Source organism: Diospyros lotus, chromosome 5 (genome assembly GCF_014633365.1).
Source record: "Diospyros lotus cultivar Yz01 chromosome 5, ASM1463336v1, whole genome shotgun sequence".
Classification (NCBI taxonomy): Eukaryota; Viridiplantae; Streptophyta; class Magnoliopsida; order Ericales; family Ebenaceae; genus Diospyros; species Diospyros lotus.
In genome coordinates this window covers 40,342,316-40,466,680 of record NC_068342.1, presented here as the reverse complement: position 1 = coordinate 40,466,680, position 124,365 = coordinate 40,342,316, and the positions used below count along the sequence as shown (strand labels likewise).

General features: G+C 34.2%; 14 protein-coding genes across 16 annotated transcripts; 5 read left to right on the top strand and 9 right to left on the bottom strand.

The window, feature by feature from the left end:
- The first annotated feature begins 2,860 nt into the window (after nt 1–2,860).
- Nucleotides 2,861–3,761, top strand: LOC127802266 (uncharacterized). Its single transcript, XM_052337979.1, has 3 exons — nt 2,861–2,975; nt 3,090–3,314; nt 3,427–3,761. Exons 1-3 carry the CDS (start codon nt 2,861–2,863, stop codon nt 3,759–3,761), a joined length of 675 nt encoding a protein of 224 aa, XP_052193939.1.
- Nucleotides 3,762–18,260: 14,499 nt separating this feature from the next.
- Nucleotides 18,261–18,992, bottom strand: LOC127802007 (pathogenesis-related protein 1B-like). The gene has a single exon (XM_052337623.1). The coding sequence runs from the start codon at nt 18,912–18,914 to the stop codon at nt 18,399–18,401; it is 516 nt and encodes a 171-aa protein (XP_052193583.1). The 5' UTR covers nt 18,915–18,992; the 3' UTR covers nt 18,261–18,398.
- On the bottom strand, nt 18,261–32,181 carry LOC127802009 (pathogenesis-related protein 1B-like). Its single transcript, XM_052337625.1, has 2 exons — nt 31,494–32,181; nt 18,261–18,298 (listed from the first exon to the last, which is right to left on the bottom strand). Exon 1 carries the CDS (start codon nt 32,103–32,105, stop codon nt 31,590–31,592), a length of 516 nt encoding a protein of 171 aa, XP_052193585.1. The 5' UTR covers nt 32,106–32,181; the 3' UTR covers nt 18,261–18,298; nt 31,494–31,589.
- Nucleotides 32,182–44,454: 12,273 nt separating this feature from the next.
- Nucleotides 44,455–51,106, bottom strand: LOC127801259 (uncharacterized). The gene is made up of 2 exons (XM_052336199.1): nt 50,333–51,106; nt 44,455–44,585 (listed from the first exon to the last, which is right to left on the bottom strand). Exons 1-2 carry the CDS (start codon nt 51,087–51,089, stop codon nt 44,554–44,556), a joined length of 789 nt encoding a protein of 262 aa, XP_052192159.1. The 5' UTR covers nt 51,090–51,106; the 3' UTR covers nt 44,455–44,553.
- Nucleotides 51,107–60,306: 9,200 nt separating this feature from the next.
- LOC127801252 (pathogenesis-related protein 1A-like) lies at nt 60,307–61,093 on the top strand. Its single transcript, XM_052336189.1, has one exon. The coding sequence runs from the start codon at nt 60,365–60,367 to the stop codon at nt 60,881–60,883; it is 519 nt and encodes a 172-aa protein (XP_052192149.1). The 5' UTR covers nt 60,307–60,364; the 3' UTR covers nt 60,884–61,093.
- Nucleotides 61,094–70,508: 9,415 nt separating this feature from the next.
- Nucleotides 70,509–71,278, top strand: LOC127802449 (pathogenesis-related protein 1A-like). The gene has a single exon (XM_052338276.1). The coding sequence runs from the start codon at nt 70,584–70,586 to the stop codon at nt 71,103–71,105; it is 522 nt and encodes a 173-aa protein (XP_052194236.1). The 5' UTR covers nt 70,509–70,583; the 3' UTR covers nt 71,106–71,278.
- A 7,512-nt stretch (nt 71,279–78,790) lies between these two features.
- LOC127802563 (probable xyloglucan endotransglucosylase/hydrolase protein 10) lies at nt 78,791–80,858 on the bottom strand. The gene is made up of 4 exons (XM_052338430.1): nt 80,573–80,858; nt 80,348–80,448; nt 80,079–80,272; nt 78,791–79,312 (listed from the first exon to the last, which is right to left on the bottom strand). The coding sequence occupies exons 1-4, from the start codon at nt 80,757–80,759 to the stop codon at nt 78,916–78,918; spliced, it is 879 nt and encodes a 292-aa protein (XP_052194390.1). The 5' UTR covers nt 80,760–80,858; the 3' UTR covers nt 78,791–78,915.
- A 1,637-nt stretch (nt 80,859–82,495) lies between these two features.
- LOC127802683 (GPI mannosyltransferase 1) lies at nt 82,496–87,250 on the top strand. Of its 2 annotated transcripts, none has more exons than XM_052338641.1 (5): nt 82,496–82,675; nt 82,988–83,260; nt 84,591–84,773; nt 85,441–85,988; nt 86,282–87,249. In XM_052338641.1, exons 2-5 carry the CDS (start codon nt 82,990–82,992, stop codon nt 86,594–86,596), a joined length of 1,317 nt encoding a protein of 438 aa, XP_052194601.1. In that variant the 5' UTR covers nt 82,496–82,675; nt 82,988–82,989; the 3' UTR covers nt 86,597–87,249. The 2 variants fall into 2 exon arrangements, with proteins under 2 accessions (XP_052194601.1, XP_052194602.1); XM_052338642.1 differs by lacking the exon at nt 82,496–82,675 and adding an exon at nt 82,698–82,932 and having other exon boundaries at nt 83,030–83,260; nt 86,282–87,250.
- A 1,030-nt stretch (nt 87,251–88,280) lies between these two features.
- LOC127802657 (uncharacterized) lies at nt 88,281–93,413 on the top strand. Of its 2 annotated transcripts, none has more exons than XM_052338595.1 (2): nt 88,281–88,495; nt 91,662–93,413. In XM_052338595.1, the coding sequence occupies exon 2, from the start codon at nt 91,721–91,723 to the stop codon at nt 93,194–93,196; it is 1,476 nt and encodes a 491-aa protein (XP_052194555.1). In that variant the 5' UTR covers nt 88,281–88,495; nt 91,662–91,720; the 3' UTR covers nt 93,197–93,413. The 2 variants fall into 2 exon arrangements, with proteins under 2 accessions (XP_052194555.1, XP_052194556.1); XM_052338596.1 differs by having other exon boundaries at nt 91,658–93,413.
- Nucleotides 93,414–94,069: 656 nt separating this feature from the next.
- On the bottom strand, nt 94,070–95,927 carry LOC127801214 (uncharacterized). The gene is made up of 2 exons (XM_052336130.1): nt 95,137–95,927; nt 94,070–95,052 (listed from the first exon to the last, which is right to left on the bottom strand). Exons 1-2 carry the CDS (start codon nt 95,733–95,735, stop codon nt 94,353–94,355), a joined length of 1,299 nt encoding a protein of 432 aa, XP_052192090.1. The 5' UTR covers nt 95,736–95,927; the 3' UTR covers nt 94,070–94,352.
- A 3,201-nt stretch (nt 95,928–99,128) lies between these two features.
- Nucleotides 99,129–99,779, bottom strand: LOC127802265 (agamous-like MADS-box protein AGL62). The gene has a single exon (XM_052337978.1). It carries the CDS (start codon nt 99,777–99,779, stop codon nt 99,129–99,131), a length of 651 nt encoding a protein of 216 aa, XP_052193938.1.
- Nucleotides 99,780–108,980: 9,201 nt separating this feature from the next.
- Nucleotides 108,981–109,706, bottom strand: LOC127802264 (agamous-like MADS-box protein AGL61). The gene has a single exon (XM_052337977.1). The coding sequence runs from the start codon at nt 109,704–109,706 to the stop codon at nt 108,981–108,983; it is 726 nt and encodes a 241-aa protein (XP_052193937.1).
- A 5,654-nt stretch (nt 109,707–115,360) lies between these two features.
- Nucleotides 115,361–116,047, bottom strand: LOC127802263 (agamous-like MADS-box protein AGL62). Its single transcript, XM_052337976.1, has one exon. It carries the CDS (start codon nt 116,045–116,047, stop codon nt 115,361–115,363), a length of 687 nt encoding a protein of 228 aa, XP_052193936.1.
- Nucleotides 116,048–119,335: 3,288 nt separating this feature from the next.
- Nucleotides 119,336–119,968, bottom strand: LOC127802262 (agamous-like MADS-box protein AGL61). The gene has a single exon (XM_052337975.1). It carries the CDS (start codon nt 119,966–119,968, stop codon nt 119,336–119,338), a length of 633 nt encoding a protein of 210 aa, XP_052193935.1.
- Between the last annotated feature and the right edge of the window lie 4,397 nt (nt 119,969–124,365).

The following is a 124,365-nucleotide window of genomic DNA, read 5'->3' as shown; positions in this document are numbered from 1 at the left end:
TTTCTAGCTACATGAGCATGACGAACACACAAACACACCCACAGAGACACATGGTGGTAAATGTTAGTCTTTTAACTTTGTGTTTTGTTATAAATTGATAACTATATTTTAATTTTTATTATTATAGTTTTTGATATACGAAAGTATTAAAATAGTGTCATTTTAGTGTTTTTAAAATATTTCCTACCACAAACTGAGAAATATCAAAAAAATGTTTTCGAACTATTTTTATAATTTTAGAAACATTTCAGATCTGTTTTATAATACTAAAAAAATATTAAAAATGCTTTTTTGAAAGCAATTCATTCTCTGTTGCTCCAATGGTTACATTTGAGATAAAAGTAATTTATATTTAACTTTTTACATATTAAAGTACAAGGGTCAAATTGACTCGAAAATACTGATCCAAGGGTGTAGTTGAAATAATGAAAAATTTAACTTGTCACACGAAAAAAAAGGGATCAAAATACAGGAGAGTAAATTAACTCTCAAATGAAGGTATATGAGTGTAATAAAATAATGAAGAATTTGAGTTATTACACAAAAAAGGATCAAAATATATGGATTAAATCGATTCAAAAGTAAAAATACATGAGTGTAATCGAAATAACGAAAAATTTGAATAATTATATAAAAAAAAGTATAATACAAATAAAAATATAAATTTGAGCATTTATTCAATGTACACTTAAACTGATACTATCGAGATGTATGAATTTTAACCAACACAAAGGCAAGACAAAAGCAAGAAAAAAGATTCGACTTCGATTATGGTAACCATTACCATATGTGAATGGCTAATTTTTCTACAACGACTTGGATGTCTTGCTTTGCATGCAGACATGTTCAAAATGAACAATTTAGATTGCGTTCTCTTTACTTTTCAATTTTTAGTTTTGAGTTTTGAATTTATTTTCAGTTTTCTGTTTTGATAGTCTGTTTTTAGAAAATTGAAAACACGTTCTCTTTGTCATTTTAAAAATCTATTTTTCAAAACAGAAAATTAAAAAACGCATTCTCTTTGAAATTTTGAAAATAATTTTTTAATGATATTTTATTTAATAAATTTGATTATTCAGTAAATTAAAAATATTTAATATTTATACATTATTAAAAAAATATCTACATTTTAAAGTTAATGAATTTTGTAATATTTTTTTTCATTATAATAATAAAATATGAATAAATAAATAAATGTGTTTTGACTTTTAAGTTTGTTTTGAATGAAAACACTCAAAATAACTTTTTATTGTTTTGAGTTTTCTTTATAATTTTTTTTTTGTTTTCAAAAATGCATTTTTAAAAACAGTAAAGAGAACGCGTTTTCATTATTTTAGAAAATTAAAAACTAAAAATGACTTGAAAACAACAAAGAGAACGCAACTTTAGGGTTCGTTTTATTGACTTTCCGCTTTTATGGTAAAGACGAAAACAAAAAATTGAAAATGAAATTACAGTCAGTTTTTTAAGTTATTTTTTTTTATGTAAATAAGAATAAATAAAACAAGAATAATGCCAAAATAGCTACAAACTAATGCCAAGACATACCTTGAACCACCAACGCAAACCAGGGGCTAAGACACAACAACCAATTCCCTTTGGGCTAAGAAAAAATAAAATAAAATAAATAAGAAAAGAAAAGAATTGAAAATATATATAACAACAAATAGAAAAATGAAAACAACATCCAGAAACAAAGGCTGAAACCAATCATGAGACACCAAGATTACAATAACCAGCCTTTAGAAGCAAACAAGCGATCGCTCGATAAGGAGAAACAATATGGTCTCTCGAAAGTCACTAGACAAGACAAAGAGTATAACTCTAAAGAGATGACTTGAAATAGATAGTCATCAAATGGGCCCATATTGTCTATTGAATTTGGCAAGCCAATTAAGGAGCGGATCCCTTTTGATCACAAAAGCACCTGTTGTTATGCTGCCTCCAGATGGAACACACCAAAACATGCAGTGCCAACCTATTCGCCACCTTTCAGGGGCTCTTGCTACTCCATCTCGCAGTTGCTCACCGCACTCTAGTATTCCATTAACGCCAAGGCCAGTTCAATTTATTCGATTTGCGAAAGAAAGACAACACCTCACGAGAATAGGGGCACTTAAAAAATAGGTGGCTATATCTTTATACATTCACGCTGCAAAGAAAACATTTATTCGAAAAGGACAAAAATAGATTAATACGATCAAGAGTAGATAAATGCTCCCGAATCGCTAACTAGAGAATGAATGAATGGGTAGGAATACCCATAGATGACCAAACTAACCGATACCAACAAACCCGAGGACGCTGACCTGAAGGTCCTGGAAAGTGGCTTTAATCGAAAAAACCCCGCTTGAGGCTGGAAACCAATAAGGCTCATCACAACGCTCAAGATCGACGAGGGAGACTAGGAAGGTGATTCCAAACAAGGTCTGAAGACGGAGAGAAAGAAGTCTTCAGCCAGATTTAGGAACCATCCTCAATAAAATCAATTACAAGAAAAATCAATTTTAGTAATGGAAAAATTTGTCACTAAAAACATAAAATCTGTCACTAAATTTTTAGTGACGAGGTAATAAACCGTCGCAAAAAAAGGCGTCGCAGAATTTTAGTGATGGGGTGAGATGATCCAATCACAGATCTGTGACGGGAAAGCCATCCCGTCACAGATCTGTGGTAGGGTATAATACCCCGTGATAGATCATATTTCCAGAATCTTCTTGGTCAAAGTATGCGTTTAGCTCCTTAACACCCCGATGAAGTTGCCCCCTTAATTGAAAGACGCCTGTCTCAGAATCAGTGGGGGGGGGGGGGGCTTATTACTGACATTTTTTCTTAGGAAATTAAGAGAACCCTTTTTAGTATGGGTGATGATAAAGCCCTTGGGCCAGATGGTTTTATTGTTAAATTTTTTCGAAAGGCCTGGGAAATTGTGGGTTTTGATGTGGTGGATGCAATCCGTGATTTCTTCTCTACGGGTCGCTTATTGAGGCAAATTAATGCAATAGTCATCTGTCTCATCTCGAAAGTCCCTAACCCTAAGTTGCCATCGCAGTTTTGACCTATCTCTTGTTGTAACGTCTTGTACAAAGTCATTACTAAGATCCTGGCCAATAGGATTAAGCTAGTGCTTGCGGGTTTGGTGGATAAAGCTCAAGCAACTTTTGTGCTTGGGAGGACTATTACTGATAATGTCCTTCTATCCCAAGAGTTAGTTTTTCAATACCATCTCCATAAGGGTCCTCTTCGCTGTGCGATGAAGGTGGATTTAGCTAAAGCGTATGATGTAGTGGAATGGGATTTCCTCCTAGCTAATGGTTTTTAATTTAATGAATTTCCCTCCGCAATTTTGTTCTTGGATTCGTGAGTGTGTTACGACTCCCTGCTATTCAGTTAAGATTAATGGGCAAGTTAATGGGTATTTTCCAGGAGGTCAAGGTTTAAGGCAAAGGGACCCCCTTTCCCCTTACCTATTTGTTCTTGTGATGCAAGTCTTACATGGTATTGTGTGCCAAAGTACGACAAATTCAAACTTACAGTTTCATTGGAAATACGAGCAGTTTCGGCTTGTAATGCTTATGTTTGTAGACGATCTGCTTCTATTCTCTCATGGAGACCCTGATTCTGTGAGGTTATTGAAGTCTTGCTTGGAGAGGTTTTCTGCTATGTCTGGTCTTAAAGCTAACTTTTCGAAGAGTGATTGCTTTATTTCATGTACAGATGAAGCTTTGAGAGAAGATTTGTTTAATGCCTCGGGGTTCTGAAAAGTCAACTTGCCTATGAGATATTTGGGGGTGCCTTTGCTGTCATCAAAGCTTACTTATGCTAGTTGTCAGCCCATCATCGATAAGGTGAAAATTAGGATTTGTTCCTGGCGCAGTAAGTTACTTTCCTTTGGGGGCGTCTGCAATTGGTGCATTCTATTTTATCTTCCATTTATGTATATTGGCTATCTGTGTTTATTTTTTCGAAGCGAGTGATCAAAGAGATAGAGAAATTAATCAGAAACTTTTTATGGAGTGGTGATGAAGCTGATTCTAATAAAGTTAAGGTGGCGTGGAGAGAGATTTGCTACCCTAAAGAGCAGGGAGGCTTGGGTATAAAGCCTCTTTATATTTGGAATCAAGCTCTTGTGGCCAAGTTAATTTGGCATATGCTCTTAAAGGACAAAGAGTCCTTTTAGGTTAAATGAGTCTATTCATATCGGATTAAAGGGGAGTGTTTCTGGCTGCTTAAAATACCCTATGCCTACCCATGGTACTGGAGGAAGTTACTCTCTCTAAGGGGTGTTATGAGATCCCGGTTTGGTTAGAGGATCGGAGATGGTCATAGTACCTTTCTTTGGCATGATCAGTGGCACCCGTTAGGTGTTCTAATTGATCGTTTCTCTCGTCAATTTCCTCAACAATTAGGTATTGCTAGTCTAGCTAAGGTAGCAAATTTTATTAAAGATGGCTCTTGGATCTGGCCGGAGACCTCATTTCCCTAGACTCTAACTTGATCCATAGCCAGACAAGCCTTGTTGGATTTCAAACTCGAATGGGGAGTTTTCTGTCAAGGCAGAATTCTAGGATCTTCAAGTTCAACGCCCTAGGGTTTTGTGGTATAGGCTTGTCTAGTCTCTTAAAGGTATACCAGCCCATAAGTTTATTCTTTAGTTGCCAATTCGGGAACGTTTATCTACTCTTGATCGTATTAACCTATTTTTATCTTTTCCAAATAGATGTTTTCTTTACATGGCTGATGTGGAAAGTCATTATCATCTCTTTTATGAGTGTCCATTTTCTCGAGTGGTGTTGGCTTTCTTAGATCTAAGAAATTCAGTTTGCCTTAACGTCGATGGGATGTGGGTGTGCTTTGGGCAGTTGCTAGATGGAGTGGAAAGAGCCCCTGGCAGGTGGCTAATGGATTGGTATTTCATGCTTTGGTGTATTATATTTGGAAGGAGCGTAACAATAGATGTTTTCGGGATCTGGAGAGATTTGCTTCTCAGTTCGCACTTCAGATCCAGTGTGCTGTTTGGACCTGATTGTCAACGGTTCATTTTAGGTCATCTTTGCAGAGTTATGCCCTTCGTCATATTTAGAAGCTTCCAAGAGTTTAGCTTATTCTCCCATCAGGAGTGGCTGTTTGCTGTGATCATGTATTTTCATGCTTGGTGCCTTTGTTTTTTGAGCTCTTGTTCCCTTGTGGTCTCACTTTTATGGGATTATGCTCTATTTTATTATGCGTTTGTAAATGATTTTAGAGTAGTTGCTCTTTCTTGTTTGGGGTGCTCTCGACAGTTGTCTTGTGATTTTTGTATATATTTCTTTATTTCTTTATTCTGTTGGTTTGCTCCAGAGGGTGATTGGTGCTATGTTTCCCTTGGTATTTTTGTGGTCCTGGATATGTCTTGGCCTTGGTTGTAATTGCTTCAGCGTTGTTTTGTTTTAATATTATTCTTACTTAAAAAAAAAATACAATACCCCGTCACAAATCTGTGACGGGCACTCTATCTTGTCGCAGATCTGTGACGGACAATCTGTGTTGGGTTGTCCCGTCGCAAATATTTTTAAATAAATAAAATATTAAAAATAATATAAAAAATATTAAAATTGATGTTAATATTTTAAATCAATAATATATTTTTATGAAATTAAATTATGTTTTTAATTTTTAAATTTATAAAATTAAAATTCATATTAAAATGTTTTTAAAATTTAAAATTTATTAAAATTAAAATTAAAATTTTCTTTTATAATAATAAAAAAATTATAAATAGAATTAAAAAAATTAAAATAACAAGAAAGTTTTTTTAAAAAAATTAAATAAAATATTAAAAAATAACATTAGAAAGAAAATATTAATATTATCAATGATTACATTAAAAATAAAACAAAATTAACATTAAAAAGAAAATTAATATTAATAAGTAATGAAAATTTCATTTGAAAAATCTCAAATAAAAATTTAATATTATCAATGTTTATAACATTCAATTACAATCAATCGTCATTATTATTATCATTTACATCTTTTTCAGCATCACCCCGTTTTGATCGGCTACCGAGTTAGATCCATTCAGAACAGTCGATGGTCCAACATCTGCAATAGATTATTTTGTCAATCGTTATATTATTGTATTCATTTTTGTCAGCCACGCCATCATTTGTTCTTGCCACTATCGTAATTGCTGATTCTCAGCCCGGGATTCAAGTAACTCATCGTTTAATTTGGTGATTCTGAGTCTCATTTGTTCAAACTCTTGTGATATATTTGAAGATGATTGGCTGGAACGATTGGCGTATATAGCTGAATATAACAGATTAGCTTGGGAGCCCAGCCCGTATATTCGACTCTTTTTATTCCGTCTATTAACAGCTTGAGATAAGAGGTCATGTTCATTAACTGTAGGCAACGAGGACTCTTCGATACTTACGGATGATGAAGATGTTTTTGCACTTAATCTGTCATATTTTTCCTATAAAATTAAAACATTCGTATAAATTAAGAAACTATTTTAAAATAAAAATTTAATTTAATTTATAAAATAAACTTACAACGACGCCCCTATATCTGTCATCTTTCCTTGTATCGGTTCTCATGAAGAATTCAAACTCATTGGGCTTGCGATTCAATTCAGTTGCTTACATAAGAAATTAATAAATAATATAGTAAATTTGATGAAACTAAACTTATTATATAATTTAAGTAAATTAGAAAAATATAACTTAGCATAAGTAATTACCAAACTTATTTGAGTCAACGAAAATGGAATGGACCTACTGACTGCACTCTCACCCTGCAATTAAAACACAAAACAAAACACAATAAAAATTTTATATTTTTTTCTTTATTTAGGTGAGAGGTTTATACTCATCAGTGTACGAGTGCAGTTATAGTCCAAATTTAAATTTATACTTTCTGGATGAGTTCAGGTCGTCAACTGAGAGATTTATTTATGGCAAAAGAAAAAGAATGTCACACACACGCACACGTATTTGGATGGATTGATAACAAGATTTTTTATGATTTTTTTTAGATAACAAATACTAGAAAATAAAGCAAGGAAGAAGTTGAAATAAATACTGAACATGAGAATATGAAATTGGATAGTACTCAAGTTAAGACAATTTCAGTGCCAACCCGTTGATTCTCAAATTTTAGCATAAAAGATTAGCAACATTAATTTAATTTCAGATATGAGGGTTTGTTATTAAATGCAATTAGAGATAATGATAGTTATAGTTTAAGCAATCCCCATACATGATATGCGGGATTCTAATTTAAGCAACTACCATAAATTCAATTATAATTAATACACAAAACAACTAAATTAATCATCCGGATTTGGATATGATAGCGTTTCCAGTTCTAGTAACTCTCATGCGTCACATGAAAGCTCTAAGTTAGGCTTACACTCCAATCCAAACCTAGTGATTTCTCAATAATCAAAACACACTCATACTGAAGTTTAAATTAATGTTACTCATTTAAAGCGCAGCTTTCTTTGGGAATCATTGGCGTTTGATACTGTCCTTGCCTTAACCCAAGATTAAATTTAGCTACTCATCTCCATTTGAAAATTAATTGACAAGAATTTAAATGACATAATTTAAATAACAGAATTTAAATGACAGGAATTAAAATAGTAGAAACTAACCGGCCATATAGGCGGTGAACAATTAAATGACTTGAATTAAAATTACAAAAATTTAAAAGCATAAACTAACCGGCCATTTAGGCGGTGAATAATAAAGTAACCATAAATGACATAAGAATTTAAAAGAAGAAAGAAATGAAATAAGATCACAAGAGGAAATACTAAAGAAAATGAGAGAGAACAAAAGCAATTCTCAAAGAGAGAATTCTAAGAAAACAACTAAACTTTAATTCAAAAATTATAATCACACTTACAAATGCAATCAAGTGAGCTATTTATAGGCCACAAGATGCAATACAAACCATACAATTTGAATTATTCAACTAGACATAATTATATCTAATGGGCACTCACACACTTAAAATTAAATGGATTTTAGCTAAAATACATACCTAATAAAGCACTTATAAAGTTAAATAGATTTTAGCTATAATACACACCTAATATTAAATGGATTTTAGCTAAAAAATACACCTAATAAAACACTCACATAAAAAAAATAAAAATAGATTTCAATAAATTGGTTTTTAATCTTCATTAGGATTAAAAATAATCCTTGGGCTTTCTCCAAATGATATCTTTCATGGGTTGCTCAAGTTGGGCCTTAATTCTTCATGGGTTTGAATTCTTTTTGAGCTTGAATTCTTTATGGGCTTGAGTTTTTCATGGGCTTGAATTCTTTTTGAGCTTAAATTTTTCATGGGCTTTAAGTCTTCATGGGTTTGAATTCTTCATGCCTACAAAAAAATAATTTAATGTTATTAATAAATTATATATTATATATATTACATGCATGCATATAATGATGTATATGTATTATATATTATTTTATATATTATTATTATTATTATTATTTTTAAATTTTACTTTAGAACTTCATTTCATTCATCTTTCAATTTAAACTTGCATATAACCATAAAATATATATTAATATCTAATTTAAGCCATTTTTAAGATCAAAAGAAAGGTGTAATTATAACATAATTTTTACAAAATTAACCACTAATCACCTACCAGTGTCGAGTGACCCACCGGTCTCGGAAGCACGATTTTTTTTTTTTTTTATTTTGTGGCAATTTTCTTATTGCTTTCTCTTGCCTACTTTGCATCAAGTGCTTTACGCACGTTGGGATCCATCCACATTGCCTGGTTTTGCTCGCTTTTAATTCGATGCATATGTCTCCTAAAACTTCGTCTACCCGACTTATTCCATGTGAGCCATATGCGATCATTCTCCTTGGGTTGCCAGAAATACATCTTCTACATTAAGTTAAGAATCATATATATATATATATATATATTTTAAAAATTTAAATACAAACTTGTACTAATAAAGAATTATAATTTGACTTACACTAAATTCTTCAAGCCACATCCTCTATATTATTTTTGGCACCTCATTCCAATGAGTCCACGGTTCAGTGTATCGTGCCTTCCAAATCTTTGCTAATTTGTCCAGTGGGCCACTCTCAGGGATAAAACTGTCCCATACAAAAGATATATATATATATATTAATTTGAATGTATAACAATTGTAAGTGATAAATTCAAAATAATAAATACGATACTCACTGATTATACTGTTCATCGCAAGATAAGCGTTTTTTACCATCTTCTCGGCTGGTGCCAAACAGTTCAGTTGGAATGGGCTCAGAGTGTTGTACAGAAAAAGAAGATGAATAGAATCCTTGCAGGGTCAGCATAAATGTGTATGGGGAAGGTCTGTTTGGCATATGAAAAGTTCCCTCAACATATTGGCTACTTGGTGGTACAACATCTAGTGGGTAGGAAGCGGGTGGAACACCGTAATAACCCCATGGCATCGTGGTTCTAGGATATGGAAATTGATGAGGCATGGGAGCAAAAGGTTGTGGGGGTGATGACTGGAGATTGAATTGTGTGGAAGGGACAACAGGTGTGGAGTCGGGGGAAGAATATTGTGAACCAGAATTGGCATCTAGTGAAGGTGTGGTCCTATAAAATGTTCTATTTCTACCTTTTCCCCTATTCAAAGGTGTTGAATGTTCCGACATTTATTTTGATAATTATATATATATATATGAAAAAAAATATATAAACATCAAGGTCATCATACTAAAAGTACACGTACACAAGTTATTGATATCATACTTTAAAAATACAAAGGTTATTAATTAGCATGCACAAAAAAAAAAAAAAAACTATCAGTCATCTTCTTCTATATGTTTATCGATGTCTTCCTGCTTCCTGGTCACTATCTCTATCATCAGATAATATATCTTCCTCATCTTCTTCTGAAACAGATTCTTCCTTCACAACATCTTCTTCTTCCTCAACGATATTGGAGACATTAACTTCATTTACTGGCCTATTATCGTCTTGTAAAATGCCTTTGAGGTTAGTATTTACGTCAATTACAGGCAGTTGCAATATTTCATTCTCTTGAAAAGGTTCTTTCATGTTAGTTTCAGGAGCATTTATTGTACCTTGTGCATTAGTTTTAATTACAACAATCCAACCATTTTTATCACGACAATAGTCAGGGTAAGGCGTGTAATATACTTGTTCAGCTTGTTGAGCAAATATGAATGGATCATATTTCATGTATCTTCTTGATGATCAAATGTCTACAATTCCATATTTATTATGAATTTTAGTTTCTCGTGGACTTAGATTATACCATTCACATTTGAACATAATCACTCTTTTTATTGGTAACTCTGCATATTTTAACTCAATTATGTTTATAAGTTTTCTATAATAATTCATATGTGTGGAGCTCCACCTCCTAACGCAGACACGCAAACACCATAGTTTTTTATCGACCTACTCTGACTTCATTCAACAATATGAAGTTTGTATCAATTGAAAAAATACATTGATCAATGTTTCACATTGGGAGTTGGCTCCCGCCCTATGCTTTGAATTAGTGGATTTGCAATAACTTTGCCACTCAAATTCACCTAACCAAATATTTGCATCACTTTATGTATACATAATTAATATTAAATTAAGAAATACCATAAATTTTGCAAGCTTACATGATTATGGAACCAAACACAAAAATGCTCCTCAATTTGTTTGTCTAATTCTTCATCACTAATTACTGATGATAATTCACGTAACATGTTTGTGTACATGTTGAAACATTAAAGTTTTATATATCAATATAATATGAAAAAATTATTAATATGAACTCATAAATATATTAATATAATTAAGAATGGGTTTTTACTCAATACAAGATTCGACCTCTGACATATTTAACAAGACATACAACTTTGTTGTTCTGAACTCATTCACATGCAATCATCTTGGTTTCATTAGACCAGTCACACGACTTGCATAATTGAAGATAAAAATTTGTGGATGTGAAGATTTTCCCCCGTCATCATTTTGAGGGGCTCTCATCCTCCTTGATTGAATATTTGATTCAAAATAATATGAATCAAATATGGCCATCTTCTCAATTAAATATGCCTCATAGATAAATCCTTCTATGCGAGCTTTATTTCGAACTTTCTTTGTTAAAGTGTTGAGGAACCTAAGTCATTTTAAAGTTTTCTTAATTTATGAAAAAAACATAATAAACTATATGACAAAATCAATAAATTATATGAATTAAAATTATTATTACCGTTTAAATGGATACATCCATCTGTATTGGATTTGCCCCTCGACTTTTGCTTCGTAAACTAAGTGTACTGGGAGATGTTCCATTGGGTTAAACCATTCAGATAGAAATACACGCTCTATTTTACATAAAATGGTTTGGATGTTCTGTTCCATAACTTTCAAATGTTCAGTTCTTAACGTTGTTGAGCATATTTCTTTGAAAAACTGGTATAACTCAATTATTGGACTCTAAATTCGACCTGATAATCCTAAAAATTCCGTTGGAAGTAACCGCTTTATAAGAACATGACAATCATGACTTTTCAAGTCAAATAACTTTTCGTTCTTCATATCAACACATATGCCTAATCTAGATGTATATCCATTAGGGAGTTTAAGTTCTTTTATCCATTTCAAAACACTTAACTTTTGTTCCCTCATGAAAGTATATTGGTCTTTGGGTTTCCAATATTTACCCCCACCACGTTCTACTAAGTCTAACTCATTTCGCCTGCAATATTCCTTCATGTCCATTCTAACTTTGCTATTATCTTTAGTTTTACCTTTCAAGTCCATGATTGTATTGAAAAGATTGTCAAAAATATTTTTCTCGTTGTGCATGGCATCCAAATTGTGTCGGATAAGATTATCTTTCCAATATAGTAAGTCCCCAAAAATACTTCTTTTTGTCCAATTGTGTTACACACCATATCCGATTATAACACAATATTGTTGTTGTAAGATAGAGGGACATTACATACTCTACCAAATACGTTTTCTCCACTTAAGCGATGAGGTGAATAAGAATTATCAACTTTACTTTTTTTAAAATGCAGTTGTATTCCTCCGAAAAGGGTGATCCATTGGCAAGAATTGTCAGTGACAGTAAAAAAATGATATCTTTCCATCGTACCTGAGATTAAAAGCTTTCGTGTTTTCCATACAATATAGGCATGCTAATCTACCTAATGTCATCCAACCAGATAACATTCCATATGCAGGAAAGTCACTGACGGTCCACAACAGAGTTGTTTTCATCATAAAATTTTGCTTTGTTGATATGTTATAAGTCAACACTCATTCGTGTCAAAGCAATTTCAGTTCATCAATTAAAGGTTGTAAAAATATGTCACAATAGTCCTACTTTTTGGATTTGATAGACCTAAAATAAGAATCGTTAGAAACATAAACTTTCTTTTCAAACATAATTCAGGAGACAAGTTATATGGGGTCACAATGACTGGCCAACAAGAGTACGAGCGACCCGATTGACCATATGGAGTGAACCCATCTGCACACAAACCAAGTCTCACATTTCTGAAATTGACAGAGAAGTCAGGATGTGTCTGATCAAAATATTTCCTTACTTCGCCGTTAGACGAGTGAGATAATACCCCAAACTCTATTTGATTTTCATAATGCCATCTCATGTTCAAAGCAGTAATCGTTGAAGCATACATTCTTTGCAATTTTGGTATGAGGGGAAAATACCACATTCTCTTAAAAGGAATTTCTTTAAATTTTCCCGTGTCACTTCTTACCGGTTTAAAATGATGATGACTGCAAAACTTACAACTCATCTCAAATTGATCATCCTTATAATACAACATACAATTATTTGGACAACAATCGATCTTCTGACAACCAAGTCCAAGCTTAGAAACCAACTTCTTAGTATGATAAAAGTCATCGAGCACACGATCACCAGTTGGCATTGTATGTTATATAAACTGCATGATTTCATTATAACAGCTTTCGGGCATGTTGTAATCAGATTTAATGCTTAACATCCTAACTGTAGTAGAAAGTTCACTCTCTACGTCACAACCCGATTATAATGGGGATTGTATGAGGGACCATTGTCCCGGTCACAATTTTGTGACAGAAATTTCAACCCGTCACTAAAACATTTTAGCGATAGATTTCCATCACTAAACCTGTCACAAATTAGTGACAGGTGGATCCCCGTCACAAAACCCGTCACTATTTTACAATTTTCTTGTAGTGATCTTAGCTATTATAGAAATTCCTAATTGCCGATGCAATTGGCAAGAGAAGCAATTAACAAGCACACCCAAAGGGTACTACTGGTCATGCCAAAGGAACATTTTCCAATCATCCCCAATTCTCTACCCAAAGCAAGATCATAGAGCCCTCTTTTACAAGAGAAGTTTTTGCCAGTACCACGGGCAGGCATAAGGAACTCTAAGAAGTTAAAAGCATGCCCCTTTCACCCTATAAGAATGTACCCATTTCACCCATAGGGACTCCTTATCCCTTACAAGCAAATGCCAAATAAGCTTGGTAACCAAGGCTTGGTTCCAAACATAAAGAGGCTTAAGATCAAGCCCCCCCTACTCTTTCGGGCAACAAATCTCACACCAAGTTGGCTTTTATGAGGGTTTGCCTCATTGCCACTCCAAAAAAAATTACAAATAATCTATTCGATCTCATAAATCACCCTTTTCAGGAGAATGAACACAAACGCCTAATACACATAGATGGTGAATAGAACAAACTGATCCAACTACAGACGCCCCCCAAAAGAGATCAACCTACTATGCTAACCATAAATCCTATTCCTTACTTTATCAATGATGGGCTGACAAACCTCGTAAGACAGCTTGGTGGATAACAGAGGCACCCTTAGAAATCTCATGGGAAAATCACCTATACAAAAACTAAAAGCATTAAGAATATTCTCTCTTAAGGATTCGTCCCTACAAGAGATGAAGCAATCATTCTTCAGAGGATTGGCCTTGAGGCCAAATAAAAAAGATAATATCTCCAAGCAAGATTTTAAGATGCTTACCGAAGTAGGGTCACCATGGGAGAACAGGAGAAGATCATCTGTGAACATGACCATCACCATCTGAGTTTGCTATAGCATTTCCAATGGAATTGAAAATTTGGGGACCTCGCATAGTGGCTTACAATACCATGCAAGGTCTGCATCACAAGAACAAAGAGATAAGGGGACAGGGGTGCCTTTGCCTCAAACCCTGACTCCCACAAAAGAAGACATTTAACTGATCGTTAATCTTAATAGAATAACGAGGCATTGTAATACACTAGCGGATCCATCTATAGAATTGGGAGGGGGGAAATTCATTAATTGAAGCACAATTAAGAGAAAATCCTACTCTATTGAGTCATAAGCTTTCGCTAGATGCATCTTTAGCGCATATCAGGAAGGGCCCTTTTGAAGAGGTTATTTAAACCAACTCTTGGGCTAGCGACACATTATCCCTGATCGAACGACTTGGCACAAAGGCAGCTTGAGAACCATCTACCAAGCTAGAGAACACCGGTTTGATCCTATTAGCCAAAATTTTAGTGATGACTTTATACAAGTCGTTACAACAAGAAATATGTCTGAATTAGGATGACATTTCAGGGTGGGGAACCTTAGGAATGAGACTTATAATGGTTGCATTCATTTGCCCCGGAAGGCGATCGAAGGAGAAGAAACTACGCACCGCCTCGATAACATTTGGACCTATAGACCTTCCTGAAGAACTTAATAGGGATCCTATCCTGCCTAAGGGTCTTGTCATCACCCATACTGAAAAGGTTATTTTTAATTTCCCCAGTCAAAACATTTTAGTTATGAGCCCTCTCACTGATCTCTCTCCAAACTCTTAATAATAAAATGGATAGTTTCCTCTTAATGCCGAGAATCTAGACGAGTGCTTTGAGCTATAAGATTTTAGAAATAAGACACTGATTATTTATTATTGTTGTATCATAAATTTTTTAAAACGTATCTGGAGGTGTTTTTAATTGATAAATATAAGTTAACATATGACAAAATTGTTTAAGGAAAAAAATGACACATTCTCCTATAAGTCGAATAGTAAAATGAACATTAGAGAGGTTTTTGACACGGTTCCCAAAGTTTCATCTTGTCTTCTTGCTGCAACATTCCAACATTCCTTATTGGATAGTCTACCGCAACATCTTTGCGAGACAATGGTGCCTTGCGGCAACTGAGTTATCTGCTTGCAACACTTTTCCTCCTTTGCTTGTAGCATTGCGGCACATTTTCTTGTGGCACCCAGATTTTTCTTACGGCACTCTGATTCTTCTTGCGGAAATTCATCGATCCTCGCGGCACAGATTCTTCTAATTTGCTTGCAGCGGCAGTCTGCTTTTCTCTCAGCTCTCATATCCTCATATCCTCTCGGCAAGACTTGTTCCTTGCGACTAGCGGCAACGGGTCTCTTGACAATGGGTCTTGTGGCAACGAGTCTCGCAGCAACGGGTCTCGCGGCAATGGATCTTGCGAGAAGCGCTGCTTTTGACCAGCCACGCAGCCTCAATGGATCTAACGGCAGTCTTCTTCCAGCAATCCAGATGATGGCCACCTCCCTCCTACGCAAGTGCCATGCCGACCCCCCAGCTGCTGCCTTCTGAGTCCTTCACGAGCTGGATGCTGGAAGCCTTCTCCCAGCAACACAAAAATAGAATGTGTATAATTAATTATATTATATTTGCATGATATATAAATCATGTATATTATATTTGCAAGTCATTTCTTCATTTGTGGCAGCATGTGCCAACCACTTTCTCATATAGTATGCATATCCTTACACCATATACATACAAGCAATACCTCAAGGACAAAATGCCGTGTAGGTCCCACGCAATGGATTATTTCCTATGTGCTGCACATGTCTCCCAAATTCCCCCCACGGCTTGATGCATGGAATTTCCAATTGCGTAATATATGTGTACATAATATGATTAATTAGATATATATAACATATATGTAATTAGCTAAGTTAAGGAGGAGGTGTCAATCAAGTTATAAAGCTTTCTAAAGTGCACCTTTAACTCCATTCAATGGAATTAATTCATATCATCATGCACAATAAAGATGTAATCTCTTTTAGAAATATCTAGCTAAATTTAGAGTAATAGATAATATCTAAACGCATTTTTTATCGCCTTGGAATTTCATCAGAGTAGGCCATCTAGGGGCCAAGACTTTGCTCTGGTGGCCCGCCGTAAGGCCCACTTTCTCTTGGAAGACTTCCTAGGCCATTTATTCTTCTGGGGGATTTTTGATCTTGAAGCCATCCGAATTAGCGCAAGGACCACAGTCCTCATGCTTACTATGTGCATGTTCATCCTGGATATTTGGTAAAGAACACTATAAATGGCCCCTCTCTCGACAGAAGAGGTACCTCTTTTCATTGGTTAATTATATCATTTATTTATTGTACTATTTTTTCTCATGTATTGACTTATGTATTGGAAGGTATACGTGAGTGAGGAATTTTCGCGTGTCTTCTAACTTATTCTTGTGAACACAATTATGCCCTGAATACATAAAAGGCTACTCCCAGACGAATTAGTCGGCTACCAAAAATACCCTCGAGGATTTATTCGAGACCCCCGAAGAGATAATAGGAGACTGAAGTTACCCGATGTACATTTTCACAAGTAGATACCTACCATCTGGTCACCTCATTCTGTTGTGGTTCTAACATTCTCGTGTTATAAATTTTTATTGTTATATTTTTGACAATAATAATTATTAAGTGTGCTTGAGCTCAATTCATTTATGAGCTGAACTTGTAAATGGGTGTTAGAGTCTTTATAACATTCTTTCATATTCGAAGATGACTTGTTTATTAAATGAACTTTAAAATCTTGTTTATTTTCAGTTAATTAATAACACAAATATAAATGAATTAAAATTGAATTTATTGACCAATTATTCGACCCCTCTTGTTTTGAATAAAGAAAAAAAAAAAAAAAACTACCACGGCTTGAGACAATCTTATACAAGTAGGAGGCCAAGCATCCCACCAAGAGTGGTGGGATAATTGGCCTCCTCCTTTAATTATTATCTGTGTAACACGATTTACTCTTAATATATATATATATATATATTTATAGAGCTCATTTTGGAGTAGTTTTATTTTTTCAAATAAGAAATTTAGAGATCGTTCAGTTATAACAAATATTTTCTAATATTTAACTCCAATTTTTTAAATAAATATGCTCTATGAATTTATGTTTTAAAAAATAATAGCATTCTTTTTAAGAAAATTTAGAAAATATATTTTTTTATATTTTTCAATTCATAATATAAAATAAAAAAATGGAAAATTGAGTTTTTATATATTACCTATAAAATAAAAATATTGTGTTTTTTTTTTTTTTTTTTTTTCAATTCATAGTAACTGAACAAGCGATTAATTTTTTAAAGTCTGGAGAAAAATTTGCTCTAAAGAAAAGTTCAAATGATTAATTTTTTTTTATTAATTTTCTATATCAATTGAGAGTGTAAGTATGTATTTTTCAAGATTCCTTAATTATTTTGGTTCATACGTTAAAAATCGAGAGGGAAGAAGTTCCCATAAAATTCTTGTCAATAGCTCAATCAATTACTTTTTCGGAATGCTATATACAAAAAAAACCTACTTGATTTTAGTAATGAATTTTTTTTTATTGATTTGATTATTTCATTAGATACGGGATTCATATTAAAAATAATAAGAAATCTAAAAATTAGAACTATAAGAGTAGTAGTTCTCTTTCTATATATTATTTTAGATTGATTGGAACAAATAAATGTCACAAAGAAATAGAATGGGGGTGTTAATGATTTAAACTTATCATCTAAAAGAGTTAGCCTACCCTACCCTACCCCTCCATTTCTCAAGGATTGGGATGGGCACAAGGGTATGGTTCCCCTTGGATAGGGACTGCCTTTCTTGCCATTTTAGTGTAATTGTTTAGTTTCTTATTAGTTGAAGGCTTGTGCTTCCTCATATTTTTGTTTTTTTTTTTTAATTTTTTGTATAAGAATTGCATTAAAAGAAAATATCATAGAAGCGTTTACAACTACAAGAAAAGACATATCTTGAGCTTCACAACAAAAGACCAAGCTGAAAGATCTAAGAATACTCATATTTTTGTTAGTTTGGCTTCGATCATCATGTCTTTATAGAAGACATATATAGCTATATATTATGCATGAAAGATAACTGAAAATACGAACACAAAGGGGTGTTGAAAGATTCAAACCAAAGTAAGGTGGGCTGCCACCTTGCGGACGATTCAAATCTTATTTATCATATATAGGAACTAACATGCATATATATATATATATATATATATGCAGATGTTGAAACAGAAGCAAGCATATCTAGTATGGGGATTGGCCATTAACATTGCCGGGGGGATTATAGTTGCAAGTGATGAACCACCAGCCATTACTGCACTGAACCCTAGCACAGCCAAGGCTAACTGAGTTCCGCCACACAACCTGTGTATAGTGCCCGCACACCTGACCCTGAGCGCAAGAATTTGAGGCGTGATCGTAGTAGGCCTTCTCCGAGACCCAAGAATTCACTGCGTCGGTGGCGGTCCACTCTTTGCCGTAACCAGAGAAGAGGTTCTCGCCGTATGGTCCATTGGAGTGCATCATGGCGCAGTCGCCGGCCCTTTGGTTGGCGTAGTTTAGGGCATAAGCGGCGACAGTGTCGTCCCATACCAAACCTCCCACGCCCACCTCGGAGCGAGCCATGTTGTGGGCGTCAAGGTACTCTTGTTGGGTGTTTTGGGCATGAGAGGTGTGGGGCTTTGCTAGGATGATGATGAAACAAAGGATGAGAGACACCATCGAGATTTCGTGCATTGCTCTTTTGGGCTTCAATCCCATTTTTTTCGTTCGATCTCTACCCTAATTTGCAGAAGCCTAATTAGGGTTGTTGTGAACGATGATCATAGATGATGGTAATCAAGGAATTTATAGGGAAATTGTGTGGAAAAAAGTATGTGGAAATAATTTCAAGATTAGTGCTTTTCATGCAAGTCACTTTTGAAAATGACGACCCATAAAATCAAGTCTATGAAAATGACGACTCCCTAACTTTTTGGCACACCTTATAAATTACGTGTATCATAAAAATTTATATATGAGTTCATCTCAAAAAGACTTCCATCTATCTTGGTCAATATCTAATTAACTTCACATTCGTAGTCTTCTTAGAGCTGTCTTAAATATGTTTCATGCATGAACTTGAGACCACTTAACTTCTATAGCAATTTTTAGTGGGAAACCCATATATAGTGCTACAAGTAATCCAAAACTATCACCATATTATCTGCGGTTTTTTGTGGAAAATTATTGGAACTATATGTATAAAATTCAAAGGTACTAAAAGAATATTCAAGAAAATGCAGAAAATTCAATGGTGATTAGTTCTTGTCATGCAAGTACTTTAGAAAATTTAGACTAGGCCTAAGTCACGAGACCAAGCTTAGAAAAAAAAAGATGAACTGCAAGCATCTCAAGTCGTGTTAAAAAACATAAACACAGTCAAATTCTAAACTCTAAATATAACCAAACTGCCAAATATGAAAAAAAAAAACCCAACAAAAATATCAAGAAAGTACAAATTTGAAACTATCAATCGATGAACCTAATCTCATATATACACAACAAACATAGGGAAAATTAGTATTAGTATTATTATTATTATTATGATAATTGGTAAAGTTATAATTAAAGTTAAATGTTGCTGTTAGAACAGTCGTACGTCAATACCAATCTTATTCCAATTAGTTGTTACGCTGTTATACTTACAATCATTGTACTTTTCTGTCTACTTGGTCTCCACATAATAAGTAATCAATAATATTGTGTATGTATATATATATATATATGTGTGTGTGTGTGCATATTAATTCTGCCCAACAAAATATCTTATTCAATTGAAAATTAAGAGATTTTTTCGATATAATCCCCCCATGCTTATCGCGAGGCTACTCATTCCACTAATTTCTCTCAAACATGACAATGTAAGTAATTTAATAAATTTACTAAAGGCCAAATCTATATTTTTGTCCCTCTATTTTAAGTTATTTTTGTGTGATACATTTCTAATCATGTATATTTAAGTTAATTTAATTTTAATATTTTGATATTTTTTTCGTATGATAATTCAATTTTTTTGTTATTTTAATTATACTCTTTTATCTATATTTTTGAGTCAATTTAATCCCTGTACTTTGACGTGTAAAAAAAAAAATATAAAGTGAGATGAATTAATTTAATCTTTTTTTTCTTACATGTCAAAGTACAAGAGTTAAATTAACTCAAAAATACTAGTAGGTGTAGTTGAAATAATAAAAAATTCAGCCACCACAAGAAAAAAAAAAAGTCAAAAGTACAGGAGATTAAATTGACTCCAAAATGCAGGTATATAGGTGTAATCAAAATAACGAAAAATTTTAAAAATTACACAAAAAAGATCAAATTATATGAGTTAAATTGATTAAAAAATACAAATATAGGAGTGTAATTGAAACAACGAAAAATTTAAATAATTAAATAAAAAAATATGTATAAAAGTATACAAATAAAAATATAAATTTGAGCATTTATTCAATGCACACTTAAACCGATACTACACGATGTTTGAATTTTAACCAACACAAAAGCAATAAAGAAGATTCGACGCTGATTATGGTGACCATGACCATATGCAAATGGCTAATTTTTCCACAACGACTTGGAAGTCTTGCTTTGCTTTGCATTGCTTTGCATGTGGACATGTCCAAAAGCCGCCAAAGATCGAAAATTAACAATTTAGGGTTCGTTTTATTGACTTTCCGCTTTAATAGTTAAGACGAAAACAAAAAACTGAAAACCAAATTGCAGTCAAACAAGTCTTTTAAGTCATTTCTTTTGAGATATTTTTTTTATAAAATTTGTGTAAAATGAAACGATAGCAATAATAATTTTATAATTTTATAACACGTTTAACAGGTGACACAATATGACCCGTTTAAATTAAATGGGTTAAACAGGTTAACAGGTGACATGACGCGATACGACACGTTTAGTTAAAGGAGTCGTGTCGTGTTACACGTTTAATAAACGTGTCGTGTTCGGGTTTAAGGAATTTGACACGATTATTAAACGGGTCGTGTTCGGGTTAACCTGATATGTGTTATACGTGTGTCTCGACACGATACGATTACGACCCGCCAACACGAATTGCCACCCCTATAAATTATGATAGGACATACTCTAAACAACCACAAAAAAACTAAACAAACTAGGAAAAAAATTACTAAAGAATAACTTTGAAAACAAAGCTAACTTGTCAACATGTTCATGTTAAAATATATAAAAGACTGGCACCATCAAGTTGAGTCTGTAATCATCGGTCCTGAATCATTGGAACCTTTTTGAGGTTTTTTTTTTTTTTTTCCTCTATTTCTTTGATTGAGACTTGGATTTAATAGGAACATATCCCTATCTATTTGTCTTAGCAGATGCAGAAACCTCATTTTCTGCGTGATCACGTTTACTTTTATTTTCAATATCCATCTCTTACCCATCATCACATCTTCCTTCTAAAGGAAAATTCAAATTCCTATCTAGGAAAAGGGTTGTCTATTTCCTCCCCATAAGAGAGCAAAACCTATTCTCCATCAACAACCCCATCATAGTTGGCTTAACAAAAATAGATTTGGAGACAATTTCATCCAAAAAATAGACTCATTAGCAGAGTCTTTCCTATCAGGAAAATGCTTGAGAGTTAAACAGCCTTACCGACAGGCTTACAGAAAGGGGACAAAAAGACAAAGTTGCCCCATTCTCTTCTCTCCCTGCTCTGTTCTCTCCTCTTGCTTCCCATGGTCGTTGCCTTGACGCTGCTTTGCCTTATCGCCGCACCTCATTGCCATGCCACTACTGTCTCACCTCGCCTCGACTTCGTCACCAGACATGACGAAGAGCATGACTTTGAAGTGATGACTTGAAATAGATGGTAATTAAATATAATAATTTAATTATATTATTATTATTATTATTATTATTATTATTATTATGAGTATATGTGGTGTGATATTTCTAGCTACATGAGCATTACGAACACGCACACACAGATTGGTGGTGGTAAATGTTAGTCTTTTAATTTTGTGTTTTGTAATAAATTGATCACTATATTTTAATTTTTATTATTATAGTTTTTGATATACAAAAACATCAAAATAGTATCTTTTTAATATTTTCAAAATATTTCTTACCACAAACTAAGAAATATCAAAAAAATATTTTCAAACTATTTCTATAATTTTAAAAACGTTTTAGGTCCGTTTCATAATATTAAAAAATATTAAAAATACATTTTTGGATCAATTCACTCTCTGTTGTTGTCCCAACGATTACACTAGAGAGAAAAATAATTTATGTTTATATTTACTTGAATGGATGATGTAATTTATATTTATATTTATATTTATATTTAATTAATTAATTATTTTTTATAATTTTTTATTTTAAAAATTATATTTACAATAAAGCTGCTATATTTTTTATTTAAACATCTTCCCCAAGTTGTCATTTCCAACTTTTTTGAAAAAAATTATTTATTTATTTTCTTTTTGTATCGTATCTATTTCTCTTTTTTGTTTCTATACAAACCTAGATTATAGCCACTAAACATTGATTTTTGTTAAAATTTGGTTCATCTTTCGACTTTTGTCAAATTCTGTTAATGCAAATTAACTTGACATATTAATATAACTTTAAAGATCACTTGATTATGGGACTATGGTTAATTTTAATATTAAGTGATTTTAGGAATTATAGAAATTCCTAATTGCCGATGCAATGGGCAAGAGAAGCGATTAACGAGCACATCCAAAGGGTGCTACTGGTCATGCCAAAGGAACATTTTCCAATCATCCCCAATTCTCCACCCAAAGCAGGACTCATTTCACCCATAGGGACTCCTTATCCCTTACAAGCAAATGCCAAATAATCTTGATAACCAAGGCTTGGTTCCAAACATAAAAAAGCTTAAGATCGAGGCCCCCCTACTCTTTCGAGCAACAAATCTCACACCAAGCTGGCTTTTATGGGGGTTCACCTCATTGCCACTCTAGAAGAAATTACAAATAATCTGCTCGATCTCATAAATCACCTTTTTCAGGTGGATGAACCCAAATGCCTAATACACATAGATGGTGGATAGAACAAACTGAGCCAACTACAGACGCCCCCTAAAGGAGAGCAACCTATTACGCCAACCATAAATCCTATTCCTTACTTTATCAATGATGGGCTGACAAATCCTGTAAGACAGCTTGGTGGATAGCAGAGGCACCCTTAGAAATCTCATGGGCAAATCACCTATACAAAAACCATAAGCATTAAGAATATTCTCTCTCAAGGATTTGTCCCTACAAGAGATGAAGCAATCACTTTCAGAAGATTGGCCTTGAGGCCAGTTAAAGAAGATAATATCTCCAAGCAAGATTTTAAGATGCTTACAGAAGTAGGGTCACCATGGGAGAACAAGAGAAGATCATCTGTGAACATGAGCATCGCCATCTAAGTTTGCTAGCATTTCCAATGGAATTGAAAATCTGGGGACCTCGCGTAGTGGCTCATGATACCATGCAAGGTCTGCATCACAAGAACAAAGAGATAAGGGAACAGAGGTGCCTTTGCCTCAAACCCTGATTCCCACGAAAGAAGACATTTAACTGACCGTTAATCTTAACAAAATAACGAGGCATCGTAATACATTAGCGGATTTAGCTATAGAATTGGGAGGGGGAAATTCATTAATTGAAGCACAATTATGAGGAAATCCTACTCTATTGAGTCATAAGCTTTCGCTAGATCCACCTTTAGCGCACATCAAAAAGCACTACAAGAATTTGAGAGATTTACTCAAACATAAATTACCCACACATATTATACGCAGGTATTTATCCACACATAATGTTAATATGTGTGGGTGATTAAATTAGACAAATTAGTTACATTATCCACATTTATTATGTGGGTAAATTGATATACCCACACTTATTTTGGCGAAAAAAATTCCCTCCATTTTCAGAGGTTGGTGGGATAATTCTCGATAAAATTTTATCTGATGTGGCATTTTTTTGGGATTATATTACCCACACATATTAATAAATGTTACGCATGTGTGGGTAATTATTTAAAAATTTACCCACACATAAGTACAAATGTTATATATATGTGGGTATTCACGTATTAGCTGATGTAGCAGTTTTTTTAGATTATATTGCCCTCACATATTAATAACTGTTACGTATGTGTGAGTAATTATTTTTAAACTTACCCACCCATAAGTTACCCACACATAATCATAATATGTGAGGGTGGTTAAATAAGTCAAACTCGTTACATTATCCATATTTATTATATGTGGGTAAATTGATATACCTATACTTATTTTGGCAAAAAAAATTCCCTCTACTTTCAGAGGTTGGTGGGATAATTTTTCGATAAAATTTTAGCTAATATGGCAATTATTTTGGATTATATTATCTACACATTAAAAAATGTTACGCATGTGTGGGTAATTGTTTATAAGCTTACCCACACATAATTACAAATGTTATATTTGTGTGAGTATCCATGTATTAGCTGATGTGGCACTTTTTTGGATTATATTATCCACACATATTAATAAATGTTTAGTATGTGTGGGTAATTATTTATAAATTTACCCACACATAATTACAAATGCTAGATATGCGTAGGTATTCACGTATTTATGATTTTATATTTAAATTATAAAATTACATCGTTTTAATTTTTAAATTTAAAATAATTTATTTTTTATTTTATTTACAAATACAAATAATAAACCTAAAACTAAATCTCTACACTAAAATTTCCCCTTCCCTAAAATTAAAAATTACACTCATCAAGCTCTTTTGCTCATCTCTAAAATTCCTAAAACTTTAACAAATACATGGTACCATTAATCTCATAAAAATTTTCTATAGGGATAGAGACAAAGTTGCGAAGCTCTCGACATTTTCTTGTCCTTTGCAACGTTTCTCATACCGATTATCTTCTCTATTTTCTCTGATTTTTTTTGTGTTTAAGGGTTATAGGTACAGTTTTTTCTTATTGAATTTATTTTCATTAATTCTAATTAGAAAATAATTATTAAGATTTAACTAACACTATTATAAGCAATTCCTAATATAATTCTGTAAATTAACGAATATAATTATTTGATGCTTTTATTATTACGTAATAACAAAAGCATCAAATTTGTACTTCAAAGTAGGAAGAAAAAACCTATTGTTGCCCCCATTACATCAGATTCTTGCATGGCTATTAGTGGGCGAAGGGGTAGGGGTGCACGAAGAGGAGGATGAGTTGGCGAACGAACAAAGCCTGTTGTTGCCCCCATTACATCATATTCTAGTTTGTTCCATTTAGATTTATTATTGATTTCATTATTTTTCCAACAGTTGTCTTTTGTACTTACATGCATATTCATTTTTATATAGGAGGACATGTTGGAGGATAGATAGAGCCTATTGTTGCTCCCACAGCATCACATTCTGGTTTGTTGCATTTAGATTTATAGCTAATTTCATTATTTTTCCAACATTTATCTTTGGTGCTTACATACATATTCATTTTTATACAAGAGGACATGTTGGAAGACAGACAGAGCCTATTGTTGCCCCCATTAGATCTCCGTCAATGAAGCCTATTACAATCACATCTCCATCAGTTGTCGCACATTCTGGTTTGTTAACTATCACAATCTGATTTGCTGCATTTAGATGTATTGTTGATTCTATTATGAGTTTATTTTCTTATAATGTTAGGTTTCATATAATAAATTTCCAAGTATAACAAAGTCAGTTTCTATTTCTAAGAAATTAATATTTGAGTTATGATTAAACTAAAGTATAACAAAGTCAGAATTCAATCAGTTTCTGTGTCTAACATCTTTAGCTGCAGATGTGGATATGGATGCACCTGAAGGTTCAAATGTACGCAGGAGTACTTATGGACAACGTGCTCAGAAGGTGAAGAAACATGCTAAGGGAAGATTAACTGTGGAGTTCAATTTTACTCTTAAGCAAGCTATTTGTGACAATGCAGAGATGTTTAATAATGAAATTGGATACATTGTACGTAAGAATTGTAGTTTTCAATATAAGGATTGGAGATGTGTACCTTCAACAGTTAGGGTACCGCTTCGTCACAAACTTCTTGTAAGTAAATCACCATTTTATTACTTTTACTTTGTATATTTATGTGTTTTCTTATTGCTAACATTATATGACTTCTTTTCTTTTTTAAACTATTTTTGATATCAACATTGAGGATAAGAATGTCCAAAAGGTCATCGACAAACAAATGCAACGAGCTTGGAGAGGCCACAAATATAAGCTACATGCTTACTTCAAAGAAATTAGAGGAGAGAAAGATCCAATTAAGGCCAAGAGTAAGCGCCATGAGGAAGTGAGCCAAGAGGATTGAGATTACCTTTGTGATATTTGGACAAATCCTATTTTTATGGTAATGCTTATAACTGTTTTTTAGGATTCCTTTTTCTTATTAATGAAAAAATATATATTTATTAGTGAATTGTTAATTTTTAAAAGAACGAGCATAGAAGAATGCCGACTCTCGTGCAAAATGAAAGTGGGAATCTAAAAATGGTTCAAGAAGTATAGCGCGTCATCACGTTGTTCGTGGAGTTAACTTGGATGGCCCGACATGACATATTGAGACTTGGCATCTTTGAAATTAGCATTTCGAACACGGTTGGTCGTCTCCAGAGTTAGAGGCTAAATATGTAAGTATATTATTTTTACTCTGGATTAGGGGAGGAAAAAACTCAAATCAGGGAAGATTGGTTTGCATAGTTTTATTTTTATTAATTGAAGAGCTTGTGTTGGGTATCTTGTGAAAAGTATTGGGTTCAATCAAGGATAAGTGTTTTGTAGGAGTAAAGAAAGTTATAAAAATGAAAAAGGAATGGAGTAATGCACTGGAAAATGTCTTTTTCATGATGTAGTTAATGCACTGGGAATTTTTTTTTTTTTGGGATCAAATTGATCTTAAAACTTGCATTTTCGTTTCTTTTCTAGTTTTTCTTCGTATTTTTGCCATGTTTTTTGAAATGTGGGGGGAGTTGATATGTAAAGGGATTGATTAGTTTTTCTTTGTAATTCTGAATGAATTTGAACAATATAGAATTTCATCATATTGTGGAGATCTAGTTGTTGCTAGTTGTTACTTAAGTAGAAAGCATTTGTTGGATTTTCCATTATATTTCTTTGTCAGTGGTATGAATAGCATTGAGTGGGTATGCTTGTGAAAAATCATGGCCGATTTTGACGATTCAACTGTTTTATATTGGCATAATTGATACTATATTTTTTTACAGGAACAAATGATGCAATTGAGGCGAGATAATCCTCCAGATAAAATGACTGATAAGGATATCTTAGAAAAAGTTCTTGGACGACAATCTGTTCGCTTGTTTGGTTGGGGGCGATCTCCTAGTACTTCTGGGACAACATGCACTAGTGAGAAGTCTAGTCGTCCAATTTACAAATAATTGGTTGATGATTTGAACTAGTACAAGTCTCTTTTTCAAGAGCTCCAGGGAGACGTGAACATGTTACGACAAGTATTGATTGAAAAGAATATTATGCCTCATCCGTCTACTACACATGTACAATCGGATCATAGTTCAGGACGATGTCGCCTCAATCCATCTCGCCTCGACTCATCTAGCTCTAGCCCTTCACTCCATTCTACTGAAGAGAAGTTTGATGACGAGATTTAATAATTTGTTTTATGCTTTTTTTTCAAGAATGTTTGAACTTTTTAGGTGACTTCATGATTTTATGCTTATTTTGTGACTTTATGACTTTTTATGTGCGTATATGTTTGAACAAAATTGTAATAGATGATTTTTTATTTTGTGACTTTTTATGTGCAATAATTGAAATTTTAAATATAATATTTTAGCTTTGTCCACACATAATATGTTTTTTAGTCACACATGGAAATTATCCTTTTATACAGAAATTATTTTTATATTATTACCCACACATAATATGTTTGTTACCCACATTATATTTTTTTTAGCTACATATTCAAAATCTTTTTAAATTATTACCCGCACAAAATATTTTTGTTACCTACATATAACGTTTTTACTCACACATAAAAAAATTATTTTTAATATTATTACCCACATATAATCTTAACTTTACCTACACATAAACAAATACATGTGTCATGCCATATCATCATCCAATTAAAGTCACATCATCAGTCACGTTATTAACTACATCACAATTACAACTTCCTAACATAAAAATACCTACACATACAAAAATATTTACCTACACATATATGTGTGGGTAATATATTAAGATTTATCCACACATGAATATATGTGTGGGTAAAAGTTATTTTCTAATCCCTATTTACCCACACATCTTGATATTTGCATTATGTGTGAAGAAAAATTATAATTGACACATAAAGTGATTTTTACCCATATTTACGTGTGTGGGTAAATCCCTCAATTTCTTGTAGTGAAGGGCCCTTATGAAGAGGATATTTAAATCAACTCTTGGGCTAGCAACACATTATCCCTGATCGAATGACTTGGCACAAAGGCAGCTTGAGAACCATCTACCAAGCTAGAGAACACCGGTTTGATCCTATTAGCCAAAATTTTAGTGATGACTTTATGTAAGATGTTATAACAAGAAATATGTCTGAATTGGGACGACATTTCAGGGTGGAGAATCTTAGAAATGAGACTAATGGTTACATTCATTTGCCCCATAAGGCGACCGAAGGAGAAGAAACTACGCATCGTCTCCACAACATTTAGACCTATAGACCTTCCTAAAGAACTTAATAGGGAACCTATCCAGCCTAGGGGCCTTGTCATCACCCATACTGAAGAGGGCGTTCTTAATTTCCTCAGTCAAAACTTTAGTAACGAGCCCTCCCACTAATCCATCTTCAAACTCTTAATAATAAAATGGGTAGTTTCCTCTTAATGCATAGGAGCTAGACGAGTGTTTTGAGCTATAAGATTTTAGAAATAACACTTGTTGGATAGTTTACCGCAACATCTTTGCGAGACAATGGTGCCTTGCGGCAACTGAGTTATCTCCTTGCAACACTTTTCCTCCTTTGCTTGTAGCATTGCGCGGCACATTTTCTTGTGGCACCCAGATTTTTCTTACGGCACTCTGATTCTTCTTGCGGAAATTCATCGATCCTCGCGGCACAGATTCTTCTAATTTGTTTGCTGCGGCAGTCTGCTTTTCTCTCAGCGCTCATATCCTCATATCCTCTCGGCAAGACTTGTTCCTTGCGACTTGCGGCAACGGGTCTCTCGACAATGGGTCTTGTGGCAACGAGTCTCGCAGCAACGGGTCTCGCGGCAATCGATCTTGCGAGAAGCGCTGCTTTTGACCAGCCACGCAGCCGCAATGGATCTAACGGCAGTCTTCTTCCAGCAATCCAGATGATGGCCACCTCCCTCCTACGCAAGTGCCATGCGGACCCCCCCAGCTGCTGCCTTCTGAGTCCTTCACGAGCTGGATGCTGGAAGCCTTCTTCCAGCAACACAAAAATAGAATGTGTATAATTAATTATATTATATTTGCATGATATATAAATCATGTATATTATATTTGCAAGTCATTTCTTCAATTGTGGCAGCATGTGCCAACCACTTTCTCATGTAGTATGCATATCCTTACACAATATACATACAGGCAATACCACAAGGACAAAATGCCGTGTAGGTCCCACGCAATGGATTATTTCCATTGTGCTGCACATGTCTCCCAAATTCCACCCACGGCGTGATGCATGGAATTTCCAATTGCATAATATATGTGTACATAATATGATTAATTAGATATATATAATATATATGTAATTAGCTAAGTTAAGGAGGAGGTGTCAATAAAGTTATAAGGCTTTCTAACCTACACCTTAACTCCACTCAAAGGAATTAATTCATATGATGCACAACACAGATCTAATCTCTTTTTAGAAATATTACGCTAAATTTAGAGTAATAGATAATATTTAAAAGCACTTTTTATCACCTTGAAATTTCACTACAGGTCATCTAGGGGCCAAGACTTTGTTCTGGTGGCCCGTCGTAAGGCTCACATTCTCCTGAAAGACTCCCTAAGCCATTTAGTTCTCTGAGAGATACTTGATCTTGAACCCATCCTAATTAGCCCAAGGATCACAATCCTCATGCTCAGTGTGTGCATGTTCATCTCGAATATTTGGTAAAGAACACTATAAATGACCCTTCTTTCGACGGAAGAGGTATCTCTTTATATTCGTTAATTACATCTTTTATTTATTGTACTATTTTTCCACACGTATTGACTTAGATATCGAAAGGCATACACGAGGGAAGAATCTCTACGTGCCTTTTAACTCGTTCTTGTGAATGCAGTTATGCCTCTAATACATAGGAGGCTACTCTCGGATGTACATTTTCACAGGTAGATACCTGTCATCTGTTCACCTCGTTCTGTCGCGGCTCCAAGATTCCTATGTCATAAATTTTTATTGTTATATTTTTAGTAATAATAATTATTAAGTGTGCTTGAGCTCAATTCATTTGTGAGCTGAACTTGTAAATGGGTGTTCGAGTCTTTATAACATTCTTTCATATTCGAAGACAACTTATTTATTAAATGAACTTTAAAATCTTGTTTATTTTTAATTAATTAATAACACAAATATAAATGACCTAAAATTAAATTTATTGACCAATTATTCGACCCCTCTTGTTTTGAATAATGAAAAAAAAAAAAAAAACTATCGCGGCTTGAGACAATCTTATACAATCCTTTAATTATTATCCGTGTAACACGATTTACTCTTTTTAATATATATATATATATATATTTATAGAGCTCATTTTGGAGTAGTTTTATTTTTTCAAATAAAAAACTTAGAGATCGTTCAGTTATAAAAAATATTTTCTAATATTCAACTCCAAGCTGAAAGATCTAAGAAAATACTCATTTTTTTTGGTTTGGCTTCGATCATCATGTCTTTATAGAAGACATATATAGCTATTATGCATGAAAGATAACTGAAAATACGAACACAAAGGGGTGTTGAAAGATTCAAACCAAAGTAAGGTGGGCTGCCACCTTGGGGACGATTCAAATCTTATTTATCATATATAGGAACTAACATGCATACGTATATATATATGCAGATGTTGAAACAGAAGCAATCATATCTAGTATGGGGATTGTCCATTAACATTGCCGGGGGGATTATAGTTGCAAGTGATGAACCACCAGCCATTACTGCACTGAACCCTATAACACAGCCAAGGCTAAATGAAAATACGAACACAAAGGGGTGTTGAAGGATTCAAACCAAAGTAAGGTGGGCTGCCACCTTGGGGACGATTCAAATCTTATTTATCATATATAGGAACTAACATGCATATATATATATATATATATGCAGATGTTGAAACAGAAGCAAGCATATCTAGTATGGGGATTGGCCATCAACATTGCCGGGGGGATTATAGTTGCAAGTGATGAACCACCCGCCATTACTGCACTGAACCCTAGCACAGCCAAGGCTAACTGAGTTCCGCCACACAACCTGAGTATAGTGCCCGCACATCTGATCCTGAACGCAAGAATTTGAGGCGTGATCGTAGTAGGCCTTTTCCGATACCCAATCATTCACTGCGTCGGTGGCGGTCCACTCTTTGCCGCTACCAGAGAAGATGTTCTCGCCGTAGGGTCCATTGGAGTGCATCAAGGCGCAGTCTCCGGCCCTTTGGTTAGCGTAGTCTAGGGCATAAGCGGCGACAGTGTCGTCCCATACCATGCCTCCCACGCCCACCTCGGAGCGAGCCATGTTGTGGGCGTCAAGGTACTCTTGTTGGGTGTTTTGGGCATGAGAGGTGTGGGAATTTGCTAGGATGATGATGAAACTATGGATGAGAGAAACCATCGAGATTTCGTGCATTGCTCTTTTAGGGTTCAACCCCATTTTTTTTCGTTCGATCTCTACCCTAATTTGCAGAAGCCTAATTAGGGTTGTTGTGAGCGATGATCATAGATGATGGTAATCAAGGAATTTATAGGGAAATTGTGTGGAAAAAAGTGCTTGTCATGCAATTCACTTTTGAAAATGATGACCCATAAAATCAAAGTCTATAAAAATGACGACCCGCTAGCTTTTACGTACACCCTATAAATTACGTGTATCATAAAAATTTATATATGAATTTATCTCAAAAAGACTTCCATCTATCTTGGTCAATATCTAATTAACTTCACATTAGTAGTCTTCTTAGAGCTGTCTTAAATATGTTTCATGCATGAACTTGAGACCACTTAACTTCTATAACAATTTTTAGTGGGAACCCACATATTGGTCTACAAGTAATCCAAAACTATCACCATATTATCTGCGGTTTTTTGTGGAAAATTATTGGAACTATATGTATAAAATTCAAAGATACTAAAAGAATATTCAAGAAATATTTCTAAAACTCAACTATATAATACTATGTCCCCTAGCAGCCTAGGGCCCATGCCCATTTTTAGCTAGGGGACATGCCCTTTTTAATTTTTAATTTTTAAATAAATTAATAAAATAAAATTAATTAAAATAATAAATTTAGAAATTAAGAGATGTTAGGGCAATGTCTATTTTAAACCATTATAAATTTTTAATTAATCTCAATCTTTCACATTTCTTTTATCAATAATTAATCTCATGAGTATCAATATAATTTTTAATTAATCTCAATCTCCCACCTTCCTTTATTAATAATTAATTACATTCCCATGTGTCTGACAGTAGCACCCATTTCCTTACAACTATTTCATGTATTTTTAATTAATCTCAATTTTCCCCTTATATGATTGTATCACAATTCTTTTCATGCACTTGGCAATAGTTGTGATTCTATCGTCTTCGTTAGTTTCACTCTTTTTCAATTTTTTGTCCATCCATTGTCACTGCATTTGCCATCAATCTGCATAGGTGTAGGTCTTCAATTCAACTGATTTCATAATTATGCATTCTCTTTGGTGATTCCATTTTCGTACTCATCATCCCGTTGTGTGATTTATTAGATATATCTTTTGATTTTTTTTATTAGCCCTTAAATTATCAATTAATTTTGTGTATATATTTCAATATTTGTGATTCATTTGTTATTAGTGAATCTACACTAATGGATTGGCGATTATGTTTATTGAAAAGCATATGTTGGAACAAATTAATTATAATAGTTTAATTATTGATTTTTCATTTAAAAATGCTAAAAAAGCAAATTTAAAGTGAAATATTATAAATTTTATATAATAATTTTTTTTATTTATATTAATTTTATTTTTAAATATAGTCGTAGAGGGTTTCGTAAAAAATTTAGCTTAGAGTCCCTAAAATCTGAGGGTCGACCCTACCTAAATCACAAGACTGAACTTACAAAAAAAAAGATGCACTGGGAGCATCTCAAGTTGTCGTAAAAAAAAATAAACACAATCAAATTCTAAACTCTAAATACAACCAAACTACCAAATATGAAAAAAAAAAAAAAAAAAAACCAACAAAAAGATCAAGAAAGTACAAATTTGAAACTATCAATCGATGAACCGAATCTCATATAGACACAACAAACATAGGGAAAATTATTATTATTATTATGATAATTGGTAAAGTTATAATTAAAGTTAAATGTTGCTGTTAGAACAGTCGTACGTCAATATCAATCTTATTCCAATTAGTTCTTACGCTGTTATACTTCCAATTATTGTACTTTTCTGTCTGCTTGGTCTCCACATAATAATTAATCAATAATATTGTGTATGTATATGTATGTGTGTATATTAATTCTGCCCAACAAAATATCTTATTCGATTGAAAATTAAGAGATTTTTTCGATATAATCCCCCCATGCTTATCGCGAGGCTACTCATTCCACTAATTTCTCTCAAACATGACAATGTAAGTAATTTAATAAATTTACTGATGGCCAAATCTATATTTTTGTCCCTCTATTTTATGTTATTTTTGTGTGATACATTCCTGATCATGTATATTTGAGTTAATTTAACTTTAACATTTTAATTTTGTTTTGTGTGATAATTTAAAATATTTTTATTTTGATTATATTAATTTATTTATATTTTTGAATCAATTTAATTCCTGTACTTTGACGTGTAAAAAAAATATAAAGTGAGATGAGTTAATTTGATTTTTTTTTTATATGTCAAAGTATAAAAGTTAAATTGATTCAAAAATACTAGTAGGTGTAGTTGAAATAATGAAAAATTTAACTTGTCACCAGAAAAAAAAAAGTCAAAGTAAAGAAGATTAAATTGACTCCAAAAAGTAGGTATACAGATGTAATTAAAATAACGAGAAATTTGAAAAATCATACAAAAAGATTAAAATATATAAATTAAATTAATTCGAAAAGACAAATACAGGAGTGTAATTGAAACAACAAAAAATTTGAATAATTATATAAAAAAAAGTGTGAAAGTATACAAATAAAAATATAAATTTGAGCTTTTATTGAAGGTACACTTAAATCGATACTATAGTGATGTATGAATTTAAGCCAACACAAAAGCAAGAGAAAAGCAGATTCGACGCTGATGATGGTGACAGCGGCCATATGTGAATGGCTAATTTTTCCACAACGACTTGGAAGTCTTGCTTTGCTTGGCATTGCTTTACATGTGGACATGTCCAAAAATCGCCAAAGATAGAAAATTAATAATTTAGGGTTCGTTTTATTGACTTTTCGCTTTTATAGTAAAGAGGAAAACAAAAAATTGAAAACGAAATTACAGTTTGTTTTTTAAGTTATTTTTTTTATGTAAATAAGAATAAATAAAACAAGAATAATGCAAGAATGGCTACAAACCAAAATCAAGGCATACCTCGAACCACCAACGCAAACCAAGGGCTAAGACATATCAACTATCACCCTTTGGGCCAAGAAAAAATATAATAAAATAAATAAAAAAAGAAAAAAACTGAAAATATATACAACAACAAATAGAAAAATGAAAACAACATCCAGAAACAAATGGTGAAACCAGTCATGAGACTCCAGAATACAATAACCAACCTCCAGAAGCAAACAAGCGATCACTCAATGGGGAGAAACAATGTGGTCTCTCAAAAGTCGCCAGACATGACGAAGATCATGACTTTGAAGAGACGACTTGAAATGGATGGTCGTCAAATAGGTCCACACTATGTACTGAATCTGGCGAGCCAATTGAGGAACAAATCTCTCCTGATCACGAAAGCACTTGTTGTTACGCTCTCTTCAAATGGAATACACCAAAGCATACAATGACAACCTATTCGCCACCTGCTAGGGGCTCTTGCCACTCCATCTCATAGCTGTCCACTGCACTCCAGTATTCCATTGACGCTAAGGCCAACTAAATTTCTTCGATCTACGAAAGAAAGACAGCACCTTAAAATAGGTGGGCACTCAAAAAATAGGTGGCTATGTTTTTCTACATCCACCCTGCAAAGAAAACATCTATTCGGAAAGAACAAAAATAGGTTAATACAGTCAAGAGTAGACACTCCCGAATCACTAATCAGAGAATGAACGAATGGGCATGAATACCCACAGACAACTAAACTAACCGATACCAAAGAACCCGAGAATGTTGACCCTGAAAGTCCTAGAAAACGACCCTAACCGAAAAAAACCCCTATTCGAGCTAGAAGCCAATAAGGCTCGTCACAACACTCAAGACGAGGGAGGCTAGGAAGGTGATTCTGAACAAGGTTTGAAGATGGAGAGGAAGAAATCTCTAGCTAGATCCAGGAACTATCCTTAATAAAATTCGAGACCTTAGCCATTATAGAAATTCCTAATTGTCGAGGCAACTGGAGAGAGAAATGATCAATGAGCACACCCAAAGGGTGCCATTGGTCATGCCAAAGGAACGTGCTCTGACCATTCCCAATCCTCCACCCAAAGTGGGATCTTAGAGCCCCCCTATCATTGTTGTTAAAATCCTGATTTTATGTATACGATTTTACGATTTTACGCTTTGAAAACCCCCAAACAATTCAAATCCCATATAAAATCTAATTTTGGGTAAAATCCTATAAAATCTTGATTTTACGTGTACGATTTTACAATTTTACGCTTTAAAGACCCCCAAATGATTTTACGATTTAGAAACCTCCATTGATTTAAGTTGCAATTTAGAGGATGCTTCCAATGTGTGAATGTCACATAGCATCTGACATTGAAACTTATGCAACGAATAGCTATATTTTGCCTCTAAATTGGAACTTGATTTAACATTGATTGTATAAGTAAATCAAGACAAACATGTAATTAATTAATGGACCACCCAACCCCAAATTGAGTTTTTACTTAATTTAATCAATGTTAAATCAAGTAAAAATTGTAACTTAAATATGATGGAAGACATTGGAAGCATCATCTAAAGAATTTTAAGCTATATTTTACCTCTAAATTGCCTATGCTTTGTCTCTAAATTGCATATACCAACATGTTAGTTTTTGAATTATATTTTGGAAACATCATCTTTTGAGCTATAATAAGGAATAATCAAGTTATTAAATGATATTAATTCATTTTTTATAAAATTATATTATTATAAATATATATTTACAAAAATTAAAGGGTATTTTTAATTATCTCTAAAATCTTACGATTTTACCATTTGATTTTACCATCTGATTTTATGGACCCTTTTTCGATCCCACTTAAAATCTCGATTTTAACTACCTTGCCCCCTATAAGAGCAATTTTTGCCAGTACCACGGGCAAGCATAAGGAACTCTAAGAAGCCAAAAGCACGCCTTATTCACCCTATAAAAATGCACCCATTTCACCCACAAGGACTCCCTATCCCCTACAAGCAAACGCCAAATAATCTTGGTAACCAAGGCTTGCTTCCAAGCATAAAGAGACTTAAGACCGAGGCCCCTTTGTTCCTTTAGGTAACAAATCTCATGCCAAGCTACCTTGGCTCTATGGGGGTTCGCCTCATTGCCACTCTAAAGGAAATTACGAATAATCTACTCAATCTCATAGATCACCCTTTTTGGGAGGATGAACACAGACGCACAGTACACATAGATGGTGGCTATAATAGACTGAGCCAATTGTAGATGTCCTTCAAAGGAGAGCAATCTACTACGCAAACCACAAATCTTATTCCTTACTTTATCAATGATGGGCTGGCAAACCCCATAAGACAGCTTGGTGGATAACACCCAGATATCTCATAGGCAAATCACCTTTATGAAAACTAGAAGCATTAAGAATATTCTCTCTTAAGGATTCGTTCCTACAAGAGGCGAAGCAATCACTCTTCAGAGGATTGGCCTTGAGGCCAGATAAAAAAAAGAATTTCTCCAAGCAAGATTTTAAGATGCTTACCGAAGTAGGGTCATCATGGGAGAATAGGAGAAAATCATCTGCGAACATGAGCATCACCATCCGAGTCTGCTCGCATTTCCAATGGAATTGAAAATTCAGGGACCTCGCATTGTGGCTCGCAATACCATGCAAGGTTTGCATCACATGAACAAAGAAATAAAGGGACAGGGGGTCTACTTGCCTTATACCCCGACCCCCATGGACGAAGCCATTTAATTGACGTTAATCTTAACAAAATAACGAGGCGACGTAATACACTTGTGGATCCAGCTACAGAATTACAGGGGAAAATTCATTAATTGAAGCACCATCATGAGGAAATCCCACTCCACTGAGTCATAAGTTTTCATTAAATCCACCTTTAGCGCACATCGGGGAGGGCCCTTATGAAGATGATATTGGAAAACCAACTCTTGGGCCGACAACACATTATCCTCGATTGAATGGCTTGGCACAAAGGCAACTTGAGAACCATCCACCAAGCCAGAGAGCACCGATTTGATCCTATTAGCCAAAACTTGGTGATGACTTTATACAAAACATTATAATAAGAAATAAGTTTGAATTGGGGCTACACCTTAGGGTGGGGAACCTTAAGAATGAGACTGATAATGGTCGCATTCATTTACCCCAGAAGGCGACCTAAGGAGAAGAAACTACGCATCGCTTCCACAACATTTGGACCTACAAACTCCCAGGCCTTTCTAAAGAACTTAATAGTAAACCCATCCGGCCTGGGGGCCTTGTCATCACCCATACTGAAGAGGGTGTTCTTAATTTGCTCAGTCCAAACTTTAGCAATGAGCCCTCCCATGATCCCTTTCCAAATGCTTAATAATAAAATGGGCAATTTCCTCTAAATGCAGAGGAGTTAGATGAGCGCTTTGATCTATAAGATTTTGGAAATAGGACACTATGATGCTCGCTACCTTCTCCTTAGCGTTTGAAACAGTGTCGTCATCTTTTTGGAGGCTGATGATATGATTGTTGTGTCGCTGAGCCAACATAGGTTGGAAGAAAAAACGAGAACACCGATCCTCCTCTGTAAACCACCGAATCCGAGCTCGAATGTGAAAATATTTAGATTCTTGAGCAATAGCCGCCAAATATATAATCTCTATTCAAATCAAGCTTTTGCTAACGAAGAGCAGGGTCATGAGGATTATCATGCATCTCTTGTTGAATACTACACAATCTATCACAGAGAGATGCAACGAGCTCTGAGACATAGCCGCTAGACCTGTTGAGCGTCTTCATAGCATCCTTAACAACTTTGAACTTTTGAGCTACTTGAAACATAAGAACCCCAGGAACCCACATACTCCAACTTGTAGACACCCTATCCAAGAATAGGGGATGATCAACAAGATGGTTAAGGAACCTAAAAGGACTCCCCTTATTTCAATTATTTCCAGCTAAAAACACCACTGCAAGGCTATGATCCGAGATCCCTAGTTGAAGAAAATGAGCCTTACTCTTTGGATAGCTAACAAGCTAACCATCATTAACTAAGGCTCTATCCAATTTACGAAAAATACATTTATCTCCAAATTGCTTGTTTCACGTTAACTTTGGCCCACTAAAAGCCAAGTGTCTTTAGGTTATGGTAGGACATACTCTAAACAACCACAAACAACAAAACAAACTAGGGAAAAAAATCACAAAAGAATAACTCTGAAAACAAAGCTAACTTGCCAACATGTTCACATTAAAATATATAAAAGACTAGCACCATCAAAGTTGGGTCAGTAATCATCGGTCCTGAATCTTTGGAACCCTTTTGAGGTTTCTCTATTGCATTATTCTTCTTTTTCCTCTATTTCTTTGATTGATGTTGGCCAAAAACAAGACAATGGATTACTAATAAAATACATCATTTTATGTAAACATTTTTAGTTATATATATAATTAATTTTCTTTTTTTTTTTTGGACAAATTTTAGTGTTGTTGAGTTCTTTCAGAAAAAAAAAGCACTAGCCTATACAAATAGATATTTTTATTTAGAAATTTCATATAAATTGGTAAGATTTTGTAATTACGAAAAAACAAAAATTATCTACTCGGTAGCAAAACCTTATTACATTTTCCATTTAATTCTTATAAGGCTAACTGTTAGTTGGGTTATCCACTCTCTCAATTCTAATATATTTATTTTACTGTTAATTATTCAAAAATTATCTTAACTTTGCTTGAGAGTTTCAATTTTTAGATTATTTTTTTAAAATTTTTGAGAATAGTACCATACTTTTCTTTAGTTTTAATTATAAATAAATTATCATTTGCCTATTTGACATTACTATTTGTTGTATCTAAGAAAGTGAATCTAAGTTTGAGATTGGCCCAAGAGAAAAATGTGAAAAGAGATAAGCTTGAGAGACTAATAGTGCCTGAGAGACTTTCCTAAAGGCCAAGCCCGGGTACTTTCGAGAGACCTTCTTAGGGGCCTCTTATTGGTGCCTCTAGCAGACCTTCTTGGAAGCCTTTTTTGAGTCTAAGAAGACATCAACTAGCCTCTGAAATTTTTGTTTGGAGATCCGTAACAATCTTGGAAAACTCAAATACCTCTTTGCCTGACAGTCATAATCTATTTATGTAGGGAGTGAGTTCTCTAATCAAGATATTACTAGAATTTCACTTAGATTATATTTGTATTACTTCTACATACTTTCTTGGACTAAACATCAGAGAGCCTCACAGGAGACACCTTGTGCCCTTGACTTCTCAGAGACAAACCTAGAGACATATATTCTTCCGTAACTACAAATATATTGTTGTATCTAACCAATAACACTATTTTAATTATCTTTCATTTCTCTGTATAGAATACCATAAAACGAATCAAAAACTAAATATCACTGGGAAAACAAATTACACATAGATGAACTCACAACCAATTATACCACTGTACTCAAAGTTATCTTCATATAAATATTATCTAAATAATTAAACATGATCCATATGATTAAGGCTGTATCCCGATTCAAACACTTGATTTAAGAAGCTTACCATTTACAATTAACCATATATCCAACTAATAACTTTGGTGCTTAACGCCCTAGGGTTCCTTGGTATAGGTTAGTGTGGTCTTTTGTGGGTATCCCTGCCCATAAGTTTATTCTCTGGTTGGCAATTAGGGAGTGTTTATCTACTCTTGATCGTTCTAATCTTTTTTTTTTCTTTCCCGAATAGATGTTTTCTTTGCAGGGCTGATGCAGAAAGTCATTGCCATCTCTTATTTGAATGTCCATTTTCTCGAGAGGTGATGACCTTTTTTCGTAGATCTAAGAAGTTCAGTTGGCCATAGCATCGATGGGATATAGGTGTGCTCTGGGCAACTGCAAAATGGAGCGGAAGGGGTCCCTAGCAGGTGGCTAACAGGTTGATATTTCATGCTTTGGTGTATTATATCTGGAAGGAATGTAACAACAGATGCTTTCGGGATCAGGAAAAATCAGCTTCTCAGTTGGCACATCAGATCTAGTATGCTGTTTGGACCCATTTGTCGATTGTTTGGTTCAGGTCGTCTTTGCAGAGTCATGCCCATCGTTATGTCTGGAGACTTCTGAGAGTTTAACTCCTTCCATTATGGTGGTGTGATCATGTATTTTCAGGCTTAGTGCTTGTGCTCGTTGAGCTTTATTCTCTTGTTGTTTCGCTTTTCTAGGTCTGTGTGTTTCTTCAGTTATGCTTTTATGAGTGATCTCAGAGGAGTTGTTTTTTGTTGTTTGGGTGTTCTAAGCGCCTATCTTCTGACTTTTGTATATATTTTCTTTTTTTCTCTTTTATCTTTTGGTTTGGTCCAGTGGGTGATTGTTGCTTTGATCCTCTCCTGTTTTTTTGTGGTCCAGGGTATGCCTTGGCCTTGTTTGTAGTCGCTTCGGCGTTTTTTGTTTTTAATATTATTCTTACTTAAAAAAAAAATCTAGAAAAGTTGGAACAAATCCTATTTTTCACCTTATCGATGATGGCCTGGCAACTAGCATAGGAAAGCTTGGAAGATAGCAAAGGCACCCCCAAGTATCTCATAAGCAAGTTATCTTTCCAAAACTCCGAGGCATTGAATATCTCCTTTCTCAAAGAATTATCTGAACAAGAAACAAAGCAATCACTTTTCGAAAGGTTAGTGTTGAGCCCAGACATAGCAAATAACCTCTCCATGCACGACTTCAATAAGCTCATTGAAGCATGGTCTCCATGAGAAAACAAAAGCAAGTCATCCGCAAACATAAGCATCACTAACCTAGACTGCTCGTATTTCCAATGAAATTGGAAATTAGAATTTGTTGTACTATGGCGCACAATACCATGCAAAACTTGCATCACAAGAACGAATAGATAAGGGGAGAGAGGGTCCCCTTCCCAGGAAAAAACCCATTAACATGCCCATTAATCTTAACTGAATAAAAGGGGGTCATCACGCATTCACGAATCCAAGAACAAAATTGCGGAGGGAAATTCATTAACTCAAGAACCATTAAAAGGAAATCCCACTCCACTGTATCATATGCTTTAGCTAAATCCACATTCATCGCACAGCGGGGAGGGCCCTTATGGAGATGGTATTGAAAAACCAACTCTTGGTCTAGAAAGACGTTATCGCTAATAGTCTGCCCTGGCACAAACGCTGCCTGAGCCTCATCCACCAAAACCTCAAGCATTGGCTTAATCCTATTAGCCGGGATCTTGGCAATAACTTTATACAAGACGTTACAACAAGAAATAGGTCGAAACTGCGATGTTAACTCAGGGTTAGGGACCTTGGGGATGAGACAGATGACTGTTGTGTTTATTTGCCTCAACAGGCGACCCGTAGCGAAGAAACCACGAATAGCCTCAACTATATCAGGACCCACAATCTCCCAAGCCTTACGAAAAAATTTGACAGTCAAATCATCGGGCCCCAAGGCTTTATCATCACCCATACTGAAGAGAGTTCTCTTAATTTCCTCAATAGAAATGTCTGCGATGAGCCCCTCCCACTGATCTTGAGACATATGTCTTTCAATAAATGGGGGAACATCATCAAGGAGGAAAGGAACTAAACCCCTACTTTGACTAAGAAGATTCTGGAAAAATGAAACAATAATACTTGAGACCTCTTCTTTGGAATCAACATGAGAACCATCATCTCTCTGAAGGCTAATAATGAGGTGTTGATTCCTCCAAGCCAGCATTGACTGGAAGAAATAACGAGTATAACAATCCCATTCCGCAAACCATCTAATTCGAGCATGAAGCCGAAAAAACTCATATTCTTGCACTAGACTAGCCATGTACTCCTTAGATATGTCAAGATCCTACTACCTAAGCACATGGTTATTGGGGTTATCATGCAAAGCTTGTTGGAGCTTATGAAGTCTAGCACGAAGATCCAGGACATTCTTTGAGACATGCCCACTAGAACGATTAAGGGTCTTCATAGCATCCTTAACCGATTTAAGCTTAATCACAACCCTAAACATAGAACCCCCATACAACTGGGTGCTCCAGAAAGTAGCCACCTTATCCATAAAAGAATGGTGATCTGTAAGATGATTTATGAACCCAAAAGGACTCCTCAAATTATGAGCAGATCTAGATAAGAAAACCATGACGGGACTCTGATATGAGATTCTTGGTTGCAAGAAAGCCACCCTACTGTCCGAATAACGATTAAGCCAACCATCATTAACAAGAGGTCTATCTAATTTCTTGTAAATACAATTCTCCCCAGACCTCTTATTGTTCCATGTCAATCTCGGCCCACTAAAGACCAAATCTTGAACTAAAACAGAGGAAATAAAATCATTAAATCTGCGCATCGATCCCCAAAGTCGAGCAAGTGTTTCCATCTTTCATCTCAGAGCTATTGCGACAGACATTGAAATCACTAAGGATGAGCCAAGGCTCATTGACTACCGACATCCCCACATCCCTAAGAGAGTTCCACAAACGAGCTTGATCTCCATCCTCTTATCTAGCATAAATGCAAGAAAGAAGAAATGGAGAGTTAATCCCTGAGCCCAAGACTCTCCCATGAATGAATTGGTCAGATATATACAAAACAACCAAGTTCAAGATAGTCGGATCATAGCCTATCCAAATACGACCCCCTTCACAAAAGTTATAATTAAATTCCCACTTCTAGGAGGGCATGATAAGATGAGAAATCTCACTAGCCTGCCTTTCACAAACCCTAGTCTCTAAAATAGCCACGATCGATACCTTATAATTGAGAATGAACGAACTCATCTCCTACTGCTTAGGGGTCTGATTTAGCCCTCTCACGTTCCAAGCAGCAACCTGCATCATTGAATCATCTGGGGGGTCAGGTCCGAACTTATGGACCCTTTTTGCATCATATCATCGATATTCTTCTTTCTTCTCTCCCTTTTAGTTTTGGATTTAGTCCTAGACTAACCTCTTTCTGAAGTCGAACTCGTTGTCCTATCGGATTCCAAGTCTTCCCCCTTTTCTCTCGCTATGGCTGTAGAATCCCCATAATCCCTTTTGTCCCCATCTTCTTCCTTCTTAAGATTTAGATCCTCTGAATCCATAAGGGAGATGGTATGTTGATCAATTTTCGATAAAGGATAAAATCTATTTGCTATCACATCAAACTCTTTAGGAATAGGATTTTGAGAATTCAATAACTGCATACGATCAGACTCCCTCTTCTCAGTGCTATATGATGACCCTATGTTGTAACGCCCCATTTTACGAGCGTGTTAAAACTCAGGACAATTCTAGGATAATTTTTTTTTTTCTAAAACTATTGCTAAACCATATCGTTCCTCATATCCATCCCAAAATTTTCATACATCTATCTCGAAAGAGAATCATCATAAACATTAAATGCGGAAGCTAGAATCGAACTTAACATCTTAACATTAATCATAAATCAATTCTTACATTCTCATTAACCATAAATAAGGTTATACATCATCATTCCTCAAAACGTTCAGAATTCAAAGTAGCAGAACTTAAATACATGAGCTACATAACATACATTCAACTTATCATGCACTTTGCTAAATGCTATTTTATGCCTCATCCATCCTCGTTTCTGCTACAATCTCCATCTGGAACGTTTGAATATTTCAAAGGCAAAGCCCAAGTTAGATGATGAATCATCTAAGTAAGGGAACAAAATTGTAATATCCCGAAATGTTGGAGACAATAATAATTATTAAATTTCGGTATTTGGGGTCCGTAATGAAAATTTGAGGATTTAAGGTAATCAAATAATAGTAAACATAATACTAATAATAATAATAAATGTGTAAATTATGTTAACTTAATTTAAGTTAATGAATTAATATTTAAATACACATATATATATGTATATATTCATAATAATAATAAAAGAATTAACTAAATTAATTTAAATCAAATTAATTAAAATGTTAAATTGTGTGGTTGTGTGTGCATGCTTGGTGGCCAAGTGTGTAACAGTGGCCATGGCTTCAAACAAAAACAGAGAGAGAAAGAGAATGAGAGCTTGCGAGAGAGAGAGCTCGGCCGAGAGGGAGAGAGAGAGAGAGAGGAAGGGAAAGGGAGAGAGATGGAGAGATTAAAAGAGGGAGAGAGGCGTGCGCAGTGGCAGCCATGGAAGCCGCAAGTTCGAGCTTCCAGCAAGCTCGTGCGGCCATGGCCGCAAGCTTGGGTGAAGAAGGGATAGCCAGCGGGTAGGGAGGAGCTCGCGAAGACGACCGGCAGTGAGGTTGCACGAGTAGGCAGTAGCTGGGGGAGGGGGCTGTGGCAGTAGCTGAGGCAGCCATCGGCCATGGCAGCAGCACACGCAGGCGTAGGGGAGCTGGCGCAGGGAAGAAGAAGAAAGAAGAAGAAGAAAAAGAAAAAGAAAGAAAGGAAAGGAGAGGAAGAAGCAAGGCGCAGGAACAGGGGTGTGGGAAGGAGAAGAAGAGAGGAAGAAGAAGAAAGAAAAGAAAAGAAAAGAAAAGAAAGGAAGGAAAATAAAAAGAAGGAAAAATAAGAAAAAAATAACAGAATTTTGGGATTTTTCGGCAGGGAAAGTGATCAGGTACGTGGGTAAAAATTAGTAGAAGCGTGATATGTTTAAATTATAAATTTTACGCGATTAAAATTAATTAATTTAAGTCCCAGTTGTGTTATTTACTTGGAAATGTTTTAATTTGCATCGGGAGCACAAGAGAGGCCGAAATCAACCTTTTCAGGCAAGCTCCTAACCCTCTCCTCGCGTTATTTATTTCCTGCTAAAGTCTTTGAGGTTTCTTGTACTCTAAACCTTCCCTCACCTTGACTCGGTTCCACGCATCAATAACAATAATCCGCGCGGTAACCACTTAATGACTTTTATTTTATTAATGGGTTTATTTTTAATGGAATGAGCTAAGCAATGGCATCATGGTGTCTTTCATTTCAACAGTCACGGAGCTTCGTATCGCTCCGCTTTCCTTGGGAATGATGCCATACCCGTTGGGTTAGGTTTTTAGAAAAGTTGTTTATGGTTTAATGGGGTTTTATTAATAATTTATTATGTATGTTGAGATGGCTTTACGTGAATGAAAAGTAATGAGAATGGTATTACGATGTTATGCGGTTAAGTACATGAAGGGTTATGAGTTATGGAGAAATGTTATGTAAAGTTAAGCTAGGAAGATATAAAGTTAATAGTATCAGTAAGTGTGTCTAAGGGTATGGGTACAAAGCCACTGACTGTCGATCGTGGGTCATGGCAGTTGATGGTTGGATGTATGGGCGCCAGTCATCGATTGTTACGATAAGCGCTAGACGGCCAGAAGAGCTGGTACTCCAGATTCCCGCCTTGGTTTGTGCATTTCATGATGTGTGTGCTATAAGGGGCTGGGTTGCATTCACGTAGGGACATGCTTTGTGTGTGATGGGATGTATGAGCATTTGCATGACCCGGTTGGTTTAAGAGCCAATTTGGGTATCCTAGGTGAGCATATGCATTTAGAACATGCTGCATGTGTGTATTCCTATGTGAGGCATAGCAGAGCTTGATGCTTGGTTTATGGGGGCCTTGTCATCACGTTTATGCTACAAAGGCCATTGCATTTTCTATGTGTTGCATTGCATGGTTTTATTGTTACTGTTATTCTGGACGGGAGTACCGTGCTAGGTGTCGGGAGTACCGACTCATGTGAGCTTCGGCTCGACTTAGATATTAGCTCGGGGTTGGTCCGGGGGAAGACCAAGATCGCGGAAGTATATGATTATGTGATGTATGACAAGAAGAACACATGAGAGTATGATGGGTATCAGGAAGAGCATGTAACGAGTATCAGGAAAAGACAAATATTGAATGTCAGGAAAAGCTGACCATGTCAGGAAAAGGCTGATCTAAGAGAATGATGATATGATAGCCTATGTTAGGCTGCAACATGTTTGTATGCGGAACTTGGGTGCCAATGTGTGACTTATGTGGGCCCTTGGTTCCTTATGTGCAGTTAATTTTATGTTATGCATGTAGAAGTAAGGTACGTATAGCTCATGACATGGTGTGATTGCATTGGCATGAATTGCATGGGGTGTCAAGGGAAGAGTCCTATCCTAAACCCTCAGCCTTTCTTTCATGAGCTTGCTGAGTCTCGTGACTCATGTTTGCTTTACATCATTCCAGGTAAGAGAGTGTCCCAAGACCGCGGGTGCATTCAGCGAGGTTTGGGTCCAGGTCATCGTGTCATGGTAGCAAGTGCAGAGCTCTCCTGAATCTAGATCCTGGGTGTCGTTGTGCCTATGTTAAAATTAATGTTTATGTTTTCGAAATTGATGTATGTTATGTAAGCCCAGGTGGGCCCAAGCGGTGTAAACGCTTATGTAAAAATGATTATGAAATGCTATGAAATTTAAAAGATTCGTTTTTAACAAGAGCGATGTCTAAGTTTTTAGTTGTGTCACTATTCTGTATCACTTAATAATGACATTCTCACGGATTCTCTATTTGCGGTAGGGGCTCTGGGAGGCAGGCCGTTACAAAAATATTTAATGTTCATGTATGTATGCAATGCACATAACATCATAACTCTCATGTTTGGGTCTACTGCATCTTAAGATTAGCCGCCATTTTTACAATCTCCCTGCCAGACCGAGGTGTATGGATGCACCATTGGCAAAGCAACGACGCCAGTACCTAATCCCAAACCCATGCAATGTATGACCGTAAATCTCATCATGCTTATATGCATATTTCATAAATCAAAACATGTAAATGCAATCTACATGACATACTCATATCAAGGCATGCCAACATGGCAAAATTATTTACATAAAATCGAATTTTGGGTTGAACCACTTACAAACCAAGCATATTCACAAAATTAAATTCAATTAGGAAGTATCACTTACCTTCTCAAGCTTATCGAGTTACCTTGATATTCGTGTCTTATCTCAAAATATGTGCATTATCTCGTTTTGCGTGCCAAACTCAAAATTCGCACAAGTCACTTCAACTTAAGCCTCAAGCATCATAATTATTTAAATAAGCATTAAAACCTATTTTTCCATAATTTCTTATTTTTTCTTTATTTTTCTCTCTATTTCTTCCTATTTTTTCTCAATAAATCCAACCTAAATATTTCACTATAAAAATTCATAAAATAACATTCCTAAATTTCTGAAAATTTTTTGAAAAATTTTACTCACCTTGACTTAGCCCCTTAGGCTTCCTCGGTATGTGTGCCTTGAATTCCTGGCTCCGGGCATATTCTTCGAGCCACAATTTAATTCCTAGATCTTTCTAGGATTTTTATACAATTTTTTTCATAATTTTTCTATCTTCTTTTTCTTTTCTTTTTCTTTTTTTTTTTCTTCTTCTCCTTCCATTGCTTCCTACGCGAACTGCTTACGCCATGCCCAGCTTCACTCGCCACCTCCGTCGGCCGTCGCTGCGCCCTGCGCCGTCGCATGCCATCACCAGCCACCCTACCGGCCTCCTGCGACCTCGCTGATTGCCGTCGTTGCCCGCTTGTGTGCTGCCTAGCTTCGCTGTGCGGCTTGTTTGCGACTGCCATGGCTGGACCTTCACGCAACCAGTTGGAACGCATGGCTGCCGTAGGCCACTTCCACAACCATCACGCCAACCACTTTCTTTGCTGCGACTGACCCCTGCTCGCTTTCAACCAAGCTGCCATGGCCGACTTCGGCCCAAGCTCTCTCTCTTTCTCTCATTCGGTCTCTCTCTCTCTCTCTGTCTCGATCTCTCACGGCCCTCCGCCAAGCTCTCACAAGCCCTCACTTTCTCTCTCTCTCAGCTTCTCTTACAGCTCTCAGCCCTCTACCTCTTCACACACACACACACAGAGCATATATATGTATATATATATATTTACATTCCTACATCACATAATCCGACAAACCTCCTCAAATCACTCCAAACTTTATTGTTAAATTATCTCAATCTTGTCTGCAATTAGTTTTCCATCTTGCAGCAACTTTGCAACTTTCGACCGCCTCACTCACACGCGCACAATTGTATATGTATATATATATATATCACTTTATATTATCTCATAATAATAAAAAATTTACACATTTAAATCCCAATATTCATCTCTATTTCACTTAAATAATTCTCTAATTGCATTTACATCCTCAAACGTCAAACTAATTTGCATTATGATAGCAAAAATCCAAAATTAATAATTCATAGCTTACTCGATAAGGACAATTTTGTCCCTGCACCCTTACCAGACCTTTGTTTCGTTCCAAAACTACTCTAGGGTTGATTCTTATGAAAAATTGAAGCCCCCTTAAGGTTCCGTTGACTTTTCGGGAGTCTCTTACGACAATTCGATTTTTCAGCCTAAATTGAAATTGTAATTTAGCTGTACCAAAAATTGACTCAATTTCAATTTCTTTTATTACCATAAATCTTATCTTAGAACGCTCATCAAGATCATATCATTTTCCTTAGACAATAACATTCCGAAATATTCCCTGCAGTCGATTCTGTACTGATAACTATAAGAAATTATACTTAAGTTCCAACTCTTTTGATAATTTCACCTATGGCCCACATTAAAATTACTTTTGAGCCCTTTTGAAAAATCTGGGATATTATATATGTCCTTATCCCTAACAATCACCGCTTCCTTACTTTTTTTCTTATGCACTTTTATAAATCCCTCTTTTTTATCCTTAGGGTCTCAATCATCTATCGTTTTGGGATTAGGTTTGGGCTGCTTTGAGCATCGTGAATCTGGGTGCCCAAAGACCCAACAATGAGAACAAACCGAAGGAATCCATTGATATTCAACCGGAAGCCTAGAAATACGCCGATCCCCAGAAGCTTTATCAAGACCTTGATCAATATCAATGAACTTTGGAAATCTAGAAGATACATTAACTTCAACACACACCCTAGCATATCCCAGCCTCAATCTATCTTCTATCATAGGGTCTGCATGAAGGGGTCTTCCTATTTGGCTTGCCATTATCGAAATCCCTTTTAACAACTATCCTTCTAGAGGAGGGTTGTAAATCTTTATCCCAAGAGGAATTGAAGAGTGGGACTCCTTTACTAAATTCATACTCGTCTCCTAGCATTTTAAAATAAATGGGCGATCTACAAAATGATATGGACCTGCCTCAAAAGTTCTTAACATATTTTCTTGGGAATCAAATCGAAAAAAGAAAAAACCACAATTTTTAGAAAGAACTTCAAGAAGCCTATGGTGTTGCCACATTCGCCTAGCAATATTCTGGACTACCAAAAAAGGCAGCCTCTTTTCCACAAAATACCCCACTAAAGTATTCCTCCAATATTCCAAACATTCATCAATAACATCACTAGGTAATTTAACTAAAAGAATGTCAAATGACATACCTGATGGTGGAAAATATTCCAACCGCGTAGGAACCCGTTGGATATGACATTCAATAACATCTGCCCAAGAATTAATTGGTTGCACAGGAGGCCTCGAGTGGCTCCTATTAATTGGTCCCTGTTGGAGGAAAGAATGAGCTTGAGAAGTAATATTGGGCCTGAGCTTATTTTTGTAACTTTGATCATTTAAATGGTTATTGGGCCAGTGAATCTGGGCCAAATCACGTGGGTCTTTGGACCTGGGTCTGCCCGACCCGCCCTTTTCAAAGCGTGGTCCGTCTCTGCCACGCCTGCCTTCTTCCATGCGATTCGAACCAGCAACAGGGGGCCGATCATCCCTCTCCAAACGGCCACTCTCATGCGCAGATCTCGCATCAAAGGTGGATCGATCCTTTTGCCTAACTGGAAATCTCTCCACCGGTAAGGACTTCATCGTCTCCATCGGCGGTATCATCCCCATCGGTTCTTTCTCTACCAGATCATCCACCAGAAAAGGGGTCACTTCAAGCTTGGATCTATCCATCAGTTGCCGATCTGAAGATCTCATCACCATAGAATTCGCCTCCTTCCTCAACGCCGACATCTTCACTAACGGATCTTCATTAGGGAGTCGATTTTCTTTCAGCAACGGGAAGCTATTTCGGTTGTCCAGATTCAGATCGCCCATCTTGGATTCATCTCCCTGTAACCGAATTGGGGCTCTGATCCCTTGCCTTTCACTGCCGTCATGAAGATTTTTTGTTAAAATTTGGTTCATCTTTCAACTTTTGTCAAATTTTGTTAATGCAAATTAACATGACATATATTAATATAACTTTCAAGATCGCTTGATTATGGGACTATGATTAATTTTAATATTAAGTGATTTTAGGATTATATTAATGTATACTATATTTGTATTTGTTAACAGAATTTAAAAAAAAAAGAAAATCGAGACTATAAATTTAACAAAAATCAAAGTTCAATTACTATAGTGATAAAAATTAAAATCTAATAATTAGTTTGTTATAAAATGCAATTTAGTGCCAACAATATAATTTAAGGTGGTTGCTACTAATATCCCACATATTTATTGCTATTTAAAGCATAGAGAGAATTAGAAATAGGGTCCTGGAATGTTATTTAAACATTCAATTATGATATTCTTATGATATTTGTGTATTATTAATGTATTATTATATTTTGTGTTAAATCAATGTTTATAAATGTTATAAAACATGTCACCCGCCCAAATAACATTTCCCTAATAGCAATTGGTGATAGAATATATGAAAGATGGTGGATTATTTGAAGGTACAAGGCATAAATATGCCTTCCAACTCATCTTTTTTAGTCATTTGCCCCTTCCTCCCAACTTGAAAGTGGACCTAACATGTCTCTGAACTTCCAATTTTACTACAACCACACACCTCATCTCTCAAATGAGTGTGGGTGTATTTGTCAGTGAGTTATCAACAAGTGAGAAAGGAGGTGAGTCACTGACGGGGGAAGGGAAGGGAAACATAGGCTGATGGTGAAGAAAGGGGAAGGAAACAATGGTTGGAGGTTAAAGGACAATGGCCGACCGACGGAGCTTCCACGTGCTGACGACCAATAGAGGTTTCTTACACCATCGACTGATTTACCCATCGCCTCTTTTGTCGATTGACCTATCGCCTCTCTTACCTTGGCCGACTGACTCACCAGTCGATCAACACCTACCTATCATTGCTCTTGTCTTGCCCGACTGACCCAACGACCCACTAAGTGAGAAGGGACTTCTGTTGGTCGTCGGCACAAGGAAGCTCCATATGTTAGTCATCCTTCTCCCACCTTCGACCTCTGTTTCCTCTCCTTTCCCTTATCGACAATCTCTGTTTCCTCCCCTCTTCCTCATCAGCGACCATTGTTTCCTCCCATTCCCTCATCGACAACCTATGTTTCCTCTCCTTCTCCCACCAATGACCTCTATTTCCTCCCCCTCTCTCGCCGACGATTCACTTATAGTGCATGTGTATCTCACATGCATTTTTTTTTTTTTTTTTTTTCTGTAAGTAAGAATTTTATAAAACAAAAAACCAACGCCTAAGTGATGAGGAGTTAATTTTTTCTAAATCTTAATGAATTATATCTTTATTTTTATCTTATATTAATATATATTGAATAATTATACACATTATGTACTATTATCAGGATGATATGAAGAAATTGACATTTGCCGCATAATAAAAAATGTTAAAGAGTCAATCGGATGGCCAACATTACTATTCAAATTCAAGTGCAATTGGGTTAACTATTAAATGGAGTCCAATACAAGGAAGACACGAGCATTTTAATCACAAGGAAGGTCCAAATCCAACATAAAGAAGACCAAAAACCTAACTTGTTAAAATCTAATTTTATTTTTTATTTTTAAATATATATTTTATGAGTGTATCTTTATGTGTGTCTTTTAGTTAAAATCTATTTAACTTTAGGTGTGTCTTTTAACTAATTTTCTTTCACTAGTTAGGTGAATGTTTTGTGAGTGTCCATTAAATATAATTATGTCTAGTTGTATAATTTTAAATTGTGTGTTTTGTATATTGCATCTTGTGGGTTATAAATAACTCACTTGGTTACACTTGTATGGGGCTTTCATTCTTGAATCAAAGCATAGTTATATTCTTAGAATTTCTTTCTCAATTCTTCAACTTTAGTTTCTGTATAGTTGTGTTCCATTATTTTTCTGTTATCTTTATTATCCATCGCCTAAGTATGGTCGGTTAATTTTTGCAATTTTAATTCCTGTCTCTTTATTATCCACCACCTGAGTATGGCTGGTTAATTTCTGCTTTCTATTCCTCTTATTTTAAATAGTGTAATATAGTTTGCTTCTAAAGTTTTATTTTATGTTCTGTAATTTTTTATCTTTATTATCCATTGCCTGAATATGGCCGGTTAAATCCAATTTTGGGTTAAGGCAATAACAGTGTCCAACGCCAATGATTCCCAAAGAAAGCTGTGCTTTAAATAAGTGACATAAATTTAAATTTCAGTATGAGTGTGTATTAATTATTGAGAAATCACTAGATTTGGATTAGACCATAAGCCTAACTTAGAGCTTTCATGCCAAGTACGGGAGTTACTAGAACAGTAAACGCTATCATACCTAAGCCTGGATGATTAATTTAATTATTTTACGTATTAATTGCAATCGAATTTATTGTAGTTGTCTAAACTAGAATCCCGCATATCATGTATGAGGATTGTTTAAACTAGAACTATCATCATCTCTAATTGCATTTAATAGCAAACCCTCATATTTGAAATTAAATTAATGTTGCTAATCTTTTCTGCTAAAAATTGGGGAGCAACAGTTGGTGCTAAAATTGTCTTCACTAAAGTGTTACCCAATTCTATATTCTAATATTCAGTGTCTATTTTAATTTCTGCCTTGTTTTATTTCTTAACATCCGTTATCTAAAAATCCACAAAAAAAAAAAAAAAAAAAATCATGTTGGCAATTCATCCAGATGCGTGTATGTGTGACATTCTTTTTCTTTTACCATAAATAAATCTCTCAATGGACGATTTGGACTCATCTAGAAAATAAATTAAATTTGGACTACAACTGCACTCATACACTGACGAGTATAAATCTCTCACCAAATTAAAAGAAAAAAAAATCTAATATAAATTTTGTTATGTTTTAATTGTAGGGTGAGAGTGCAACCACTAAGCAACTACAAACGAAGCCCAAGGTGTAACATCCCGCATCGAGCGATAGGAAGGACCAGAACAACTTACCCTGATGGACCTACGCGAATTTCCCAGGGAGGTCACCCATCCTTGGATTTCCCCAAGTAAAGCACGCTTAACCCTGGAGTTCTTTGCCTGCATTCAGCCCAAAAGGTATCCAGTTAGTGTTGTTTCCTTCCTTACTTATCTTCGATATATACTATTCTCCTCTGAGCTCCCGGGGTATCACATTCTCCCTCCTTGAGCACATGACGTCCTCGTCATGCGACTTTACAACTGATCCCAGACCTTCTCCCTTTTAGAGGCTACCATCCTAAAAGCCTGTCAGGAGTCGCTCCTTGATCAGGCCTCGCACTTCAACGCCACTCCCTGCCCTCATTGGACCACCTTCTCCAAGGGTCGGCTCTAATACCACCTATAACATCCCGCATCGAGCGATAAGAATGATCGGAACAACTTACCCTGATGGGCCTACACGAACTTTCCAGGGGAGTCACCCATTCTTGGATTACCCCAGGTCAAGCACGCTTAACTCTAGAGTTCTTTGCCTGCATTCAGCCCAAAAGGTATCCAATTAGTGTTGTTTTCTTCCTTACTTATCCTCGATATATACTATTCTCCTTTAGGCTCTCGGGGTATTACATTCTCCCCCCCTTGAGCACATGACGTCCTCATTATGCGACCTTACAACTGATCCCAGACCTTCTCCCATTTGGAGGCTGCTATCCTAAAAGCCTGTCAGGAGCCGCTCCTTGATCAGGCCTCGCGCCTCAGCGCCACTCCCTGCCCTTATTGGACCGCCTTCTCCAAGGGTCGGCTCTAATACCACCTGTAACATCCCACATCGAGCGATAGGAAGGACCGAAACAACTTACCCTGATGGGCCTATAGGAACTTTCCAGGGGGGTCACCCATTCTTGGATTACCCAGGTCAAGCACGCTTAACTTGGGAGTTCTTTGCCAACATTCAGCCCAAAAGGTATCCAGCTGGTGTTATTTCATTCCTTACTTATCCTCGATATATACTACACTTTTCTAGGCTCTCGAGGTATTACTGGCTGCACTTTCACCCTGCAATTAAAACACAAAACAAAACACAATAAAATTTTATATATTTTTTTTATATTTAGATGAGAGGTTTATACTCGTCAGTGTACGAGTGCAGTTATAGTCCAAATTTAAATTTATACTTTTTGGATGAGTCCAGATCGTCCACTGAAAGATTTATTTATGGTAAAAGAAAAGAATGTCACACACACGCACACGCATTTAGATGAATTGGTAACAAGATTTTTTTATGGTTTTTTAGATAACAGAAATTAGAAAATAAAGTAAGGCAGAAGTTGAAATAAATGCTTAATGTGAGGATATAAAATTGGATAGCTCTTGAATTAAGACAATTTCAGCACCAACTCGTTGATTCCTAAATTTTACCAAACAATGTTAGTAACATTAATTTAATTTCAGATATGAAGGTTTGTTATTAAATGTAATTAGAGATGATGATAGTTTTAGTTTAAGCAACCCCCATACATGATATGCAGGATTCTAATTTAAGTAACTACCATAAATTCAATTGTAATTAATACACAAAATAACTAAATTAATCATCCGGATTTGGATATGATAGCGTTTCCAGTTCTAATAACTCTCATGCATGACATGAAAGCTCTAAGTTAGGCTTACGTTCCAATCCAAACCTAGTGATTTCCCAATAATTAAAACGCACTCATACTGAAATTTAAATTAATGTTACTCATTTAAAGCGCAGCTTTCTTTGGGAATCATTGGCGTTGGACACTGTCCTTGCCTTAACCCAAGATTAGATTTAGCTACTCATTTCCATTTAAAAGTTAATTGACAGAAATTTAAATGGCATAATTTAAATAACATAATTTAAATGACAAGAATTAAAATAACAGAAAACTAACCGGCCATTTAGGTGGTGGATAATTTAAATGATAGGAATTAAAATTGCAGAAATTTAAAAGCAGGAACTAACCAACCATTTAGGCGGTGGATAATAAAGTAATAATAAATAACATAAGAATTCAAGAGAAGAAAGAAAAGAAGTAAGATCACAAGAGAAGATAAGAGAGAAAATAAGAGCAATTCTCTAAGAGAAACTCTAAGTACAAAACTTAACTTTGATTCAAGTAATAACAACCTCTTTACAAATGCACTTAAGTAAGCTATTTATAGCCCACAAGATGCAATACAAATCACACAATTATTCAACTAAACATAATTATATCTAATGGGCACTCACAAAACATTCACCTAACTAGTGGAAGAAAATTAGATAAAAGATAAAAAATACAAAAGACTTTAGGTGATGGACTACTCATAAGAATACAAAATACTTTAGGTGTTAAATCACTTATAAAAATACAAAACAAAGAAAAGTCTTCTACAAATTGGGCTTTGTTGGGCCTTTGGTTGATCTTGAGTCTTTCTTATGTTGGATTCTATTTGATAGTTGGGCCAAGTGCACTTAAAACATCATCTAGACTCCATAGTTTGCCCATGAATTTGAGCAACAATAATGGGTAATCCAACGTCTTCGATTTATGCCCCTAATTAATTGTAGAAGTCATCTTCCTTGCTTCATCCTGTAATAATATGTAATGCAAATAATTATTTATTTTAAACATAAATATAAAGCTAAAATGGGGATATAATTCATTAAGATTTAGGAAACATTGACCGCTCATCAATTACACAAGGCATACCTCGGACCACCAAAAACCAAGGGGAAAACACCAACAATCACCCTCTGGACCAATGAAAAATAGAAACATATACGAAGATCAGAAAGTAATCACTGAAAGCATCCAAAATATACATGGCTAATCTGCTGAGATGATCACCAGGCAAGATTGAACAGAACACGAGCCCAGAATAACAGGGCAAAAGAAAACACATGAGGTACTAACACCAAGTATGAAACCATAATATTGCATCAACTATCCTCCAGAAGCAAGGAAACAACAACTCATCAGTGAATAAAATGCTGGTCATTTGGGAGCCACCAGACATGATGAAGAACGTGACTCTACAAAGATGATCTGAAGCAAACAATCGTCAGACAGGCCCAAGCAACGCACTAAATTTGATGCGCCAACTGAGAAACATATATCTCCTGATCCTGAAAGCATCTGTTGTTGCACTCCTTCCAGATGAAATATACCAAAGCGTGAAGCACCATCTTGTTTGAAGCCAGCCACGGACCCTTGCTACTCCATTGAGCAGCCGGCTATAGCACCCTGATATCCTATCGACGCCACGATTAGCTGAATTTCTTAGATCTACAAAAGAAGAACAACACCTCATGAGAATATGGACACTCAAAAAAAAGATGGTTGTGGCTCTCGTCATCTGCCCTATAAAGGAAACATCTATTCAGGAAAGGAAAAAATAGGTTAATATGATCAAGAGTAGATAAACGCTCCTAGATTGCTAACTAGAGAATGAACATATGGGCGAGAATACTCATAGATGACCAAACTAGTTTATACCAAGGGACTTGGGCGCACTAACCTTAAAGCTCTTGGAACACTGCCCTGATAGAAAAGACTTTGTTCGAGGCCGAGAGCCAACACGGCTCATCATGGCACTCAAAGCGAGAAAGACTAGGGAGATGGTTATGAATAAGAGCAGACTTAAGTAAAATGAATTCTTTGGCCAAAACCAAGAGCCACCTTCAATAATATATGCGACCTTAGCCAAAGTTGAAATGGCTAATTTCCAAAGCAATTGGCAAGGGAAACAATCAACGGGCCGATGCCACTAATTATGACAAATGAACATACTGCAACTGTCCCCAATCCTCTACTCAAATTGAGGCCTCAAAATGCTCCTAAGTGAGAGCAACTTTCTCTAGTACCATGGGCAAATGTCATAAGGTACTGTGAGGAGCCAGATTTAAGAGATGATTTGTGTAATTGCAGTAAAATTGAAAGTTCATGAACATAATAGGTTCACTTTCAAATTAGGGAGGGCAGGGGAAATGGCTACAAGGATAGAAGGGGCGCGGTGGCTACAAGGAAAGAATGGAGGCTTATTTATACCTTACACTATTATTTAAATTATAATCCAAATCCACTTGATTCTCATTCTTGCCACAAGTCAATCACAACCAATTTGCTTTTATTTAATTTATTTATTTTTGTTAGGTCCAATCAATTGGCTTTTGCTTCCATCATTGCCATCTCAACCGCTAATTAATTAATTACTTAATTAGCAGCCTCTTAAGGTTTTAAAGCACGTTTAGTTTTGTTCACCCAATTTGCCTTCATTTAGAATATTTAAAAGAGGTTTGTTTTATTTGTTCTCTTAATAAAAGTTTATCACCTTCTACTAAAAAATAATTTAAAGAACTTTGACCTTTAATTCAATAATGACTTGCTCAAATGGACAATGTCTATTTTTTTGATATAAAAAGAGGGATATCAAGTATTAACAGATCTTTATATGCAAGTGGGATTTAACTTAACCCTTCCCTCACTCATGAGGTTAGGCTCTCGATAGACTTCTGAGCACCATTGAGATGCACTAGTTGAACTAATTGCTCTTATATGTGGCTCCATGTGAACAGGGTCGTTCTCGAATTGGTAGAAGCTCAGCTCAATTAGGGTTTGGATATATAAAACCCTAACTGCACCATTGACATATCGAGTATTATTTAAGATTTAAATATATATTAAAATATATTAATTTTATATATTATTATACAGAAAAGAGCTTGAGATCAAACTCATAATAACAATTAATAGAGTTAAAACTTATAAGAAGGCATCCATACATAAAAACTTGTTTAGGGCTCATTTAAAGCTCATTTAACGTAAATAAATTGAGCTTGAGTTGTAAAAGTTTTTAAATAAACAAACTTTGGCCTCATTTTTGGGGTCAACTCAAGCTTGAGAGCTCTATAAAATTTTTAATAAATAAGTTTAAATTTTTTTAGACTAAACTCATTTACAATCCTAATTACACTCAAGGACCATTAACATCACTTATAGTACTCCTGTTAGACTTTAATAACAATGTCACACACTAAACTTAAGTGATGTGTTTAAGACTTGCTAAACTTAAATATCAAATCTTGAACTAACCAATACAATTACCTTTTTTTTGTTGATAAAATCAATAATTGTTTTGTGCCCAATGAGAAACTTTATTTTCCATTTCCTAATAGCAAAAATAAATAAATAAAGTAATGCTTCATCATCAAGCTAGCATTGCCATTGCTGCCTATGCCTCCCCTGCTAGCTAGCTAGGGTTTTCTCTCCTCGACTATGATTCACATATAATATCTATGTGGGATTATATGGCAGTGAAATCAACTTTTGTTAAGTTGTAATCAACTCATCTGAGTAAACTAATATCCAAATGTACTTAACCCAACTTCCCATTAAGAATGTTTAATTTCTACTTGCATTTTTAAAGTTGTCATTAATTTGATTTCATCTTAAGTGTCAATTAAATATGTCCAATAAATTCTTTCTTTCAATTTGAATTGTTCTTAGCCGCCGCCCACCCCCCCCCCCCCCCCCCCCAAAAAAAAAAAAAAGAAAAAAAGAAAAAATCTTGTTGGGTAATTATATATGATTCAAATGTTTTACAATTTACTAAAAAGACCCAATTTTAAAGAGGAAATTGTACGTATCTGTAGACAAAGAGGAATAGTCTTGTGAGGCAGTATTAAACTAATACCATTAGAGCCAATAAGTAATAAATTTTGTAACAAGATAAAAATAAAAAACATGTATATGTAACGTAGTTCGACACGTTATATCCAAAGGCCAAGGATGAAAAATTTTCACTCTATAAATAATGAATTCGTTAAATAGATAAATTATATTGCTCTCGATCCAAAAAACTCCCTTATTAGTACACTCAAAACTGTGTTATTTTTTGCAGACGTACTATATTATAATTAATGTCACATGATAATTTAATAATTGAATATCCTAGTTAATTACGAAAATGCTACTCAAATAACATTTAGGAGGAAATTAACTCACTAATTAAGCTTGTTTGATTGCAAAAATAATAATTTTTTCGTAGTTTTGAGTTGAGTTATATTGAAATGTAGAACCATGAAGACAAATTCCTCAAATGACTGGGTCATGATGATTAGCACCTTAATTATTTTCTAAAACGACTTAATTGAATGCATGACATGCCCTAATTAATTTCCATGAAACTTCCACATGCAAATGTATTTGCCTTATAAATTGCTTACCATTCATCATCTTCGTTCTTCACAGACAAGCTTCTTCTGCGAAGCAGTGCATTGATCGAACAAAGATGGTAGTCCATAAGACCCCCTCCTCAGTATTGTCTCTCCTAATTTGTTTGACCATCATCGTCCTAGCATTAGGATTCCACCCCTCTCACGCCCAGAGCTCCCCGCAAGACTACCTCGACGCCCACAACGCGGCTCGCTCCGAGGTGGGCGTCGAACCCATGGTCTGGGATGACACCGTCGCCGCCTATGCTGAAAGCTACGCCAGCCAAAGGAGCGGCGACTGTGCTCTAATTCACTCCACCGATAGCCCGTACGGCGAGAACATCGCCGTCAGCAACGCCGATGAGTTCACCGCCGTGGAAGCCGTGAACCTCTGGGTGAAGGAGAAGGCCTACTACGACTATGGCTCGAATTCTTGCGCCGAAGGTCAGACGTGCGGGCACTATACCCAGGTGGTGTGGCGAAACTCTGTCCGGCTGGGCTGCGCTAGGGTTCAGTGCAGTGCTGGCGAGTGGGAGTGGTTCATCATTTGCAGCTATGATCCCGCCGGCAATGTCTCCGGCGAACGCCCTTACTAGATACACACACACACACACACACAAATATATAATGATATAAATAAAAGTTGTACTTGTGGTTGCATGCAGTTGGTATACTTCAACTGGATCCTGCAATAGGCACTGTGTTGTGTTCTTCTTCAGTCTTTGTATTTCGGACGTATTTGTTTCCTTCCCTTGTCATTGTACTTTGGACAGATAAATAAAACACGTGTACGTTTGATTTAGCCACACACACTTGTATGTGTTATTTGCTCTGTTCGTCGTCGTCGTGCTATTTGAAGTATTGGTCTATATATATATGCATGTCTCGATAAATCTCTTTTTGCGAGTGTGGCTTCGCCATATATCTCGATTTTTCATTCATCTTCTAGTAGCTGAAGTTTCTTTCAAGTTGCTTTTTTAACTTTGTTTTCTCTAAACATGCATTAATTTATATATCACATATTTATTACTATCTTAGAGAATTATATATCTTTAGGATAGAAAATAGAGTGAAGAAGTGAAAGATGATCGAATCTTTGAACAATAAATCACATATCACAAATTTCTTAATTTTGATTTACCACCATACAATAGAAAAGAGAAGAAGTAGATAACGCGAAAAACTTCACCAACTAGAATAGAAAAGAGAAGAAGAAGATGACATGAAAAACTTCACCAACTTATAAATGTATTGGTGAAGTTTTTCATGTCATCTTCTTCTTCTCTTTTCTATAAGGATAACATGAAAAACTTCACCAACCTATAAGTGTATTGGTGAAGTTTTTCGTGTCTTCTTCTTCTTCTTTTTTCTATTGTATGGTGGTAAATCAAAATTAAGAAATGTACTATGATATGTGATTTATAGTACAAAGACTTGATCATCTTTCAATTCTTCACTCTAATAATTATATCTTAAAGACATATGATTTATAATTCTCTAAGAAAGATGCTTCAATGTTATATATATATATATATATATCGTGTCAATATTCAACGAAAAAGAATTTTAAAAATCGAGTCAATCACATTAGTTCGGTTTGCTTACGGGCACCTCTAATTTAAAGAATTTTAATCTTTATATGAATTAAAATATGATGTTTGAACACGGTCTAAAAATAAAATACAGTTAGAAGACTTGTTAACAATAAAAAAAATAAAAGACTGACCTTTACTTTAAATATTGGTGAACAAATAATATCTGTGAATGCATTAATTAGAATTAATATGGTGGGACTATAGAATTGAAATCAACTAATATAATTATTATATAATTTAGTAGTTATCAACTAATCTGAATAAACTAATATCCACATGTAACCCAGTTTCCAGTTATGGATGTTTAGATTTCCACTTGCAGTTTTAAAGCTGTAATTTGACTCATATAAAGGTTAGAATATGTCCACCAAATTCTTGCCAAAAATGGACTGGATTATGTTAATGGGCTAATTTAAATATGTATGTTACCATTTAATTAAAACAGCCCAATATATATATATATATATATTAAATTCTATATTTCCTAAAGTAAAACTCGATGCTTCTCCTGTATTTGCCATTCTAATGGCCACCGGCGATAGCCCCCTACTTAGATACTATTCAGGATATGGCGCGCCCCCCCCCCAAAAAAAAAAAAAAACTCAATGGTGGATTGCCCTAATCTCCTTTTGTACTTTTCGACTAAGAATTGTATCTTCTTGATTAAAGAGACCTTTAATACCTTGTCTCTCTTGAGAAAGATAGGGTGCCTTGGTATAATCTTGTCTGGCATAACTTGGGGATCCCATCATTTGTTCTCGTTCTTTGGATGGCTATTAAGGAATGATTGTTGACCCTTGATCGCCTCAATCTATATTTGCATTTTTCAAACCAAAGTGTTTCTTATGTCACGTAATGGTAGAAAAACATAATCACTTATTCTTCAAGTGACCTTATTTGAACCATATCGTCATCTTCTTCTGAAGATGGGTTAAATTGGGTTGGCTTTGGTGTCGATGGGATTGAGGAGTGTGTTGGGCCTCTGGTAAATGGAGTGGCAAACATATGTAGCAAGTGGGAAACCAGCTTGTTCTTTATGGGACGATCTACTATATTTGGCGTGAGCTCAACAATCATTGTTTCTGTGATCAGGAGTGTTTAGCGGACCAATTAGTTCATCTAATCTAGAATGCTGTTTGGATGGCTTCTACCCTTTGAGTCTTTGTGTTTTCTAAATGTGTTGTTACACTACAAGAATTTTGGGGTTTAGCGACGGAATAAGCCTAAAATTCGTCGCAAAATTTATTGTTGCTAAATTTTTTTGCGACGAATTTGTCGCCAATTTAGTGACGGATTAGCGACAGAAATACTTATGTCACTAAATGTAATTTTTAAAATTTAGCGACATAAATATTTATGTCGCTAATACTGTAATTTTTAAAAAAAATTAGCGACAAAAATTTTCGTTGCTAAAAATATTAAAAATAAAAATGAAAATAATTATTTTATTAAAAATTTTAAAAGTAAAAATTATTTCGTGATGGAAATTTTCGTTGCTAAAATATATAAAAAATAAAAAATAAAAAAATTATTTTATTAAAAAATTAGAGACAAAAATTTTCGTCGTTAAAATATATAAAAAAATTAAAAAATAAAAATAATTATTTTATTAAAAAATTAAAAAAATTATTTTAAGAACAAAAATTATTAAAAAATTAAAAATTAAAAACTATTGAATTTAACTTTACCTACATAAAAAATAATAAAAAATTCAAAAAAAAAATCTAAATTATGAATATTTCTTAGTCAAAAACACTTACTTGCAAAGATCAAGACCGGACCAAATAATCTCGAAATTAATTATATATGAACTACAAAGTAATACTACAAGAAAAATAAACCATTCTTCTTTATTCTTTCTTTTTCTCACAACTTTTCACTTACACACAAATTATATATGAACTGAAAAATAATAATACAAGAAAAATAAATCAAACAAGGGGGTGGAGCTAATTGGAAAGAGCATTTCCTCTTATTCGGTAACTTACTTAAAGGAATCATTGAACTCATTTATTTGAAATTGAAAAAAAAAAAAAACTCTTGGCTCTGTTCTCTCATTTTAAGAATTGATAGAATTCATCTCACAGTTCACTGTAAGTATTGCAGGAAGACACAAAAAACTATTGCCTCAAATTCTAACAGTTTTGAATTTGAAACAGTACACGTGCTACAAAAGTTAAGAGATACCTAACGCCATTGAATGTTAATGGAAAATTACTGAGAAAAGAACAACTGGATTGCCTCAATTGGTAATGCAACTCTCCACAACACCTGGCAAGACAAAAAAAAAAAAAGGGAAAGTGCATGGAATTTGCTACTTGCAACAAAAACAAATAACAAAATAGATTCATGGAAAAAGAAAAAAGGAAAATTACTATTACCTCAATAGACAAAGCACCTTGTCTATCACAGAAAGTGAAAGAAAAAGACAATATTGACTTATACAAATGAAAACATTAGTGCATTGCAAAATTTGTAAATTAAGTTTCAATCCTTCCAGTCAATCACATATTCGTACCATTAAATTTTTTTTTAAAAAATGCGAGCATCTAAGGAAGAAAGTTCTAAAGTGATATCATGCCAATCAAAAAATAAATAATGTATCAAACATTGAAAATAAAATAAAAAAAAAACTGAGATATGAATTAATAAAGCCATGAAACTCTTTTTGCAGTAAGTTCTAAAGGGATAGCATGATAAAATTCATACATTGAACAAACCTGGTTTGTGTTGTCATTTCAAACCGTTGCAATAATTCATACGAGCAACATATGGAACCATGATGGTAGCAAAGTAACAGCAGAGAGAGAGAGAGAGAGAGAAGAGGGATAAAAACAAAAAAGCATCTTGGTGCCCCTAAGAAATCAAAAATAAAATTAAACATTGAAAAAAAAATAAATTTCAAAAATTAACGATGTACCACATTCATACAAAAAAAAGTCAAACGATTATCAACAAAACAACAAAGAGCCCGATGCACGAATATAAACATTTAGAAAGTTTAGAAATGGTTTTAATAATATTTTCATAAAAAATAAGGAGACATTTCGTGAACTTATTTTAAAAATAATTTCTCTTTAATAAAAATTGCATGTTCGAGTTAAGTTTTAAGAATCATTATTATAGGTTGAATTTACACTATTATTGTTAAGATATAATAATATTTTTTTTTTATGCGAGATAATGGCTCAATCAAGATGCAAGAGAGTTATCCCTTGGCGTTTCCGAAAGGCTTGCAAAGAGAAAAATAAGTTAATGGCAGAACCCATTTGATCAACACAGTGGGTTCTAGATTATTGAATTTCATCTAAATATATTAAATAAATATTTATTTATATATATTTTCTATTTTTAAACAAGAATAACATATGTGACTTCTTTAGTTGTTTATTATGAATGACTTAATTGTACATTTAATTGTTTCATTTTTATATAATTCTCCTATTTATAGAGAGAAAGAAATTGACAAGACAGCTCCTAGATTCCTTTCTATATAATGTAATCCCTCGATATTGTTTCATTTTTATTTTTATGCACATGAAATATATTAATTGATCTATTTAGAATTTAGTAATATTATGATTTTTAAACTTAATATATTTATTTAAATTTTATAAATTAATTTTTTATATTCATCTGATATTTAAATGTATATTTAATTTTTTCAAATTTAAATATTTATATATTTAAATATTCACCCCAAATTTAAATTTCTATAAATTAATTGAGTAAAAAAATTCAAAATTAAAAAATTAAAGTTCGTGTGGATTGATTATTCCGTTGCTAAATCAGCGATGGATTTGGATAATCCGTTGCTAACTTTAATTTTTAAATTTTTTTTGTTATTTAAACTAATATTAAAAATTAATTTTTTATTTCTTTGTTATTTAAACTAATATTAAAATTAGCGATAGAAAATAAATTCTGTCGCTATATAAAAATTTAATTTTTATTTTTTAATTATTAAAATTTAGCAACGAAAAAAATAATCCGTCACTAAAATTAGGGATGGATTTTTTTTAGGGATGGATTTTTTTTTCTTTGGCTAAAAAAATAATTTTTAAATTTTTTTATTTTTTTCCGTCTCGAAATTCCGTTGCTAATCCTCACAAAAAGTTTTTTTCGCAATCCATCGCTATTTCGTCGCTCTTCCATCGCAAAATAGAGAAGGAAATTTCTATGGCTAAATGCCAAATTTTTTGTTAGTTTTTTTTTACTTTTGTTTCTTGCTTGGGGTATATTCTAGTGATTCTTGTGTAGAGTTTCTATTTTTCTATGTTATGAATTTCTTAGTTAAGAAAAAACAAAATAATAAAAACCTGATGCTTAGGAAGAGTATGTTCTTAGGTATTAAACTATATAGTATCAGGAGATGTGGAATGATACAAATATAAATTAAATTTTGTGATGGTTATATACACAAAGATCAAAATTAGAGATACATATACACTACTACACTCTAATTAATATAAATATAAAAATTTGTGAGAGAAAAAAAGCCTAGTCTCGCTAAATCGTTCTGTTTGGTTGGTCCTGAGATAAGGTGAGATGAGTTACATTTGAATAGATAAAAGTATTGATAAAGTTATAAACTTGAGGTGAGTTTCAATAATGATTGTTTTGGTAAAATATTAAAATTGAGTTGAGTTATAGTATGAAATGACAACATAATAACTATAATTATATATAGACGAAACTCTTATATTGCTCCCGTCAACGTGGATAACTTGTTAGAGAAAAGGAGGACGTGAGTCCCATGGGAGGTGGGACCCACACACTCACTCATCCCTTATTAACTCGCGTCGAGCACAGAGACAATAGATTATTCTTCTATATATAGATAAGTAAAAACTAAATTACATACACAAACTAGTTTATATATATCTTAACAAATTTGTGTATAATTTGAAATTAAAAAATATATAATTTAACCAAACTATTTTATTAAAAATATTTATAAGTAATATGAAAATAAATATATTTGCTAAAGTATATTTTGTATATAGAAATATAAAGTAAGGGAAAGTATAGATGGGTTTTTATAGGAACATATGAGGAATTAAACTTTATTTTGGTTATTATAAGACAGTAAAATTGAAATATAGAAATAATTTTCTTTCAAACTCAACTTCAACAAAATTATGAGTTCGAATTTATCAAACACAATATTCGATATTTGACAACAAACTCACCTCGACCCGATGCCCACAAATCTACTCATTCCAAGGAGGGCATCGGACCCATGGTTTGTGATGAAAACAGAGGATTACAAAAGAAGCTCGAGTGAGACTTAAAACAAGAGCATGACAGTATATATAATCTAACCTATCAAAGATAGAACCTACAATAGTTGAAAAGCAAAGAAAACCAAACAAAAAACCCATGAACACACTAGCATGTTATGCACATAAAGCATAATTAAAACATTAATCTATAAAAGTCCTTCTTTGATGTTTGTTAGACTACTTACTCAAAAGACTTAAGGGTGTCACAGTAGGTAGGGACTGCAGTCCTAGGTACACAACGACACCACCCCAAAAAGAAGAACAAATGTATCGAGGTAAGCTCAGGCCAAAGCTTCCAAGATCACAACTGTAGCATTGCAAATACCTGCAACTGCTCAAATTGATGGCAAGACATGACATGACACACAGAAACGAACCAACAACACAGCACATGACATGACACACAGAAACGAACCAACAATACAGCACAGGATGGATCCCAAAAGGCTATCACCATCGAGGGAGCGCGAAGGGAGATTTGATATGTCAAAAATTGAGGTCATTAATTGCCGTCAATCATCTTTGATTGTTGATAGCATAGGGAGTGTTGATCCCTTGGGTATGGCACTCAAGAGGGGGAGGGGAGGGGTGAATTGAGTGCTCTTAAAAATTTATTTATTTACTTCCAAACAACAACTACAATTACAATTACTATTACTGAGATCAGAATATAAAGCCCACTGTAATAATAAATAGAATAAAAATGAACAATGGGGAATACGACGATATATATATATAGTGATTCGGTGTCGATACACACACCTATTCCACTTTTCCAAGGTCTTAATCACCTCTGGGGTTTCACTAACTCAAACACTAAAATTTCCACACTAGTTCACCTTGAAAATTAAAACCACATACACACCTAGATTCAAAATGGTTTTAGGTAACCACTCTACCATCCACGAGAATGTTTAAGAGTTATAAAGATTTCAACTTGTCCACACTTGAATTGAATATAAACAATGAAAGCGCAATAACACAAAGCAGTAAAACAGGATAGATATACCCTCGATCTGATGACCGAAAGATGACAAGTAAGCTATTACTGCTTTGACGGGTTGTTGAAAAAGATCAGTGCGCTCGGAAGCCATTCGGTATTTAAATTTTGCGGGAACGTGTTGAAAAGACTTTTGTATGCTGTGAGTACTCAAAGTTGCATTAGGGTTCTTCTGGTCAAGGAATGGAGGCTTATATATGAGAAAATGACGACCTCCAAAAGAATATACCAAAAGAGTGTCCACAGAACCCATCGAGTTGACTTGGCTGACCGAGCAACAAAAAATGCAAAATGCACCTTCTCGATCGAGTCGACTTGGGAGTCGACTCAATCACCATAAAAGGGCTATTTTATGCTTTAAAACATAGAAAAGATATTTTAAGCTTTTTCAAAAAATCTTTGAACAATATTCTAAGACAGTAATAATATTTAAAAACACTTTGGCAACTTAAAATATTTTATACGATAATTTAGGAGCATCATTTTATATTAGGGATGTAAGTTTTTGTTAATCATCAAAATTTAACAATTATATAAAAATACGAAGTTGGGAGATCCAAGCGCTTGACGCACCACAACTAGGATCAAAGACAAGACAGAGGTTGGAAGAGTGTGGAGTAGGAGGGATGAGACAATCAGTAGTAGTGAGGTGATGGTACAGAAGAAGATGATGTAATCCAAATTTCTATGTTTCTTAGACATTAAATATGTAAATAGGATCGTGAAAATTATATGATTTCATGCTAGATTGTACACTACAAAGTTAAATGTGGACCTGAATCGATCGATGATGACTCTATAGTCTTCTTCGTAGAATATAACCTGAGTTCAGTTCAACGATTTCTCTCTCTTGACTTGAATTAATTGAAAAATAATTATAATGATTTGTTGGCTTTCTATCACTATATATATAAAAAGAGAGAAGACCGGTAACTGTCTCATGTAGCGGTTGGGACGATTTCTCCCGTCAAGATAACCACCCTTTCACTATCCCCATCATCCCCACTAATTGGTTCATATGATAAGAAATATATTTTACATAATATATTTTGTAGATGAAGGTGAAGAAAGTGAAAAAGAGCGGCCAAATCAGCCGTGATCGATCTCCGGCCATACTTCTTAGTATGAACATTTTTAATTATTTTTTATGTATTAAAAAAACTTAGAATTTAGGGCGTAACACACTAATCTAATCTATTTATTGTGCATGTCGACAATAATTTTTGTAAAAAAGACTCGGTAAGGAAACAGCAAGAAGTCAAGGATTCCGAAAATTTGTACAAAAATTGGGTAAGCCTCACTTGTTAATTTCTACTTTTGCGGTAGACTACTATTATATCCATATGTCTATATACATTTAACCTCTATTGGGGTTGCATCTATGCATCTATGCTTGTATATGCATTTTAATGACATTTTCTGGCCAGTTGTAGGCATGTTCTTGAAAATTTTCTTTTCTTTTTCATCACGTGGGTTTTCTAAATTCATGTTAGTGTAAATATGGTATCATTAATTAAAATTTTGGGTTATGAAAAAAGAATTGATCAAATTGGTAAAACCCTCTTAAAGTGATTCGATCAAGTTTTTGGATAATGTAGAAAACATGCAAATCATTAGGCTTCTTAATGGGAGGATCCATTAAAAAATCTCTAAGCCTAGGTCCCTCTCTCCGATCCAAAATTCAATTTTTTTATTTAAATAGAAAATTTAGTTATTTATCCCATTGAGAATTTCCATACAATTATTAAAAAAGAAGAGGGAGTGACAACATTTTGTCAAAATATGTGAATCTTTTTATACTCATTTCATCTATCAATATCCACTAACAATTCGCCTAAAGAAAACATTATAGATGGTTGCTGATTTTGGCATTTCTTTAATCTTCTTTCGATTGTGTGTTTTGTTTTAATGTTTTTATAACAGACTACATCCAACACTATCTAAACGTTATTTCCAAATAAACTGAATCTCTTAAATGTCAAAGTTTGAAACATTATACCTTTTCATAATTTAACCTTGCTAGCCTTGTTGACTATCGTGTTTGCTCGTTGAGTTTAATATTCAATGTACATCTAAAGAGTAGTACTTATGAGATGAAAAAAAAAAACAACCGATATGTTCCATCATAGCCATCTAGCATTAGAATATATAATATAACATCACGTTTAGTATATGCATCACACTAGTTGTTAGGAATCAAACACTTATGGGAATATAAACCTATCGATCAATATTGGTCCCCAAGAAATTAAAACTTTTGGACTTTCCAACCATTGAACATGGGTGCTACTGCGGCACCCTTTCTACGTACATGTGTTCACATTTCCCCTATAAAATCCCTTTCCATGCATCATCTTCTTCATTGATCTTCACAACAAGCAGCCTACTTTAGCTTCTGCAAATTAATTAAGCAAAAATGGCAGCACTGCATAAGACCTCCTCCTCAGTACTGTCTCTCCTAGTTTGTTTCACGATCATCGTCCTGGCATTAGAGTTCCACCCCTCTCGGGCCCAGAACTCCCCGCAAGACTACCTCGACGCCCACAACTCGGCTCGTTCCGAGGTGGGCGTCGGACCCATGGTTTGGAACGACACGGTGGCCGCCTATGCTGAAAGCTACGCCAACCAGAGGAGCGCCGACTGCGCTCTGATTCACTCCTCCAATAGTCCGTACGGCGAGAACCTCGCCGTCAGCGACGCCGATGAGTTCACCGCCGTGGAAGCCGTGAACCTCTGGGTGGAGGAGAAGGCCTACTACGACTACGGCTCGAATTCTTGCGCCCAAGGTAAGGTGTGCGGGCACTATACGCAGGTGGTGTGGAGAAATTCCGTCCGGCTCGGCTGCGCTAGGGTTCAGTGTAGTGCCGGCGAGTGGAAGTGGTTCATCATTTGCAGCTATGATCCCGCCGGCAATGTCTCCGGCCAACGCCCTTACTAGATACACACACACATATATAATGATATAAATAAAAGTTGTACTTGCGGTTGCAGTTGGTTTACTTCAACTGGATCCTGCAATTGGCACTGTGTTGTGCTCTTCAGTCTTTGCATTTCGGATGTATTTGTTTCTTTCCCTTGGGATAAATAAAACACATGCATTTGATTTAGCCACACGCACTTGTATCCGAGTTATTGTTGGGACGGTGTTGTCATCGTCATGCCATTTGAAGTAGAAAAATGTTACTTGCACAAATAATTGAGTTATTAAAAAGATAACTGAAAATGTCAAAATTCAAAAATGTTCTCACCTAATTTGTCGTTGCATGTCACCTCTTGAGATGAAGCCCCGGGCTTCATGATTAATGAAGTCCGATAATTGATGATAAAGTCCAATCTATGAAATCCGATTCTATTATCGGGATTGTACATCTCGTCGGTACATATAACACAATCCTTTGAAGTATATATTAGCCTATGAATGTCTCAATAAAGCTCTTTTTGTGGGTATGACTTGGCCATATTTCTCCATTTTTCATTCCTCTTCTAGTAGCAGAAGTTATCTTTCAAGTTGTTTTTTTAACTTTGTTTTTTTTCTTAATTATGAAACATGCATTAATTAATATGTCATACATTTATTACTATCTTATAGAGAACTATAAATCATATTTCTTTAGAATCGAAATTAGAGCCAACAAGTGAAAGATGATCGAGTCTTTGTATTATAAATCACATATCATGCATTTCTTAATTTTGTTTTACTACCCTAGAAAAAAAAAAGAGAATTAGAAGAAGAAGATGACACAAAAAATTTCACCAAAAGACTTATAAGTCTCAAACAATGATTCAACTTGCCATGCCATATATTTAGGCTTTATATTAGGTTTGGTAGTGTCTGGTTTCTCTTCTGTAAAACAAATTGGTTAAGATTGTTAGAGGTGATTTTTTTGGGAAGATGCTTCGATGTTTAAGTCATTAATAAGATTACGGGAAAGTTTAGAGATTTCGGTGATCGAAGAACAGGGAGACTATAAGAGTGGAAGTATGAGAGTAAGAGAAGTATGCTTATGTGATTACCTATCGATATATAGAACCCTTTATACTAGTGCTTTTGCTTGTCTTGCCACCATGATTATGGTCATAGAGTTATGATCGGTCAAATTCTTGAAATTGTTGGGAGTGTGTCATGACTGGAGATATATCCCTTAATTGGTGCATCGTGGATGCCTCATTTGGCATTATAAGCATTGCTAAATTAATCAAATAATCATAGGCTTCATCGCAAATTGGCTTCCCTCACCATATGATGGAGAAAAGAGCACACAACTACTAAATCCTATTCAGTTCATGTCCAAAAACATCTCTTAATAATATTTCCCTATCACAAGTTCCATGTTTTCATTCTATGTGACGGATGATGTAGAGAATAATTTGAGGCTTAATTGTTACCTTGTCAAACAAACTTGCTTCTTTTAGCATTTTTGTACAATATTTCTTTTTAGAAAAAAATAAAAGTAAATTATACTTAGAACCCTTATAGTTTGGGTCGTTTGTAAGGAGACTCCTTATAGTTTATAAATGTATCTATGTTGCCCTTCCTCTAGGGGAGTGAAGTTCTCCCAAAGAAGGTGTACTATCTCGAGTGAAGAAGTTTCTCTTGAGGAAGTTTCTCCCGGACAATTATGTCCTTCACACTGACAAGCAACATAGACCTGATCAAGCCACTCTCTCTAGCAATTAAAAGGGAGACCTTTCTCCCAAACAACTGTACCCCGTTATTGTCCTGTGCAATGATAGCTCACCTCACAAAGGCATTTCTTCTCTTGGAAGACCATTCCTCCGGGGAAGTTTCTCACTAGGCTTATTCTATGTTTAACCTAGGACAACATTATGCAACAACAGTGTGCACGTTCCATGTGTCCCTCTCACGGATACAGAAGGGTATAAATACCCTTTAACCTTTTATTTTTTAGTATCTTTCCTCGACCTCTCAACTTCCACACGCACGTGCATGCCTAAACCATCTATTCTCTTGGAGAAATGTACCCACATTCTCTTGAACAACTTATATATATAGGAAAAGAGATAATCGGTAACCACCTTATGTAGCAGTTGGAGTGGTTTCTCCCGTCAAGATAACCGTACTTCTATTATCCCTATCATTCCACTAAATAGGCCACATAATTGGAAACATATTTTATAGATGAAGGCGAAGAAACTGAAAAAGAGCTGGCGAAATCAGTCGTGACCTTCAGCCAAACTCCCTAGGGTGGACATTTTCTGTTATTTTTTATGTATTAAAAAAAAAGTTAGAATTTAGAGCGTAACACCCTAATCTAATCTATTTGTGCATGTGGACTATAGATTTTGTAAAAAAGGTTCGGCAAGGAAACAGCAAAAAGTCAAGGGGTCTGAAAATTTTGTACAAAAATTCGGTAAGCCTCGCTTGTTAATTTCTACTTTTGTCTTAGACTCTACTATTTTATCCATATGTCTATATACATTTAACCTTTATTGGGGTTGCATCTATGCTTTTATATGCATTTTAATGACATTTTCTTGCCACTTGTAGGCATGTTCTTGAAAATTTCCTTTTCTTTTTCATCACGTGGGTTCTCTCAATTCATGTTAGAATTTTTCTGTAAGTGAGAGGTATCATTAATTAGAATTTTGGGTTGTGAAAAATGAGTTGATCAAACTGATAAAACCCATTTAAAGTGATTCAATCAAGTTTTTGGATTTAGATCTATCTCAATATTTAATTATGTATGATATAAAAATATGTAGAAAACATGCAAGTCATTAGGCTGCTTAATAGGAGGGTCCATTAAAAAAGCCCTAAGCCTATAGGTCATTTTCTCCTATGCATAACTCAAATTTTTATTTCAATAGAAAACGTAATATATTGATTTGATCTATCAATACCACTAGCAATTCACCCAAAGAAAACATTAAGTTGCGTTCTTTTTGTTTTTTAATTTTCAGTTTTGATTTTTTAATTTATTTTTAATTTTCTGTTTCGGTAATTTATTTTTAGAAAATTAAAAACGTGTTCTCTTTGTCATTTTGAAAAACTATTTCTCAAAACAGAAAATTAAAAAACGCGTTCTCTTTGAAAATTTGAAAATAATTTTTTAATGATATTTTATTCAATAAATTTGATTATTCAGTAAATTAGAAATATTTAATATTAATATATTATTAAAAAAATATATACATTTTAAAGTTAATGAATTTTGTAATATTTTTTTCCATTACAATAATAAAATATGAATAAATAAATAAATATGTTTTGAGTTTAGAGTTTGTTTTGGATGAAAACGCTCAAAACAACTTCTCGTTATTTTAAGTTTTTTTATTTTTTGTTTTTAAAAATATATTTTTAAAAACAGTAAAGAGAGCGTATTTTCATTATTTTAAAAAATCAAAAACTAAAAATGACTTGAAAACAACAAAAAGAATGCAGCCTAAATGGTTACGAATTTCAGTTTTTTTTTAATCTTCTTTCGATTGTGTGTTTTATTTTAATATTTTTACAATGAAATACATCCAACATTATCTATCTAAATGTTATTTTCAAGTAAACTAAATCACTTGAATGTCAAAGTTTTAAACATTATACCTTCTCATAATTTAACCTTGCTAGGCTTGTTGACTACCATGTATTGATCGTTGAGATAAAAAAAACCATATGTTCCATCATAGCCATCTAGCATTAGAATATGTAATATAACATCACGTTAAGTATTTCCACCACAATAGTTATTAGGAATCAAACATTTATGGGAATATAAACCTATATATTGATCATTGGTCCCCAAGAAATTATAATTTTTGGACTTTCAGATCGTTGAACATGGGGGCTTCTGTGGCTCCCTTTCTACGTACATATGTTCATATTTTCCCCTCGGGCGAAGTCAAGATTTTGGTTAAATGAGAGCGAAGTTAAATGTAAAAAATATAATTTTAAAAATAAGATAATTGTTATAATATTAAAATAATTTTTTTTATAATTGTTTCTTACAGCTTTTTATACTAGAAATTGTAATTGTTCAAGAAAATTACATTAATTATTTGAATCTTTAAACTCGTCATAACCACAAAATGCTAGTTTTTGTCATAGAAAAAGTCGAACACAATCAATTGATGCATTTAGACGAATTTGATAATCACATAGTATTTATTCTAATTGTCTAAAGAAAACTATCTCAATATTTTGTTCTTGATTCATTAAGGTTTCACAATTATTTTGAGTTTAATTGTGTGCTCTATTAGCATCTCCAACATAAACTTAAAGTCTATCTTTTTTTTTTTTTTTAAATAACTGAACCCTTCTTTCATGAAAGAATTACTATCTCCTTATTCTACATTATTTATTTTAAAAAGATAACATTATAAGCAAAATACGACATCTTTGCTTATATTATATTCCAACTAATTACCAAATTCATTTAACCAAGTTAGAATGAATCGTCTTGATTTCGAGCCTGACATAGACCCCTTTACGAGTAAACTCTTCTAATTTGATATTACAAATTAATATTGTAATCCATTATTGTAGTTCTTAGCTCGAGATTCGTAGGAAGTTATCAATTTGCTCAATACTTGCTTTGTTAATTTGTTCATTTTCTTCAATATAAATTTCCTCCATGCTTGCTTTCTTTGCTTCACAATTTTCTTCAATACTTAGTTTTATTTACATCATCATTGTAAAAAAAATAAAATTATGAGCAAATTGTAAAAAATACTATTAGTTTTGTGTTTCTTAATGAGGTCCAAGGTTGTGATGATTTTTCGGGTGGGTTCTATCTTCATAGGCTTCAGCTCAAGATTGAAGAATCCAAGTCCGTCACCACTTTTAGGCAGCCCATTTTAGAAGTCGGGCCACAAGCCCTATTCCCACTTTAGAGGAGAAATGGGCCTTAGCCCATTTGCTTAAGTGGGGGGAAGCCCACTGTTCTGAGCCCAAAAGCCCATTATCTCCTGAACTCTAAGCCCACATATAAAAGGCCCGTGTGCGGCCCATTTCCTTGGTGTTTCTCTCTCTCTATCTCGATCGAACCCTAGCTCTTCTTTTTCTCGTATCTCCTTGCTTAGCCTATTGTTTCCTTCATGGTTTCCTTTCGTGGATGATCTTCCATGGCTCCGTTTCCATCTCGGTCTGATGCCTCTTTCCATGTTGAGAGGCCATATCTTTTCTTGTTGATTTTGGCCGATTTGCTGTCGATGCGCATGCCCTATTTAGGGGTTTTTCAATCATCCTTTTTCAGTAAGCTTTTCTCTTTGCTTTGTGCTTTCTAGCCTCTGTCTTTGTGACCGATCTACCTTTTGTGGTAACCTACTATGTGTGGATTTGATCGTTTGGGTGAGAGAGGGTTTCGGTTGAGTTCAGCCAAGAAGTGTTGGGGCTTTCTGGGCTTTCGATTTGAGGGTTTCATAGTGGCTTGTGGTTTATATTCCTTGGCGTTACTAAAGTGGTAAACGGACTCACATATCTGAGTCTTGAATCGGTTTTAAACAGAGAGTTTTTACTTCGTGTTCATCTTCTTGTTACTGTTATCGATACTTTGCGTATTGTTCTTTACATTCGATTCAATCTGGTTCGATGTTATTGCACTAACCCTACTGTTTTATAGAGATTTTTCACAACAAATACTGTGATAGTTACTATTGGAACATTATTTACTTGTTTTCTTCAATACTTATTTTTTTTAATTTCTAGTAATAAAATATAATATATATATTTTATTTTTAATAATAAATCATTATAAAAAATATATTTTTTTAAAAAAAATCTGGCCCAGTGGGGACAACTGCCCCCACTGGGCCTCAGGTGGCTCCGCCCCTGAGGTAAATAGTCTGGCCCATAGTTCGAACTATATTTCAAAGTCCCGAATTACAATTTGAACTAAAAGTAATTTTATTCATACACACACACATATATATATATATATAAAGAACTAGAATTTTGATTTTTTTGGGTTAAAAAGTAGGATTAGGGGCTAAAGGGCTTCCATTTAAGAGTGAATTTGGACCAAATCGTGTCCCATCTTTTGGGGTTAAGCATTGTATGTTGACAATCATTTTTGAAATCACAAAACACAATGGTGAAACATTTGGAAAACCAAATTGTACCTTGATTAGAACATGAACTCTTGCAATCTAGCACATGTTAAATAGTCTATACATAGATTTTTGTGTGTTTATTAGTTACCTAATATATTGGTACATGTGTTTTGTGTGGGATATTAAGTACATTTATACATGAATTTACTCTATATATACACACTTAATTAAAGATAATGATTACTAATTCTTATCTCATTACCAAAAAAAAGTAATAAAAATCGTCTTTAATCCTTAGTCAAACAAACATGAAAGTTTTATTTTTGATAAAAAATATTGAAGATTCGAAATAAAATATTATCGTTTATTAGGGAAAAGGGTTTTTGCCAGTCTATGACAAATGTACATTAATCACATATCAAGCAAGTCGGGAATCCGAATTTGGAGTTTCGAGTTTGAGTTTGAGTTTGAATCCTAACTTAATTGAACAGGGATACTCTTAGTGCCATGAACCACTCGTGCATGTGCACGTGCAATTCATATATTAATATATATATATATATATATTTATTTATTTATTTATTTTTCCATTAAATTTATTTAGATTCACTAATGGAATTAATTAATTAAGTCTATACTGCTTGTTAAAGAAATGTACACTAATGATCCAATTAGGAGGCCTAAAACCAAAGCCCAAATAGCTTTTAGGAATGGTACATGATGAATGTATTGTTGTTGTCCTAAACATAGGTTTAGAGTCCTAATTGCAAAATTCACGCTCTACTTACTAAATGATCCCCATATCATTGACTTACAAAAATTTGGCGGGTTCGAATTTTGATTTGGACCTGAAAACTGGTTGGTTCGAGCCAACTGAGATTTGGTTAGGATGTGTCATAGAAAAAAAAAAAACACAAAACAATTTTTGAACTAAAAAATAAAATTATTGATCATTGGGAGAACACAATCTCCCAAAGACCGAAAAGTGTCTCCTGAAAACTCTTTCAGGAGGTTTTCATAGTCTCCCGTTAAGTAATCCATCGTATATTTTAATGGATTGACTAGAGACGAAACCTCTACCGTGAATAGGATTATTTCTAATCCGAACACGTATATCTCTTATTCTTGGATGCGTTGTGTTGTGGTTTTTCGTTTCTATTTTAGCTTTTGATTTCGCGTCGTTTATTGTTTCTTCTCTTAATCTAGGCCGTGTGACTATGTGTGATTGATTTACAAGGAACATCAACACCCTCACTTCAAAAAAGTTATGTCTCTTGCATTAATTTTAATATATCATTCAAATCTTCAGTGTCCAATTTAAGTATTAAAGTATTTGAGAGAGAATTGTCTTATGCTCTAATCCTTCTCCCTCTTACAAAGTTTAAATAAGTTGACGACGATGTTTTTAAGTTAATAAATTTATTATTATATTCAAACAATTATATATTCATTTCTCAATCTATATATTTTTACTTTAATCAATTTTTGAATTGAGACCATTCCAAGACTGAAAATCGGTTGAAAAAAAATATAATAAAATGGGTTTTGAGTTAAATAAAAAAAAGAGGTATTTACTTTGCTTCCAAGGTTAAAGATACCTTCACCCACGTGATCAGCTTCCAAACTCTTCACTAATTTATTGATTAAAATAGTATATTATATGCATGAGAGCAGATCAAAGAGCTCAAGAAAAGAACAAAAGGACAGGCCTTTCATCCTCTTCGAATCATCACCATTCATCAGTACTAGGGTAGAGAGCACTCCAGGGGGAGGCTTCCATTGAATCTCTCGTTGTCCTGGCAATAGTCATAAACCATATGATATTCTCTAACCCACTTCAGGAACCTCCTCTGCACTCCTGTCAGCGAGCTCCAGCTCTCCTGGTTCCACCAGTTCTCCGAGTTGGCTTCTTCGCAAACCCTAGGGTTCCCTTTCCACACGCAGGCGTCCATCTTGTAGCTCCCGTACGAGGCTATGAAAGGAGCCTTCGACCAGTTGACCTTGTCCCGGCCGCCACCCGTGGCCCAGTCGCTGCCGTCCCATATGCTGGCCATGACGGGCATCGGCTGCGATCTAGGGTAGCCCACCCCCTTGTCTGCGTGGTTTCTGTATGTTCTGATGGGTATGGAGTCCACCATGAACCTGCGAAACCAAATTGAGGAGTGAAGGGGGAATACCCAAAGAAAGGAAATCGTTAAGTTATCTTATAAGATCAACCAATCTCATCGATCGTGTCACGTATTCTTATTAATAAGTAATTAATAAGAAAATGATTCATGTCTTTTTATTCATCCCAGATTTAAAGAATTAGATTTTAAATCTAATTGTTGAATTCTAATTTCGAAAAACCCAACTCCTAATGGCATGGGTTGAGATTTTCGAGCTCATAAAACAGAGATAATTATCTCTATCTGGTTTAACAAATTTGATAAATCTTTTGGTCTGAAGGATTTTTTTCCAACTCTATGTCCATCTGATCTTACGAATTCTCCTTTAACTCAAGATAACCAAGCATGTACGAAAGATGATCAAGCCCATCTTCTCCGAGCCTAGCCTTATCTCTATTATTGAGTCTAAGGCATTCACCTTCAATTCAAGATGAAATTTAAAAATCTCGAAGATAATAACTCTTTTAAGTATCTTGTTCCCACCTCATCTATATAAGGGTAGGGAATCCTTATAAGAAATCTAAGAAACTCATAGTGTTTATACACATTTATTGCCCATTTATCATATTGACTTGAGCGTCGGTGATTATATTAGAGGAACTAGCTTCATCTTTTCTTATGCTCATATCGAGACAAAGTAGTGGTGCTTAATCTCAGATACCATTATCGAAAAGTAACTAATTAACAACATAAATAAAAATAACTAGCGAGATAGATTTGTTATCGATGATGTAGCTTACACGATCTGGTGAATGTTCCAGTGAATAGAATAGGTGTGGAATTCCACGGTGGGATCAAACCAGAGAGTGATTCTCTCTTCTCTGTAGCCCATTCCAGAAGTGAAAACATTTGTTTGGAGGATGTATGGCTGCCCCAAGACATTGCCAAGGAACTCGAAGTCTATTTCGTCGTGATTGGGCTGGCCCGACAAGAGCTGCCATTGTCAAAACAACCAAAAATAAACCAGGTTACCATCAAAGCTAGGGTTTTCGAAATCAGAATTTCATACGTAGAAGGTGACGACGGTGCCGGCCGAGTAGCCCGGCACCAGCTTGATCTGCATGTCGAACTGGCCAAACAAGAACATGTCGTTCGAGGCAAAGCGAGCTCCTGGAGATGAACCCAACGAAGCAGGTTTAATCAACATAAGAAACAAATTACAGTCCGTACGTGGCTAGAACAGAACCCTAATTCTCCTAATGATTGCGTGTTCGAGAGTTGAGATGAAGGGCACCTGATTCTTTGTCCAGCCTCAAGGTTCTCGTTCCTCCATCGGCAGAGGTGTTGACATGGCTGGGAGACCATTCCACGAAGAAGTCTTTATTGTAATCACCAGTTGAAATCACAGACGCCATTGCTATCTGAACCACAATGACGTTCAGAGCAAGAACAGTAACGAAGAACCCTTTAAATTTTATCATGGTTTTTGCCAAGGTGTTCAAAGGGTAGCTGCTACTACTCTACCTATGATCTATGGGTACGTATTTACACATATATATATGGGCACAAATATATGTATATATGGTGTATATAGGAATGTAAGGTAAGTGTAGAAGGCGAAGGAGATAGAGAACCATTTAAGGCTTATATATGTTGAAGCAAGAATTTCTTTAGAAGGAAGCAATGTAGCTAAACGAACGGAAATTGGAAATGTTAGTTGGACACTCAAAGTTTGGCTTTTGTGATGATAGTTATGTATTAATACTCATATAATATAATATATTAATATCTGAATGTTATTCTAAGTGTTAAAATTAAGTATCTATATAACATTTTTATTAAAACAATATTGTTATGGTCATCATCACAAAAGATATATATATATATATATAACTTAAAACTTATATTAGAAGTCTCTTTGAGCTTTCTGTTCCGAGGATAACAATTGGCTCTAAGAATAACATTTCTATTAAAGCAATATTGCTATGGTCCTCGTCACTAAAGAAATATATATATATATATATATATAATATTTGTTATTCAAAATATATATTAGTGATGGATAATTGTATATCCGTAAGAAAAATATTATACTCACAAATAAATTTAATAAATAATTTTTATAAACTGAGGTGAAACACATAAATTTATAATAATTTTATTTAAAATTAACAATAATTTATAATTATTATAAATTATTGTTAATTTTAAATAAAATTATTATAAATTTATGTGTGTCACATTAATTTACAAGAGTTATTTGTTAAATTTGTTCGTGGTATAGTATTTCCTTATTCAAAAAATGTTAAGTGGGTATGCACTTATGACATTTATATATTAATATTTTATATTTTAGTTCACATTGATATATAAATATTACTAAAAATATCACAAATTGTGTGTTTAAATAGCATTTCCATTCCATATTACACCTAACTCATTCACAAATTGAGTGTTTACTTCTTGATTCATAAGCCATTCTGTGTATGGACAGTGGCCCTAATCAGATAATAATAATTTTCTATCATTAAATATTGGCCTTTAATTAATGTCTAATGCTTAATTAATTACTTCAACTAATTAATTCATTCACATGCAACAACTAATATTCTTTAGGTGTAGTTGGACTTATGCAAATAATTGCCAAACTCATATTTTTGCCCTTATTTTGATACTGTTGAACTTTTTATTTTTTAATTCCACCACTTGACTTATATTTTTAAATCAAATTAATCTCTGTATTTTTACCATTTTTCATATAATAATTTAATTTTTTTATTATTTTAATTATACTCATATACTTATATTTTCGAATCAATTTAATTCTTTATTTTGATGTGAAAAAAATAAATTAAGATGAATCAATTTTTGTTTTTACTTTAAAATATAAGTAAGAAGTATAAATAAAATAATGAAAAGTTCAAATTATTATACAAAAAAAAAAAACTCAAAATATATGAATTAAATTGACTTAAAAATGCAGATATAGTAATATAATTGAATAACAAAAAATTTAGATAGTTACACAAAAAAACATAAAAGTATAGGGGCAAAAATATAGATTTAGCCTTCAAATAATTCAGTAAATGCTATTTTCCAAATCCTGAGGATCTAAACGCCAATGAGAAGCACCTCTGGGGTGAAATTGTGATTAACCGATTTGTATCATCCCTTCGTGAAAATTTATTGCGGTACAAACTAAATTTTTTATTTTTTTTTCCGTCAAAGTTCTTTTTGTTCTCCTTCCACGATTCGATTAACGCCACCGTCTGCCGCTGTCGAGGGTCTCCAGTTGCATCGTTGTCTTGCAGAGGAAGAGACGTACCATCGAGATCTCACAGGCTCCGAGCTCCTCTGCAACTTCACCGCCGCTTCCTCGAGAAGAACCTAGTGCTTTGTCAGTCCTGTTCTCAACTCAGTCTCTTCCAATTTGTGTATATATGTTGTTGTTCTTGCCTGCGTATATGTCTGCAATTGATTCTAGGATTTGAAGTTGAAAATAGCAGGCTTAGGATAGGTTTGGAACTTGGATCGAAAGAAAAGGATAGGAAAAGAAAATCAAGGAATTGAAGTGAAGTTTAGATTTATCGCAATGTGGACTCTGAAATTATTCAAGCGTGTTTCGTGATTTCATTTGCACAAGTTACAATCAAGGTTCACGATGACTGCTAACAAACAAATTCCTGTGCTTTGATTTCTTCGTCTGCAGAGATGCCGTCAATTGATATACGTTCTCTGCTTCTGTTCTCAGCAGTTCTTCGTGTCCTTTTAATTGTCTATGGAGAATGGCAGGACGCTCATATGGAGGTCAGATACACAGATGTTGATTACCTTGTGTTTTCTGATGCTGCTTCCTTTATGGCCTCCGGGAAGTCCCCTTACGAAAGAACCACGTATCGGTACTCACCACTGATTGCATTTCTTCTGATACCAAATTCAATAATACACCGCTCATGGGGAAAATTCCTCTTCTCTGCTTCAGGTAGTGTATCTTATACTGTTGATGGAGTCTTACGCTTATTGAATTAAATAGAATACAAGAAAATATGTACAAAAGAAAAGAACAAAGAGACAGTTTAAGATGTTTTGTTTTACAGAATGGAGGGATGGTATTCAAGGCCTTATTCAAGTGATTCCCTGAAATTTGAATGTTGCATCCTTTTTATGTTATTGTGTCCAAACAAATGTTTTCAAAAATTTCTAGGCATCATTGACTCTTCAATAAACCCCACAAAGTGGGATAAAGGTTTGGTATGTTGTTATTTACTCTTCAATAAAAGATCTTGAAGATATCTTGATATGATGATGTAAACACATGAATGTGGCAAGAGTGAACCTGTCCATTGAGGTGCCTCTGCATGACCTATCACTATAACTAGATCAATGTATTTTTTTTAGTTGCTACAAATGAATGAGTGCATATATATATATATATATATATATATGTAAGACCACGTAGAGATCGGATTTTTTGGGTGTGTCCATTCCGATCAGTAGTAAGCATGGCTGCAGGAAAACGCTTGATGGCCTGCAGATAGTCATAAAATCTGATCTGATGGCTTAGAACCAAGAAAAAGAATTGAGAATGGAAGGGGAAGAAAATAGAGAAAAGGAAGGGACAGCAAAAAAAAGACAGTCATAGGAATGGGGAATAGACGTAAGAACAGAAAAAAGGGAGAAAAGGAAGCAAAAAATGGATGAATAAATAAGAATATAGGAGAAGAAAGAGAAAAGAATTGGTAAAGAACCAGAAGATAAGAAATGAGATATAACAAACTAAAGAGGTAGAGGGTACAGAAAAGAAGCTAGAGGAGAGAGAACCAATTTAGAGAGAGGAGCCAAAAAGAAAAAGAAAGAAGACTGAGAAGAGAGAGGTCAGGGAAAAACAAGAAAGACAGAAGAAGAAGAAGAAGAATCTGGAGTGAATTAATACTAAAGCCTAATAATTCCTGAGACTGTTTCCCCTTTACATACCACTATAGGCATTGTCAAACTACACCTAATTTTTGTTAAACCAAGAAAATTGTTAATCAGAGAAAAAACAGAAAACAACTGATGAAGAAAATAGACAAAAGAAATCTAAGAAATTTGTTAAACTACACCTAATTTTTGGGGCACTCTTAACGTTTTCATCATCTTTTGGATTTTCATCACTGACTTAAGCTCTGGACATGAACATTTTCTTCATGCACGCTCCCTCACATAGGTAAATGCATTGTATTTTCATGATCCAGTGACTTTACTTTGTGTCTTTTATTTTGCAATCCTGAAAGCAAGAAAATTTTGGACCTCATCTCATGTTTGAACTGCAGATTTACTTGTAGGTTTGTTTATCCACAAGATTCTGAAGCTACGTGGGGTGCCTGAAAATCAATGCATTCACTCCGTAGTGGTGTGGCTCTTCAATCCATTTACCTTCACTATTGGAACTCGTGGAAATTGTGAGCCCATTGTTTGTGCAATGGTTTTGTGGATCATTATCTGTCTCATGAATGGTATAAGTTCGACTTCTTCATACCAACTCTAGTTAAATATCATTGTAATGGTTTCTTGGGGTGCCTGTTTCTTACTACTCTGAAGTGATGCCTTAAAACTGTGTTTGTTGCTACAAATAGAAGTTATGAGAAATGACAAGACAGCAAAGGAATATGCTCTATGCATGTTTGGTTAACATTGGGAAAAGTCTTCTCTTGAAGAATCCTTGGAATAAATTTCAATAGCTGGATAATCCTTTTTAAATGTGTAAACATCTCTAGTTGTTGAGGCATTCTTTCCACTTAATTATTGTTTTGGAGGCAATGTGTAGTGCTCTATTCTTGAAGTTGCAAGTATTAGAAGTCTAATGCAAGGTCTCTGAGAGGAAACCTTACCTTTTCAATTGGTAAAGTGGAACTTCTTTAACACTGCATTGTACTTTATTAGAGTATATTTTATTGAAATAAAAGGAGAAAGTGAGAACTATTGACCTCTGAAACTGAAGAAAGTTGGATGATCCTTTTTTTTTTTTTTCCCAACTTTTTCGCCACTTTGGGAGATGGAGAATGTATAATCTGGTGAAGTTTTAGAAATTATCCTTGCTTTGTCTTCAAAGTAAGATGCATTCTTCAAGTCACTATTATAACCTAGAATTCCTCTAATTTCGTGGCATGTTCTGGTTTACAGGTAATTTGTTACAAGCTGCATTTTGGTATGGACTCGTTGTCCATTTAAGAATATATCCTATAATTTATGCCCTTCCCATCGTCTTAGTTATTGATCCTCTCCACTTCCGGTCTCATAAAAAGCCAGCTCTTACAGAATGGAGTTCAAGTAATGGAAGGTCAAACAAAAACTTTAGCAGCAAGAAAAATTTTTATCCACACCAAGTATGGGTTGCTTTAGCTGGCATGTTTACACAAGAAAGACTAATTTTTGGGCTAATCTCTGGAGCTGTCTTCTTCATTTGTACTGGAATTTTCTTCTATCTATATGGTTGGGAATTCTTGCATGAGGCGCTGCTGTATCATCTTACTCGTACTGACCCAAGGCACAATTTTTCAATATATTTTTACCACATCTATCTGCATTATGGACATGAGTTTTCAGTTCTAGAAAAGCTCATCTCTTTTCTTCCTCAATTTATAGTACAGCTAGCTCTCGTTTTTCGCTTTGTGCAGGATTTACCATTCTGTTTCTTCGTACAAACAGTAGCATTTGTAGCATTCAATAAGGTATGCAAAGCTTATCTGTTTAGCTTCTTTGTTTAGCATATTGTAGTGTAATAACATTCTTCTAGTTTTTGGATGTGATTGAATATACTTTGCTATTTGCCATATTTTAAGTTCTTATGAGGATATATATATATATAATGTAGTCAGTCCAGACCAGAATTTTTTTGTTTCTCACCTCCATAAATACCTTTTAATTATGAAATTCTGGTTGCCTACCTTTCTTCGGAAATTTGTACCGGTTACACTTTTTCTTTTTTGTTTCATCAGATTGTGAGGACTTGTTCATTTGACAGGTCATTACAGCGCAGTACTTTGTGTGGTTCTTCTGCCTGTTGCCTCTAATACTGCCCTGGAGCAATATGAAACTTAAATGGGAAGGTGTCTCCTCCATTTTAGTATGGATGGGAGCTCAAACCCATTGGTTAGCATGGGGTTATCTTCTTGAATTCAAAGGCAAGCATGTCTTCCTGCAGCTGTGGGTGGCAAGCTTAATGTTCTTGGCTGCCAATACCTTCATCCTTATCAGAATCATACTCTACCACCGATTGTCTCCCTTGTTCAAGTCATCGCCGAGTGCTAGTTCCAAGAGAACAACGAAATTGGAGTAAGGGGATGGCCTGCCATAGCTGATTTTGCACTTTAGAGCCTTGTGTGATTTTAACAGTTGAAATCGTGGGGACCTGGTTTCCTGTGTTTGACTACTAAGATTTTTCGGGTGCAATGAAGTAGAGTGGCATTCTGGCTCCATTTTTCCTGTCAGGAGAAAAACAAAACCTTACCATGTTGACAGGAGGAGCTCTGGAGTTGCACTGTTTTGCTGTTGCTCAGTTTAATTCGTAGCACATTTCCAATACTCTTACTGTGACAAGCCTTGGGAGCTGCCCATTCTTTCCCTGGCCCCTGAAATGAAACTGCCAATCTTACAAGTTGAAATGCTGTCCATTATTGGAGAGTTTTCCTGTCCCATAGGAAATGCTGGCCGTTGATGCATATAGGCTTATTGTGCTCTCTGTGGTGTTGATGTCATGAGCTTAATGCCCCCTCTTAAGCACAGCACTTTGATCTATTTCTGTGTATTTTGTGATCAATTTTTATTATTCTTAATCAAATCTTATTGAGAGTTTTGCAACCACTTTGCCTACCCATGCCAAACATACCTGGTAGAAAAAGATGTATAAACCCATGAGATTAAGCTCTGTATGTTACTGGCACTTTATCTAAGATTATTGCAGGTTATTATAGATAATTCTTGATAAGTTTAGAGTAATAGCATTATCAGTTTCTTTGTTCTTAAATCTCATCTAAACATAATAAACAAATATCAATCGAACTTGAAATTTTGATCAATCTTGATTTCAGCAGCACATCTTTCTCAAATTTAGGGTTACAAATGAATCGAGCTGTTTGCGAGCGATTCGGTATTAGTTCAATAAAAATTCGTTTAAATTTATTCATTAAGATAAATAAGTAGAGTTTGAACTGAAGTTTGAAACTCGATTTGTAAACAAGTTAAACTTGAGTTCAATAAAGTTTAACTCGTTAAAATTCATAAATATGCTCCGTTTATGAATACAAATAAATTCTATTAGAGAGTTCTATAAACATGCTTGATTAGAAGTTGATAAATAACTTGTAAATAAAGTTGTGCATAAATATATTAATATATTTATTTATAATTTTATAAATATATTATTTAACATAGAGTTATAAAAATTTAAATTATTATAATAATATAATTAATTTGAATATATTTAAAATTATTATATATATATTAATTTAAATATTTAACATAATATCATATATATATATATAATAAAGTAAAATAATAAATTAAATTTAAGCAAAATAACAAGTTCTCGTTACTCCAAACTCGAGCTCAAGCTTGTAAGTAGGTGCTTGAACTCTTGTCGAGTCCAAGGTTAAGCCCGAACTCAATTCATCAACTTTTTACCAAGTTGAGTTTTAAGGTTCAAGTTAGACTCAAGTTTAAAAATTGATTCATGAGCCAAATTTGAACTTATCGAAGCTCAGCTCTGCTCGTCTCAATTCTGCTCGATTGCAGCATACTCAAATCCAATTAATTTGTGATAATTTTGTAAATTACCCGATAAATGGGGGAAGAGGAAGTGGGATATGGAATTCCTACTGAATTTAACCCGATTTGCGGAATCCAGAATCCGTACAACCCGACCCAAAAGTCCCCCGTGTGTTGTCGGTGAAGTGAAATAGAGATACTTCACGTGACCTCACCTGCCAACCCGGCCCGATTTATAGATATGCCCCGAGTTTACTGCACTCCATTTGGCATTTGCAACCACAAAGTGCCTTGTTTGTTTCCGATTCCACGCCACGCATATCCAGCAAGTAGAGAGAGAGAGGGGGAGGGAGTTGCAGAGACCAGAAGAAGAGCTCGCATTCAGTGAAGAAGACGCTATTTGGGCTCCGAATAGCTGCTCAAAACTCGCCAACTACCGTTGGGATTTTCTCGCCGCTTTCTCTCTCTGCAGGTGCGTCCTCTCTTGCTCCGTTTTCACTTCCGTTCTTCATCTCCTACTAGGGTTTTGATTGAACCTTCTGACATTTCAACATTGCAGTGTTTGGTGGATCTCTTTGCATTCAATCCCGTATGTTTAGAATCGAAATGATGTTTTTGTCGGTTCTTTTCAACTCTTTATGGAATTGGTTTTAGTTCTAGTTCCGTGGCGTCGTGGACAAAGATTACACTGCTGTAATTGGGTTTTCTTTTGAGTCTTTAGTCTCTGGCGTTTATCATCTTGGGGGTACATGGGGTCATTGCTTTACCATTTTTTTCTTTTTTTCTTTTTTGCCGTTCGTCCTGGGTTTTCTTTTACTCGGACGTGCCCTATGCCTACGGTACAAAACATGGGGGTTTGGCCTGTGGTCTGCTTTGTGTTTATGATTGTGAACTAGATTTGGTTTAGGTAAGAGGTTTCCTGAAATTTATATGTTTTGTTTTACTCTGGAAATTTTAGTATATGATTCAAGAAATAGGTTTCCTTTGACGGCGAAGGCAGTTGCTCTTGAGTCCCAAGTTTGTTGCAAGTAGAGTCGCCAAATGCTTGTGTGATTGCATAAGTTATATGGTGAAATATACTAAGCGGCAATAGTGGTTAAATTTAGAAGACACTGTTTGTTATTGTTGTCCTTTTAAAGCACAACTGTTTTTAATTCAATAAGTTAGGAAAAACATTGTTTAGTCAAGAACAAGTTTTCTTTTAAAGCACAACTAAAACTTCTAAATAAGGTGGTTAAGCTGTTTTTAAACAAAGCAATGGCCCTGTTCTCATCTTATCAGCCAATTGTACCCTTTCAAATAAATTATTGGCTCGATCTAGAATTAACACTCTGAATACCTGATAGACATTTAATGTAAGATAATCATGAGAGATGTCCTACTGTTTTTGACCATACAAAAAAGAAATGGGAAAGCTTTTTTGGGTCTCAGATTTCATGTGCCAAAAATGATTCAGTAGGTTGCCCTTTCAGCATTACCTTCTTAGGAACAGGTATGATTCCTGATTTCTCTCCACACGGACCGATTACCTTTCCAAAACTCTGAACCATGTGAAATTGAAATCTCCTGTGTTGACCAAGCTTGAAACATTACTCCATACTTAGAAACCAATGCCGTCTAGTATGTTTCTCTCCCAGAGGCGAAACAAGGTAGTTAATGTGGAAAGCTAACTATATTTGATGAAGAGATTTGAAGTTTCATGACTGTAATACTTTGCTGAGACAACAATTTTGTATATCCCGTGAAGGGGCTGACAATCGTCTGATGCAACAAAATCAGATGAATACCTGGGTACTTAGTGAACAATATTACAAATCTAATATTTGAGTAGAGAAATATGATGATCTGAAACACTCATGCCTGAAAAGTTTGAGTCCTTAGTAATGTCATGAGTCCAACGATCAACCAAAGAATTAAGCAATTGAGCACGTAAATAGTCAGCATAAAGTGGTCAAACAGTGACCCAGAATGATAACTTCCCAGTGACACATGTCTTCTGTTTTCCAGATATTGAGTTTTACCACCACATATTCCAAGGTTTGGCATCACATCAATGTAGATGGTAATAGTCACTGGAAATAGCAAAGATTTATCCATGTTGCACTTTTTTTCTTTTAACATAGAATGAGGATCCTCCTGTGGATGTGATTAGATGCTTTTAGGCTACTTTCTTTGCTTCAGATTTCCATCTTATGGGTTGAATTTAAAAAGAAAAAAAAACACAGATTGGTTATCAACAAAAATTAGTATCTTACTTGGAAATGCTACAGCTTGGACTGTGGTTTGGAGCCACCAGGCAGCTTGAACTGTGGTTCTGAACCATGAGCTTGACAGAGCCACTTAGTGCGGGGATTATCTTTTCACTTGGTTTGCAAACACGGTCAGCTTTAACCCAAAGTTAACAAAGCTGACACCGCTTCAGGTGAGGGAAATAGTTTTGAGAAGGAAAAAATCAGCTGAGGCGTTATGAACATAGGTTCTCTTGCTCTACATATTAGTATACATACATACATGTATAAAAGGGCATTCCTAGTGTACAGGGCTCTTGCTGTACAAGAGTAGTCTTCGTGTGCAGCCTTACCTTTGCTTTTGCAAAGAGACTATTTTGAGAACTCGAAACGATTACACTTGCCTTTGATGAAAGATAATATTATAAACAAAGAGAAATATGTGCAATGATTGACCCTTACCAATTCTCAGGTCTGCTATGATTTGATCTGTTGTACTCTCTCTTCTCTCCTTGGATAGTGTCTATGCAATGCTCATAAGCTCTCACACTTACACTTATTAATATGTTGTAAGGATGTTTACTTCCATATGTAATTTAATTAAACATAATGCTTTCTCTTTCTGTTTCCTTTCCTGAGTTATACTATCACAACCTAAGAACATCTTCTTGGATTTTGCTATTATATACTTATTTTTTAGTTTTTGCTTCATCTGAGAGATTTTGTGGCTAGTATTCTTTAGTCCTAGATAACTGGGTGGATTTTACTTGGTCCCCTTGGCATTTGGGCTAAGAGAGACTAAATTATAAGAATATTGAACTGTGAAATTATAAGCATTGTTGAAATCTTTTTTCTGCAATTTATCATCAAATGGAGAATGCAGTTCATTGAACTTGTTGGGAATTAAGTTCCAAAATCAGTATTTGGATGAGACTTTGAGACAATGTTGATTCAGTTTTTGGACACAATTTCCCAATTTTGGACTTCATAGAAATCCATTCAGTTGTGAGAAGAGTACTTTTAAATACTCGAATAAGTGTGTGCGGATTTTTTTTTTTTTTTTAACTTTGTGAAATGTTAATATTAACATGCACATTCGAGAGACAGTTTTTGTTTTTCTCTTTGTTTAATTCTATTCTTTTCAGGGTTTACTCCATTTTATGGTTATCAACAATACTTTGATCGAACCAAAATTCATATTTTTTTATATGTTTATTATTCCCTTGTATAAATTAAATCTGGTATAGTTCATGTGTGTTTATTGTTTTACAACAGTGGAGTTTGAATTAACTTGTTCCACTTCATTAGAACTTGAGAACCTTAAAAGCAATTTTTTGTAGATTAATGATTCTATTGTTTTCCTTTCTAATTAAGTTTACGTTTTTTTCCTACACATTGCTGTCTAGGTAGATTACGTGAATTTTAAGTTTGGAAGAAAGTAAAGTTTGGACACGTCCTGGAGCACCATCATGTTCAAGCAGTCTCCAAGTAGAAACCACAGGTCCAAAGGCATCAAGGTTAAACATGTCCTGCAAATTTGTGTGCTGATTGCTGTTTGCTTTTGGTTGATTTACCAAGTTAAGCATTCCCGTGATAAGAAGAGAGCATTTGATGAAAATGATGCAAATATCTCCCTTAGAAAATATGGTCATAGTGAAAATTCAAAGATTGGAAGAAAAGAACTCATTCCTCGTGTTGAGGAAGCAACAATGAAAAATGAGAAGGGCATTGAGAAAGAATCAGAAGAGGAAAATAGAGGAGATGAAGAAGAAGAGGAAGAGGAGGAAAAGAACAAGAATGAAGATGAAGAAGATGACAGCAAGACTGAAGAGAAACAAGATGAGGGGAGAAGGGGTGATGATGAGATAGAAGAACATGATCAAGAGAAATCTGTGTTGGAGGTTGAGCATGAGGAGGATCTCATAGATGATACAGAGAAAGAAGAAGTTGATGAGAAGGAAGATGAAGATAAAGAAGACCAAAATGAGAATGACAGCTCCTTGGAGGACCATGATAATGAAGGAGGTAATGAGAAGGCTCACGAAGCGCGTGAGGAACAATATAGAGCTGATGATGCTTCCAGTGCAGTGGTTCATCAGGCTGAAGCTATTAGCACCGAAACTGAAAGTGAAAGTGGAGAAAACTCCAATGACAATACCAAAATGAATGTTGTAGAAGAGGATAATGAAGCGCGTGACACCCAAGTACATGCTGGAAGCCAGAATACTACAGACTTAAAGGTTGAGAAAGATGATCAGGCTGGAAATGGTATTTCTGTAAATACGACAGAGACACAAGATAAGGTCGATGAGAATCACAAGATTCTTTCATCCCTATCGGAGAACAGCTCAATTGTGAATTCTACCATGACAACTGAGGCCAACAATCAAGCAGAAGCAGGCAGTAACTCTACAGAATCGAGTTTGGAAACTAACAATTTATCCCTGCAGAATCAAACAGAGACTGAACCGGATGCAGCTGCAGCCCAAAATGCCACGACAAGGGTGACAACTTCGGAAGGCTCCCTGCAGGCAATGGCCCTGGTGCCCGAAAATAAGTCTGACACAGCTACAAATGACAATCAATCGGACTCTTCGATCACTTCCAGTAACACTGAAAATACTGTGCTCAGGGGGGAATTGTCAAATTCTTCTACTACAAATTCCTCAAGTGGAGTAGAGGGCCAGTCTGGTTCATCGACAGATGCCAAAAACATGGACGCAAGCCAGAATTCTGATAAATCTGAAACCAGAATCGGAACAGATGGAACAGATGAAAGCTTCAACTCTTCTGAAACTGGGAATGGAGAGGTAGCTAACCACGATCCTGTTGATTCTTATGATTCTTCCGTTCAGTTGGAGGAGACCCACGTTCGGACCGATCTCGACACCTTGCCGGAGATTACTACTGAAGCAAGCAACCACGGCGATGGTGCGGCTGAATGAGTACTTAGATTTGAATGGTTAATTTGTTATTTCCTGGTGGTATAATATCTATCTGGGTTTTGCTTGATGTTCATAGCCATAGGACTCTGCTTGATTGTGTGAAATGTAGCTTGATGCCTTGCCTTTATAAACTACGGTTTCAATTTTGCAGGCAACTTTACAGTATTTGAAGTTCTAAATCTGTCCTTAAACAGAAAGTAAAGGACACAATTTTTAACCCTTGGACCCTAAACCCAACTACTCTATTTAGGCTTAAATGGCCCCAATAATGTTCACGGGAGTTGTCATTTACCCTAAACCCAACTACTATTTAGGTGTCAAAATACATATTTTATTTATTAAAGCACTTGTTTTTTTTATTATTTTAATTACATCTTGAAATTATGCATTTCAAGTCAATTACACTCATAAATTTTTGTATTATTTTAATTATATTTTTAAACTATGTTTAATTTATTGTAAGTGTAATTAAATTAATAAAAAATTTAAAAGTGCAATTGATTTGAAATTATATAATTTAAAAGAGTAATTAAAATTATAAAAAATTAAAGTATTTAAATAAAAAAAATATACAAGTACAAAGTACTAAAATATGTATCTAGCGATTGCTGGGCAGAGGTAATCTAGAATTTGGTTTTAGAGGAAGTCTTCGCAGTATATTGTGTGTAAAATAGTTAAAAAGATGTAAAAAGAAACTTTATAATAAAAGGTGGGCAGATATGGGGGGTGACAAATTAAAGCCAGCCCAGCTGTGCCTGTGAGCGTGAATGAGTAGTAAGCTAACGGTGTAGAGTGTAGCTGGCACATGGCATTACCAACTGGCTTTCAACCTAGGATTCTAAAATGTTTTAATATTGACAAGTAACAGTAACCTAGGATTCAAATACATATATTAAATAAAAAAAAATACTCAAGCACCAAGGAAGTTAATAATAAATGAATAAATAGAACATTAGATTACAGATTCCCAGAAAAAATAACTATACGAGAGAGAACCCAACTGTGATTCACTGTACACAGAACATGAACAGCAGCAAGCAAGCAAGCAGTGGAAAACAGCTAAAAACCTGCTGTTCCTTCGCTCAGCAAAACCCAACAACCAAACAGTGCCTTTACCCCCCCCCGGAAGCAAAACGACGTCGCCCGACCCAATCAATCAAACGACTAGCTCCTGCTTCTGCTGCCTCAGCTCCTTCCGGAGCTTCTGCGAGAACGGCCGGCATGCGTCGACGCTTAGCTCCACCGCCGCCGCCAATGCCACGAACGCCGCCGCATCCTCCGTGCACGTCACGTGCGTCACCCCCACTTCCACCTCCGGCGACTTCCTGTGCTTCCCGGCGCCGGTTCCCACCGTAGACGACATCACGAAGCCCTGGTACATGAGGTCCGCCCACGACCCTGACCCGAGGTCCAGGCTGCTAGTGGGGCTTGGATCCGGGGTAGACCCTGATCCGGATCCGACGTCTATGGTGAACTTGCCGCCATTCTTGATGCTGAGATTGGAGTTGGCGAGCGTGACGGCGTCGGAACCGCCGGAGGCGGCATCCGGGAGGAGCTCGAAGCGGTAGCCGAGGTGGTGGGTGGCGGGCTCCCGCCAGGCCTCGAGGCGGCCCCAGGGGTTCCAGGTTCCGGATCCGGGTCGGAGGATCAGCCAGGCACCCGGGTTCGACCGGCTGACCCGATCAGTGCCCGGCGACGGCACAAAAGGGGTGACCATTGACGCCGCCGCCACAGGCGAACCAGAGAGATCATGGACCATGATCGACCACCCTTTTCGCTCCTTCACCGTTTGCTCTGTCTTCGAACTTAGCGAATTCAACCACCTCTTTGATGTTCTTCGCTCCATCACCGATGATCTGTTCAAAAACTCAGTGAATTTAGCTACAAGGCATGATTTATCTTCTCTTCTCTGTAAACAGAATCACATATCTGATTATTACCTGGATCTTAGACTGTGCTCGCCGGAGTTTCTGAAGCTGAACTTGCAGGTGAAAACAGGCTGCCGGACATTATTTCCATTGACTTGAAACACTTGAGGGCTGCGTTCCGGTTCACCGTCGAACTGAAACACAAATCTTGGATCCGGCTCGGCTTTCACATTCAAATGCAATTGAGTGGACGATCCTTTCAACGAGGCCCAGCCGTTTTGAATCACAAAGGTCCGAGTCGACTTTGAATCGGCAGGCTTCACATCCAAAGGCACCAAAAGTTTCCCCAGAAGCTCGCCGGAGCTGAGCCCGCAGGTGTTCCCTGTCCGGCCGGTGTAGATCTCGATCTTCACGCAGTGGCGCTTGGAAGCCAACTTATCGAACTGTGATTTGCAGAGGTTGAAGCAGGCGGCTTGGGTGGCCGGGCAGTGGGGATCGTTCTGGGTCGCGAGAGGGACGGAAGCGATCTGGGAAGGGAAGTTGCTGAGCTTGATCTTGCAGAAGCAGGGGGAGGAGGCTGGGTGGACGCCGGAAAAGGTAGGTTTGGAGGCCACCGGAAACTTCAGGGCCAAACCTCCGACGATAATTCTCATGAAAGGGCAAGGGTCCATGGTGGATGGATTCGCTTGCTCTCTCTCTGTCTCTCTCCCTCAGTCGCCAGTGTTGAAGGGAGAGATCAGTGGAGATTTGTAATATATATATATACACACACATATGGGATGGAAGGGGAAGAAGATGGAGAGAGAGAGAGAGAACAGCTGGAAATGGATTGGATTTGCAGGGCTGGGAGAATCATTACAAAAGAAAAAGCAGCCGCAGCAGCTGCCCAAAAGGTTTTTAAAAAATGAAAATTCACTAATTATTTTTTTTGCCAAAATTATTTATAAATACATATATATAATTAATGAATAGCAATTTTGGTATTTACTTCTTATACTTTAATTATTTTTTTCTAAAAATATATTATTTCAACTCAACTCAAAACTCGATATCACATTCTAAGATTTGATGCACACAATATTTAAAAAGCGAGATTGGTAATGGAAATAAATTTAAATATTATCATCAAATACCTGACAAATTAAGTGAAAAAGTTAAATTTAATTTTTTTTGAGTGAATTTAATTTAATATATTTTAATTCTTTATTTTGAATTGAATCTTTAAGGTGATTTTATTTAAATATCATCAAAATGGGAAATTATTATTATTATTTTAATGGTTGTAAATCAATGAATTAATTGAGAGATGGAAAACAAAAGCAAATATAAAAAATAAAAAGTAAAAAGAGGGAGGTGCGTGCATGGGCATGCGAAGCGGCGGTAGCGACAGGAAATGAGCTGTGCGCACGTACGCAAACAAAGCGACGAACAATCAAACGTTAGCTGTATCTCTCTCACCCACCCACCCACCCACCCACCTCCCTATTTGCCTATCCCTCTTGTCCTTTTCCTCTCTCTCTCTCTCTCTCTCTATATATATATATATATAACTGTTTAAAATTTGATTTTTTAAGTAAAACTTCAAACAAATAAGGCTTAGTAGTAATAAAATTATTTTAAAAATTAATTTTTGTTTATAGATTATGAATTTAAATCTTATTAAGTCAAATATAAAATTAGTTTTTCAAAATTTTGCATTTACTTATGTAATAAATATGATGCACAAAAATTTTTCGGGATCATTTTTGAGATGTCAATAAATATTTTTGCTCTGTTTTTGTAATTTTTTATAATTATTTTATAATATAAAAATATTAAAAATATAGTTTTGATTTAAAAATTTATTTTCATCCATGAATAGAGATGGAATTTTTTCTGTTTTTAACTCAAATTTTTATTTTTTTTACAACTTATTTCTAAAAATTTTTAAATACATTATGAAATTTATGGAATTTGTTAAATTTAAGGGTGAGTTTGCTATTTGTACTTTTAATTAATTTATAATAATAAAATTACCTGTAATTATTTAAAATTAATTAATACTTTATTTTCATTTTTTCCAGCATAGAAATTCAATTTTTTGTCAAAAAATAATATCAAAAGGATTTTTTATAAAAATTAAAAAAAATTAAGTATCATATATTATAAATCTATTGTTACTTAAATACAATAATAATTTTTTTTATACGTAAGAGTGTCTCCTTATAAGATGTGAATGATTTATACAAATAAATTTATTACTTCATTTAATCAATAATACAAAGAATTGAAGTTGGCTTGGGGGAGGAGACATAAGTGTCTGTAAAAGGAAGACACAAAGACAGTGGTTAGACAGCTGTGGGCTGTGGGTTCCAATCCATGGAAAGGAATGGGCCCCCTGCAACTACTGGCCACCACTAGCATTACATCATACCTTCATTCGTTCATATAAATGTTCTCTTTTCTTCATCATCTTCTTCTTCTTCTTCATCATCAACTTTTCTTCTTCTTCTTCTTAAATTGTTTTGCTTCTGCAAATACATGTTCCTATCACCACCAAATGTGGGTTGTAGTTGGATCCTTCTCAAATCCTTTTGACATTGAACCTTCCAATTAAAACAAACCCAAAATGGATAACATCATGCGTCAATTGATCACAACATTGTGTTAAAACTATTATAATGTTTAAAGAGCGAAAACATGAGATGATTGACATATGAGAATTAAGAGTTACAAAATTCAAAGTGAAACCTTATAAAGATTCATCTCCTCTCATATTTATATATGTTCTTTTTGTTAGGAGGAATGTAAATATATTAATAGTTTAAATTTTTTTTTTTTTTTTTTGTGAGGCTCAAAATATGCCTTAACGTAAACTTTCAATGTTTTGTGATTTTTTTAATGAAATACTTACTTACAAAATATATATATATATATATATATAGTGTTTGATAAATAATCATGTAATTTGGGCTAACATTTAAATTATAATAGTTCATATTTATTTTAAATAATTATAAGAAAATGCAATGTAAATTGAGTCATGATAGCAAATTATGTAAATAGTAATATAATATTTGTTATAAATATTAAATAATTAGTAAAAAGTCTCAATATAATCCACTGAAAGACAAGGAAAAAAGCTTTTAGTGGAAAAAAAAAAAAGAAGCTAAAAAATATCAATAATCATAATAAAATCGATACATGTAAAACATATGTATATGCGTGATCTAAAATTTAACTTCATTAATAAAATAATTAAATTTTATTTTTTCAACGAGATAGTTGCCCTACTTGACCCTTAATATAAGTGTAGAATAGAGCATATATTAGATAATTCAAACAACTCATAACGAGACAAACTAAAATAAAACATCAAAAAGTTGATCGAGATAAGAAAAACTAGAGGGATATATAATGAGAAGTACACGAAACAAACTAAACACATCGAAAAATGCAATAGTGATAGAAGAAAGAAACCAAAACGACTTCTCGACTTTTATTTTGCTCCTGATTAAGCAGCAAAGATGACAAAATCGACCCACTTTTGTCGCTAAAAATAACATTTGATTTTCCTATTGTACATGTATCAGAGGAATCACATTGAGAAACGCCACAGTAAACGGAAATTAAGATGAAAGCAATCATTTTAGAAAATAAAGTTAAAGGTTAAAAAACCTTAGAAATGATTGGTATCGTTAAACTATATTGAATCAAACATTAATTAGCATTTAGGATTTGGCTGCTAAAGAATATATAACTGACAGATGTCATTTTTATTTACCCATAGGATTGAGGGATTATATATACTTATTGCATGTCATAAGATTACAAATATTAAAGATATATTATCTAATGTAGGTATATATATAAAATGGTTAATTAGAGTCATCTTACCCTTTAAAATTGACGAATATTTTGATGACATTTCTTTATCATAATTTATGAAATGGATATATATATATATATATAACTGACAAAGGTTGGATGAGAATAATGGAATTTAATTAAGAGTAATTAAGACAAACAAATATGGAATTTAAGGCTAGTAAGGTACTAGCTTGGAACTGTTCGTCCTGAAAATTTTAGAAAAACCCATGATTGTAACCAACGCTATGGACATGAGGAATGGTTGAAGAAGCACTAATCTGAGTGGATTTACTCTCAAAGCCATTGGCCATTTCAATTCCATTCACTAAGAAAAAAGGTTTAGGGTTCGTCGTGCCCTCAATGAAAAGCTTATAAGCTTGAGCAATCACGTTCTTCTTAAGCTCCTCTAATGAATCCCTAAGTTGTTCAAGCTCATGCAGACCAAGCCCATCTATAGGACCTTCCCACCAATACTCTCTAGCTTTTCTCAGGTGATCCAGAGTTCCACCACGCCTCTTCTCGGCTTCTAGTTCATCGAGAACTCGAGCGAGTTGTAAATTGAGCTCATGTAAGTTAGCATTCTGATGAGCCTCAACGAGGTGGCGCCAACTAGGGTTTGGCGGAGGGCTTTTCGTGAGGAACCGATTGATGATGGAATCGATGTTCGGATGACTAAAAGAGAAGACCTTCCCAGCTGGAGAGAGAACTAAGATAGCGAGCTCAACCCCGCAAAGCGTGCAGAGTTCACTCGCCTTCTTGAACAATCCAAAGCGCCGCTTTGAGAAGGTGACTTGCAAGTGGTTTTTGATCTCTATTTTGGCGATTTTGATCTTCTGGCGACCCAAGCTTCTTGGCTTCTTTGCCATGGCTGGAGCTGTTGAAGATGCACAAGGTGAAGATGACCAATTTATAGGGCCCCAAAATTTATTATCAAAGCTGGCCAAAGTAATTGTCTTTATTTCAGGAGGGTTTAATTGCAAAGTTTCTTTCTGTGAATTGTTACCAAAGTAATGACTTGGGTTTTGGAAGTTTCAAAAATCTTATCCACTTAATGCAAATATTTGACTTTAATTTCCTCTTAGTTGGATTATATAAAAGCTAGCTTAGCTTAATTAGTTGACTCAATTGTTTGATTGTGAATTTATTATAATCTAACAAAAACAAATATATGTATACATCTATACTCTTATATTATATATGTATAAGTAAATATCAAGTTTTAATATTATGTAACCCTGTTAATAAAGTGTCTTTTAAAATACCTTCTCTATATTTTTAAAAAAATAAAAAATTAATTATGTTAATAAGATTTAATTTTTTTTAACCAAAATGCAATTGGCATGTAAAAACATCAAAAAATCATATTCTATGTATTAAGTACTGTTGAGGTTTAAAATATAATCCAACCATATATAGAAAATTACTTGAAAAAATATGCTATATGAGCAAAAAAATATTTAATTAATTAAAAATGAATTTTAGGAAATTAACAAAAAAAAAGAAATTCCCATATGGTGGGGGAAAAAAAGCACTAGAAATGCTCCTAATCTTGGTTGGTTATAAAGTTTTCAGGTAAATCATTTATTAGTCTTTAAATTTTATATTTTATAACAAATTAATCATTATAATTTAATTTTTGTCCTCGGTCACTAAATTTTGATGTTTATTATAATTCAGTTATGTTTTTTATTTTTTGTTAAATTTTATTAATAAAAATTAACATGATATGCATTAATATAAACCTAAAAATCTCTTGATTGTGGATTTTATGACAATTTTAACATCAAGTTATTTTTGAATTTATATTAATATATGTCACACCAATTTTCATTAATGAAATTTGAGGAAAAATCAAAAGCATGATTGTATGATAACAAAAATTAAAATTTAATAATTGTGATGGCAAAAATTAAAATATAATAATTAATTTATTATGAAATAACAAAGTATAATGGTATAATTTACCCCAAAGTTTCTATTGATAAGAAATCATTAAATTATTGATTTAAATGTCCTGAGATTTGTTTGATAAGTGCTTATTGCCTTCATGGTAATGTTTGTGATGGTAACTGATGAAGATATAATTATTATTATTGTTTTTTCACTCTATTAAGATAAGGATATCAAAATTTTTAATTTTTCCCATAGAATGTGTCTTGTGTGATATTGAAATTTCACCCTCATGGTTAGGATCAATTATTAAGATTTGTTTTGATATGAGTTCTTGTAAAAAAAAGTGAAATTGATTCTTTTAATAAAATTTTTGACACTTAAGTTGGTATATAGTGAATGATAAATTAAATTGTGGAGTTGGTGTAATGAATGCTTATAAATTAAATGGTTTGCTTGTGGAGTTTTTTATCTTTATATAGGTGAAGGGAGTCACCATACATGGAGTTATCTCAAAGATGATTGAACTTAGTTATCTCATACTAGCGATGAATTTCTAGCTAGGATTGAAATTATTTTTAAAATTCTTGAGCTCAGTTACCAGTGGCAAATTTGTCAAAGTACAATTATCTCTAATTAATATTCCTAGACTTAGTTATCTCATGTTGGTGGCATATTCGTCAAACTGAAATTATCTCTAAGGTTCTCAGGCTTGATTATCTCGGATTGATGGTGAATTCATTATATTCAAATTATCTCTAAGGTTCCCATACTTAGTTATCTTGGGCTAGCAACGAATCCTTCTGGCCAATTTGAGATAAACCCTAGGTTTTGTTGATGGAATTTAGATTCTCCAAGATTATGATTTAAAAGTTATATTCTATTGATTTATTTCTTAGACTCGAGTTGAGTAAGAGAACAAGTGTCATCTTTCTTTACTTGACAATAGAGGCATGAGGCCATATAGGGTTTGTTACTTCCTAGGATTAGCTCATTAAGGGCTCGTTTGGCCGGATGATTTAACCGTTTATAAGCAAGTTGGGTAGCTTAAAACTACCCAACTTATTTATTAAAAATGTTTGGCTTTAACTAAGAGCGTTTAAACTATCTCTTATATTAGTTTTTAGAAAAGCTATCACTCACCAACTTTTGATAAAAGTTGTTATTAAATAAGTTGGGTTGATTAACTAAATGACTATTCTAACCTTAATCTTTTGAATAATTTACAGCCATTGCCATTCTTCTTCAATCTGCCTCCTACTCGTCATTGTCACCACCATCTTTTTCGACCATCACCATCGCCCCCACCGTTCACCTTCGTCCCAGCTTTTTCTGGCCATCATCCGTCGCCCCCACCATCGTCGTCCTCCAATAATCTCCTCTGTGTCTCTGTATATATATATATATATATTAATAGTAATTTTAACATATATATATACATATATATTGTATTAATATATTTTTAATTAATTCTAACATATATATACATTTATATAACAATAATTTATAATTAATTTTATTAAAAATAAATATTTTAGGTAATTTTTTATATTATTCAATAATATATTTATTTTCATCTTTTTATCATATTCTGATAGCTTATCAGTTATTTCAAATCAAACACATAATTATTAATTAATAGGTTAAAAGTATATTTTGCCAAACACATTATCAACTTAAACGCTATAATTAGGTTAAACACTATCCAGCTTAAAACCTTTAAAAAAAACACATAGCCAAACTATGCATAATTAATTCTTACTTTTTTGAGTATTCTTTCCGATACGACACATCTATTTGATATATTATATCAAAAAAGTAAAACTCTTAACATCCTTAGATAATCGTCGGTACGTAGTTAGAGAAACTTCATTGGCTCCCAAATGACTTCACAATACATCGATCATCGAATATCAAGCCGGTTACAATCCCACCTCTGCACTTAGCAAAATAAATTAATTAATTGAAGGTGGGATGAATGTCCATGCGATGTTACAGAGATATGGTTGGGTTGGCTTGTTATCTATAATGGTTGGTGCTTTGGCTAATCTGGAGGCGTTTACTTGTTCTAATCCTGGGCTTCTGCTTTGGTTGTTGATCTATATATATATATATATATATATATATTGAAGTTCAATTTAATTAGTGCTTAATGGATAATTAAGATTGATTTTAATAAATATTCGAATAAATTAATTTGTCTTTGTGGCTAAAAATATAAGGTAATGTTCTTTTTATTGTTTTCAACTGTGTTTAATTTTTAATTTTTTAAAATAATAAAAATACATTTATTTTCATATTTTTAAAACTCTATTTTTTAAACAAGAAAAAAATTTGTGAAGAAAACTTAAAACAATAAAAAGTCGTTTTACTTATTTTCATCATAAATATGCTCAAAACTTTTAAAACGCGAAAAATACTATAGAAAAAAAAAACGCATTTTCAGCAATTACAAAACAGACACTCAAAACACAAAACTGAAAATAAATTCAAAATTAAAAACTGAAACACGAAGAGAACAACTCTTTAAGTTTTTAGCTAAATTTATATTTATGTCCTTGTACTTTCATGTTATTTTTTTGGTGTGGTAACTTGAATTTTTTGTTATTTTGTTTACACTCATGGATACGTATTTTTGAGTCAATTTAATCCCTGTACTTTGATCTTTCTTTCGTCTGGCGACCCAAACTTTTCATCATTTCAATTGCATCGCTAAATTTGCATTTTTGAGTCAATTTAAATCTTATATTTTGACATGAATTGAATATGATGTGTATTTTGTTATCTCACTTTATTTTTTTTTTTTCTTCTTTACATATGAAAGTATAGGGGTTAAATTCATTTAAAAAGTGAGTGTAATCGAAATAACGAAATGTTTGAATTGTCACACAAAAAAAATGTCAAAATATAAGAGGTTAAATTGACTCAAAAATCAAATTCAAGAGTAATCGATACAACGAAAAGTTCATGTGACCAATAAAAAAAACATGAATGTACAAGAATAAAAATATAGATTTGGCCATAAATTTTTCATAGTCATTTCAACTTAAAATGAATAAACGAGACTTATTTATTAACCTATTACCATCTTGCTCGAGTTTGTTTTGTTAGGTGTTTTAGATTAATTATTATATTTCCTTTATGTCAAAAATTATAAATATTTGCATCGTGTCAAGATAAATGATTAGAAACGTCAACAAATATCTTAGTTCTTACTATTTTATTTTGATGTGTGAAAATAGTAATTAAAATAAAATAATTATTGTAATTAAAATAAAATAATTAGAATATTTTCTGTTCAACAGAGTAATGTTTTAATTTTTTTTATATTTAAATCATCAACATTCTTTGTTTATGCATACATTTATTCCAATATAAATGTTTTCTTTTTTAATCTATAATTTGTATATTCTTTTAACATTTTATCTTTTAATTATGAGTTTACAAAACCGAAGCAAAAATAGGTCCACTGGGCCGACCCAAAAGGGCCTGGATACTGTTGGGCCTACCGGACCCAAGTTGTATCTCGGATGTGCCAGCAAGGCCCAAAAACCTTGAAAGCTACAATTCATTATCCAGAACACAGTCCATCTAACCCGATCGTGAAGGCCCAGCCAGAACCAAGGCAAAAGCAGAAACCATCCCATTCCCTCCGAAGCAGCTTGGTGAAGACGACGGCCCAACTCGACGACCGAATCGCGACGGATCTGGACCATGGGTTAATGGATTATGGGTTCGAGTTGGGCATGGGATCTTAGTAAGTATATCCAGACTTAAACTGGTTTGATTCAATTTTAACATCGGATGCTATAAATGGAAATCAAATAAATCAAACATTGGATGCTATAAATAAGACAACAAATTAATAGAATTGTTGTGTCATACACAAAAATTCATTACAAGATTAAAAAAAGTTCAAAAGCCCAAAATAAGATGATCGACGGTCACTTGTGTCAACAGAAGTCTCACCCTAAACACACGCGAATGATCAAAAAGACCGTTAAAATGTCTAGGAGTCAATAATGTCGATAAACAAAATATTTGCCTCGGACACATACAGGAAAACTGCTAATATAAAAATCGTTAAGATGTTTAAGGGTCAATGAAGATACACGAATTGTTGAAGATTGTTAAAATGTTCGGGGGTCACTTGCGTCAACGGATGAAGAACACACCTCGAACACATGTGGAATGAAGAAGACTTGTTAAGATATTTTGGGGTCACTTGCATTGATAGACGAATGACTTGCTCCCGAATACATGCAGATGTTGTTAAAAAACAAAAGCACAAATGCACGAGAATAGTTCAAAAAATATAAGCTCGAACATGTGAGAATGGTTTAAAAATTGAAGCATGAAGGCATGAGAATAGGTTCAAAAAATCAAAGTGTAAATGCGTGAGAATGGTTCAAAAAATTGAAGTGTTAACGTGCAAGAACGATTTAAAAATCAAAACACGAAGGCGTGAGAACGGTTCAAAAAATCAAAGTGCAAATGCGTGAGAACAATTAACAAAACTAAAACGCAAATGTACGATAACCGTTTAAAAATTGAAGCACGAACGTGTGAGAACAATTCAAAAAATTGAAGCACAAATGCACGAGAACGGTTCAGAAAACCAAAGCGCGAATGTGCAAGAATGGCTTAAAAACTGAAGCACAAATGTGCCAGAAAAGTTCAAAAAAAAAATAAAGTGCAAATGTGCAAGAATTAATTGTTCAAAAAATCAAAGTGCGAATATGCGAGAATGGTTTAAAAATCGAAGCACGAATGCATGGGAATGATTCAAAAAATCAAATCGCAAATGCTCGAGAACAGTTCAAAAAATCAAAGCGCAAACATGGAAGAACAATTTAAAAATTAAAGCACAAAGGCATGAGAACTATTCAAAAAAATGAAGCGCAAATGCTCAAGAACAATTCAAAAATAAAAGCGCAAATGTACGAGAATGATATAAAAACCAAAACACGAAGGCGTGAGAGCGATTAAAAAACTAAATTGCAAATGCACGAGAACGGTTCAAAAAATCGAAGCGCCAATGTGTGAGAATGGTTTAAAAATCAAAACATGAATGCGTGAGAACTATTCAAAAAATCAAATCACAAATGCTTGAGAATGGTTCAAAAATTCGAAGCGCTAACGTGCAAGAACGGTTTAAAAACTGAAGCATAAAAGCATAAGAACGATTTTAAAAAAATGAAGCACAAATGTGCAATAACAGTTTAAAAACTGAAGCACGAAGACATGAGAACGGTTCAAAAAATCGAAGCGCAAATGCACAAGAATGGTTCAAAAAACCAAAGCACGAACGTGCGAGAACAATTTAAAAATCAAAGCACGAAGGAGTGAGAAAGGTTCAAAAGACTAAAATGCAAATGCTAGAGAATGGTTCAAAAAACCAAAGCGCGAACATGCGAGAACGATTTAAAAATCAAAGCACGAAAGAGTGAGAAAGGTTCAAAAGACTAAAATGCAAATGCTAGAGAATGGTTCAAAAAATCAAAGAAAATGTGCAAGAACGGTTCAAAAAATCAAAGCACAAATATACAGGAACGGTTTAAAAATTGAAGCATGAAGGCGTGAGAATGGTTCAAAAAAAATCAAAGCGCAAATACCCGAGAATGGTTCAAAAAATCAAAGCGTAAATGCACGAAAATGGTTAAAAAAAACCAAAGTGTAAATGTGTGAGAACATTTTGCACTCCAAAGCACGAAATGAGAACGATTCAAAAAAATAGAAACGCAAATGGATGAGAACGATTCAAAAAATTAAAGCGTGATGTCAAAGAACACTTTAAAAATCGAAGCACGAACGTGAGAGAATGGTTTAAAAACTTAAGCATGAAGGGACAAGAACAGTTCAAAAAATCAAAGCGCGAATGTGCGAGAACAATTCAAAAAATTAAAATTGTAAAAAGCGTGAAAATGATTTAGAATCATAAATGCAAAAAGCGTGAAAATGGTCTAGAATTAGAAATACAAAAAGTGTGAGAATGATTTGGAATCAGAAACACAAAAAGCGTGAGAATGATTCAAAATCAAAAGCAAAAGACATGAAAATGATCTGGAATAAAAAAACGCAAAGAGTGTGAGAATGATCCAAAATCAGAAATTCAAAAAATGTGAGAATAATCTATCATCAGAAATAAGGGCAAACCACAACACAGTCTACTCTTCCATTCGAGAAAATTGAATGAAATAATCGGAAGCAATTGTTGTGTCATAGGCAAAAACTCATTAAAATATCAAAAAAGCCCAAAATAACTTTTTGGGCTAAAGGTGTAAATTTCCTTATACCAGGGGAGAGGGTCCTACGCAACAGACAAACTAGATAACTCTGATATCCAATTTTTTTTTAAAGAAGATAAATGTATCCATAAGAGATAGATGTTATTCGAAAAAATTCTAATTCCAGTAAAGTTAGGAAAAGTCAAAGAGATATATCATTTGTAAGAATCCTAATTATAATGGGTTTCAGAATATCAAGTTAAATGTTATCTGAAAATATAAATAAATAGACACTCATTCCCAATTTACTTAAGAGATTACTTCATATTTCTCTATAAATCAACAAACACTTATTCCCGAAAATATACATCTCTAATAGTAGTTTTAATACAATCTACATTATTTTTAGTATTTAATTTAAGTATAAAAGTGTTTGCAGGGATCTCCCCACGCCCTCGGGTTTTCTTTCTTGCAGGTTCAGACGACTTGATGACGATGTTGCCGTTAAATAAATTTATTATTATATATGTCTTGGCAACAACAAAAACAAAACAAAAGAAATGAAACAACAATAGATAATTAAACATGGCTACAAAAAGAAATCAAAATAATTTGAACATGGGATGCTAAAATATTTGCAGGAATATTGGCAATACAAAAAAGTAAAAGAAAAGGTAAAATTTAGTCATCAGTTGGCACTCTATTTCTATTGCTATAGGATGCTTTGTTGTACTCACATGACTGCAAGCCTTTTGCGTTTTCTTGGGTGCAATCTTCTACCCAGTGAATCATCCGTGCTATGCCCGTGGGGGCTACCTTTTGCGTTTTCTGATTATGATTGGTGTGGCGCCTGCCTACGCGTTGCTCACACCTGATTGGGCTCATCTCTTACAGGCAAAAACTCACTTGCTTAGCCCTTTGTTCTACAATGACTTTTAAGGCTTGCTTCAATGCGTCTCTTTGTTGATGACGACCAGTCTTGGTTAACTCTAGGTTTTGGTCTTTTAGGCTTAGCTTTCTCCCTTTGCCTAGCCACCTTCTTGTTTTTTTGGCTTCTATCTTAATCTATGTTCTACCAAAGAAAAACAAAAAGCAAAAAAAAAAAAAAACACAAAGCTACAAAAAGGAGTCGAATAATCCGAGCATTGGATGGTAATTAAAACATTTAAAGCGATGTTAATACAAAAGAAAAAGGGTAAAAATTAATAACTAATAATTAATAATAAACGACAAAAATACGAGACAACAATAGAACAAAAGAAACGAAGCAATGCTAGAAAATTAAAAAAAAACTATAAGAAGGAAATCGAGTAATTAATTCGAACATGCATGGGGTGCTAAAATATTTGGAGCGATCGATAGGAATACAAAAAACAAAAGATAAAAATTAGTTGTCAATAAATAATAATAAACGACAAAATAATAAATGAGATTAGAACATTCCGAATACACGCTACTCCCTAGCTAATTGCGAGGAATAAGGAATAATTGTTTTAATTAGTAATCTAAGATGAATTATTTGGTAAAATAAGGTGTGTTAAGGAAAAAAGGCTTCATTGGTTTGATATTATAATTTTGTTCCTGATGGCTATATATGAATTATTTGGCAAAGTAAGCGTTTTATATGAATTATGTACCAATAGCATTTTCCCCTTCTATTATAGCTTGAGATCTAGAGAGAGAGAGAGAGAGAGATTGAAAACAAACATTGAAAATTAAGACAGAGACATTGTTTCCTTCAAACTAAACAGAAGATCAAAGACAACAAAAGACTTAAGACATTGTTTCCTTCAAACTAAACAGAAGATCAAAGACAACATGAGACTGAGATCAAAGACAACATAATTAGACTAAGACATTGTTTCCTTCAAACTAACAGAAGATCAAAGACAACATAAGACTAAGACGTTTCCTTCAAACTAAACAGAAGATCAAAGACAACATAAGACTCTACCATAGCCATGGGTGCTGAATTATACCACCAGGGCGCGAAGCCCTGGGGTTCTCTCCACCAAGGAACGCCGGCGGACCGCCGCCCACAAAACAACTGTCATCATCATCACACGGCGGCACACCACTCGGACCTTCATCCATAGGCGGAGCACCATAGCCCACACCATCAACCGAAGAACTTGATCCCCCTACATCAAATGGCGGCGAGGCGGCCTGCTGCATCTCCTGCGTCTGATCCCCCACCTTGATCTTCAGCTCCTCCATGGCGACCATCAGCTGCTCCAGCTGCTCCAGATTCATCCCCTCGATCGGCGCCCCCCACCAATTCTCTCCCCGGAAAGCCATCAGCCTGGCGTCAAGCGCTCGGCCCCTGTACCTCGCCCTCGCCAGCTTCTCCTCCACATGGCTCAGACGCGAGCACAGCTCCGTCAAGCCGCTTTTTGGCGCACCCTCGATCTCTTTGCCTCTCTGATAAGTATTTGGCTCCCCGTTCTGAGCCAAGAACTCATCGACGACGGCGTCGGCACTCGGGTGGCCAAACGCGAACACTCTTTTTCCCGGCGAGAACACGATAACCACCAACTTCGTTCCGCACATGACCGTAAGATCAGTGGCCTTACTGAAAATGTCATATCGGCGTTTGGAGAAGCAGGATCGAAGGTGGTTGTCATTCTCGATCTTGACCATTGGAAGCTTCTTGCGGCCATCTTTGGCTCTTTCCATGGCTTCCGGCTAGGGTTTCACGAGAAGGAAATGAAGAAGATTGGGAAATATGTTTGATTTGTGGGTTGCCCTGAAGCAAATGTTTGTTGGGTATTTAAAGAGGAGATGATCTCTTACAGTTCCCAATTGGTTGCTCAGTTGGGGGTTATTATTGATTATTGCATTGCATATGCATTTACTTACCATATTATTACTCAAACTAAATATTTCTTTTTATTTTAAGTAATAATTATACTTTATTTTCTTGAAAATTTTGAATTCATGAATATAGCCATTATTACTTGAATTGGATGTTTAAACTCATCTCTTTTTTCTCTCTCTTTTTTTATTACCAGATAAGATTACAATATAATGAAATCTCATATTACGATTCGTAATATATTAAAATAATAAGTTAAAAGTTTATACATATGACAAGATTTCAATCTAACCGAAGGTTCTAGGGTCTTCAAGATGTTTTACTTGATGACAGCTAATTTTTCCTAAAAAATATCAAAAAATCAAAATCAAAATCGTCTAGAAAAGAATGATAATTCAGCTAATTTACACTGTTTTTTGCCATTTTATATTTATGCAAAATTTATTTAAAAAAGAATGATAATTCAAAAAATTGAAATGCCCTTTCAAGGGATTATTTTATTTTAGAAATAGATCTATTCGTCATCTACATATACAATGACAACGGTTAGTCTTTCTCGACAACACAAAATAAACTATGTGAATAATATTCAGGATAGAATTTTTAAAATAAGTGTGGGTTGTCGATTAATGGATGTGCACGATAGTTTTGAAAAAGAGAAAATAGGATTTTAGATACGAGATATAATGACTATTCACAAGTAAAACTAAAGAAAAAAATATTAGTTTTGCTATTAAAAAATTAAATAATCAGCCTAAAATTGAGAAGACACTGAAAGGTGAGTGTATTTTTTTACATAATTTACCCATTTTTGGGGTAATTAATCCAATTTTAATTGAACCTTACATATATATTTTTTATATTGCAAAATAACACAAAGAAAATTACATTAAAATATGCCTTATTTTAATGTTTGTTGGGTATTTAAAGAGGAGATGATCTCTTACTGTTCCCAATTGGTTGATCAGTTGGGGGTTATTATTGATTATTGCATTGCATATGCATTTACTTACCAAAGTATTACTCAAACTAAATATTTCTTTTTATTTTAAGTAATAATTATACTTTATTTTCTTGAAAATTTTGAATTCATGAATATAACCATTATTACTCGAATTGGATGTTTAAACCCATCTCTTTTTTTCTCTCTTTTTTTATTACGAGATAAGATTAGAATATAATAAAATCTTATATTATGATTCGTAATATATTAAAATAATAAATTAAAAGTTTTTACATATGACAAGATTCCAATCTAATCGAAGGTTCTAGGGTCTTCAAGATGTTTTTACTTGATGACAGCTAATTTTTACTAAAAAATTTCAAAAAATCAAAATCGTCTAGAAAAAAATGATAATTCAACTAATTTATACTGTTTTTTTCCATTTTACGTTTATGCAAAATTTATTTAAAAAATGATAATTCAAAAAATTGAAATGCCCTTTCAAGGGATTATTTTATTTTAGAAATAGATCTATTCATCATCTACATATACAATGACAATGGTTAGTCTCTCTCAACAACACTAAATAAACTATGTGAATAATATTCAGGATAGATTTTTTAAAATAACTGTGGGTTGTTGCTTTATGGATGTACTCGATAGTTTTGAAAAAGAGAAAATAGGGTTTTAGATATGAGATATAATGACTATTCACAACTAAAACTAAAGAAAAAAAATATTAGTTTTGCTATTAAAAAATTAAATAATCGGCCTAAAATTGAGAAGACACTGAAAGGTGAGTGTATTTTTTTGCATAATTTACCCATTTTGGGGGTAATTAATCCAATTTTAATTGAACCTTACATATATTTTTTTTATATTGCAAAATAACACAAAGAAAATTACATTAAAATATGCCTTATTTTAATGTTTGTTGGGTATTTAAAGAGGAGATGATCTCTTACTGTTCCCAATTGGTTGATCAGTTGGGGGTTATTATTGATTATTGCATTGCATATGCATTTACTTACCAAAGTATTACTCAAACTAAATATTTCTTTTTATTTTAAGTAATAATTATACTTTATTTTCTTGAAAATTTTGAATTCATGAATATAGCCATTATTACTCGAATTGGATATTTAAACCCATCTCTTTTTCTCTCTCTTTTTTTATTACAAGATAAGATTAGAATATAATGAAATCTCATATTACGATTCGTAATATATTAAAATAATAAATTAAAAGTTTTTACATATGACAAAATTCCAATCTAATAGAAGGTTCTAGGGTCTTCAAGATGTTTTTACTTGATGACAGCTAATTTTTACTAAAAAATTTCAAAATATCAAAATCGTCTAAAAAAAAATGATAATTCAACTAATTTACACTGTTTTTTTCCATTTTACGTTTATGCAAAATTTATTTTAAAAAATGATAATTCAAAAAATTGAAATGCCCTTTCAAAGGATTATTTTATTTTAGAAATAGATCTATTCATCATCTACATATACAATGACAATGGTTAGTCTCTTTCGACAACACTAAATAAACTATATGAATAATATTCAGGATAGATTTTTTAAAATAACTGTGGGTTGTTGCTTTATGAATGTGCTCGATAGTTTTGAAAAAAAGAAAATAGGGTTTTAGATACGAGATATAATGACTATTCACAAGTAAAACTAAAGAAAAAAATATTAGTTTTGCTATTAAAAAATTAAATAATCGGCCTAAAATTGAGAAGACACTGAAAGGTGAGTGTATTTTTTTACATAATTTACCCATTTTGGGGGTAATTAATCCAATTTTAATTGAACCTTATATATATTTTTTTTATATTACAAAATAACACAAAGAAAATTACATTAAAATATGCCTTATTTTAATGTTTGTTGGGTATTTAAAGAGGAGATGATCTCTTACTGTTCCCAATTGGTTGATCAGTTGGGGTTATTATTGATTATTGCATTGCATTTGCATTTACTTGCCATATTATTACTCAAACTAAATATTTCTTTTTATTTTAAGTAATAATTATACTTTATTTTCTTGAAAATTTTGAATTCATGAATATAGCCATTATTACTTGAATTGGATGTTTAAACCCATCTCTTTTTTCTCTCTTTTTTTATTACCAGATAAGATTAGAATACAATGAAATCTCATATTACAATTCATCATATATTAAAATAATAAGTTAAAAGTTTTTACATATGACAAGATTCCAATCTAACCGAAGGTTCTAGGGTCTTCAAGATGTTTTAACTTGATGACAGCTAATTTTTACTAAAAAATATCAAAATCAAAATCGTCTAGAAAAGAATGATAATTCAGCTAATTTACACTATTTTTTTGCCTTTTTACGTTTAAGCAAAATTTAAAAAAAAAAGAATGATAATTCAAAAAATTGAAATGCCCTTCAAGGGATTATTTTATTTTAGAAATAGATCTATTCGTCATCTACATATACAATGATAACGGTTAGCCTTTCTCAACAACACTAAATAAACTATGTGAATAATATTCAGGATAGATTTTTTAAGATAACTGTGAGTTTTCGTTTTGAAAAAGAGAAAATAGGATTTTAGATATGAGATATAATGACTATTCACAAATAATATTGAAAAAAAAATATTAGTTTTGCTATTAAATAATCGGCCTAAAATGGAGAACACACTAAAAGGTGAGTGTATTTTTTTACATAATTTACCCATTTTGGGGGTAATTAATCCAATTTTAATTGAACTTTATATATATTTTTTTATATTGCAAAATAACACAATGAAAATTACATTAAAATATGCCTTATTTTAATGTTTGTTGGGTATTTAAAAGAGGAGATCATCTCTTACTGTTCCCAATTGGTTGATCAGTTGGGGTTATTATTGATTATTGCATTGCATATGCATTTACATACCATAGTATTACTCAAACTAAATATTTCTTTTTATTTAAATAATAATTATACTTTATTTTCTTAAAAATTTTGAATTCATGAATATAGCCATTATTACTTGAATTGGATGTTTAAACCTATCTCTTTTTTTCTCTCTTTTTTTTTTTATTACAAGATAAGATTAGAATACAATGAAATCTCATATTAGAATTCGTAATATATTAAAATAATAAATTAAAAATTTCTGTATATAACAAGATTCCAATCTCGAACCGAAGGTTCTAGGGTCTTCAAGATGTTTTTACTTGATGACAGCTAATTTTTACTAAAAAATATCAAAATCAAAATCGTCTAGAAAAGAATGATAATTTAGCTAGAAAAAAATGATAATTCAAAAAATTGAAATGCCCTTTTAAGGGATTATTTTTTTTTTAGAAATAGATATATTTGCCATCTACATACACAATGATAACGGTTAATCTTTCTCGACAACGATAAATTAATAAACTATGTGGATAATATTCAGGATAGATTTTTCGAAATAACTATTGGTTGTCGCTTTATGGATGTGTGCAATCGTTTTGGAAAAGCGGAAATAGGGTTTTATAGATTCGAGATATAATGACTATTCACAAGTAAAACTAAAAATAAAAGTATTGATTTTGCTATTAAAAACCTAAAATTGAGAACATTGAAAGAGAGAAACCGATAACCGCTTAATGTAGCGGTTATAGGCAGTTTCTTCTATCAAAATAACCGTCGTCATCCACTACCCCATTATCCCATCGGGAGGCCACATAACGATAATTTATTTTACAGCAGTCGCAAGTCTCATAACTATTAATTAACACATTTTGTAAAGCGCTAACTATTCTACAATTGAATCAAGTAAGTTCTTTTATTATAATAATTATTTGTTCATTAGGCAATCACTTTTTTCTAGTTTACTATGGCATATTTTAATGTACTTTTCTTTGTGTTAATTAAATTGATAGAAAATCTCAATCTATCCTAATAATTTTCTACAATTAAGAATACAATTGAAAAGGCTCTTTGACGAAGGGGAATGAAAATAGAAAATATAGAATGTACACATGAACGACTTAATATGTAGAGAATGAATATAGGTAATACATGACGAGAGAGAAAGAACTTGAACTCTTATTTTACTAGATAATTGAACTTTTTTATAATTGAATTTGTTGAGATATCGACAACCTATAAGAATAATAATTAAAAAATAAATCTTTTTTTAATATCAGCAGTGATCTTACAACCTTTATTATTCATTCACATTTTCTTTTTAGGAATTTAAAAAACAAACTGTTAAAGCTTCTCTTTATGAACTTTTGTCCGGAGTCTACCGATAAGATAATATGATGAATGAACTACTATTGTGATGATCTCTATCTATTCATCTACTTTGGTTGATCTGGTTCAGGTGTTTTTTTGTTTCTAGAAAACCCTAATTTGTTTATCTTTGAATTTGATCACAAATTCTTAAAACTAAAAGAAATAGAATTCGAATGCAAACTAAACATTAACCAAATGAAAAAGATACAATTTCCTTCTAATCAACCAAAGGCAAAAGATACAATTTCCTTCTAATCAACCAAAGGCAAGATAAGATTAAACATCAAAGCCAAATTATTTAAGAACCCTAACACAACCCACTAAGCACGATTGCCACGACGAAATCCAGGGCGTCCGATTGGACCAGCAGAACTGGAAGCCCCAGGATATCCAGAAGAGCCAGGTCCCGCCGCCGTAAACGGCGTAGGACCACCACTTCCGCTGCCAGAAGAACTAGACCCAAGGTGAAATGGCGGCGGCGGAGGGAGGTCCTGCTGTGCCAGAATGCATAAACTACTAGCTGCTTCATCGTCCTCGAGCCTATCCTTCTCCTCCAACGACAGTTTCTTCAGCTCCTCCAGGGAGGCCTGGAGCAGGGCCAACTGTTCCATGTTCATCTCCTCGATCGGCGCGTCCCACCAGCGCTCCCTCCGATTCGCCGCCCTCATCTGGTCAAGAGCGTGGCCGCGCCGCCTCTCCTCCTCCAGCCTTGCCTTAAAATAGCTCATCCGCGAGTCCATCTCCCTCACGACCCCGCTCTCGCCAGACTCCTTAACTTGGTCGGCCTCGGGTTCGACTCGCCAGTCTTGGCCCATGAAGACCCCGATGACGGCGTCTAGATTTGGGGCACCGAATGAATACGCCTTGTTGGTCGGCGAGAACGCGATCACCGCCACCTTGGCCCCGCAGAGAATTGAAAGCTCGTTGGCCTTCTTGAAGAGGCTGGCTCGGCGCCTGGAGAAGATGAGCGGCAGGTTGATGTCTCTCTGCATCTTTTCCTTTGCCATGGCTAGGGTTTCTAGGGTTTCTTTTGGTCAATTCACAGAAGAAATGGCTAGGTTTGATCGGTATTTAAGGAGGAGATCGACCTCTTGCTGCCTACCCACGTGCCATTTACAATTCTGGTGGCATTATTGAATTCATTTTTATACTTCCTATGGTATTAGTGATAAGAATTAATGTTTTTTCTTTTCTATTTTCCTTTTCTTTTGAAAGAAAATAAAATTCTTTTTTTACTTTCCTTTTTGCTTGTTTTGGTAATAATAGGAATTCTCCTCTCCTAATGCAGATAATAATATAATAATTATACCTAATTCCCGTTAAAATCTGCATTACTCATTCCACACTGTCGACACTTATTTATTTGTATAATAATTCTCATCTCAAAAAATAAAAATAAAAATTGACCCCAATTATTAAAGGTAGGCAACAATAGAAATAGGAAGATGCATAGTATCCCTAAAGAAAATTTATATGTAGGGCAATTTTGTGAGTGTTTCTTATGTCTTTTTGAAGTGAATTAATGACGGAAAAAAAGGGGGTAAATATACACCACTCAACAACAATATTGTAATTGTAATTGTAATTGTAATTGTAATGACCCTTTGGTGGTTAGCCACCTCTACGATCCTGGGTTTGTGGCTTCAAGGATCTAAGTTAAGTTGTCTTCTTTTAATATTTTTATCATTGTATCATAAATTATACTTTATCTTAATTAACTAAGGTTAGCATCGCGACATTAATAATGTCAATTTGACTCTTACTATTTTTACTTAACAAAAAACAACGGCACAAAAGGACTAGGATATATAACGGGAAAAAATAACGAACTACTATAAATTCGTTGGGACTTAAAAGTCGGTGGCATGACATTTATAATGTCGACATAACTTTTAATATTTTCGCTTAGCAATGAAAAACGCCAAAAAGGACGAGGATAACAAAAGCTTTAGTAAACCACAACCAACACTGCAAAAGTTGAAGGAAAAATCTTTTTATATAGTCCTAATATTTGTCCATTGTACTACTCCTGTCATAGCCACGGTCTCTCTCTTCAAGCGTGCATCAGTGACAATTGGTCATTTTCATTCCTAATTTTGGATTCTTCAGCCATCTTATATACACCCCCCCCTAAACTCTTATTCATCGACCTTAGATTGCGAACGAGATGGTGCTTGGGATTTGCTTGTTAGTGTGTGCCAAGTGTTGCTCCTCTTTGCATTGAAGGCAATGGTTGGACTAGTAATGCATTGAATTTAGTGTTCTCGAGCAATCTTATTTGGGTGTTTGTTTGGCCTTAGATATGTTCGTTTCTCTTCCTTTCTTTTCTTCTTTTTTCTTTAGTTTTTGTTGAAATTCATTATGATTTTTGGTTTTCCTATTACTTTCTTTGGTCGATCCATTGATTTGCAGCCCCTACGATTTTATCTAACCCCCAACACCCCCCCCCCCCCCTCCCTCCAAAAAAAAAGAGCTTGGGACCAACCAAAATAACCAACAAATCAGGCAGCAAATAATAGTGCTATGCTCCAATTTTCTCCTATTCACCACGTACTCTCCTTATTCCAATCTCCCAATATATAAAAGATTACTTCTGCTAATTCACTTTCTCATTTCCATTTCATCAGAAAGTTTGGGCTAATCTTATACTCAAAATAGACTCCTGCAACTCAACCCCATATGACATCTCCAATGGTCGATGAAGAAGATTTTCTTTGGTCAATGAAATGTTGCAACCCACACAATAACTAATGAACGACAAAATAGACTTATTAAATCATAACTAATAAACGACAAAAATATTGGGCCGAAATAAAACAAAAGAGAATTAACAAAGTTACAACGGATCATTATAACAAAGCTTCAAAAAGAAATCAAATAACTTGAACATAGCTAGGATGCTACAAATATAGTTGGAGTAATAGCAACAACAAAAAATCTAAAAGATTATAAAAACTAGTCACTAATAATTAATTATAAACGACAAAATAATAAGATTAGAGCATTTATACTACACAAGACTTCATGTTTTGTCTGAAATGGGTGAAGATCGTTATCATATCTAGTTCTATCATTTTATAGACTTTCAATTATTAGATCATAACTAATAAACGACAAAAATATTGGACCGAAATATAACAAAAGAGAATTAATGAAACTACAACATATGATGATAACAAAGCTTCAAAGGGAAATCAAATAACTTGAGCATAGCTAGGGTGCTACAAATCTAGTTGGAGTAATAGCAACAACAAAAAAATGTCAAAGATTATAAAACTAGTCACTAATAATTAATAATAAACGACAAAATAATAAAATTAAAGCATTTCTACTGCATAAGACTTCATACTTTGTGTGAAAGGGGTGAAGGCCGTCCTTATATCTAGTTTTATCGCTTTATAGACTTCCAGTTATTAGATTATAACTAATAAAAGACAAAAATATTGGACCGAAATAGAACAAAAAGAGAATTCATGAAGCAACGACATATGATGATAGCAAGGCTTCAAAGGGAAATCAAATAACTTGAACATAGCTAGGGTGCTACAAATATAGTTGGAGTAATAGCAACAACAAAAAATGTAAGAGTTTATAAAAACTAGCCACTAATAATTAATAATAAACGACAAAATAATAAGATTAGGGTATTTCTACTACATAAGACTTCTCGCTCTGTGTGAAAAGAGTACTAAAAGCCATTATTATATCTAGTTTTATCGCTTTGTAGACTTCTAATTACTAGATCATAATTAATAAATGACAAAAATATTGGACCAAAATAGAACAAAAGAGAATTAACGAAACTACAACATATGATGATAACAAGGCTTCAAAGGGATCGAAATCATAAATAACTTGAACTTAGCCAGGGTGCTACAAATATAGTTGGAGTAATAGCAACAGCAAAAAATGCAAAAGGTAAAAAATAGTCACAAATAATTAATAATAAATGATAAAATGAAAAGATTAAAACGTTTCTACTGTACAAGACTTCCACACTCTATGTGAAAGGGGTGAAGGCCGTCTTTATATCCAGTTTTATCACTTTTAAACCACTATTTTTGTATGTAATTTTCCTTCTTCTCTTCTATTCTGTTTGATTATCCCTAAAATGTTTTCAAATCGACAGTATATACAACATATTATTCCCTTGAAAACTGTAAAACAACCATTGTATTATAAGAGACTGATGAGAATGGCATAAACATGTGTGTGTGTGTGTGTGTGTGTGTGTGTGTTGGTGTTTGTGTGTGTGTGTGCGCGCGCGCATAATTTACTTATAACTAGACCCTGTTTCAAACGGCGGAGCTCGAACTCGGGCCTGAATCAGATGGAGGAGGACCACCTGCGGACAGAGGAGGACCACCGGCGGACGGAGGGGCACCACCTTCGAAATTACTGACGACCTTCTCCCGCGTCAAAATGGCCACCTGATTGAGGGTCCCAATTTGCACTTCCTCCATCGCCACCTTCAGCCGCTCCAACTGCTCAAGTTCCATCTCTTCGATGGGGGCCTCCCACCAGTTCTCTCTCTGTCTGGCCATCCTCTTCTGATCGAGAGCCCGCCCGCGCCGCTTCTCTTCTTCCAGCCTCTTCTGCAGACCGAGCAGTTCCGCGTTCAGCTCCTCCGTCGCGGCGGCGTTCCGGCGAGCCTCAGTTAATCTGTCCGTAAGGGTTTCCGGGCGTTGGCTCTCACCCAACAGCGGGCCGATCACGGCGTTTACATTCGGCGATCCGAACGAATACGCCTTGTTCGACGGAGAAAACGCAATCACCGCTACATTGGCTCCGCAAAGAGTAGAAAGTTCGCTGGACTTCTTGAAGATGTGGGAGCGGCGTTTGCGGAATTTGACTTGACGTCTGCGCTCATCCTTGGTCTTTGCCGTGGGGGCACTCTTGGAACCACTGGGCTCTGATCGTCCTTCCATGGCTAGGGCTTCGCTACAAGGAAGAAGATGATCGGCATATGTTCTATGGAGCAGTGCCCTGAGAACAAGGTTTAATGGGTATTTAAAGGCAGGGCACCATGATTGATTCCTAATTAAGGTGGCAAAATACAATGTATGTGATATTGGGAAGAATTCATTACTTGAAGGAAAGGTCGAAATCCAGATATCTTTCCTTAATTGGGAGAATCCGAAATTAAGATTACATACACTATATATTGCCACTTCATCACTCATATAGAAAATTTAATTATCCAGAATTAATATTGATTAAAACTTTGCTCATTTTTATTAAAAATGAATGATAATCCAAGAAATTGAAAGGTCATTTCAAGGATTATTATTTGTTTAGATGTGTTGATCAGTATCAATTATGTTGCCCTTGAAAGAAAAAATAAAAATTCGTCTAAGAACACTCAAAATCCCTTTATTATAAAGATCTAAATGCGGGTTAAAGAGAATGTGGATAGAAATGGAATTGTCATAAAATGTTATTTGGTTGCTACAAAAGGAAAGAAATAATTTATTCTCTCGAATTAATTAATGGAAAGACTCTCTCATCACAAAATGAATGAAAAGTCTTTTGATTATACGAAATGAGTATTAGGGTTTAAGTTTTAAAAGTTTAGGGTCTACGATTACAATTTTACCATCAAATTTAGTGTGACAAATCCCTTCAAAGTTGATCCAACCATAGTTATTGCAGCTTTCTGCCGATCGAAGAAAGACCCCCCTCCGCCGCCGTAAATCACCAGAAACCACTATATATGATCTTTCACCTCTTCCCCAACAGATCTGGCCGAAAATATTTTTTTAACAACATGCCACATGCAATTACTACCTCTGACTATTTAGGTTAACTTTGATGTAATTTTGTAAGTATTGCTCATTGAAGATTTAGCATATGGTAGGGTTGATGTAGTAATAACTCAAAATTTTAAGGATTTCTGGAAAATATTTTGAGGATTTATAGTAAGGGAAATGGTTGAGAGATATGAATCCACCTAAGGATAAATTAATTATTTCCAAGTATCTATATATATAAATATTACTTTAAATGATCCAAATATAGGAAAATATATAAAATATATATATGTATGTATAGGCCCAATAAATAAATAAAGAAAGGTGCATATATATGAAATTTGATCAATAAAAATTAATAAAAAAAATTATAGAAAAAACACATGGTTGAGATTATCCTAATTAAAAAATTTAAACTAAATTAAATTCTCAGAGATAAAGTTAGGACAATAATCATTACATATGGATAGGATAAGTAATTATTAACTGGAGGAAATGTAATTATTTTTGAAATATCTGGAGGACTTGGGAAAGAAATTTCAAATTTTTTAAGGTGCCAAAATTCAATTTTTGCAACCTAGAAGAGGTCAAAATGTAATAAACAAAAGCTGACTGGGTCTAAGTATAATAAACATGGGTCGAAATATAATTTTTGAAACTCTCGCCACATGAACAATACAATGCACTTTCATCTCTGGCCATCGTGACACCGCTTCGAAGGCAGGAACATATGGTAATCATGGCCTTTTGGTCAACAATGGCCATTGAAATTTTTGAAACTCTCGCCACATGAACAATACAATGCACTTTCATCTCTGGCCATCGTGACACCGCTTGGAAGGCAGGAACATATGGTAATCATGGCCTTTTGGTCAACAATGGCCATTGATTGATGGATTTTGGCTAAGGTTTGGCTATGAATTGAAGGGTTTAGACCGAAGCTTGAGAAGCCTATGATTGAGGGCTATTGGTGAGAAGGCTTATGTTGATGAGAGTGAGAGGTTTAGATTGCGATATTGATTTATTGTAGTTCTGGGTGTGTTCTGGTAGTTTGCTAGAAAATCGTGATTCGCTAAAGCTAGGGCTTTTGTATTAAAATCAATGATTTTTGGGGGCTTTTTTTTAGGAAAATTGATGGTTTGGGGAGGTGTAGATGGAAGAGAATAAGAGATCAGGGAAATGCTTAAGAGAAAATGGTGAGCTTTGAGAGACTTAATTTGGGTGGTGGTTGGAAAATCGACCCTTATTGAGAAATGAACCAGTCCAGCGACTAGTTCGATTATTCTAGCACCAAATGGGTCATTGATCGACCATTAAAATAAAAGGATAGAGAGAATGAGAGAAAATAAGACAAAAGGAAGAAAAGAAAGGCAACAACCCTAACAGATCATTAGTGGCGAATGGACTTACTAGAGAATGACCAAAAATTAATGGAGAACCTGTCATTTGCTTGCAGTGTATATGCTAGGGCGAGTAGTGTGCATGATTTATCAGTTGAGTTACAACATTCATATTTCATTGTTGTGATCTTCGTACCATTTAAATTGCAATTTGGCCGTCTTATTTCTGTAAATTGCATTATTGTTGTGGTATTAATAGTATAGATATATGCATGGCAATCATGTTTCATATTTTTGTGGTTTTAGGAATAAAGGTGGATTAAAATTAGTTTATCACGGATGAATATGGCATTTTCATCCCAATCTTAGTGTGCGAGATCATGTATCTTGATAAATAATTTGGTGGATTCCCTCTTTAAGTTATACGGTCGTGTCAAAATATGAAATATTTCATATTGGTTTCATCCATACATAAAAATATTTTCACTCTTAGAATTTTATCTCTTATGTCAACATATTCAAATGCGTCAAGTAGTTAGAGCTCTATCAAAGAAAAAGAAAAAAAATTCTGGAACTTGCAAATGTTTATTCTAATTTATGTTTAATTTGAAGAAAACCTTGTGTTATTGGAACCTTTATCAATATTTTTAGTTTTTCCTTGGCTTATTGTACCATTGAAAATTCTAAGATTTTATTATGTCTAAATGGGTATTTAGGCCTTTGATTTAGAAATTTATGCTATTTTGAATATAGTACTTTAATTCAAGTTCAATCTAGATTACTTTGCATTCTAAACTCTAATTACCTATTTTATCTTTATTTTTCTTAAAATTTTTATATAAGGGGATAAAAAGAAAATTTTAAGAAATTATTAGGTGAAAACATAATTATTGAAAAAAAAAATCAAATTCTCAACTTTATAACCTTGAAAAAATAGGGTTTTGCTAAATGTGAGTTTTCACTATGTTGTTGCTCTAAAATCGCAATGAATATGTGAAGTTAGACTTTCAACTGCACTATCACAACGAAACCCTTTTCTTATAAGGTTTTCTTTAATCGAACCTAATCACATTACCACTACACCATGATGACCTGCTTCTCTCTTCAAAGCTATGTCAAGATGCTCTATTTTCCTCTTTTAAGCTCTACCACAATGCTCTTTCTTCTCCTTTCCATGATTTCTCCATTCATTGTTGTTGACCCTTTCTTCTCTCCCCCAACCTTCAATTGTTCTAATTTTATTCGTACAAAAACTGTGTAAGTGAGTTTGTAGTTTCTCTAATTATTAAATTATACTCTTGTTGTGAATCTTAGACATAGACATTGAGGTGAAATCATAATAAATTTTGATGTTGTATTTTCTCTTAATTTTTGTGTAGTGATGACTATGCGCAATTCAGTCCTAACAAGAAGTATTAAAATTACCTATAACAAAATAATAGCATCTTCATCATTGATAAAGCAAAAATCTTGGCCTAAAACAAGACTTGAAAATACCGTAAAAAAAAATACAAAACAACTATATCCTGAGATCCCATGTACAAGGCAACTGAAGTCGAAGAAGAAAATTATAATTTAATGTGTTGATTGTTTAGCGAGCACTCCAAATTAATTTAGGACATCAAAAACCTAAGTTTTTATTAACCACACCTTGTTAATCTTGAGACGATATGCATTTTGTCTATAATAAGATGTATTTGTTAAAATACAATTATTATTCTTAAAACAAAAATTAGCGTTACTTTGTAAAAAATTATTCGATTGAATGAGGCAAAGCTAGCAAATGTTTTTAGGGGATATGTTAAATATACTACAAACAAGTTTGACAAACAACTTTTACAAATTGACATGGTAGACCCAAATTCAATATAGTTCTACCTAAATTTATAATAATCTTACTCAAAATTAATAATAAATCTAAATAAAATTATAATAAATTTGAATAAAAATATTATAACTTTATTTGTGTCATGTTAATCTATAAAAATTATTTATCAAACTTATATATGAAAATATCATTTCCCTTCCCTTAAATCATTCTTATATGCATTAAATAAATAAAAGATTCCAGTAATTGAAGGTTGGCTCCTTAATTAATGTCAATTGAAAAGTGACATAATGCAGTGTATGAAATGATTGAAGAAAATGGAAGGAGGAGACTACTCTTAAAAACATTATTATTTAGACGAAAATGTTATTTAAACACTCAGTCTTAATACTTCATATCATATTTAT

What these genes read in the sequence shown, in the direction of transcription:
- LOC127802266 (XM_052337979.1), top strand. Translation starts at nt 2,861, where the DNA reads ATGGGTGATGATAAAGCCCTTGGGCCAGATGGTTTTATTGTTAAATTT. An exon ending in CCGTGATTTCTTCTCTACGG is followed by an intron (nt 2,976 to 3,089) that starts GTCGCTTATTGA and finishes TCTTGTACAAAG; the next exon opens with TCATTACTAAGATCCTGGCC. An exon ending in GGATTTCCTCCTAGCTAATG is followed by an intron (nt 3,315 to 3,426) that starts GTTTTTAATTTA and finishes GGTATTTTCCAG; the next exon opens with GAGGTCAAGGTTTAAGGCAA.
- LOC127802007 (XM_052337623.1), bottom strand. Translation starts at nt 18,914, where the DNA reads ATGGGATTGAAGCCCAAAAGAGCAATGCACGAAATCTCGATGGTGTCT.
- LOC127802009 (XM_052337625.1), bottom strand. Translation starts at nt 32,105, where the DNA reads ATGGGGTTGAACCCTAAAAGAGCAATGCACGAAATCTCGATGGTTTCT.
- LOC127801259 (XM_052336199.1), bottom strand. Translation starts at nt 51,089, where the DNA reads ATGAACCAAATTTTAACAAAAAATCTTCATGACGGCAGTGAAAGGCAA. An exon ending in GGAATATTTTCCACCATCAG is followed by an intron (nt 44,586 to 50,332) that starts GTATGTCATTTG and finishes CAAACGTTCCAG; the next exon opens with ATGGAGATTGTAGCAGAAAC.
- LOC127801252 (XM_052336189.1), top strand. Translation starts at nt 60,365, where the DNA reads ATGGTAGTCCATAAGACCCCCTCCTCAGTATTGTCTCTCCTAATTTGT.
- LOC127802449 (XM_052338276.1), top strand. Translation starts at nt 70,584, where the DNA reads ATGGCAGCACTGCATAAGACCTCCTCCTCAGTACTGTCTCTCCTAGTT.
- LOC127802563 (XM_052338430.1), bottom strand. Translation starts at nt 80,759, where the DNA reads ATGATAAAATTTAAAGGGTTCTTCGTTACTGTTCTTGCTCTGAACGTC. An exon ending in GAGGCTGGACAAAGAATCAG is followed by an intron (nt 80,449 to 80,572) that starts GTGCCCTTCATC and finishes GTTCATCTCCAG; the next exon opens with GAGCTCGCTTTGCCTCGAAC. An exon ending in TGGAACATTCACCAGATCGT is followed by an intron (nt 79,313 to 80,078) that starts GTAAGCTACATC and finishes TTGGTTTCGCAG; the next exon opens with GTTCATGGTGGACTCCATAC.
- LOC127802683 (XM_052338641.1), top strand. Translation starts at nt 82,990, where the DNA reads ATGCCGTCAATTGATATACGTTCTCTGCTTCTGTTCTCAGCAGTTCTT. An exon ending in ATTCCTCTTCTCTGCTTCAG is followed by an intron (nt 83,261 to 84,590) that starts GTAGTGTATCTT and finishes TTTGAACTGCAG; the next exon opens with ATTTACTTGTAGGTTTGTTT. An exon ending in CATTATCTGTCTCATGAATG is followed by an intron (nt 84,774 to 85,440) that starts GTATAAGTTCGA and finishes TCTGGTTTACAG; the next exon opens with GTAATTTGTTACAAGCTGCA.
- LOC127802657 (XM_052338595.1), top strand. Translation starts at nt 91,721, where the DNA reads ATGTTCAAGCAGTCTCCAAGTAGAAACCACAGGTCCAAAGGCATCAAG.
- LOC127801214 (XM_052336130.1), bottom strand. Translation starts at nt 95,735, where the DNA reads ATGGACCCTTGCCCTTTCATGAGAATTATCGTCGGAGGTTTGGCCCTG. An exon ending in GAGCACAGTCTAAGATCCAG is followed by an intron (nt 95,053 to 95,136) that starts GTAATAATCAGA and finishes GTTTTTGAACAG; the next exon opens with ATCATCGGTGATGGAGCGAA.
- LOC127802265 (XM_052337978.1), bottom strand. Translation starts at nt 99,779, where the DNA reads ATGGCAAAGAAGCCAAGAAGCTTGGGTCGCCAGAAGATCAAAATCGCC.
- LOC127802264 (XM_052337977.1), bottom strand. Translation starts at nt 109,706, where the DNA reads ATGGAAAGAGCCAAAGATGGCCGCAAGAAGCTTCCAATGGTCAAGATC.
- LOC127802263 (XM_052337976.1), bottom strand. Translation starts at nt 116,047, where the DNA reads ATGGCAAAGGAAAAGATGCAGAGAGACATCAACCTGCCGCTCATCTTC.
- LOC127802262 (XM_052337975.1), bottom strand. Translation starts at nt 119,968, where the DNA reads ATGGAAGGACGATCAGAGCCCAGTGGTTCCAAGAGTGCCCCCACGGCA.